The sequence below is a fragment of the Eleutherodactylus coqui genome, chromosome 11 (genome assembly GCF_035609145.1).
Source record: "Eleutherodactylus coqui strain aEleCoq1 chromosome 11, aEleCoq1.hap1, whole genome shotgun sequence".
Lineage (NCBI taxonomy): Eukaryota > Metazoa > Chordata > Amphibia > Anura > Eleutherodactylidae > Eleutherodactylus > Eleutherodactylus coqui.
In genome coordinates, this window is record NC_089847.1 from 31,998,382 (window position 1) to 32,142,560 (window position 144,179).

The 144,179-nt window shown below is 43.6% G+C and overlaps 1 protein-coding gene across 1 annotated transcript; it reads right to left on the reverse strand.

The window, feature by feature from the left end:
* Window positions 1-21,127: 21,127 nt before the first annotated feature.
* ADAMTS18 (ADAM metallopeptidase with thrombospondin type 1 motif 18) lies at window positions 21,128-112,873 on the reverse strand. Its single transcript, XM_066583601.1, has 23 exons — window positions 112,535-112,873; window positions 112,368-112,446; window positions 102,503-102,819; window positions 65,375-65,603; window positions 64,275-64,465; window positions 63,960-64,043; window positions 62,434-62,593; window positions 61,064-61,169; window positions 59,321-59,458; window positions 56,852-57,005; window positions 53,363-53,458; window positions 53,032-53,180; window positions 52,760-52,932; window positions 51,578-51,708; window positions 48,692-48,815; window positions 46,377-46,621; window positions 33,693-33,831; window positions 32,243-32,369; window positions 31,822-32,026; window positions 29,353-29,544; window positions 27,102-27,314; window positions 26,834-26,981; window positions 21,128-25,167 (listed from the first exon to the last, which is right to left on the reverse strand). The coding sequence occupies exons 1-23, from the start codon at window positions 112,706-112,708 to the stop codon at window positions 25,034-25,036; spliced, it is 3,708 nt and encodes a 1,235-aa protein (XP_066439698.1). The 5' UTR covers window positions 112,709-112,873; the 3' UTR covers window positions 21,128-25,033.
* Between the last annotated feature and the right edge of the window lie 31,306 nt (window positions 112,874-144,179).

Sequence of the window (144,179 nt, forward strand, 5' to 3'; positions counted from 1 at the left end):
TCTTCTCCTTTCCTTTCTTCTGTCTTTTTACTTCTTCTGTTTCCTTCTCCTTGTTTTTCTTTATTATCCTTCTTGATCCTTCTTCTTTTTCCTTCTTCTTTCTACTTCTTTCTCTTACTTTTTCTTTAGGGGGTGTGGCTAAGACAAACTGCCCGAGGTTCAGGTTTTACCAAAGTTTGACCCACAACACAGTTCTACTGTTTCAGCTCACTTAAAGCTAGCTATCAGTTTAAAAGTCTTGGAGAACCTCTTTAACAATATGTAGAAGATGTATTGGAGCCTTTAGATGCTCAGGAGTCCCTATGATTACTGTGCACACCCCCACCCATAGGAACCAACTTTTAGCTCCTATGGTCTATTCAGAAATTCAATTTGATTGGTGGCGACGAACAACGACACTGTCTTATTGTGCACCCATTTCCAGAAAAGCCCTTTTCTTTGTTTACGTCATATTACTTTTTAGAGCCACTTTCTGTTGTCCCCTTCTAATCTAAGATGCTGGAAGGAAGGACTACGAGGCTCGTACTCGGTAATTTGTTTGTTACAATTGAAAGCAAAGAGAGATCTTATCGCACGGAGAGAAGAATTGTGCAGCCGTACAAATGGGAGGAAACAGAGCATGAAACTAAACAAAATAAAGTTGTGTTTACCGATGTAGTTTTGCATTATCCCTGTACAAAAAATCATTTCAATGCCCCATAAAACCTGACTCTCACGGGGCCCTCATCAGTGTATTCCCCCAGGCTAATGGACTTAAAAAAAAAAAACGAGCAAGGGCCATTAATTGCATGTGAATTATTGAGCAGCGGCTATTGTGAAGCATTGCAGCATTACACAGTTCTGATAAACCAATTATTTTAACTGTGAACTTTTCTTAATTAGAATATCACAGAAAGGAGGGAAGACGATACGAGGTCTACAGAACGTTCCTTCAGGAAATATCTGCTTATTCTAGAAGGTTCGAAGGGTACTCTTGTTTTTTTCACATCGCGCACCTGTGTGGATTACCATTTCATATATTAGCCAGACATGTTGGGTGTCAACTGCATATTTACAGCTTTTTCACGTTCCTCGGCAGGTTTTCTTTAAATACACAATGGGTCTATTTATGAAGCCCCGGATGCAAGTTTTCCGGTGTCTAAAAGTTTCAATTTTGGTACACAAGCATGAACAAGACGAGGTCAGTAGAGGAGAAAACTAAGACAGCAAAGTAGGACAAGAACAAGTAAAATCAGATAGGAAGTCAGACAGGAACGCCATAGCACTTTAGCACTGTAGGAGACTAATTGCTCAGGCACCTTCCAGGGAGAGTGTCTTAAGTATTCTGGAGCTCATCTGGATCGGGACTGAAAAGCTGACTGTGCGCTGGCCCTTTAAGGGGCAAACTGGACACACACACTTTGAACAGGGGTGACAGCTAAAAGGCAGGAGAATAGGATGCGGCATCTGCTGCAAGTGACTCAAGGAAGGACCACTAATTGCTAACGACAGGGGGAGGAAAGAGAGGCTGTTGATCATGAGCAGTGGCCGGAACACATACATATACACACACGTGAATTACACATATATACAGACATACAGGGGTGGGCAAAAATATGGAAACACTGTACGAAATGCATGCCTTAAGTTGTATGGGATTATAAATCATATTTCAATAAGACATGATAGAAAACTTATTTTAAGTAGAGGTAATATGACACAGATGCTGCTGGGCAGAAGTGAACATCTGCCCGAGCAACAAGGTTCCATTGGTCAGAGGTTTGAGCCACTCAGCTGCTGTCACCAGCTGCTCCCAAAACCACCCAGAGCAGGGCAAGAGGTGGAGTAAACACAAATTTGGTGGGAAAGCTCTCCGCCAAGCAGGGGTCGAAAGGACAGCTCAGTTTTAAAATCCCATGCATTTCGTATGGTGTTTCCATATTCTTGTCCACCCCTTGTATATACACATCACGTAGAGTACAAATACACAAATAAATACAGTGGATATAATAACTGCACACACCCCTGTTAAAATGCCCTGTTTTTTCATGTTGAAAAATCTGACAAAGAGGAATCATTTCACATTTATTTCCACCTTCAACATGTCCCATTATCTGTACAATTCTATTGGAAAAAAAACTGAAAATTTTTAGAGGGGCCAAAAAAGGAAAATGTGGTTGCATTAATATGCACACCCTAAGGCCTCATTCACACAAGAGTCATTTCCGTGCAGAATAGGCGCGTTTAAAAATTGCAATTATGTACATGAAAAATTACGTGAACGCACAATTTTTCACGCGCAGAAGACCCGAAAATCACGCATTCACTGGAGCAGCATGTTGCTTAAAAAAGTGCAGCTGCTCCAGTAAAAGATTGCGGCTCTGACAGCTGCGCCAGGGGATTCCTTCAGCTCCGCAGGGGTGCAAAGCTGTTACATCCATGGGTTTCCATATGTTCTCAATGGGGCTGACGGCAACAGCACCAGCCCCATTAAAAACAATAGGACAACATCACGATCTTCTACTGCGGCTGTGACAGCCGTGGCGGGGATGAAGGGATATTAATATTTTCCACACCACTTCTGCCCTATTCAACGATTCCAGCAACCTGATTGGTTGTTTGGTGAATCAGCCAACCCAAAACAACCAATCAGGTTGCTGGAATGGCTGAATAGGGCAAAAGTAGGGTGGAGAATGGTAATATGCGTGGTGGCACACACACTGACATCAGTGTGCATCCGGGCTCAGCGCGAGTGGAGGAGGTAAGTATATGGATTGGGGGCGAGGGGGGGGGGTTATTGGTGGCTGCTGAGGGGGGTTATTGGTGGCTGCTGAGGGGGCGGTTATTGGTGGCTGCTGAGGGGGGGTTAATGGTGGCTGCTGGGGGGGTTATTGGTGGCTGCTGGGGGGTTAATGGTTCAGGTTGCTGGAATTGCTGAATAGGGCAGAAGTGGGGTGGAAAATGGTAATATGCGTGGTGACACACACTGACGTCAGTGTGCATCCGGGCTCAGCGCGAGCGGAGGAGGTAAGTATATGGGTTGGGGGCGGGGGGGTTAATGGTGGCTGCTGAGGGGGGGTTATTGGTGGCTGCTGAGGGGGGGTTATTGGGGGCTGCTGGAGGGGTTATTAGTGGCTGCTGGGGGGGTATTGGTGGCTGCTGAGGGGGGGTTATTGGTGACTGTTGAGGGGGGGGTTATTGGTGGCTGCTGAGGGGGGAGTTAATGGTGGCCGCTGGGGGGGGGGGTTAATGATTTAGGTTGTTGGAATTGCTGAATAGGGCAGAAGTGGGGTGGAAAATGGTAATATGCGTGGCGGCACACACACTGACATCAGTGCGCAACCGGGCTCAGCGCGAGCGGAGGAGGTAAGTATATGGGTTGGGGGCAGGGGGAATTAATGGTGGTTGCTGGGGGGGGCGTATTGGTGGCTGCTGGGGGCGGGGTTATTGGTGGCTGCTGGGAGGGGGTATTGGTGGCTGCTGAGGGGGGGTTATTGGGGGCTGCTGGAGGGGTTATTAGTGGCTGCTGGGGGGTTATTGGTGGCTGCTGAGGGGGGGTTATTGGTGACTGCTGAGGGGGGGGTTACTGGTGGCTGCTGAGGGGGGAGTTAATGGTGGCCGCTGGGGGGGGTTAATGATTCACGTTGTTGGAATTGCTGAATAGGGCAGAAGTGGGGTGGAAAATGGTAATATGCGTGGCGGCACACACACTGACCTCAGTGCGCATCCGGGCTCAGCGCGAGCGGAGGAGGTAAGTATATGGGTTGGGGGCGGGGATTTAATGGTGGCTCCTGAGGGGGGGTTATTGGTGGCTGCTGAGGGGGGGTTATTGGTGGCTGCTGAGGGGGGGTTATTGGGGGCTGCTGGAGAGGTTATTAGTGGCTGCTGCGGGGGTATTGGTGGCTGCTGAGGGGGGGTTATTGGTGACTGTTGAGGGGGGGGGTTATTGGTGGCTGCTGAGGGGGGAGTTAATGGTGGCCGCTGGGGGGGTTAATGATTCAGGTTGTTGGAATTGCTGAATAGGGCAGAAGTGGGGTGGAAAATGGTAATATGCGTGGCGGCACACACACTGACGTCAGTGCGCATCCGGGCTCAGCGCGAGCGGAGGAGGTAAGTATATGGGTTGGGGGCAGGGGGGATTAATGGTGGCTGCTGGGGGGGGCGTATTGGTGGCTGCTGGGGGCGGGGTTATTGGGGGCTGCTGAGGGGGGGTTATTGGGGGCTGCTGAGGGGGGTTATTAGTGGCTGCTGGGGGGGTATTGGTGGCTGCTGAGGGGGAGTTATTGGTGGCTGCTGAGGCTGAGTTATTGGTGGCTGCTGAGGCGGAGTTAATGGTGGCTGCTGAGGGGGGGTTAATGGTTCAGGTTGCTGAATAGGGCAAAAGTGGGGTGGAAAGTGGTAATATGCGTGGTGGCACACACACTGACGTCAGTGCGCATCCGGGCTCAGCGCGAGCGGAGGAGGTAAGTATATGGGTTGGGGGCGGGGAGGGGGTAATTGGTGGCTGCTGAGGGGGGGTTTGGTGGCTGCTGAGGAGGGGTTATTGGTGGCTGCTGAGGAGGGGTTATTGGTGGCTGCTGGGGGGGGGGGGGTTAATGGTGGCTGCTGGGAGGGGTTAGTGGCGGCTGCCGGGGGGGTTAATGGTGGCTGCTGAGGGGGGGTTAATGGTGGCTGCTGAGGGGAGGGTTAATATTATTACTGGGGCCGCTGTGGGGGTCACTATTAGGGCTCATTCACACAAGCGTAATCATATTTCAGTCGCATAAATACGCTGCGTATTTGTGCAATTGAAAATCGCTTATGCCTGCAAATTTGGGCAAGCAAAAAAGAGCGCAGATGAGCCCAATGAGATGGTGCGCAAATATGCAGTGAATACATAGGTTTCCTGCGCATTTAACACGTATTTGCGAGACCCATTCACTTTAATGGCCTATTGCGGTGCGCAGTACGCAACAAAATAAGTCATGCTATGTGAAAATATACAACATGTGAATGAACTCACTGAAATCAATGGCTTCTATTCACTGCATATTATGTACGCAAATACGCTGTCTTACATAAGCCTGATGTGGCCCTCTGTGAAAATGAGTTTGACACCCCTGGTCTAGAACCTAAAACGACCTGTGCACCTCACAAAGCATCCCCTAGCCCCAAAACACCCTGTGCACCTCACAAAGCATCCCCTAGCCCCAAAACACGCTGTGCACCTCACAAAGCATCCCCTAGCCCCCAAAACACCCCGAGCACCTCACAAAGCATCCCTTAGCCCCAAAGCACACTGTGCACCTCACAAAGCATCCCCTAGCCCCAAAACACACTGTGCACCTCACAAAGCATCCCCTAGCCCCAAAACACACTGTGCACCTCACAAAGCATCCCTTAGCCCCCAAAACACACTGTGCACCTCACAAAGCATCCCCTAGCCCCCAAAACACACTGTGCACCTCACAAAGCATCCTTAGCCCCAAAACACACTGTGCACCTCACAAAGCATCCCTAGCCCCAAAACACACTGTGCACCTCACAAAGCACCCCCTAGCCCCAAAACACACTGTGCACCTCACAAAGCATCCCCTAACCCCAAAACACCCCTTACACCTCACAAAGCATCCCCTAGCCCCAAAACACACTGTGCACCTCACAAAGCATCCCCTAGCCCCAAAACACGCTGTGCACCTCACAAAGCATCCCCTAGCCTCCAAAACACCCCGTGCACCTCACAAAGCATCCCTTAGCCAGAGCACACTGTGCACCTCACAAAGCATGCCCTAGCCCCAAAACACCCTGTGCACCTCACAAAGCATCCCTTAGCCCCAAAACACACTGTGCATCTCACAAAGCATCCCCTAGCCCCAAAACACCCTGTGCACCTCACAAGGCATCCCCTAGCCCCAAAACACACTGTGCACCTCACAAAGCATCCCTTAGCCCCAAAACACACTGTGCACCTCACAAAGCATCCCTAGCCCCAAAACACACTGTGCACCTCACAAAGCATCCCCTAGCCCCAAAACACACTGTGCACCTCACAAAGCATCCCCTAGCCCCAAAACACACTGTGCACCTCACAAAGCATCCCCTAGCCCCAAAACACACTGTGCACCTCACAAAGCATCCCTAGCCCCAAAACACACTGTGCACCTCACAAAGCATCCCCTAGACCCCAAAACACACCGTGCACCTCACAAAGCATCCCCTAGCCCCAAAGCACACTGTGCACCTCACAAAGCATCCCCTAGCCCCCAAAACACCCCGTGCACCTCACAAAGCATCCCCTAGCCCCAAAACACACCGTGCACCTCACAAAGCATCCCTAGCCCCAAAGCACACTGTGCACCTCACAAAGCATCCCCTAGCCCCCAAAACACCCCGTGCACCTCACAAAGCATCCCCTAGCCACAAAACACCCTGCTCACCTCACAAAGCATCCCTTAACCCCAAAACACCCCTTGCACCTCACAAAGCATCCCCTAGCCCCAAAACACCCTGTGCACCTCACAAAGCATCCCTTAGCCCCAAAACACACTGTGCACCTCACAAGGCATCCCCTAGCCCCAAAACACACTGCGCACCTCACAAAGCATCCCCTAGCCCCAAAACACCCTGTGCAGCTCACAAAGCATCCCTTAGCCCCAAAACACACTGTGCAGCTCACAAAGCATCACTAGACCCAAAACCCAGTTGAGTATGTCACTTACTCGGAGAGAAAAATGACACCAGGGTGTACTGGGGAAGACGCCAAGGTGGCAGAGGAAGTTATAAAGCTCTGGGCAGTGTTCTCCTGCAAATCGTGGGTCCCGGCGTTCATGTGGATCCTCCGGTGCGGCTTCCAGCCACGTTAGAGGATTGGTGAGTGTTTCGCACTTGTGTACACATCACACGCCGTGCGATATCTTTTACTGTCCCATTGAAAACAATGCACAACGTGTGTTGAAGAATGTGAAAGGATAGACCACGCTGGACTCATGTGTATAACTTCATTCAAAAGAATGGGGTCCACGTTCGTCTCGCAACGCACAGATCTACTGCGTGCTTCTTGGCCGTGTGAAAGAGGCCCAATTTGTTTTTGCCATAGAATGTATGAATTTTTTTATTTTTTTTGCTGATTTAAAAATATTTTTGCTCAAGAAATTTGTTTATGTTAAAAAAAAAACAGAATGGCGCATCTAGTACAAAGTGCTGAGGCCATATAATAAAATGCTACAGCGGACTCCATCTCATTCATAAGCATTTTGCATTACAAGACAAACCTTGCCAAAATAATTAGCAATTAATGGAATGCTAACGATGTTGCAAGAATGAATCCTAAGCATACAGTGAAGTCCCCTCACAGCAGGTCGAAGAACCGCTGATAAGTTTCATATCATCCAAATAATAGTCATCCGAGATACAAAGATGTTAAGGTCCATTTCACAGGCAAGAACTGCTGGAACTGCGTTTTAATGTATGTATGGCCCCTCATGCCCTCTTCTTATGGAATTCATTCTTTTCTAGCAGCCATATGAATTCCCCACATGAGCTTTATAATAACTGGTCGCTGATCAGCACTGAATTTCATTGTAAAGCAGGAAAGATAATGTAGCTGTCATCAGTGTGTCTGGCGTCCTGAGGGAAAACTACACCATCCTACCAAAAGTGATTGGACAATTGAACAAGAATCAAAAGTAGTATTTATTTCTATATGTTAGTACTTAGTGGGGCTCCTTTGACCCTAATGACATCAGATACCCTCTGTGGCGTACTTTCTACTAACATCTGATGCACTTACGCTGGTATTTCCCTCAATTCATCCTGCAAATGGCTGACGAGTTTTCCCAAAGAAGATGGACGCTGCTTGTATTTCGTGACCCAACTCTTCAGTTCATCCCAAAGATGTTCGGTAGGGTTCAGGTTGTGCAGACTGATCCAATTGTGGAACATCCATATCCTCAAACCAATGTAAAACAGAGTTGGATTTGTGACAAGGTGCGTTGTGTTGTTGGAAGTATGGCTGACCATTCCCAGAGTATTGTCACATTGTCAGCAGGACATTATTTTCTAGAAGGTCGGGGTACAGCTCAGTGTTCATGGTTCTTGTCACTACAACCAACAGACCGAGACCATGGTACGTAACCTATCCCTAGATTATAACATAACCTCCGCCGTACTTACCTGTTGGTGCAACACACTCAGGCACAAGGTGTTCCCCAGGATCCTCCACACCGAGGTACAGCCATCTGATGTGAAGATGGAGTAGAGTGATTCCTCACTCCAAAGAACGTTCTTCCAATCCTCAACTGCCTAATGATGAAGCTCCTTGCACCGTTATAGATACATTGCTCTACACCTGCTCATATGCCTTTTAATGGCAAGGTAGGAGTCCCGTGCTGGCAGTAGCACAGGTGTCTAAGGACATCTTGGGTCAGCTCTAATAGCCAGGACCAGAGAAACCTCTGATCCTGGCCATTTAAAACCTTATATGCTGCAGTCAATAGCAATTACAGCATCTAAGTGGTTTGAGAGTTAGGAGACTTCCTCAGTTACCCCTCCCCACCCCCACGATATAAGCAAAGGCAGTGGGTGCCAATGGATTCCTATGGCAGCCAAAGTTCTAAACAGTACCCCCCAGGTCTTCCATAATCTCAAGCCCATTAGACCCTGCCAGAGAGTCTCACGCAGATCCATCAACTGAAAAATAAAAAAGTTATTGCTTTTAAGCCAAGCAGTGAGGCCGCTCTAACATTGTTCTCTCTGGTTAGTAGCCTTTGCCGGGGATAGAAGTGACACTGCCTCTCCAAGGAAAAGATGGAGATGAGCAGAGCAGCCGCCTTATATGACACAGGTGGTGATGTGACTAATTTCACCCTCCTATAGCTTGTTTTGCTATTTCCCTTCCGAAGGAGCAACGTTAGGTGCTGCCCCTTTGTATGATGCAAGGATGACATGGCTAGTGTGTCACCCACTCCGGGGCAGTAGGAGGTGCCCAACTATAAGTGCCAGATGGCGTCATTTCAGGTGGTGTAGTGCAACGTGTGCTGCATGGCATACTGTATACCCTCTCTCCCGCTGGAGGTGAGCACTGGACATGTCTGCCGTCTACAGCAGAAGAGCATGCTGACCAGGGCCCAGTGTCCCTGTCTGGAGACTAGGTGCAGGAAAGGGAATCATGTATAAAATTCCCTACTGGGGATTAGAAAAAGTCGGAGCACTTGTGTGTGGGAAGAGAGAATCTACCTTGACCGAACAGATGGCTGCAGCAATGACGGAGAGGGACGAGTCAATGAAAGCTCATGGGGAGGGAGGTCTCCCTCAGCCTCGACACTGCTAGGTGAGAAGGCCAGAGTCCCAGGTGAAGAAGAAAGCATCAGAATTAGTGCCACTGGGTAAAAAGGAATTCCTGTTTCAGCCCCTAATGGACACAGAGGGATGATGCACCACATGAGTGGAATCAGCTGTAGAAGAGGAGACTCCAAGCCGGGACACCATCCATGAATTCACTCCTGTACAGTAAAGTGTTGTTGTGCTGCAAAATTGGACTCTGCCTCAACTTGATGTTTATTTCCCTGCTATTTCTAACAACTGCACCATGCAAATCTACAACATTACTATACAAAGTATTTGCCCCCACCCAATGTGCACTATCATTCTATATAATGACAAAGGGAAGCTGAGTATACACAGTATATGGTAAGGATCTGATCTTAGTGGGCTAAAAGCAGGTTAAAGGAATTTTCCTACCATAAAAACTGATGACATATTGATGTCTACCCCACTGCTCGGTACTCCACCTAAACCTACTGTAGGCCCCTTCCGATTCCAAAACTGCACTATTTCTTACATGCCATGTCGCTCGGTTTGGTCACAGTGTGGCATGATTCCTCCTTCCATTTTCTCTTCCCTTTGTGACATCAGAAAAAGGCGGAGTTGTCATCCTATGCTCTGACCAAACTGAACAATGGGCCGCAGGTGAGAGTATGCAGCGCTGTAGCCGGAGGAGTCGAGCAACAAGCAGAGTGTGATTGTGTGCAGCGCTGCTGTGTGTGAAACTCGTTACTGTGCACTAATTGTTTAACCGGACGGAGGGTGCAGGGGAGCCTCACAATGATATAAGTGATCAGGGGGCCTCGGGGCCCCCCTAGCTTAGAGAATGGGTTGCAATTGCAACTGCTATTGCGACACCAGTGGTTGCCACGCTTCCCCTTATATAAAAGTTGGGAAAATTGCATCCCAAGTGAGAAGCAGGAGAGACAGACACAGCAGGATTGTGGCAGCTGCGCCGGACACAGCAGGTCTAGACACAGGCCTGCTAGGTACAATTCGGCGGCCATTTATATGGGCTTCGAGGGCGCTGTCCCCATGCCGAGAAAACAGTAGTGGGCACACTATGAGAGACTATGACGGACGTATACAGACTGGGGGAGTATCACTAAGGGGGTTAGAGTTACGCTTGGACTGTCATTAGCTGGTAGGGAGCACAATGGGAGTTAGAAGATGTGCGTTGATGTGCAAAACAATGTAATGGAATCAAACTAAAGTTACCCTAAGGGCTCCTTCACACGAGCGCATTTGCGTGTGCAATATACAGAGAATAGAACCCAAATGCGTGCACAAAAAAAGGTATTGCGAACGAACTAATTGAAAGCAATAGGTTCTATTCTCTGCGTATTGCACAAGAAAATTTTTGTCTGCGCAAATATTCCCATATGAAGCTGCCCTTAGAAACAAAAGAGAGAGAGAGAGAGAGAGAGAGAGAGAGAGAGAGAGAGAGACGGTATAACACGGGGATCCCAAGATCATAAGATACAAAGTGATCAGCGATTGATCCTGAGCCTAAAAACTGAACATTCCCCACCGACATGTTTCACCCAGATGGGTGCCATGAGGGGAAAAGGGCTAGAAGTATATTTAGGGTAACTTTAGTTTAATTCAGTTCAGTACCAATAAAAGTTATATGTTTTGTTTTTTTTAGAGCTGTCTCCACCTCCATCTGTCACCCCCGCACTATCCTGAACCCACAATAGTTCAAAAAGTATGGCTTATAATTAAAGTTTTTCTCCCGAAAATCACGTACAGCAATCAGGATGTCGTTGTGCACTTGTACTATCCTCCTGTGATCAATAAACCTAGACATGCTATTCTCATCTCACCACCAGATGTCAGCATAGAGACACTGTAAAAGCCATTTTCTTCATATGTGGCGATGCACGGCTGGAAAGTTTGCGGGTTCTTTAATGTTTTGGCAATATATTGCAGTTAGTTCTAGAGTAGCATAAGTATAATACATAAATATATAAATAAGTATAATTATTGCTAATGATGATGATGATGGTGGTGGTAATATTTGTTACAGCCTGCTGATAGTATGAGTTTTATCATAAGAACCTGAGTATCCAATAAAAAATCAATGACGAAGAATATGGCTGCACCCCTGTTGTCACCTTTACACAAATAGACACACTGTAGTATATCTTAAGGTAAAAGAAATAATGAATGACCCAGCTACAGTTGAAAACTGTCAAATAAGAAAAAAAAATATATTTTTTAATTTATTTTTGCAACTTTTTTTTTTAACATCTATATCCCCCAAGATGTCATATAAGGCATTCAGAAAGTTGCAAAAGTAAGTTAAAATATGCATAATAAAATACAAATATAAAAAGTAAAGAAAACAGCCCACCACTAGAGATGAGCCAGCATACTCGCTAAGGACAATTACTCGAGCGAGCATTGTCCTTAGCGAGTATCTCCCTGGGAGAAAAGGTTCGGCTGCCGGCGCGGATGACAGGTGAGTTGCGGCCATGAGCGGGGGGGTAGGGAGAGAGAGATCTCCCCGCTCTCCCCCGCCGCTCCCCGCTCGCCACCAGCAGCCGAATCTTTGCTCCCGAGCGGGCAGGTACTCGCTAAGGGCAATGCTCGATTGAGTAATTGCCCTTAGCGAGTATGCTCGCTCATCTCTACCCACCACCCACACTAACCTAAACCATCCTCATGTCTGCCCTATAATGGGAAACTATACAAATTATTTATCTAAATGTCCAAAACAAAATGGGAACCCATTCCTGTACTTTATTTTAGCATAAATATACTTTAAAAATAAAAAACTATAAACTAAAAAAAAATTTACTTTTTGTACACATTACCCCTAATAAAACAAAAACATTTTTAAAAAAATTCAGTAAAGAAACATATTTTAAAAAATTGTCTTTTATGTCACACAAAAAAACCCAACAAAAATAATGTTGGCACCCTAAGAAAAAAAAGAGCAATAAAAGCATCACATGGGTAAAATCACTAAAAAGTTGTTCGGTCCTTTAGGACTGAAACACTCTGGTCCTTAATGGGTTAACCCACAATGAAGACTAGAGAAATATGTGGTTTAGGACTTATTTACACGAGTGTATATCGGCTGGAGTTTTCACGGCCGGCCAATAGACGTTTCCATCTGAGCAGTCCCCCCGTTCCCTTCCCCTCACCGGCTCTCTGTCTCTCTCCTCCCCTCCAAGTGGTTTACAATGGTAGTGGGCGGGATGGGGGCAGAGCTAAGCTCCCCCCCACACACACACACACACACCCTCCCATTGCAAATGACGGAGTGGAGGAAAGAAGCAGAGAGCCGGTGAGGGGGAGGGAAAGCGGGGATTTGCTCAGAACGAAGTGTCTATCGGCCGGCCGTGAAAATGCTGGCCAATATACGCTAGTGTAAATAAGCCTGACAAATCATATAAAAGGCTGTAGCTACCGTGTTTCCCCGAAAATAAGGCACCCCCGAAAGTAAGACACATTAAGAAATTTGCAGAAATCGCAAATATAAGGCACACCCCGATAATAAGGCATACTAAAGTGTGCAGGCAAGTCGAGAGGCCTGTCCCCTGCTGCCATCCCCGTTGTCTCCTACCTCCTCCTGTGCTGTACGAGTGTGCTGTTGTGAGCTCCCCTTGCTGGCTGGAAAACTCCATACTGTCGTTCTGTTGCTGCTGTACACGTCTGCTGTGATGAGCTCCCCCTGGTGGCCGGAAGCTGCAATACCATCCCTGCTTACAAGTGGTACAGGAACTTCTGTCTGCAGACAGGTACGTTACTTAAATTACAGCCCTTTTTTTTTTTTTATGGCTCTGTGTGTGAGTCAGGCAACCATATGTGTGATTCTTAAGGCTGGGTTCTCACAGAGTGTATTTCCAGCCTTAGGGGGTGAGCATTACAGTCTCCAGATAGTGTGTGGGAGCCAGGTACTTTACAACTTTTATTTTTTGTGGCCCTGTATGTGAGTCAGGCAAATTTTCTGTGCTAAAAGATGATGACATGACTGTCATTGAGTAATTTTTGCTTTGTTTTCACAGTTTGTCTAGCTATATTGGTTTGTGGTGACAACTACGGTACTGTGCAGTATATGCGGTAATAAATGTTCATTTTTTTTGTTAAACAATAAATGGGAATTCTTCTTCATTGAAAAATAAGACACCCCCTGAAAATAAGACAGCGCATATTTGGGAGCAAAAATTAATATAAGACGTGTCTTATTTTTGGGGAAACAGGGTATTGGGCAACTTATGGCTAGCAACTATTTATGCCGACTGGGAAGGTTGAAGCTTTTATTACACTAGGCAACAAGAAAAAAAATATTTTGTGTTTAGCGTCATCCTCGCAGAATATAGATATTGCTGTGAATGACAGCAATGTTTTTCTGGTTCAGATCCAGGTTTTCTATAATAGCACCCATAATAGAGGCAATCTGCAACATTGCACCTATAGCCGAACCAGTCGGCAACACTGCACCTATAGAAGAGCCAGCCTCTGAACCAACCTGCAACATTATATCCATCACAGAACCAGCCTGCAACTTTGCGCCTATAACAGAGTGAACCTGCAGCACTGATCTATAACATAGCCATCTAAAAGAGAACCACCATACAACATTGAGCTATGAAAGATCCAATTTGCAATAATGTAAACATGACAGCAACAGCTTGTAATACTGTCCGACCATAACAGAACCTGGCTAAGAGAGGCATCCTGCAACAGCTGAAGAGGAAAGAGTAAGTCAGTGACAAAAGCATGGCCTGAGCATCACATATCCCCCCAAGATCAGCGATGTGGCTATAGAGGGTCACAGGGTCACCAGGGGGCTGACAGACCCCCCTTACCACAGTAAAACTGTGTGTGCTATAATGACCATGTTCCTTACCCCCTCTGTGGGGTTATCACTCTGATATATCTGCACTCCTCTTCTTCTGTGTGAGTAGAGCAGACAGAAACAGATGAGTGCAGATATCTCACTGCCAGCGGAGCGCGGAGGAGGAAACAAAATGCAGAGTGAATGGTTTATGGTGCAAGGAGAGGGGCAGCAAGGATGAGAACCTAAAGCTCAGCGCTGCACTCCTCCACAGTGTACAGGCAGTAGAACTGGAAAGACTTCAGGGCCCGGGTCTCCGGGAGGGGCCACAAAATGGTCTATTCATTCTTGAAGCTGCCAAGAGCCTGCCACTAAACCTGTGAGAGGGAGCGCAGTGGATGCAGGTCTGTATATATACTTTCTGTCCGGTATATAAACATATTTGCTTGCATTCTATGTATATAGATGTAAAAGTATCTGCAAGTGTGCGTCAGTGTGCATACGTACTATGTGTGTAAGGGCTACTTCACACGGGCTTATTTGCGCACAGAGAATAGAACCCGTTGATTTCAGTAAGTTCGTTCACATTTCCTTATTTTGCGCATGCGTTTCGCAAGAAGATGCGCAACTCCATTGGAAGAAGAACCCATCTGGAACTCATTAAACTAAAAAGTCATTTAAATCGGGGGATGTTTGTGAATGAATTGCGTTGTGCTGAGGCCTGTGCACATGGCGATGGAGCAATACCAAGCTGCCGGAGCAAAGACCTCAGTTTCTTGATGTGCTTCCTGCCATTCTCTTCCATCCGGTATAAAAGTGAGCCGTCTGCAGATGGAAACTAATCTGATTCCAGCAGCGTTTCCATAGTTTGTACCTGGAGACGTGGAACAATTACTGCATTGATTACATGTCTGGTGAGAAGTGGAGAAGAAGCCACATCATTACCTCCCAGATGTAAAGGTGCCCACAGGTAGCCCAGGTGCGCTCCATCACAAGCGGACTGTCTGTTGTCTCCCTGCTGTTATGACTACCTCTGTTCTTCATAATCGTTGAGCAAGACAATGCAAATATGCCAGGAATGACCTCAAGAGCAACGGTGTATTCCCACCACATCCTTCCTGCACCTACGATACTCATCATATACGGGCGGTGGAGGGGGGGACCGTGAGCTGCAGAAGTTTTTGTATTGATACTCTGTTTAATCTCTTTCATTCTTCTAGATGTAGTGAGAGGAAGGACCCCAAAGAAAAAGTCAAAATGTGCCCCCATTATAGTGCCAGGTTTTGCCAGCAAGAACCTTTTGAGCAACTCTAGACCCCCCTTGTTAGGTAATAACATAGTCCCTCTGGAGGGGAGTCCTGCACAGTAACAAAAGGCATGGAACCGACCGCGGCTGATCCCTTGTCTTCAAGGACCCCATAGCATCCTCATGGTCTGCATCTAGGATATGTTCACCCTTAACCAGAAAAATGGATATTGCTCATATAGGCAGTGACTAGTAGGACCCTCTTACAAACTTTTGTCCACTTTTATGTAACTAATGCAGTGTTTCCCAACTCCAGTCCTCAGCGACCCCCAACAGGTCATGTTCTCAGGATATCCTACAGAATAGAAGAACACCTGTGATAATAATTACATCACCTGTGCAATACTGAGGAAATCCTGAAAACATGACTTGTTGGGGGTCTCTGAGGTGGGAAACACGGAACTAAAGTTTAGTCCTTATATAATGAAGCGTTCTGAAACTTTTAACCCCTTCCCGCCACAGGGCATAACTGTACATCTTGGCAGGGAGATACTTAGCACAACAGGGCATACAGTCAAGCTCTGAGGATAGCGTGAGGTCAGAAGAGAACCTATGTGCGCACAAAACAGCGCGTCTATTAAAACCATTGGTTTCCAATTGTGTGTTCACATGTCCGTCTTTTGCAGGCATGCAAATTCGCGCACCTGCAAAAGACAGGACATCCACGTGTCGGGAAGGTCCATGCTGCGTGTAAATATTCTCCGCGGGGAGTCCCCTCATCATTGAACACTGTAACAGCACTGTCACAGTGTTCAGTGACAAGGGGACTCCCTGCGGGGAGTAAAGAGTCCCCTGCCACAGCTGTGGCAGAGGAGCGCAATGTTCACCTCTGCAGTGATTTTCCCAGAAGGGCTTGAAATATAAACCATTTCCTGAAAATCATCCCTAGCTTGTGTGAAAAATCAAAAAAATATACACTCACCTCTCCAGCACTGTCGGGGGTCGGAGCGTCTTGACGCTTGCCCTCTTGGCACTGTACTGATCCTCACAAAAAGGCTGTGTCGGATTGGCTAAATGCTCAGCCAATCACAGGCAGCGCTCAGCCATTCATTGAATGAGAGCTGAGCACTGCCTGTGATTGGTCACAGCGCTCAGCCAATCAGAGGTAGCGCTCAGCCGATTATTTTTGTGGGTTCTCCAAATGACCCCCTCACAATGAGATTGTGAGGTGCCATTTCATTGGCATGTCAGCCTGGGGCCTTTTGAAAGCCCCCAGGGCTGCCATGGCTAGTTGCCTATCTTGATTACCTTTGGCTTGATCAACTACCTGTCAGATCCCAGTATAATGTAGTACTATCATATTACATTATATTGCAGGAGCCATCAAAACATTGCAAGTTCAAGTCCCCTACGGGAACTAAAAAAATGTAGAAATTAGTTTAAAAATGTTTTATCAATTAGTAGAAAAACTAAAAGGACGTAAGTTTACGCCCTGGAGCGTTAAGGGGTTTAAATAGTAGCATTTAAAAATACAACTTGTCCTGCAAAAGACAAGCCCTCAGACAGTGATGACGATAAACAAATAAAAGAGTTCACATTTTTTTGAAAGTGGTGGGGAAAAAAGAAATCAAAACTGGAAAAAAAAGGGTCTCGTCCTTAAGGGGTTAAAGATCCAGATTGTTTCCGTGTTTGATCAGAGGATAAGCAGTAGCGCGTACTTCATAGGGAGGAACAGAACATCAACAATGTTTCATTCTATCAGTATATAGATCATTTTTAGAATATAAAACCGCGTTTCTTCTATTAACCCCCTCAGGTGCGCGGCAATCTGTAACCACACAACAGGAACTACACAAAGGAGCCACAACAAAAAGGCCATTAAGAAGATATCAGATCGGAGCCAGAAATGTGGGGAATGTTCTGCAATTATTAAAAACAGCTTCAGGGAATCCAGTGTAATGAATAAACCCTTCACTATGCCAGAAATACAGTATAAAGCGTAATTTATACTCCGGTGGTAAACCCTTTCGATAGAGACTCATGGTGGAGTTGGCTTCTAGCTTTTTGGGGTTTTTTGCCTTCCTCTGGATCAACATTGGGGGTAATAGGCTGAACTGGATGGACATATGTCTTTTTTCGGCCTTACATACTATGTTACTGAGTTTTGGTGAAAGCTGTAAAGATGGTCATTCTGATCATTATTAATCAGCTTTCCCAAAAACAGATATACAATGAATGGCCACTTTATTAGAGACCCCCATTTAGTAGTGCATTGGACCTTCTTTGGTCTTCAGCAATTCGTAGCAATTCGTTGTGGCGTAGATCCCCCTAGGTATTGACATTGTTCTGCTGGAATATTAGCCCACACGGACAGGAAGCTTCTGCAAATTAGACGGAGGTACTGACATGTTCTAGCCAGCTAACAGGAAGGGTTAATGCATCGTGTGGCGCAAAGTGTTAAGGCAGTAGAAATGCAGTTCTAAGCTCTCGCTCACGACCTGAAGGTTGCGAGATTAATCCCTGCATTGCTCAGGTTGCCATCTCAAGGTTGACTCAGCCTTCCATCCTTCCAAGGTCGGTAAAATGAGTACCCAGCTTGCTGGGGGGTAATAAATAAATTACCTGAAATCGCTGTGGAATTGGCCCTATACAAATAACAAGATTTATTTATTTTAACAAGATTTATATGCTGTTTGCGCCAAATTCTTACCCTACCATCAGCACGGTGCAACAGTAATCTGGATTTATCTGACCAGGTGATGTTTTTCCACTGCCCAGTGATCCAATCTTTGTGCTCTTTTTTCCCCACTGGAGTCTCTTCTTTCTGTTTCTCAGAGGCCGCCTTCACACTTGCTAGAAAATTGCACGTTTTTTGAATGATGCGAGAGTGAGTGAAAACGCAGAATTATGAAACCAATGATTTTCAATGGTTTCCTTCCCTTTTGGAATGTTTTCACTTATGCGCTGTTGCGTGAAAATAAAAAAAGAAACATCGCAGCATGTTGTATATTTCTGCGTTTTGCTCTTTTTATCACCCATATTTCCCTTGGAAGCCTTTATGCGCTGCTCGCTATCCCCTGCTGTGGCTGTGACAGTTGCAGCAGCGGATTCCTTGGATGTAAAACCCCTGGATGCTGTCACATACAGGGGTTTCACCTTTGGTCAATGGGGCCGGCGGCAGCCTCACTGACATACAGAGAACAGCCCCACTGACAGCATTGTCACAGTGTACAGTGACAAGGGGACTCCCTGTAGAGATGAAGAAATTCTCTGCCACAGCTGTCACAGCTGTGGCAGAGGACCGCAATGCTATCCCATTGAATACAATGGAGCCGGCGCTACAGCCGGCTCCATTGAAAGCAATGGGTTGCCGGCAAGCCCTGCAGTGATTTTCGGAAAAGGGCTTTAAACATAAGCCCTTCCCTGAAAATCATCCCTAAAATGTGTAACTGCTCTGAAGTGCTTTCATTCAATAGCTGAGTGCTGCCTCTGATTGGTCACAGTGCTCAGCCAATCAGAGGCAGCCCTTTCAGCCAGTGCTCAGCCAATCAGAGGCAGCCCTGCTGAAAGCACTTCAGAGCAGTGCAGGGAGAAGACCCAGCTGGATGCGCCTGAGCCCGAAAATCACTGCAGGGCTTGACGGCAGCCCATTGCTTTTAATGGAGCCGGCTGTAGCGCTGTCTCCATTGAATTCAATGGGAGAACATGGCGCTCCTGTGCCACAGCTGTCACAGCTGTGTGAGAGGATTGCGATCTTCATTGTATGTTTTCGATGGGGTCGGCACAGCTGCTGCCAGCCCCATTGAGAGCAAGGCGAAACCCCTGGATGTGACAGCATCCAGGGGTTTCACATCCAAAAAGACGGTTGCCGCAGTTACTTGCCTTTTTAAATCTGCTGCCCTATATTTACCGCTACGCACTTTTGTGTGCAGGTAAATATCGGGCATATGACCGCTGCCATTAAAAAGCATTGCTTCTTAATAGATGCGGCTCGCAAACGCAAGAAACATGCGCACATAAAAACGCCCGTCTGACTGAGCCCTTAGGCAGCCATGGTGCTGAAATTAGTCATCTGCTGTTATAGCCCAACCGTGCTGAGGAACAATTAGAAGTGCATTGGGACTCAAAACATCAGCATTGTATTTGACTGCTATTTGCTGGACTGTACATCAGCTGTTTGTCAGAATAATTCTTGACATCCTCCTCTGACCCCTTTCAGAGATTAATTGTTTCCTCGATCACACCAATCTCTGTATACTCACCACACCACTGCACGAGAAAACCCCACAGGGTTGGCAATGAAATCCTATCCCCAGGCTAGTCTAGCACCGATGACCAGGTCTCATTACAAGTCGCTCAGATTTCTGGATTTTCCCTTCTGTGGATTCAAGCTGAAACTGATCCGCAGAAAAAGTACTTGATTTTATGCTGCACTGAAAGATCCCACGTCTGTTTTCCACATAGGGAAGCTCCGATCATATAAGGGCCAGTGTCTCTAACAAAGTGGCCAACAACAGGCTGAATAGAAGTGGGAGGCTCAGGCCTATTTATTAAGTGGTTCCGGATATCAAAATATATTATGAAAAAAAATAATAACCATAATTATTTTTAAGCATTTCAAATATTTTATTGTGAAATTTACATCTTGATAAAAAAAAGTTTTTATTATAAAACATCAAATAAATATTATAACATTTTTGCTATCATACATCAGACCATCGGTTTGACATATTTGGACTCCTCTACAAACATTCAAAGAACCGGCTTCCTTTAGTGCCAAAGGAGTTCAAACATTCATTCTTATATCAAATAATATTAATAATACAAAAAAAAATGTTTTACTTTTTTTTCACTTATTCAAGTGTAAAAAAAAAAACACAGACCCGTCTGTATGTTTTTTTTTTTCTTATTAATTGTATAACGTTTTACATTACTAATGCGCCACGACTATTTTATGGTCGCGTGGGAAGTGTTTTATCAAAGTTTTTTTTTAAATGTTATGTAGAATAAATATAATCAGTCGTTCTTGTGTTCGACATTTCCTAATATTCATTCTGGCCCCTGATGTTATTTTGTATCTGGTTCGTTTGTTTTTATCATCTGTTATTGTAGAGCGATAGCGGTTGGTTAAGATTTTTGGAAAGCCTATTTTTGGAGTTTGCCGCCTTTCAAAATGATCATTTTCTAAAGTCCCATACAAACTCCATTAAAGGATGTCTGCCATCTCCATTTACCATATTAAAGTATAGGTAATAGAGATGAGCGAGCATGCTCGTTTAAGGCTGGTACTCGATCGAGCATCTGTCTTGTCAAGTAACTGATTACTCGACCGAGCACCATGCGGGAGATCTCTCTTTTTCTCCCCCCCACATGGTGCTCGGTCGAGTAATCAGTTACTCGACAAGACTGATGCTCGATCGAGCATCAGCCTTAAACAAGCGTGTTTGCCCATCTCTAATAGGTAAGTATCCACTGAAAAATGGCTCCCAAGAGATTTCGAGCAACAGTTGTCCTGTGTAAGCTCAAGACTAGAGATGAGCGAGCATACTCGATAAGACAAACTACTCGAGCGAGTAGTGCCTTATACGAGTACCTGCCCGCTCGTCTCTAAAGATTCGGGTGCCGGCGCGGGTGAGAGGTGAGTTGCGGCGGTGAGGAGGGGGTAGGGGGTGCAGAGAGAGGGAGAGAGAGATCTCCCCTCCGTTCCTCCTCGCTCTCCCCCGCAGCTCCCCGCCCCCTGCCGGCACCTGAATCTTTAGAGACGAGCAGGCAGGTACTCGAATAAGGCATTACTCGCTCGAGTAGTTTGCCATATCGAGTATGCTCGCTCATCTCTACTCAAGACCCAACAGTACAAGAAATGGCTCAGTAGTCGCAGATCACTGAAGACAAAGCAACTAGCGAGCGACTTTTGCTCAGTGTAAATAGACAGTTATTCATCTTCGAACAACTGCCCAGTAATGGAAGTGGGCTACTGGAAGAGATCTCCGGAGTGCTTAACCTCCATTTATTGAACGACTGTTGTTCCTGTGTGTAAGCACAGGAGCAATAGTCATTGGGGTGACTGGCGGGCGCTTCTATGCCCAACAGTAATCCTGTGTAAAGTAATCCTTATCTTCACAAACAAGGTTCAAACAACAGATAAATCTAACGACACCTTTTTATCCTTTCTCAATGGTTCCAATGCCAATAAATCTGATTTTCTGCACTTCCCCTATGGTATACTAATTGCTCTCAAACTATATGATCGGCAATTCCGCTGCCAAACTCATTCAGGCTCTCTTGCCTTCCATTCGTTCAACCACACCCATCATACTGATGTTTGACATCTGCGGCTTCCCTCAGCTGGAGATGTTGTGTGTTCCAAAGAGACTGCCCTGGCACTGCCTTTTTGGCTTTGGCTCATACATAGTGACAGCCATTCATCTCTTCATAGCTTCCATAATATCATGTACCTGTCCTGAAACCAAAAGCAGTCTCACTGGAACTCATGGCACCTACAGCTAAGTGGAGATGTAGATATCAATCATCAGCATGATTGGCTTGGTTGCCCGGATGGATGGGGAGAGAATGTGGTTGAGTTTGGCAGCGAAATTGCCCCACCCATGGTTTGAGAGCAATATCACACTATTCAGGAAACACTAAAAATTGGATTCCTAGCATTGGAACTACTGAGGAAATAAAAACTGGTGTAGTTAGATTTGTTCACATGTTGTATGTTAGAGTTACTTTGTAATGGTGAATAGAGGCAACAGACTTCCTTTAAAGGGGGTTTCTGGGAATTTAATATTAATGACCTATCCTCAGGATAGGAGATCAATAGTTTATTGGTGGGGTTCCACCATTCGGGATCCCTGACAACCAGACGATTCACCAGCCCGCTGTTAGTACAGCAGATCCGGATGTCCACATTAGGGTCAAAGCTGTAAGTCTAACAGAAGGGTTTGCTTCCAATGAAATCAATGGGAGCAATGCCATGTATTACACTTCCGGTTCCCACTGCAGCAAAGAAGTGTAATAGAAGGCTTCTCTCCCATTGATTTCAATTGGGGTAAGGCTTTCTATTAAACTTATGGTTCTCTCGGCAATGCAGATGTCTAGCTCAGCTGCACTGAGAGCAGGCCAGAGCATCAGCTGATCGGCAGGGACCCTGGCCGATCAACTATTGATGACCTATCCTGAAGAAAACCCCTTTAAATTAGTCACACATGATATAACCTGGAAGGGATTTACTACCAATTTCTTTGCCGAATGTCCTCCACCAACCTTGATCTAGCTATGTGTACAATACATACAGAGGTAGCCGATTATTCCAAAGCAAGAAAAATGACAAAAACCTAATTATGATTTCAATAAAACTTTTTTCTATGTAATAAATTATAATGTTTTGCGTTATATTTAGTTTTACATAACCGTGAGAAGTAAATTGCTTTCTAAGATCTCCGTCGCCGTATATATGTCCATAAGGTAAAAAAAAGATAATTTGAAATTCCTAAAATGTCTGTTTTTTTAAGAAAAACACTTTTTTCATTTCCAAGATGTTCATTAAAAGTAACCTCTATCTAAAATTAGTGCTGAGTCAAGTAATCATCGAAATTAAATGTTACATTTACTGCTTCAGCTAAACTAAACTTCATTCATCAACGATAACTTGTGGTATTTAGCGGAATGCCATAAATATACTCTTTATTGCCACTCCTTATAAAATTATAGTAGAATACAACCATGTCTGAGCCCTTTTGGTTTTGGCAATCGAATTGACTGTTTTGTTCCTTTTATGCCTATTTTTTCTCTTAAAGGAATGTAGAGTTTAAAGGGGAACAGACGGATTTTTTAAAGTTATAAATGACTAACTTCAATGGTCAGAAAAAGGTCTCCATCAAGAATCTACAGGTGATATCTACCTGTCTAAATGTTAAAGGTGTCTAAAATTACACAAAGAGAGGTGTAATACTCGTTCTAAAAACAGACCACTATTGTACACAGGTCGCATCTGGTATTCGAGCTGACCTTAATTTGAGTGAACGGGTTGAGTTGCAATTGCAGACACAACCTATGGACAAGAGTGGCACTGTTTCTCAAAAGAAAAATCAATGCCTGTCCATTGCATTTAGTGTTTGTTCTCATTACCACACCCCATAGATGTGAAGGACTGCTTGACCTTCGGGCCAATTGGTACCTCTTTAGATTGCCAAGCTTAAAGGGATTTCCCCACTACACTTTTTTTATTGTCCCCAGTAGAGCTAGCATTAAGAAGCCCCTCAAGCACTTTTTACGCACTTATGTTGCATCCAAGTTGCAGTTATGGTCTGGGACCTGGCCCCCCATCACTTCCTGTTCCACCCTATGGGATCATGCCAGTGCTACGTCTCTCCTTAATATGTTCCCGTACAACATACAATACCTTAGTCCCATCTACTGCTCCCAAAACTGTAATATTGAGACTCTAGGTTAGTATTTTAAAGCCCTTCCCAACCATGCTCATGGATGACAATGCAGCTAGAGCTTCTAAGTATCCAGCCAGGCAATGAATCCTACATCACTAGTGATATGGCTTACATTGCCCTGACTAGAAGTACTTAGAAATACATGAACGCAACGTGGTGGAAATGCCGAAAATGACATTGGAGAAGATCACGTGACTGGGTCTGAGATCTCAAACAACAATGAAATTCAGGTACGAAAACACCTTGAAAAATTGGTCCCAGTGTTGTCACTTGTAGATTGGGAATACAAGGGCTACCTTCAAGGTATGGGCAAATCTTTCTTGGACAAAAACAAGATGTAAAATGTAAAAATAACATTCTAGGAGAAACTTCCTTGAGTTAGAGCTTAGAGAAAGGACATTTTCCTTGAGGTCAAGTCTCAACGCAATATAACACAGTCAATGGTCAGATAATGTACCTCAAGTAATGTCCTGAAACTCATCAAAGCAGGTTATCACTAACATAACCATGGATGAGAACATGAGACATCCGAAGTGTTCCTTGGTATATTCATATCTTCTCTCGATTTCTGGTTTTACATTTTCTGTTAAGATAAATGCAAAAAGTTCCAAAGATAATCACCCTACTTCTCCAGCAGCAAGGCGAAGAGCACCATCTCTAACGCATAGCAATAGCACCTACATGCAAGCACCAAAGCAGGACCATCTTATAGTTCAGATTCATGATGGACAATGAGATGTACTATAAATATGTGAAATACAAATTCCTTAATTAAAGATCTCCATATCTATATTTATAGATGTCCGACCACCTTCTTGTATTAGTTGATTTATGTCCAGTTGTTGGACCACTCACTACCGTTGAGTGAATTATTCCATGTCTGGCTCATGAAGAGAACAATCTATAGATTCAGAGACAGTCCATGCAAGGTTTATAAACATGGACATCCTTTTTTAGCAGTTGTCGTAGACCTCTGGTGGAGCCTAGACCTTGTATCTGCTGAAAGCCATGTCAACTTGTTGTTGGTACTCTTCCCCGTGACCACAGTGCAGGTTCCTCAGAATCGAATGTCCTTCCAGTATAAGTTCAAGTGTTTTGTTTGCAGCCTAAATGCACCTAGGAACATTTAATCAGAGATATATCTGATTGTTTAGAACCTGTCTGTGACTTTCCAGCCTTAGGATCAAAGGATTATTAATTTTTGATTGCATAAATTTCTGCTTTGGAGGAAATTTTCTGCTGTGAAGACAAGTAATGGCCAATAGTGGGAGGTCATCCGGTGTCACTGTAGTGTTTCTTTCTCGTGCATGACTTACAACATTGTTTCCCATAAAACTTATGGTTGCATACTCCATGCTGAGGAACAAGGGAGCACCAAGTGAAGTAGTCCACGCATGATGGATCCTCTGTAAAGCGAGAAAATACATTGTTACATGGTATTTTAACGACATAATTTTTAAGGGTAATTAAACCTTTTTCAAAAGTTTTGACATATTGTAGTAACATGTCAGAACTTTTGATTGGTGCAGTGGGGCTTTGGGTGCTGGAACCCCATTGATCACTACAACAAATGGTCAGAAGTGCTCATGGATCTGCCATGTTTGCATTTTGACAGTTCTGTATAAGCCTACAAGTTAATGCCTGTGCCTTTAAAAATACCAATTCATTAGTAATAATGTATTTAGAATTCCCCTAGCTTTTGTTGCTACTTAGAAAATCTGTCACTCATATTTAACAGAAGTTTGGCCAAGAAGTTGTAATTATCTAAGTCATGGTTCACTTGTCGGGCATATTTTATAATTATGTATACTAATTTGAGCTTAATTACTCCATGATAAGATTGTAGACCTATAGGAAAAAATAAAAAGCGTCATAGCCAGGATCCTGCTACACCCCCCAAACAGCTGTCTGTGTATGGATTCTGGCTTGGTTTTCAATTCCCAATCACTTCGCTACAGACTTGTATAAAGGGTCAATCATTGATTTGAAGGAATGCTGCCATCCAATAGGTGGCGCTGCAGAGGTATTGCTCCATCTTCCTTATTTGCATATTACCCAAAGGAGTATGGATGGCCTTATAAGTCTCCTCACTCACCTTCTTGTTGCTCTTCTCACAGAGAGACAATACCCCTCCCGATTCACGTCACAGGACTCTCACTAGTCAAGCCAAGATCCTACTGCACACTGATGAGGGGCAAAAACCTCCATGCCCAAAACTATATAGAAAGACTTAACTCAGACAACCCCTTTAAGTCCAGTGCCTGTAGCTGGTATTTTGATAGATAACATATATGGGGGCGCTTTATGGTAGACACTATATATGGAGGCTATGTATTGAGACTCAAGGAAGTAGACAGAAGAAGAATTAAGGCCTTTGAGTTGTGGGGCTGGTGGCGTATGCAGCACATACTATGGACAGAGATGGTCACAAATAAGGTGATCCTAGACCGTGTAAGACCAAAAGTATCACTAGAAAGCAAAATCGCCAAACAACGGCTTTCATACTTTGGTCATGTCATATGAGCCAATTCTCTATAAACAACATTAATGCTCAGCGCAATCAGTGGGTCCAGAAGAAGAAGACGCCAAAGAACATGCTGACTAGACACAATCAAGGTTGACACGAACATGAATGAGGAAAATCTGAAGGAAGCCGCCAAAGACAGGGAAGCATGGCGTATGCCTATGCACAAGTCGGCAACAACTGAACGGATAAATCATCATCATGTATGGTTGCACTTTACAACAGACAAAGTGTATGGGAGCATTTTGCAAAATGTGCTGGTATTTGTAGAAAGGCACCTGTTTTAACCAGGAAATGTGGCTACTGAAGTATTGTTAAGGGGCTCAGAGAGGTTGGGAGGCCCCAAGATAAACTTTTGCACCCGGGCCCATGAGCCTTTAGCTACGCCCCTGATTGAGTCTCTCATTTTAAAGAATAACTTGGCCACTATATGGCGACAGTATTTAATAATTGTGTATGGCGGTATTATTCAGTTTTGGTCTTATTGTTATCAATGGAGGATTTTCACTTTTTTAAAACATTTTTTCCTTCAGGTTTACGTTTCATACCTTGGGGTCCTGAAGAAGGGCAGAAGTGCATGTTGCAAGCTTGGGAAGTTGGTGGCTTTTGATGAGGCAAACATCCGGCTGCAGGTCTACCTTGATGAAGACACTGGACATTTCGTAACTGCACACCGCCACCACACGTAACTGTGCACTGATGAGAATGGACACGTATTAAAAGTCATCGTAGGAAGATTTTCAGGTTATTGTATTTGATATTTAGAACATTTTCAGCAGTTAAATCATTTTTGTAGCATAAGGATAAAGGATTTACCGGTTGCCATGAAGATGTATGCCATCCATAAAAGGCAGTGTACGGCACCTGCCCGGGGCACGGCTTGCTATTGCACGGCTGCTCTAAGGGCACATTCACTTTTCTGACACTACGGCATCTTCTCTGAGGGACAGTGACAAGTTTTCCATGACTGTCTTGTTCTCCGCACTTCAGTTCCCGCTTTCTTACTCCGGGGCCACATGATGCTGAACACTGTGCACAAGTAAATAACTATATTAGCACCACGAAGGATACTACATTTTAGTCATCAACCAATCAATTAATTAAAGGGGCGTAACTTGCATTACGGATTTCCATTGTAATTCTTTCTATCTGGTCCATTTTTGGAACAGAAAGACGGAAATAAAGGTTTCATTTTTTTTTCCATCAATTTCAATGGGTTTTCAAAAAAACAGAAATCTTTCAATTTGCTTCTGTTCCATTCAGTTTCTGCTTTTTTTTGGGGGGGGGGGGGGTTACGGAACAAATAGCACGTTCTGCTGCGCTATTTCTTCCACAAAAACCAGCTCACAGCATCAGCCTCAGTAGTACTCAGTGTAATCCTCGACTCAGCAGCGCCTGGCAATGTTCGATGTTGCGGTAGTCTTCGGGCGTATAGCATGTACCCTTCTGCCTGGATCCCACACGTCATTTCATTTGCAGGTTTCACTTGCAGGTTTTGCGTCCTCCATGCTGTAATGGCGGCGGCCTCCACCACTTCGATAAATGGGCTGCCTACATAAGACTCTCTGCTCTCCCTTTATCTGCTGCATTACAGTTTATTCCAAAATTGCTGCGGCAATAACATTCGGGCACGTATGCCCTTTTCCTATAGCAATAAAGTCATAAGAGGGGGCTTAGGGCATTATTATCATTACAGTCCGAGCATACTCGGAGCATGGAAAATATAAAAACCGTGACTGAATAGAGGCAGAATACAGCCAGACAGAGTTGGTGGGATAGAGCTGAGAGCAGTTCTGGCTTCTATGTTTTCCATGTTCTGAGCATGCTCGGAGTGCAATGATGAATATGCCCTAAGTCTCATCACTCTCTCAGCTCTGCTTCCCAGCAATGATATCATCTGGGAGCAGAGCCAAAGGTCCTGTCAGTCCAGAACAATAAAATCAGAGTGAACAAAGTCATGTGACCTCTCTGAAGGTCCTTAAAACATATATATCATTTTAACTATGTAAAGCCATCAATAGGTTTAAACCCTTACTACAATTCATCATGGCATAGATTTCACTAGGTGTTGAAATTGTTATGCTAGAATGCCGGACTCATGGAATGCCAAGAATACATTCCCTACTCCATTACTTCAGCACCTCATCCTGAACTTGGAGCATCAGTGTTGTATTCGGCAGCAATTTGCTTGACTGTGTATCGTCTGCTTATCAGAATGATTCCTGACATCCTCCTCTGACCCCTTTTGTCAGTCTGTTAGTCCTGTGTGCAGTGCATTAAGTCCTGATCTCGGCTAGTCTAGCACCGATGACCAGACCTCGTTGGACAGTTCTTAGATGGCTCCATCTGAAGTGGAGTCACTCTAAAACTGATCTACGGAAAACTCATCACTTGATACTCTGCTGCTCTCCGAGGTCAAAGGTCTAATTTCCATACAGGGAATCTCAAATCTTGAAAGAGCCGAGGTCTAAGATAAAGTGGCCAATCAATGTATAATATACCAGAAGGACGTTTTTATTGGATTTTCCCTTTAAAGCTTAATTCTACAAGAAAAAAAAATTAAAAATTCCACTTGCATCTTAACTTCTTACAGATTTGTTGAGTTTTTGGAAGTCCCATTGGTCTACCCCCTCTTCATCCTGACACCCTTAGAACTGTCACTAATCTGTTTTACGATCTACTCAGTGCATTGCAAAAATAAACAGCTCCTACCTCATGTTCTATATTGCAGTATCCAAAAGAGGGAGCATATTTTTGAACATGTTTGTTCCTAACCCAACTATGCACTGCATATCTATGGTGACCTCATTTGGTGGAAGCAGGGTGTGGGATCATCAACCTTACGTCAAGAAAAAACATTTTTTCCAGTTTTTGTATAAACTTCACATTAAATAGAGGAAATGAGCAGACTTGAATACTTTGCCACTCTCATACCCTCATCGTCTCCCTCTTAGAATTTACATGCTACCATTGAAGAAACGGTGACAAGTGTTCCAACACCAACCATGAACTAATATAAGTGAAACAGAATTTTTTAGTATATTGACATAGATTTTATGTAGGTTACCTCAGTCCATGCAGATATCACCCATTGTAATTTGTCATTCTTCTGGCAGCGTGCTAACATACAGCTCTCGGTGGACTCTGGCTTTGAGTTGGCTGCACACAAGTTTTCTGGAAGTATTTTATACTTCTCCAAGTTGACACTTCTGCAATAAACTTCTCGTTTCTTAATTCCCTTTCCACAAGATCGGGAGCACTGGAATTGATGAGGAATGCCAGCTGTCAGACGTTAAGATGCATAGCTCATGGACATAAATTACATTAATATGATATTATCAGGGCTTACTTACAACGATATATACCAGAGGTGAACACCTTAGGTCTTCGGGGTCAGTATGAAGCCAAGTTTGAATTCTTGAAACCTTAAGATTTCCCTATATAAATCTATACATTGAGCGTCTCAGTCATCAAACCAGACAGCTTGGCTGATGCAACTCTACTTAACTAGTGACAGCTATAAGACCTGGCTTATTACAAGGCTTTGGAGACAGACATTTGTGTGGCCCATGAGAACAATATTAATTCAGCTAAATTTACTATCTAGGAATTTTTTTTCTTTGGTCCTTTTATTGGGCCGGGGAGTATCCCCTGTGTTATTAATCAAGTATACGGCAAACTTTCAGGGAGGCTGTACTTCAATTGTACTTGTTCATAATATGCATTCTAGTCATTCTACAAGTATATCACGAACTATTTACTATATACTATCTTACTTGACTTGACTTGACTTTACATACCAACAGATTGTTTGCATGTTGCATTGATGATACCCCTTGATAAGTGTCACCTGCTTTAGACAACCCTGGCCCTAAATGGGTGGTGCTAAGTTTAACACTCATTCCCTATCCATAAAATAGAAGATAAGTGTTGCGGCACACCAGACGCAACCAGGGAGTAGGTCCTGGGTGATGTCACGATGTCAGCCCTTGCCTAAGTGATAGGGGTAATGGTGTATACGTCTTGTTACTTGTCGCTGGGCACTAATAAAATAGCATCAACGTCTGGTGTGGGGTTTCATTGGTTGGTTGGGGGGTTGTTTTCCCATTGGGTATAACATTATCTAGGGTGGACTGCACCTTCCATGAACAAAAATACTCTTCTACTTCACCACAGCAACTAAGCTCCTTGCTTCCACTCTCATACCGTTTCTTTTCCATTGGGGTTGCTCCACCTTTTTTCTTACATTGTCATCACCTAGGGACAGTCTAGTTGCCCCCTGGTTCCGGATGTGGGCCACCCTTGTCAGGGCAATAGCCCCGCTTTTAGGTAGGGTATCCTTATATTAGTATAAGTGGGTGAGAATCCCCTTTCCCCACGTTTTAGTTTCATCATAAATAGTTTTGCTTTCTACATTTACAAATTCCATCCTTATTGGACATCTATGAAGTCCGATCCAGATAAGGTGTTTAACATCCAGCTCAGACGTTACAATATGTGTCTGACTGGTGAGGATTGAACCACGAGGACCCACATCATGCATGAACGCTAACGCTCCCATTGAACTCTATGGGACTGCCGGGGATTTTATGTAGGGTGCTCAGTAATCACCGGCAGTCCTATAGATTTGATTAGACCAACAGCGATCATAAGTGACTACAGCTCCATTCAAATGAAGGAATAAGTGACTTTCACTCTTGTGATTGGAGTGGGTCCTAATCGTCAGACCCCAACAGAGCAGACACTTATCTCCTATGTTGTGGATTGGGGGGAGATGTTAAACTAATCAAAATATTTTAATGCTGAGGGAATGGGTTCCTAGTTAATCCTTCCATTATTAATTAGATCCCAAAACAGAGTCAGGCACCATTGTAGCTCTAGTCAACCACAGTGGGTTTCAGTGTGTACCAGGAAAAGGTCAGTTTACACAAGCTGATTACTGGGCCGAAGCGTAACTCAGAACACTCATTCACCTACAATTGGGCCGGGTGAAGGGACCAATAAGTCAATAAATGAGAAAATGCTTGTTTCTGTGAGCATAAAATTGCTTGCTGATTAATGGGGCGTCTCACCATGTGAACAGGGAAATGTACAGCTGGCCAATGGGGACGAACTATTATATCAGTGATCACTCATCCCCATAAGCCGTTTTTTGGCCTGTGTTAAAAAGAAATGAAACAAGCGGCAATCAACATGCATGTCGATGAGTACGTATTACATAGGCCCAAAAATCTGACCTGTGTAAAAGGACAGACCATTAAGCTTCATTTCCCTATGGTAAACACAATTCAATTAGAATATTTCTGGGTGGTCCATTCTTTGGCCCACAAAGACTCTTTAAGTGTAACAAGAACACGTGCAGAGAAGACTAGGACTGTCTACAGGTCTCTGGAGCAGATGCTTAAAGGCAGATCTTTTTATCTGTTTTATATATCAACCTACAAAAAATATTACGGAACCTGTCAAAAGACAACAAGGCTAGTAACAAAAAATCAAACTCTACTTGATTTTCTGCAATATCTCTTTCTCATTATACCTGAGACCATGGTCCAGAGCTCCATTCTGCCGGACAGTCTTGTGTGTTGCACTTTTGGACTTGGATGGGTGTACTCACTGGGCAGTTGGAGTGTCCAACCAATTCCTCACCCTGCATAGTCTTTCTCTGGAGACATTGTATAGTCCTGGTTTGTTGGCCACCACCACAAGAGACACTACATGAACTCCACTGACCAGTTGACCAACTATAGGAAACAATAATATAGTCTTAGAAATATAAAAATATCAGATAGATAGATAGATAGATAGATAGATCAGGTTCTGCCATCAGATAAGGTGGCGATGTGATGGGTTCATACTCAACTTCAGATTGTCACAAACTATATATCAAATTATCTGACTATCAGATATTCACAATAATGAACCAGGAATCTATCATTGAATCATTGCAGGTTACTTACTAGGCTGGACATGGTTGGGTATTGCAGAATTTTGGCTCCAGGAGAGGTTTGCTCAACAAGCCACACATGCTGGAATTCACTTGAATCCGAAGATCTTGCAAACACACAAATTTCACATTCATTTGGCCTTCAAAATAAAGAAATTACAATTAATACCAAAAGACTCTGTCTGTTTTTCTATCTATTTAGTGAATATTGATAGTTAATAAAGTGGTAACTATTAAAGGGGTTGTTAGCCATACCGTACATGGCTGATTGTTGTGTTATTCCAGTAACAGCAGCACTCAGGTTGTATGTGGCATTGCACTCATCTCCATCCAATTCAATTCAGCTGAGCTGCAATACCAGACACGACCCATGGACAAGGGAGGCGTTATTTCTGGGAGAATGCCGCCATGATTTTGTAATCCTGTATAACCCCTATAACTGTCTACCTTTGTGTATATGATGGATCTTTTTTTTTAGAAAAAAGAGTTCCCAATGGATGAAAAAAAAAAAGTCACATTTTCAAATCCTCATTATTCTTCTCACAGAGTAAAAATTACACTAGCATCAATGACAAAATAACTAGGTGCACACACAATTAACCTTAGGCAGGGGATTACATTACATAGAACTCATGGGGTCCCATAGCAAAACTTGGAATTAGACCCCACAAATGTGAAAAAAAAATAGAAATATGTTCTATTACATAACATTTCCAACACGGCTGGCAAAGATACAGTGATTCAGCCCTGGAATACCTCTAAATATTGCAATCACTATATAATAGATACCAGCTCTACAGAGTGATAGCGATTACTGAGGAGTTACTTCATGTGATCATCGCTGCGGGGGTTGCCATCATCCCATTGCTTTCAATGGGGCGGCAGCAGCGCCGGCCCCATTAAAAGCAATTGGATAGCATTGCGCTCCTCTGCCACAACTGTTACAGCTATGGGAGGGAATTCCTTTCTTCCCGCAGGGAGTCCCCTCCTCAATAAATACTGTGACAGTGCTGTCACGGTGTTCAGTGAAAAGGGGACTCCCCGCGGGGATGAAGGAATCCCCTGCCAGACCTGTCACAGCTGTGGCAGAGGAGCGCAATCTTCTCCCTATGTTTTCAATGGGGCCGGCGCTGCTGCCGCCGGCCCCACTGACAACAAAGTGAAGGATGTGACAGCATTCAGGGGTTTCACATCCAAGGAATCCCCTGCTGCAACTGTCACAGCTCAAGCAGGGTATAGCTATCTTGTCCCATTGCTTTCAATTGGGCCGCACTATATGTGCGAATTTTAGGATTGTCTGACCGCACAAGCAGTGAGAATAAAAAATGCGTCTGACGTTTTGGTCACGCATATTTTATACATGCGTTTTGCGTTTCGATTTCACGGACCTATACATCGTGTCACTGAACCCTTAGGTAGCCAAAAATATTAAATAATATGTATTAATAAAACTTTTTGCTTACCACCTCCACATGTCACAGTGCATTCTGTATACATAGGGACCCATGTAAAAGATGTTTTCTTCACAGGTGTCTCTTCAATTGTAGAAAAGGGTAATGTATACTCCCAAGAAAATCCCCCATTCTTTCCTTGATAAAGGACCTTGAAAGAAAATGACATTTCTTTACTGATAATACTCCTTTGTCCTTGCTGTCAATATAAACTGCTATTTTTCCAAAAAGAGGTATATGGGATTGAGAACCAGCATATGTAACATTGTACAGTACTTTGCCAGTTTTCAAAGGGTTTCTAGGATTTTACATTGGTCCTTACAACATCAATGTAGGATCAGTCAGCAAACAGAGCCCCCCATAAAAAGCAGATAGAGGCAGTAGTAGTGCTTCAAGTTAACTTTTTAAAGCAGTTATAGCTATATAAAACACCTTTATATAAAAACACCAATAAAAAAACACCAGTCCTGAAGTTTCTTTTTCCTACAAGTTGTCAAAAGTTTTATTGAGCAACTTTTTGCATATATCTGTTTATGGCGGAGGTCTTTTTATACTTACCTAGCAAGCTTGGTCCAGGTCCCTCCCGCTGCTCTCCACAGCTCCAACGCGCTTTCCACAGTCCTTGGCAGCTCATACAACATCACTTCCTGGTTACGGGATTCATAAATCCCACCTCTAGGAAGTGAAGGGTGTGATTGGTTCTTCGACCACTGCTCAGCCAATCAATGCAGTGGTTGAAGAACCGATCACAGCCATCGCTTCCTGGAGGTGGGATTTATGAACTTTTGTTCTACAAATGGCTGAGGACTGAGTGAACTGTGCTGAACCTCTAGAGAGTAGGTGTAGGGACCTGGACCGAGCCTGCTAGGTAATATATTCTTTTTTTAATGTAGTGTAACTAGGGCTTATTTTCTGCATTGGGTTTATATTTCAAGTCTCCCCAAAAAGTAGGCTATGGCTTATTTTCGGGGCTGGTCTTATTTGGGGGGAAACTGGGTAGTTTAAAAAGTGCTTTTTCATACATCCTATTAGGGAATTTTGAGTTAATAGAGGAGGCTCCACTGTTCAGGATCTTCATCTCTTCGCCAGAGCGGTTACGAAGAGTGTCTCTTGTTCTGGAGGACTTGTCCTGTCCTGTGTAATACAGACAACATATTGATTTGAATAGACAATTTGCAATGCTTCATCTCTCCTCAGGAGGCACTGCATGGAAATTGAACACTTAGTGCCAGGTTTCCCGACAGATTACAATTGATCAATTGGTGTCCCATCAAGGGGAAAAGATGTGATCCACCTATTGTTAAGTTGCCCTTTTAGCAAGTCGGGCTCATCCAAAACACAAAATGCCGTATCAGCACTGTTTACTGTACTTTCTGCGCTGCTGGGTCTGTTGACATTGGGGCTGTGCAGCCTAATTAGTCCCGGTGTTATCGGTTTCCACGCGAAATTGCACAGTTCATTGCGCAACTTTGCAGGAAATGATGGCACATTTGCAAACCCCCATAGATTTAGATAAGCAAATGCACACAAAGGTAGCGCATGCCGCTCTTTTTTTTAAGCGAAAGGGAGAATCAACCCATTTAAAACAATGGATTTGATTCTCTGCGCAATGCGCAGGCATATTTTGCACACATACAAGCGAAGGCGAATTTTCATGGCAGAGTTTAACGAGCGACTTCTGAGTACTTCAGAGAAATTGCGCGTGAAAAGAATCTATTGTTTTCAGTAAGTTAATGTGCATGAGCGATTTTTCGTTCGCATTAATAGTGCAAGAACGAAAAATCGCAGCATGTGCTATTCTGGCACAATTCTGTTCAGAAATTGGCTGCTATTTCCTGTGGGAGCTGCAAAAAAATCAATTTTCACGCATGTGCGATATGTTTTTCTGTATTTACTATTGAAACACCATGCGATTTTTCATGAGTGTCAAAATCGCATGTGCAGTGATGCGAAGGGAAATTTTTGCACAACGCATCACAATCGCAGACAAAAAATTGCGGATTTACAGGTGCCATTTTGGTCTGACTTCCTCAGAACAATGTCGCACTCACCCGTGTAAATACGCCCCTAACTGGAGAAGTACTGTATCCAGGCTCAATACAGCTGCTGGCACATTCCGTATCTTGGGGACCCGGCTACACTTTTGACCCTACCTCAGTGCTAGCCAAAGAAAGTGTTTTTTTGCACACTGGAGCATGCACTACCGAACGGTTAAAGAATCTGTTATTTTGTGCAGTTTAAGGACATATTAATACAGAGATTTGCGAATTCTGTCTGTACAAATCAATCTGATTTTGCTTGTCATTTTGTGCAATTTTCGTGAAATTTTGCCAATTTCCTGTTTTGTGTATTTTTTCCAGGTACAAATAAAAAAATTGATTTCTAATTCTTTTTTAAATTATGGCCGCCAGGTTTATATGCATTTAAAACAGATTACACTCACACCATGCAAGTACAATCCATTTTTTTATGTACCCATAAACCTTAACCCTTTCAAATCCACTGTCTGACGTCTAAAGACATTCTGATTGAAGGCTGTACAGTTTCCAATGTCGGAAGACGTCCGTCAGGGTATTCTTACTGTATATTACTGGCCCCTCTGTTGTTAGGGGCCACTCCAGCATGTCCAATACCGCAGTACTGGCTCTAGCCAGCAGGTGGGGCCATTGTATAATGGCGGAAAGAGAAAACCTCCTAGGAAACCCTGAATCAAAAATTGGATTGCAAAGGGCGATTTTTGTATTAAAATCACACCAAAATAAACGCATGCTCTCATTTTTTTTTTTATTTGGACTGTCATTGGACTGTTTGTCCAATATCCTGTCTTGGCCCAAAACAAATATGACAAGAAAGTCATTGGGTTCTGTGTCTCTCCTCCACAAGCCTACAGGACCTGGTTCTTCACAGAGCAGAGAACCCTTGCTCCTGTACCAATGACCCATGTAAGGGCTCATCCCAACGACTCCCAGTGGCTTATTCCCAGGACGAGAGGGAGCTTGAACACCCCAGTCCTGCTTTTACAAATCTCCATGGGGCATTTGCTCCATTTGTGATCCAGCTTTGCCCAGAACTATCCTACGGTCATGTGGTCATCAGATAATAGTTCACAGCAGAATTCTAGGCATACAGGAGCCCAAGAGAAGTGGTTGGAGACCTACTATAAATGATGATGCATTATGTTCTTTCTAAGTTTATTTTTGCTATAATTTGCCTGTTTTATATCAATAATCCCATTAGATTTTATTGCTTCTTTAGTATGTCATCCAGGATTCGAGAACCACCTTTTATGGACCAGGTTTCTGCTACAGAAAATTATTTACTTTTGATTCTCATAGTAAAATAGATCTCAACAGACTTATAAATCGTTCTACTATTAATCCTCGACTGAGCCCATAAATAATTCTACGTGAAACTAAAGCTTCAAAGAAAAAAAATATGAAAAATGTATAAATACTACAAATTAATATGGGATTTTTTTGAAATATATACAATCTCCCATGATAACCCAATGGTCTATACGTTAACATCTCATCCCGTAGAGCCATGACTCGTGGGACTCCGAACGTGAATTATCTTTTACATTCCCCTATTTGTATTGTTGCCATAAATTTTGATTTCAGCCCTTGGACAGATATTTTGTTTAGTTTCATTCCTTCGGAAGTAATACAAATCCCATTGGTGGCTATCGAGACAGCCTTAAGGCTTCGACACTGGCCAAAATAGAGCGCTTGCTTCTTTTATGATTGAGAAAATAGAATATAACTTTTTAATTAACACAAGTGGGAATGCAAAAATGTGAACAATGTTCCAGATGAATAATAAAAGGCCTTTGTAAGCAACGCTACAGGAAAAATCATCATTTTTAACCCAGTGTTTATGTCAAGGTCAATAAAATTGGATTTAATGGCTTGTAGTTAACTATTTGAACTATCTCAAAATAACTTTTGTTTTCTTTTGGGCCACTTTAAGACAAATGTCAGTCAGGAATTTTGTTAAGAAGGCACACCCTAAAGTTTAGTGTATGTTAATGACTTTACAGGCTCCACTGGGAAAGATAAAATAATCAGTGATCTAGGGAAATTATGCTGATAGATGCTTTCTTAATGACATATTAAAATATCACAGGCCCACAACGCCCTGTAGTTAAAATTATTGCAATAAAATTATACTAAGGTTGGAGTGATGACAGATATTTCATGCTTTGCATACTATTATCTTTTTATAAATATCTACTAGATCTCCCATATTATTCAACATTTTTGCAAAAGTGCAATGCCAGACCTGACCATTAGGCGGTGCAGAGAGCTCTCATCCCATTTGTATTTGCATTGTGTAATATAATTTATGTGTTATTATGAGGTAAAGCAATAGCCCTCATTACATTACTATATAATTAATTAGTAAACTAAAGTCTATGAAATCTTTGTAGTTTTGCTTTGTCTTTGTGGTACAGGTTAATCACCCAGTGGTATACATAAGAGGGGGGATTATGGGCGAATCATTCCACCCTTTGACAATGAAGAAACTGGTCACTTGGAGGTCCCAAGCTGCATACTTCATAATATGACAGTAATGAAGGAAGAGATAATGGTTAGTATATTTTATGGCACAAGTACGGTACCAGCTTCAGCTTGTGAAACAACCTAGTTTGAAGGTACTGAGCCCAAGGGTGGATGCACCATTTTTAAAACCTTTGGAGCTCCATATGGACCCTGAAGGAAAGAGGGGCCAAAAATAATAGTGATTACTTCTCTCTATTAGATCACAAATAAGAGTTTAGTTTCTGCAGAGCCATGAAGGAGATGCTCTATGTCTACTAGTCATCAGCATACTGTATGCACCACCAAATTAGATGTTGGAAAGGAAGAAGACCATATACTATTCATGTACAGGGTCCCTCTGCTGTTGGTGTCTACCATTAAATAAGCTAGAGTTATAACATAAGTTTCAGTCTATAGGTAGCCGTGACATCCAAAAAACGTTTGTCAAGAAAGTTGATATGACATCACAAATGTCCATCCATCAGATAAGCTACTGTGACATCACAAGTGTATTTCCATCAGGTAGTGTAACAGCTGTGACTTCACAAGTGTGTTTCCATCAGGTAAGATACATTATACACTAGTAATCGCCAACAGTATTGCATTGGCATGCTATATGGGTACAGAGCAGCAGGAACTCTGTCTGCCTTGGAACAGTCCCTGCGCATATAATTCTGCCATGCGGATGGGAATTTAGTCCAAGAGTTTCATGATGAGTATTCGAAGGAGTCAACTATTATCACCTAAACATACTTTAACCACTTAAGGACGCCTTGGCATAGTGCATCGGCCATTCTATGTGAGTAGCAACAGCTGTGTTACACAAATAGTGTAGATGTCGTGGTGTGTCCATGCCATTTTTATAGTGGGCCATGAATACTGTGGACACTTGATAGTTCTGTACTATCACATTACAGGTGGGCTTCAGACAAGTAAGCTGTTGTGACATCACACATGTCTTTCTGTCATATAAGCTGCTATGACATCACAAGTAGGTTAAAGTGAGGTAAACCCCTGTGACAAGACAACATATGTTGTGACATCACAAATGTGTATCATTTTACAAAGCTGTTGTGACATCATAAGTGGATTTTGGGGAAGGTACTATGCTATGACATCACAACTCTCTTTCTGTCTGGTATGCTGGTGTGATATCACAAATGGACTTCAGTAAAATAAGCTCAGGGGTGAACCCTTAAAGGAATTTTCTGGCAATTTACTTTTTTCCTCAGGATAGACCATCCGATGTTGAATGGTGGGGCCCACCACTCGGAATTCCCACCAATCAGCTGATCCTCCAGCCTGCTGTCAGTGCAGTTGAGCTGGATGTCAGCATTGGGGTCGCAGCTGAAAGTGTAATAGAAGGCATCACTCCCACTGAAATCAATGAGAGTGATGCCTTGTATTATACTTCCAGCTACAACCCCAAAGTAGACATTCAGCTCAACTGCACTGACAGCAGGCCAGAAGATCAGCTGATCGTTGGGCATCCCGAGTGCCGGGATCCCGCCACTTATGTATCCTAAAGATACATAAGTCATTAGTAATAAATTCCCAGAAAACCCCTTTAAAGGGGTTGTCTCGCGACAGCAAGTGGGGTTATACACTTCTGTATGGCCATATTAATGCACTTTGTAATATACATCGTGCATTAAATATGAGCCATACAGAAGTTATTCACTTACCTGCTCCGTTGCTAGCGTCCCCGTCACCATGGATCCGTCTAATTCTTTAGACGCGCTTGCGCAGTCCGTGCTTCTGGCTGGTGAATGGGGCCGCTCGTGCCGGAGAGCTGGTCACCGCGTCGTCATCGTAGCTCTGCCCCGTCACGTGTGCCAATTCCAGCCAATCAGGAGGCTGGAATCGGCAATGGAACGCACAGAGCCCACGGTGCACCATGGGAGAAAACCGCAGTGCATCCCTGGGAAAGGACCGGCGGCCATCTTAGGGAGAAGATTTTTATAACTCCATATTTCCTTGGATCGGTGAGTAGCAAGCGGTTTAAAAACCGCTTTAAATTGCTATTTTATGCCAGGGGGTGACAGGGGGAATGGGGTAATGTAAAATTTTGATGTTTGCCGCGAGACAACCCCTTTAATGATTTCACACCAATCATAATTCAGATTGCTAGACATGAAATGTAGTCATTCTTTGTAACGAAACATATAAAATATGTTTTTTGCAGGTGTGCAGAGATCCCACCAATCATGCAATCCCTATCATCTACATGTGGAGTAGTGAAAACTGTAGCAGTCTCTACTGTAACACATATAGTAACTTCCTAAAACTGAGGTGGAACAAATCCAACGGTAATTTAAAATTTTCCTAAATAATAAATGGAGCTATTTCCTAACAACTCCACATTAAAAGTCTGGCCGTCGATCCAGTAATGTAAACCCTTCATGTTGGAAGGACCTCCAGGGCTACAGCCTACTTAACTGGCCAGCATCCAGAACCTACTCAGCCAAGTGGAAATAACTTCTACTGTACATTTAAAGTTGGTGATCGAGGTCTTAATGTACAGCCAGGCTCGGAAGAAAGTTTTTAGGTCTACCACTGACACATAAGCCACCTGACTTCAGACACAGCACTCAGCAAGCCTGACCACAGAGGAAAGACTTATAAAATTTACAGTTTCTTCATTTTAAAACCACAGACTCCAAGCCTTCAGCTTGCCAGATTTGCTGAAATTAAACAAAAAATTATTAAATTTAGTAGATAGCCCAACTAATGTACTTTTATGGTATTGTTTCTCGGTAACAGCATATTAATATGTATTGCATTAATATATTCGACTTTACTGTGACGGTTTTATTTTAGTTTATTCATTTCGTCCTAACTTACCAACCTCATAGAAATATGACTACTTTATCAACTAATATAGTAAAAGTGTCAGGTAATTACAGTAACTACCTCTAAAAACATCATAGTGACAGCAAAATTGCATGCTGTTTTTTTCTGCAGCTCCCCCACAGGAAATATGTAGAATTACATTCACACAACAAACAAGAATAAATCACAATACAATTACAGTATTTGCTTTAGGAGACTAGCACTTGATTGACAAATTGAGTTAAATGCTGGGGAAACTAGCCAGCAATTCCCTTTCGAGACATCCTTAGGCCTCGTGCACATGGTCATAGTATGGCTTTGTTCCAAGTTACTGTACATGGAGCCATAATGTGTAGTGAAATCTATACACTGTACTTCCAGATGACTTCATATAGAGGCATAGAAATATTTGTTTCTCTTAGATCCCATATGAATCATGTCATGCTTCATCTGATTCTGTAAAAAGAGAAACATTTGGTACTATGTTAACCAGTAGAAAAAAAATGCTATTGCTATTGTTGTTATACGGCGTGATGAAGAGACCTAAGTAGTTTTGAAAGCAAGCCTGCTGTTAAAGGGGTTGTCTGGGCTCTTTTTAACTCATGACTTATCCACTAGAACAAATTTGCTAGGCAGCTCACCTGTTGTCTCAGGATTAAAGGGAACGACGGATGGATCCTGCCTTGTTTTTGATATATGCCTACTAGGACTTGGAGATGTTGGTGGGTAACCAGGAGGTTATCCCACTAGGGCTGAGTAAGTCCTTCTTTATCTTCATCCTTGCTACTGTTGCGCTAAGATTGGTGGAGCGTTGTCCCTAATTTATGTTTTTTTTTTGTTTATCCACTAGATAGGCCATAAGTCTTCGGCGGACAGGAGAGGAAGTAGGGATACCGGATTCTCTCCCATTGAAATCAATGGGAGCTCCACAATGCTATTCCACTTCCTGTTACTGACATCCTAGTGAAGTGAAATAGCAGCGTTGCACTCCCATTTGTGTATAGGGAGAGAGCTGTCAATCAGCGGGTGGGGAGAGGTCTGTGCAGTCCACCCCTTTGACTTAGAGCCCCGTTCAAACTTAAAATTGTGAAAAGTTGCAGTGTCTCTAATTAACACATACAAGGGCAATTGCATACCTGTCCAGGGTTCATGCTGACTATGGTTGGAGCAGCATGAACCCAGTAACAGGGTTCTTTTTAAAACTATCATATGTACAAGGTTATCTTGTTTAGCAATAACAATTAAATCATATTCTGTATCATGATGCTTCTAGGAAAGACTATCTCCATAATACTGTCGCCTAAGGGGTCAGAGTACACCGCCACAGGAACACTGTCTGCCTTGGAGCAGTCTCTGCACACATAATTCTGCCATGTGTATGGGAATTTAGTCCAAGAGTTGCATGATGAGTATTCGATGGAGTCAACTATCATAACCTAGACATACTTTACCCCCTTAAGGACGCAGCCCTTTTTTTCCCAATTTTCGTTTTTTCCTCCCTACTTTCAAAAAAATCATAATTCAGTTATTTATTCATCCATGTAACAGTCTGGGGACGATTTGTATTTTGTAATTGTACTATTTAATGTACCATATAATGTACTGAAAAATGTTTAAAAAATTCTAAGTTGAGTGAAATAGAAAAAAATGGAAATTCAGCCAACTTTGGGGGAGTGGGGGGAGGGGGTTCTTGCTTCTATGGCGTAGACCCTGAAGCAAAAATGACACAATAGCTTTATACTATGGAACTGTACGATTACTACATTACAAAATGTATATATATATTTTTTTTTCTTTACTACTTTTACTTTTTTTCAAAGATTTTTTTTAAATTATTTTCTGCCGCCATCTTCTAACAGCCACAACCTTTTTATTTTTACATCAACATAGTTTTGCGAGGGCTTGTTTTTTTAGTGGTATGTCCTGTAGTTCCTATTGTACTCATTTTGGAGTACATATGACTTTTTGATCGCTTTTTATTGCATTGATGAGGTGACCAAAACAGTACAATTCTGACGGTGGCATTTAAAGGGTCAACAGCTCAAATCAGCAGCATTGCTGATTAGAGCTGTTGTGAGCAGATGTGGGCTGTAAGAAACAGCTGGCAATCAGATTGTATAGAACAGAAACGACTCCAGATCTATACAAACCCCAAACCTCTGGGATGTAAATGTAGAAGCCTTTGGGAGCATCTAGTAGGAACCAAACCACCACCTAATGGAAATCTGTCACGTTAAAAATGGAGTTCCATCTACGAGCATCATGTTATAGAGCAGGAGGAGCTTCATATATCTTTTGTAGGAAAAGAGTCAGCAGAACTTGTATTTTATTAATTTATTAATTCAAGTGTCTGCTGATTCTGCGCTTAGGAGCCCAATGGATGGTCCTATCAGTGATTGGCGGCTACCTTTGTATGTAGACTTATACAACAAAACTTGTCAAGGACTGACTAGGACCACCTGCTGGACTCCTAAGAGCAAAATGAGTAGAGGTTTAAATGAATATAGCAATACTTAACCTATTCCCACAAAACTAAATATCAATCCGCTCAGTTCCTCCTTCTCCGTAATATACCGCCAGCTGATTGGACTGAATTTTCAATGTGAGAGGTTCCCTTTAAAGGAATTTTCCCTTAGACTTTTTCTATCAAATAGATATACCATAAAGGTCTGAGTGATGGGAGCCAAGTTAATTTGTCAATGCATGGACTTGGTGCAGTGAAACGTTTTGACACATGGTGCAAAAATGAGCAGTGATTCCTTGGGGGCAAATTTCCCGAATGTCTATCTGCAATGAGCAATGTTATTTTTGCAAAATTTTGCTATCTTCCTACATACTAATAAATCAATTAGCTTCCTGCAGAACTGGACCTAGTGCATGCTTGATATCTGTATCAGCTCATTAATATCTGCATCAGAAGTTCTGTTCAGAGCCTCCATCACAGATGTCCGTTAAAATCCAGGACAAAATAACGCGTAACGGAATCTGGACAGGTCCCACTTTAATAAATTGGGTCCTTCTGCCACCTTTTAGATCCAGTATGGGTCAGATTTGGCACTTCTAGCTTTACCGTTGTTCGACTTCTAGAACATAGCCAAACAGCAGACTGCGGCAACACTATAATGAAGGAGCCTTAAGAAGAACTTTTTGGATGGTCTCTCACAAAGGACAAAGGACATGGAGCTTTTCAATAAGATGCAGATTGCCCACTAACAAAGTAAAATGCTGAGACACAATGAAGTTTTATTGGAACTAGCCAAATCACCAGAAACTTGTTATGAACACATCTCAGTCATCAAACATTTCTTTGGTGGGACCCAGTAAGCCTGGATTACCATTACGCCTTTACATTAGGTCAGATACGTTATGTCTGGTTTATATAGTTGGAGCTTTAATCTCAAGCAAACCGCACATTGCTTTAACCAGCTTGACTAAAGGTACCTTGTAGCCAAATCCGTGACTCATATCTTCAACATGGTCACAGGTCACTGGGAAAACATCTCTAAGCCTATATAGTGTTGACCTCAAATTAATAGTTGGGATTACTTGGCAACATCAGTGCTAAATATATTTTAAGTTGCACACATGCTGATAAAGTTGGCTCGCATGTTGGGTTTTAACATAAGGAATACTGTTTGGATGAAGTAGTGTCTGGTTGCATTCTAAACTACTTAACTTAGTGTGTTACACTTTTAAGATGTATATAATAGGCTCTGAGCTGTAGAGCAGTGTTCTTAAAGGAAGACATAAGACAAAATTAGTAGACTGTATTATTCTTAGCACTGGGTCTAAAAGGGGAGGGCATTTACAATGCAAATGGGAGATGTTACAATACCGTGGCAGTGCCACCTATTGCCAGGAACCTTTTGAACAGTGACGTGGGGCAAAAACCCCAAAACAGCTGTTTGTACATGGTTATCATTTCCTTCTGGAGTAGACTCTAGTTTTGGCTTATATTCCAACTCATGTTACAAAGGCATGTTAAAAGGTCGGACAAAGACTTGTAAGAAAGTCCCCTTCTAATGGATGGGGCTTATGCGGCATTGTAGCATCTCCCATTTGCATACCAATTTTCCCAGAGAAGCACTGCATGGCCTCCTCACTCCTAATATCTAGTCCCCACAAGAAGAAACTCTACCTCTCCCAGGGCAGGGCATAACAAACCAAAAATAATAATGTCATAGTTGACAGACAGTACATTCGATTAGTCTTGGTCCTGTATCTCATCCTCATTCAGTTTGTGGCCCCTTCATTCTGCTGATGAGGGTCATAGAGGTCCAAGCTGCAATGATCATACATTGACGGTCAATCCTAAAGAAAACCTATCACTGGGAATTCTCAGAAATTTTCTTTAAGACTGCATAATCGATAGGCATAAAAATTTGATAAACTGGGAAGGAACTGGGATTGTCTTGAACAGACTATGAAGCTTAGTTCTCTCTTGATTGTAAAGACATTAGGGAGAATTTAATACAACCCATGTGCCAGCATTCTGGCATAAAAAGTCACAAATTGCACAAAAATTTGAGACTTTTGGTCCTCAGAATTTATGAAAGAGGTTGTGACAAGTCATAAAGTGATCCTCTATTCACAACTTTATGATTGGTGGGGATCTGACTGCTTGGAACCCCACTGATTTTGAGAAGGGAAGTCCAGTTAGTCCTCGAGTGAAAGAAGCAGAGGCCACACAAGTGTGCTCCTGTTCCATTCACTTCAATGCCAGCGCCAGAGATTGTCAAAGCTCTTGAACTCGGTAATCTCTGGAGCTGTCATTGAAGTGAATGCAGCAGCGTCACACTTGTATGGCCTCTGCTCCATTCACTCAGAGACCAACTGGACCCCCGTTCTCTAGATTGGTGGTGGTCCCAGCGGTTGAACTGGTCATAAAGTTATCCGCTATTCTGTGGATAGGGGATAACTTTATAACTTGGCACAAGGCTTTTAAGAGATGTACGCCTCTTAATAAACTTGTCACATCTTACTCCAGCGGGCATTTCACTATAACTGGTGCATAAAATACTGGTCTTAGGAAAATGCCCCCCATTGCAGCAGATTTACTAATAGAATGAATGTCCCTATTTTTTCAAAACAAGCATTAACAATAGGTAGCAGTAGAAATACAGTTTTCCTCCTTTTTGAGTAGAGCTAATTTGCATAGTATGGTGCTATTATTTATATAGCCTCCAGTCAAGAGAGATGTGAGGAAGTTTCACAGGCCCGGGACCCCCTTAGCCCCATTAGGACTATTGTCCACATTCAATAATTTTTCTGCTTTGTGAAGCATGGGCTTGTTAGAATGAAACAAAAGTGAAAAGCTTCTTACTTCCAAAACCAGAGTTTCATTGGTTGGCCCAGCTGCGTAAAGACTTTCTGGCTGTTGTGTTGATCTTTGATAAATAAAAGTGGTCCCAGCAAATGAGAGTTTTCCAGGCCAGTCAATGGTCCAATCTCCAGTCAAATAGTACTTTCTATTAAGGTTTCTCACAGCAAGGTAACTGGTGGTATACTGGAGCTCTTGAAAATGGATACTCCTTGCACCCGCTGGAACAGTGACAACTGAATAGTAGTCTATATAGGAGAAGGGAAAGAGGAATTAGTAGGCAGTTTTCATACATTCTAGAGTTAGCTGCACTTTGGAAATTGGACACAAGCAGATTTTTAAAGGAGCTGTCTAGGATTAGACACAAATGGCTGTTTTCTTCTAAAAATAAGTGCCACACTTGTCCACAGGTTGTGTATGGTATTGCAGCTGAACCCCATTCACATTAATAGCTGAGCTGCAAAACCAGCCTCAACTTATGGACAGATGATCAACATTTCACATAAGCAAATTCAGAAATGTTGTACAACCTTGACAAAGACACTTCACATCTTGGGTCGAAACGTTTCTGCATGTGACGGTGAGAAATAAAGTGTACATCTGGTTCAGATGTAATTTTTTTGCACCAATTTATGCTGCCCTTGACAATATTTTTTCTGCTGCTGTATTTGGATCCTTTCTTGGGCAACCCCCTCTCTAGCCCTGCCCCCACTATCGGGGAAGCCCTGGGAAAGTCCTCTAGCCACACCTCCTATCTCTCCAAATATGTGGAGATATGAAAGAGATCCCCTGTAGCTCCACCACCTCTCTTTCCCTGCTATAGGGCTCTCCAAAGCTCTTTCACGATCTTCTTACATTGATTTCAATGGGACGGGCACTACCACAGCCAGACCCACTGAATACAATGGGTAATATCGCAGTTTTTTTATAGCAACTTGCAGTAAGTGAAAACATCACAAATGAGAATGAAAGCTTTGAAAATCATTGGTTTTCAAACTCATGCGTTTTCACTCAGTCTTGCATAGCTGGAAAATCTATCGCCAGTGGGGAAGAGCCCTAAGAGGCCAAGGTTGGGAGAATTCTTGCAACATGGTTGAACAGGCAGATGATCAGAGCAGGTGGAGTCAAAGCAAAATGTATTTAATATAACAGGCTGAGGTCAGGAGAGGCAAAGTTCAGGAAAGCTGGATAATAAGGCAGAAGGTCCAAACTGGGAAACAAACAGATACTGAAACAACTTCCGTTGAATGGTAAGAACTTACTCTTAAGAAAATGTTCTGTGTCACAGTTTATTTGCCTTTCAATTGCTTTTCAACAGTTTTTCTGTTAATGACTTGTAGAAAGTTATTACAGTTAAGTTAAACTTTGCATTAGTCCTCATGCACACGGGCGGAATTGATTTGTGGCATCCGCGTGGGAGATACGCAAATCAAGCCGCCCATAGGAACACATGCGCGCCTGCAGAGAAGCTAAAAGCATGCGGATGTGATTTTTTTTCCCCCCTGGCGTGCGTATCACACACGCAGGAAGAAATTGCAGCATGCTTTATTTTCCTGCGGATCACGCAAGGACAGCTTTCATTGAAGTCAATGAAAGTCATCTGACCCGCGGCTCACCCGCAGCTGTCACTGCGGACATGCTGCGGATGCGCAGGAATGCAGGAGATTTTTTAAAAAAGGTACTGCGCACACGCCGGGCGCGTCTGGTGTCGTGCCCGAATGCATCCGCCGTGCTGTAGAATGAAGGTCCAGCTGCGACGGAGGAGACCCGTGCCGGATCTGGAGAGGTAAGATGTCCATGTCTGGTACGGGCGAATTCCGCTGCAGGATTCAGCAGTGGAATCCGTGCGTGCCCGTGTGCATGAGGACGAGCCAGGATAGGCTGGTTGCAGGAAAACTGGATGCGCAGGCTGGCTTTTAAGGGGCAGACCAAGTGCAAACATCCTATGAGCAGAGGAAACATCAGGATGGATATTGTGGCATCTGCTGCACATGAGTCCAGGAGAATGCCAACAATCAGAGAGTAAAATGGTGGGAGGAAGCGCCGTCAGCCACAACCAACGGACATAACATTCTTGCAAAGTACAGTTCTATAGTGCTGACTATAGGGTCAAAGTTTTTTTTCTATGATCCTGACCCAGGAACCAAGTGAAGGTCCTTATTGTGGTGCCACATGCTATTCGTATGGCTCTATCCTTTGAACTAAAATATACATTATTGTATCTGTAGCTTCTAACAGTTAGGGGATCATATGAAGCCAGACAGAGAATCACGGTCTCTGCTAGGCTGCCACTGTTCTAAAGCATTAGAAGTTCTTACCATTAGTTTTGTGATGGTTCAGATACTGTCCTCTGTAAAACTTGCATGTTGAATTATCACCTTTACAGATCCCGCAGGCATCCAAAGTTGCTTTTGATCCAAGAACATAATCACACCCTACAAGCTGGCAGCGGAATATACAGAAATGAGATGTGCGTTAGGAGACCGTGAGTGTCAGAACGTATCATATCACAGGATGCGGAGAGATCATTTCTTTATGCTGTCTCTGAGCCAAAGTGAAATTAAAATCCATTCACTTTCCTGCACAGTACATTTAGTAAGATGATATTTTACACCACAACAGATAATAGAAATCTGGATGCAACCAATTAATTAAGTACTTAGTTAAAGGCCGTTCTGCGGTTAATATGAATTACACATCATCTATTCTGACATTTTACAGTAGTTTTATGTTTCAGAGTCAGATGAAATTGCTGTTTCTGTGAACTTGCGCTCTGATGTTATTGCATGGTGAACAATACTCAGCACTTGATCTAGCCACAGGGATTGCATATATTGCAAATCATATTAGAAAATATGCAAATTTTACCAAAATTAGAATTTCAGAGGTTCAGAATTTTTTTTAAGGGGCTTGTCTCAAAACCTTTTTTTATTGAAGCCATCGCATGGATCAGCTGATCTGCAAGGGTCTAGTCTTAGAAACCGCTTGTGATCAGCTGTTATTGCTGGGGCAAGCTATGGCCAGCCACACATTTGCCCTTCAGCAGTAATGTATTAAAGGGATTGTACTAGAAGAGCAAGTTATCCTCTACCTACAGGATAGGTGAAAACTTGATGTTCGGTGTGGATCTGATTGCTGAGACCCCCACCAGTCCCGAGAATGGGGGTCCTCTATCCCTCCTCACTGCTGGCTTACTGTACCCCCTGTAGTGAGGCGGAGACTGAAAGGAGTACTGGTCATGCAAGTGCACTGCCACATCATTCACTTTCAATGGGACTGCGGAGATAGAAGAGCAGCAAGAACTCGAATATTTCCATCAGCCCCATTAAAATAAATGGAATGTTGACCACACATGGGTGGAAAAATGATCTCACAGTGGCAGGCAGATGGAGAAACCCGAGCCTTATTCTTGAAAAACTTTTGTCCCGGGACAGGAGGGGCAGATGGTATATTACAGGCAGTTGTTCTCTACTCCTCCTCCGATCCACCAGTTTTGTCCCTGTTTCCAGACGTCCAAGATGATTGCAGCAATTTTCTACCTAATGCACACTATTCCACTGCTCTCTGATTGGCCAGTGCTGATCACAAGAGTAGCTCTGACCAATCATAGAGGAGGAATAATGCATTGGTAATTTAACAGTACCAATGCACTATTGAGACTAGATAGTCTGAAGATTGTTTCGGCCTTCCTGGACGACCAAAAACAGGACCCAGAACCAGCATATCAAAAAGACATGGGAAAAAAAGATGGATCCAGGGACAGCACCTGGAGTTCCCTGCTTTTCACCCGATCAATTTTGATCTAGTCTTTCCTGCGGGGACCCCCAGACCATTACCCTAGTCTCTGTTAAGAGACAGCTGCTGTACTTGGTCAGGTTTTCAATAAGGCAGTACCAGAGAGTATAGACAGGGACATAGTCATAGAACAGAGCCAGAGTCAAGGCAGAAAAAATACTTTCACAACTTAGATCAGGCCAAGGGTCAGGACAGACAGTAGACAAGGAAAGTGTTGTGAACTAACAAGCTAAGGTCAGGATTGGAGAGGTTAAGATAGTGGGTGATTCAGGCACAGATCAAAAACCAGGAGGTCAGACAAAAAAATACTTACAGCATCACATAGTATGGAGACTGATTGCTCAGGTACCTGCTGATGGGCAGAGTAGCTCTAAATAGCCCAGAACTTGTCACGATTGATTGGGGAGTGGAAAGCAGGGTGCGCATGCTGGCCCTTAAAGAGATGGCATACGCACCTTATAAGGGCAAGGAAACTGACAGAAAATGTAGCAAATGCCATAGACAACTTGAGAAATATGGAGCTGGCCGCATCCAACAGCAGGAGAATATAGGGGATGTTGTCAGCCATGACCAGTGGCCATATGTTGCGGACAGCGAGTGTGGACCCACTGTGTCAACCAATCGGTTTGACTTTAGGCTAAATCTAAGGGCGTTATTCTGCCAGCTCCCTGCTATTCACCTTTTAACCCCTGTGCAGGGATCTAGCCTTTTGCTGCGGGGAACCGAACAGACCACTACCTCTTGGAATACTCCTAGCGTGGTTGGCAGCTGACTCCCAAGAGTCAGAAGCACTGATGCACAGCACCATGAACAGGATGGACTGCAAACAGGATAAAGAGCAGGCAGCAAAGTTAGAGGTGGGAAAGGTATGCTGGGTGACAGAGAGTATATAGATACAAGTACAGGATAAAGAGTAGACAGTGAAGTCAGAGATAGGAAAGCTATGCCGGATGACAGAGATAAACACATAAACAGAATCTGATGCAAAGTCAGAAAGGCAGAAAATATACAGGATAAAGCAGATAATAAAGTCAGAAACAGGTGACCTATATATGCTGGGTGTCTGAGACAAACACACAACAACACTCGGGCAAAGAGAGAGGGATCCCCAACTCAGCTAAATAGGCAGGCAATAACCATTTACCCTGCAGCTAGGCTGAGAGCACTGAGAACAGTTAACTCCTGCAGTGCTGATGGAAAGTAGAAGCAAGGAGTCCATTCATTCAGGAGGAGCAGAGTGATGCCCACGTCTCCCCGGAATAGCAAGAGTGTGGCAGACTGGGTAGCTGACCTAACACTATAATACAGATGACTCCATTAAAGGCAAATGTTCTCCATAAAGTCCGGACAACAGCTTAGTGTAACTAAACTTAGCAAAAACATTGGCAATGTAATAACAAAGGTTTTACCTCACAACTGCCGTCAATACAAACGTCAAGTCCATTGAAAGAGCATGGTGTTCCATCTCTTACTTTGTTGGATAACGCGAAGAAAAAATCAAAATCTTCAGCTGTACAGTACAGCTTGCAGATGTTCTCCTCTGAAACACACAAGAGATTCCCACCAAAACTGTTATTAACTGTACTGAATAATACAACTATAATTTCAACAGTGATAAATATCTTGACCCAAGCCATTGACTCACGATCCTTTTTAGACTTTTGAAATTCCTCCTAGAAACTCATCTTGAAATAAAGATCAAAAGAAGGTGACAGGACAATACTAATATGGTTCATCTAGAAATGGAGATATTTCCTTTGATAAGTACAGCATGAGCCCAGGCTCTGACGCCATAATGGGCCACAACACAGCAGAGAACAACCACATTTGGAAGTAACTATGAAGTCAGGGACTTGCCACTATGGTCTATATCTTATGAGATGATCACAAATAAGTCGATAAACCTTATTAATGACATATCCTGTGTATGATACAATTAAAAGTGGACACCATATGTTGGGTTGGTGAATAGAGATGAGCGAACGTACTCGTTTCGAGTAATTACTCGATCGAGCATCGCTATTTGAGTACCTGGCTACTCGGGTGCAAAGATTCGGGGGGCGCCGGGGAGCGGGGGATGGCGTGGTGGAGCGGGGGGTAGCAGTGGGGAACAGGGGGGAGCTCTCTCTCTCTAACTCTCCCCCCCACTCCCCTCTGCAACCCCCCGCTCCCTCACGGCGCCCCCAGAATCTTTGCATCCGAGTAGAGAAGTACTCGAAAATTGCGGTGCTCGAGTGAAAAAGGGGCGTGGCCGAGTACGTTCGCTCATCTCTATTGGTGAACCATCAAAATCGTTTCTTCTTATGGACACAAGGACCTAAAATCAGACACTGTCTGAAGTGGTCTGAAATGTTTGTTAAATAGATTATTAATAAACCCAAGATTGTGGATCAAAGAGGAAATACTTGAAGGCTGCATGTAGACACTTGCAGCAGTTTTGGCACGGGTGGGACAGAAACATGTCAGAAATATTTCAAGAATCCAAATTATAAACTAAAGTAAGTTTTCTAATGAGAAAAATACTAAGTAGACTGAACTCAACCAGAGCCTAAGAAGAATATCAATTCAACTTTTTCTACTATACACCTCACCTTCCACCTTGGTGTAGGGCTTCCATTTGTAGTACCACCCTCTGAACGGCTTGCTGTTGTATTCGGCACACTGCTGTGCTCGGAAGTCCAGAGTGTTAGTAGGACAAGGCTGAGCATTACAAATCTGATAAATCCGGCTTGAACCCTGGCAGTATTTTCCTCCATGCTGAGGCCTATTATATAAATAACATTGTATCAGTTGACACTTGCACTAATTATTATTCTGATTGGTCATAGAATTCATCCAGGATAATCAAAAATGAATGTCTTACACTGGGTTATTGCAGAATCTCTCCTGATACTTCACTCCGGCACCACAGTCTCTGGAACACTGGGACCAAGCTGACCAATCTGACCATCCTCCAGTCACCGGTCTTGGTCCATTGTCTCCAAATCTCACACACTGTCCCCTTCGGCACCACTGTGATAGAAATTGTATTATTGCCCCTGAAGTGTGATAACACTTAGTAATGACTCAGATTGATATTACAGGACAGCATTGTAAGTATTCATAAACTCATAGCCTAGGAATAAAGACTTTTCCATTTTCTAACATGACAGGCGGGTGGAGGTGTCCATGGTATTAAAAGAGAAGACTCTTACCATATTTAGACCACACACTGTGCCCTCTGCTGCTGGCATAAACTTTGTCTCACACCTATGGCCAGATTTGTGGCACCACAGAGATTTACATATATCCTACAGAGAAAAAAAAGTATATGTCGATATACATATTTCCAACTTATCTTCCGCTCTTCTAGGGGTTATGAGTGTATGCAAAGCCATATGTAACCATATATCCTTACACGTTACGGCCACCCTAAATTAATGTCACTTGTAGTGTTAGATTTCGGATTGTTAATATGGGTGTATTTAAAGACATTCTTCAGTTTTGACTTTGTTTAACCATTGTTGTGCCCAACTTACAGGAAATGGGCATCACTTAAAGGAGAAGTCAGCCATGATATACTTACTGGCATGCCAAACTGAAATGTCTTTTAATCCCCGGCGAATACAATAGTTTTTATACTTTTTTTCATCTTTGTTTTCTCCTCCCTACTTTCAAAAAATCATAACTTTTTATTTTTCTGTAGTTTCCTGAGAACTTGTTTTCTCTGGGACTAGTTGTATTCTTCATTGGTGCTGTTTAAAGTACCATATTATGCACTCAAGAATTTATAAACAGTTCTAAGTTGAGTGAAATAGAAAAAAAAAATACAATTGCGACATTTTTTGGGGGGAGGGGGGGTATCTTGTTTTAATGACATATACACTGTGGCGAAAACAACATGATAACTTTATTCAGTGAGTCAGTGCAATTATGACGATATCAGATTTAAAAAATATATATTTTTTGTCAACATCTTCTGACCACTCTAAGTTTTTCCAGTTCATAATTCTGGTGTTGTGTATATTTTTTTGATGGTGTTCACTATGCTGGATAAATTATGTATTATTTTCATAAACCAGACTTTTATAGATATGGTGATAACAAATGTTTTTTGTTTTTATGTCAATTGAATTTTTTTTTATTCTGTATTTTTTAGGATAGAAGTGGGGCGCAGCACAATGCTAAACATGGACAATATCTGGAAAAGTAGGGATATTGGCATCACAACTAACGCAGGATAGTGTAAACCATCACCCTCCCCATAGCCATGTATGGATGTGAAAGCTGGACTGCAAAAAAAAGCTGATAGAAGGAGGATTGATGCGTTGGAGCTGCAGTGCTGTCGAAAGCTTGACAGCGAGAGGAACAGAGAAGTCTGGAATCATATAAAACCTGATATATCACTGGAGGACAAGATCCGGGCTCACAGATTTTGGCCATGTAATGCAAGCAGAGGCGCTAGAAAAATCTACAATGCTTGGACAGATCAGCGGCAAAAGAAGACCTGGCGCCAAAGGACACAATGGCTGATACTGTCAGAGCTGATACTGGCATGGATATCACACAACTGAAAGAAGCAGTGCAAAATCAAAAAACATGGAGGGAGCTCGCCTTTAGGGTCGCCGAGGGTCATGAATGACTAAACCGCATTTCCACTTTTTTCTCTTAGTTCCCGTAGGGGACATAGACTATTGATCATTTGATATCTTTAGTATTGCAGCATATTGCATTTCCGTAAGTAATCTATTAAGAAACTTCAATAGACAGGCAGGAATATCTTAATAGTCAGAAATACATGGCAACCCTGGGGGTCTTCACAAGGCCCTGAGCTGCCATGACACCCAAAAAGGTACTCTACAGTCTCAATGCAGGGAGCTGTTTGGGACATTTAAATGCCAATCAGGACATTTAAATATCGCTGTAAGAACTGACAGCACAGTTTATATGGTTAACAGAAATGATCAGCATTATCTCCGGTTGCAGCTGCTGTGGCCGAGTGCCGCCTGCCATGTATAGATTGCGCTTGGCTCCAGAACCAGCGCCATACAATCTAAGCACATAACCCTGTACATATATAGCCAATGTCAGCAAAGGGTTAAATAATGACAATGAGCTTAAAGGGGTTTTCCAAGATGTAGACTTATCTCCTCTGCACAGGACAGAGGGTAAGTGTCTGTTTGGTGATGGTCCAGTGGATGAATTGAGCACCAGCCAAACATAGTTGCTGCTGCTCCATTCATCCCTATGGGACTGACGAATAGAAGAAAAAGTACAGAGCTCAGCTGTCTTTGATAGTATCATGGAGATAAATAGAGCAGCCGCATGCTTTCTTTATCGCCATTCATACAGGGGGTCGGTGGTGGTCTCAGCAGTCAGAATCCAGCTGATCAGACACTTATCCCTAGTCCTATGAATAGGGCATTAGTTTATATGTTGGGACAATTCATCTTAAGTTCATGTGTGTTACATGTGTGCTGGATGTAAAAACACCTAGTCTGGATCGAATTTAGTGTACAAAACAAACAGATATGCGCACAATATATAAAAGCGAAGAACACAAAATATTTATAAGGAAACCAAAAGAGGGCAAAGAGGAAATCTGACCCTAACCTACTAATGCAATGAGACCCTACCTAAACATGGATCATTTGCCCTGATGAGGGCGACCCCACGTCAGAAGTTTGGTGCGACCCTGACTCTCCATAGTTGGAAATAGGAATGATATTTGCTACAATAAGTAACAATACATGCGGTATAGATGTTAAACAACATGCAAAGAAGTAGATCTAATATTAATGCAGAAACAACAAGTCAAGAGATAAATGTTATAACACCCCAAAAATCTAACACCGAACAGACTTATTTGCTAATGGAACAGGACAGGAACTGCTAACTAAACTAGAAACCCTTTCAGACTAGAAGTATAACTGGCTTCCTCTAAGAGGAGGAGCTTAAATAATTGTGGATCATGTGAGCTGAGGCTGACACCATGACGTCACCATGGTCCCGATCCAACACGGCTGGCGAGCTGTGACAGTGTGCCTTTTACTTATCACTATAGCTGGAAAACACCTGGTTGGGATTAGTAAATTGCATTTGAGAACCACTTATCACTGGCACTTTTTCCAAACCCTGCACTTAAACAGTAAGGGCTTAGTCACACGGGCGCCGATGCGCCCATGTGACTAAGTCCTAAGGAATAATGGACTAAGGGTATTTCACAAGTGGCTGCAGAGAATCACTACTGTTGATAATTTGAGAATGATCATTTTTTGGGTTCCATAATTGAGGAGATCAGCCAACCAACGAATGTTTGTTCATTCGTTGGCTAATCAGGTGCAGCTTCAAATTGCCCAATGACAGGTCCAACGAGCGTTCTAACAAATATGGTGCCCGACTTTCTGCCCATGTAAAAGTGCCTTAACTACATCACCTCACTGAGTCTTTTCCAAAAACTACTTTAAATGATTCTGCAAAGGCTAAAAACATAGTTGATGCCACATTTTGTATTCACTTTAAGCCCCTTCTTATACATCCCTATGGTGAACAATTGTTGACATACTGTAAGCAATGTGATGTATCATAAAGCCAACTTTTGTTCTTCTTTGATTTACTCCAGTGATCCCTGAATCATCTGGAGATCCCATTAGTAATGCAGAACAGCCTTGGCTACAGGAAAGACATGATAAGAGTTTACGTACCTTTACAAAACTCAGGCTACACTGCTTCGCTTTTGGTCCAAATTGCCATTTACACTGAGTGTCAGCATCATAGATCTGTCCGGGCAGCTTCTCAGGATACTGGAAATGGCCTAATTGCTTTGGCTCGTCAACAAGACAGGAGGATTGAGCTGTGCTGTGATGGGATTCAGTGTGAATGATTTCCTCATAGACAATTGTTATAACTGGTTTAAATTCAGTTGAGTCATGCTTTATCAAATGACAATTTAGTGAAATTGATCCAATTTTAACCAAAGCGGATGGGTTTGCAATCTAAATTCTGTATATCACTGAGACTTTAACTTGATGTAATGTGCTCCTAACACCCGGCTGAATGTGCATTTATTTACTGTTACTGCCGAAAGTAGAGAAATGTACAGAAAACACAATATTTTATGCAAAAAAAAAGGCAAGCTCAGATACATGCTTATGACTACAGATTGTAGATTAACAATATCCACAGGATACATTGGGTCTGATCACTGTGAACCCCAACTGGAAATGCCTATCTCCCCAGAAAGACTGCCACTGTGAAAAAGACATAGACAGTATGGGGGCCAAGCATGTGCACTGCCGCTCATCACAAGTCTATGATAGATGGAGAATGAGCATGCTTAGCCTTTTCCTTACACCCAATAGTGTATAGTAGGTGCTCTGCCAATATTCTATACAACTCCTGCTCACTACAGCCGTACTAGGAGGGAGGGATGATGGACCCTTGTATTGGCAATTTGTTAAGGTTCCAATGGTCAGACTCCAAGATGTTGGTTAGTATAGATAAGTGGAATATCTCTTTAAAAGAGTTTTTCAGAGAGATACTACTGAAGACTTATCTTGGGTCATCAATAGTTGATTGGCTTGTGCCCATCGCTCTGTACCCAGGTTAATCAGCTGATCCGGCACGAGCTGTCAGTGCCACAACATATAGGGGTACGGAGCAGAAGCTGCTGCTCCAGTCCCTGTGTAGTAGCCAGAGCAAGTTAGGGTCCCGATAAAATCAATGATAGCTGTACCTGCAGTTACAAGCGCTGGCCACTACACAGGGATCGGAGCAGCAGCTTCAGTTCCCAACCCCTATATTTAGCGGCAATGACAGTGGGCGCCTGATCAGCTGGGGACACGAATGGCAGATCCCAGCTGATCAACAGCTGACTGAAGATATATCATCAATAGTATTTCCCTGGAAGACCCCTTTATTGTCAATTTGGCCTAAGGGTGGTTTTATGCTGAATTTCACAGTATCCGGCTGAGGTATACAGCAGGATTTCATAATATATACCTCCAATATACACCTCAGATGAATGCCCCTGTATAGGCTTACAGTGGCATCCATCACCCATAGGCTTGCATCGTAAAAAAAAAAAAGGACACCGTTTGGTATACATTCTATTACTAGATGATTCTGCATAGAATAGCTCAGCAGACCGAGCAAAAAAATGTATACTGACATATGCAGGCCTGGGAGAGGCCCCAGAACACTCTTTTGGCCTATGTCAGGTGAACTGGGGACTACAGAAACATGTGTTGTACGCGTTGGGAGCTTTCCAGGTGTGTACAGCAAGCAGACACTACAAAACACGATGTGAAAGAACCCAGAGATCTTAAAATAAAACCTTCAATTCCAAAATAACTTGTGACATATCACTGAGACCCAATTTCATCAGGCTGGACCCCACAAAGTCTTTGAGGTAATGGGTTATGTTTCTCATTAATGCACCCAAACTCCTTTAACACATTAATGCGACCAAGACAACCATGGCCTTGGATGTCTCACAAATGCATGAAAACTAGAACAAATAATTAGTAAGACCCAGTCAAATTCCAGTTGTCATATGTCACCCATTAAAGACCCCTTTCAGGACCTGGCGACTCCATACATTATATGAACAGTCCATGAGAGCAGGTAAGAACAAAACCAAGAAAAGTTTTACCACTATTAAGCCAATAAATCCATCTGGAGCTCAATTTTAAGGTCATACAAGATGCATTATGTTACTACGCCGACCTGGAACTTTACAATAAAAGAAAACATATGGCTGTATGGATCTTGGGAATTTTTTAGATTCATGCCAACATGTATTCAGTCCAGTCTCCCAAGATGTTCCAACTTGTACAGAAATTCTGTTAAGTCGTTAACAGGAAACAAGAGTAAAAATGGAAGGTGTTGGTTAACAGCAACACCTGGAGATTGAAACAAAAGGTCATTTTTTTCTGAATTGTTCCATTTTCAGAGAACAAGAGGAACATCTGGTTTGCTCTTCTTCAGCAGTAACGTGATGCAGACTTGGGACCGACTTTGACAGACGTGATAGATAAAAGAACTAATAAAATTTGCCAGTTACAATCCTACTGGAATTCTTGGGAGCTTTATTAGCACATATAAAATTCAGAAACTCAAACACACTTATTGAAAACATTTCCAGGCTATGTTTGTCAGTCAGTCATCCTCACCTGAGGAACTCCTTCAGATACTGTCTACTGCAAGCCGACCAGGAAAAAACACCATTGTTTCCAGACAAAGTGGGGGACATGATGTTACCCTCAGCCTTTCTACAAGGATTTCCTTCGCCATCATGAACCATTCCAAAACTAATAAAAGGGAAAAACCAAAAAAACTTTATTAAAGTTAACTTTTTATATTTTCCAACATTCACTAAACATGCATTGAGTAAAAATGAGTCAAAAAAGTCCAGAAGAACCATCCAAGTATCTTTTTTAGGTTGTATTCGAGTTTCAATTGTATGTAACGTTAGAACTTCCAGCACGACACAGAGGTTGGGTAAACTATGTTTTGGGTACACCCTTTGGTCGAGATAATGCAGTAGTAATGGTTGACCCATCATTAGGGTTTACCAATCATGTTGGGTTCCAATATTTTGATGTGTAGAGCAAGAAAGGTCATAAAAATATCTAAATGGTTACTCTGGTCAGGGTGAAAATTAGCATTTTGGAGTTACAGTCCTTTTCCATGGAGTGATTTGCTCCCGTAGACAGTGCTGATCAACGAGATCAGCACTCATCTACCAGGCCTTTACACAAACCAATTCAGACTCTTTGCAGGATGAACACTCATTCATACTATCATTTGTCTCTCATCAGCGTTGTCGGCAGCACATCCCCTATTAACACAGTGAGATGTGCAGCCAACGATTATTTATTTTTCAGCTGCACAATCAGCTAATGAGTGAGCGTTTGTTTGCTTCTCAGCTGATCGGGTGCAATTTTACACAGAGCACCAGTCAGCCAAATGAGAGTTCATATGATTGTTTGTGCCCAAGTGTCAGTCTGTGTAAAATGGACTTTAGTTAATTGCAACTAATTTGCTTCCCACCCATGGTTAGGAACTATTTGCACAAGTACTTAGAATTTTATCAGTGACTCAACCAATGAAATAGTGTAGAGTTGCTAAAGAGTTAAAATGGTTCTTTCGGTATTTTATATTTTTGTATTTTGTACTTTTTAAACTTTTGAAAATATTAAAAAAGTTAAAAAATTAGTGTTCTCCTAATAAAACAACCCCTCTTCTTAAAGAATCCGCCAGGGATATTCTGATCAGCATGCATGCGACTGTCAAACCCTCCTACTATTAGCTTATATCCTTCCCCAAAAATAAGAACCTGTATAATATTAATTTTTGCCCCAAAAGAGGCGCTAGATCTTTTTTTTAAGGGATATCTTATTATACTATCAAGCCGGTTCGGTCCAGGTCCCTCCCAATGCTCTCAGGAGCTTCAACGTGCTTCTTGAAGTCCTCAGCCGCTCACAGAAGATCACTTTCTGGTTAAGGGATTCATAAATTCCACCTGCAGAAAGCGATAGCTGTAACTCGTTCTCGAGCGCTGCTCAGCCAAGCAATGCAGTGCTCGATCAACCTATGCGATGGCTGTGATTGGTTGATCGAGTGCTGCATTGATTGGCTGAGCAGTGGCTGATGAACCACGGCATTGATTGGCCAATTCCTATCTCTCTCACTCTCTTCCCTGCTACCCCCGCTACCCCTCGCCGCCCCCCAGAGCACTCTCGGAAAAGAATGCAGTTACTCGAGAAGAGCGAGGCTCGCTCGAGTAACTGACTTATCCAAGCATGCTCGCTCATCTCTGATTAGGATAACTGGTGTTATTACAGAAGTTGTAGTAATGCACATAAATAAGGCTATTAGTAGTTCTATACATGTATAATATTTAATGCACTTACTTGTGGCCAGACTCATGAGCAATTGTAAATGCCAGACCTAAACCTGTGTCTTCATTTATGGTACAACTGCGATATTTACTGCACATACCATTAATTGGAGCAAAACCTAATAATAGAAATACAAAAACTTGATCAATGTTAAGAATCAACTTCTATTTGCAAAAGTAGCACCTCAAAAAAATGTATCTTTCAGTTTGCTTAAAGGCTGTATACACCCTCACAGCCACATTTTTGTATTGTCCCAGTGCGTCCAAAATGAAAAATTAAGCAACTTTGCAATAAATCTTGATTAGTGATGTGTTTGAAAAGTTCAGTTCGCCTAACTTTTTCAAAAAGTTTATTTGGTCCGAATTAGTTCGAACCAAGTTGGAAGTTCAACAAAACCACTAAAACTGGTGTACAACGCAGTGCAAGAGCCATAAAAACCCTGGGTGTCACTCTGAGAGCTTTTATGGCTCTTAGAAAGTGTTATACATCGGTGTTCAGGACTAGTTGTTGAGTGAACTGGACCAGTAGAACCCTGTTTAGGGTAGAACATTGCTACAAGCTCGGTTTAGTTTCATGTTGAACCGAATTTTTAGCAAGCTTCAATCCAAAACAAGGTCCTACTGGTTCGGTTCGCTTAACACTAGTTTTGATTAATAAGTTCCTATGATTCTTCTTCCACAATTCCTATGGAGACCTATGTGTTTCCATGCTAATAAATAAACTCCACAGATCCTGCAGTATTAAATAAAGTCTGCACAGATCCTACAGCCTGCTCCTGCAGTTATCTGTCATATATATATATATATATATATATATATATATATATATATATACATATATATATACTAAGTTACAAGAAGTAAGGGACTGGAGGAATGAGTATGACTGCAGGATCAGACTACACTGGGTTTGCTTGTAGTCTGTTACCATGGAGACACATGGGTGTGCATATGAGTTGTAAAGATAAATAAATATTAATCAAGAATGTTTTTCATTTTGAATGCATCGGAACGCTAAAAATGTGGTTGGAAAGCTAAGTAATAGGTGAAAGAACTAAATACAAGGGGGGCACCCAAAAGAAACAGGAATCTTCTACTGATTGGCATGGTGATACTAGTACAGGCTGGTAGCTAGACAAAATAGGTGAAAAATTTAACAACTTGTTGAAAAGATCACTTGAGCAGAACGCAACCTTCCCCACCAACATCAAACAACATGGCAAACCGGGTCAGAAGGGTTTCGAAGACATTCACCTAGCAGCAGAAGCCTGTACTAGTAATGATCACCAGAAGAAGATTCCTGTATCTTTTGGGTACCCCCTCAAATGTCAACATAAATACATAAATGTGGTCCTTTTTTTTGGCTCATTAAGGACTATTCACCTAAAGTGTCACACGGTTCATTTTTCCAGGAACAGATATCCAGTCCTGTCAACAGGATGGCGTGATCATGTCTCTTCCCATTCTTGCCTATCAGAGCAGATTGCCATTGGCAGAAATTATGTAGGGATTGATCGGCATGATGAGTGATCTTAAGTCCAGCCTGTAAAGAAAAGGAGGGGGGGGGGGCATTTATACATCGTATTAGGAAAGACAACAAGTAATATAAGTGCCACTTACTGAAAACTAGGGATTGAATTGAGCTTTAGTGTTTTGCTTCTATGTCTGTTAGAAAAAAGACTAATTTAAAAATGACTTTGGGTCGTATTATCAGTAGAGATGAGCGAGCATACTCGATAAGGCAAACTACTCGAGCGAGTACTGCCTTATTTGAGTACCTGCCCGCTCGTCTCTAAAGATTCGGCTGCCGGCGGGGGGCGGGGAGGAACGGAGGGGAGATCTCTCTCTCCCTCCCTCCCCCCCGCTCCCCACTGCTCACCGCCACAACTTACCTGTCACCCGTGTCGGCAGCCAAATCTTTAGAGACGAGCTGGCAGATACTCAACTAAGGCACTACTCGCTCGAGTAGTTTGCCTTATCGAGTATACTCGCTCATCTCTAATTATCAGTTATCAAGAGTAGGATGGATTTTTCATACTGGACACTGCAAATAGAGAAACCTGCTCTATTTCATTACTATGACACCAAACAAAATCCTAATTGTAGGTATGTAATAATCTATATCTATATAGCGCCAACAGCACTGTACAAATCAAAGGGAACATGTACAGGCAAAATCAGACATTACATATAGTATTAAACTAAAACAATTCAAACAGTAGGAGTAAGGGCCCTGTTCACAAGAGCTGACATTTGAAGAGACAATAGTGGTGACTCTAGAAGGTCTGTACAATGGGCAAGCCATTTTTTATACAAGTAGGGTTGTATACATAAAGCTGTATTAGCCAGTCAGCCAGTATCAGTGCATATGCAGGTATGAAGTGTATAAGGGTGTATGGGGTGTGGGGGCGGGGGATACTGAAATTTGGTACAGACGGAGATTGTAGAAACAACATAAACTGAGAAGCGTTAGATAAGGGGATATGATAGGGCTCCCTAAAGTGATGAGTTTTTAGGGCACACTTAAAACTATGGGTATTGGTGATGAACCCAATTGTCGGGGATAAGTGCATATGTGTATTTTTACTACCTCTTTTAACTTATTATAGGTGCTCAGTTAACCTCAGTTGTGTTGAGCTGAACCCTCGCATAGTCTTGAGAAAGAGCAAAGAAAATGGCAGTATATTCGGGTGCTAGAACTGGTATGCCAACTTTTTTAAACCCCCGCCCCCATCCCCCAAAACCACTTATACGCAGGAGTCCTTTCATTCAGCTGTGGGCTCAGTGTAAGGGCTCATAATCGATATTGCTGCACATTCACAGCACAAAAAAAGTTATTTGATATATTTGGCCAGAAAGATTGGTCATGTTATAGACTGTGTAGTAAATCAGGAAGATAAAAGACTTACTGGTTCCTCTTCTAGGAGTAACAGACTCACAACAACAATATTAATGTCACTTCCGATGGTCCCATCCTTGAATAGGCTAGATACCTAACCAAATGTACAAAGACAAAAGAAGATACCAATATTTATGTGGATTTACTCTCCTATTCTTTACATATCCACAATTACTATATCATTCCTTGTATACTTGGACGATCACATTAGTTGAAAAGACTTTACAAAGAAACAAAAAGAATGGATTGCAGTTTTTTGGGAATTCAAAAACATCCTGTAGTAACATTGTAGAATACTAAGTCATACATAAGGCCATTAGCTTACCATGTTCATCACTGTCAGGATGTAGGTGGTCACTCCTTCCTTGCCATGTTTCTCCACCATTTTTTTATCTGCCACTACAAGGGTTTCGACAACCAAACTCCCACCATGCGGAGATTTTACTGCAGAGCGCTTAGATCGAGATAGACGGACTTCTTCATCTGGCTTATATTTGGCGTTATTTCTATTCAAATCTAGAAATAAAGGAGTAGTAGAATAATCGTGATATAGCCAGAAGCAATGTAGTCTAAAAGTGATAACACTAAAAGGAACGTCAATAGAGACGTTTAGAGATGAGCCAACCTACTTGGTTCGGGTGTTTTTGAACTCGAGCACTGCTTTTTCTGAGTAACTCACTACTCGGACGAAAAGATTCGGGGGGCGCCAGGGGTGAGCGGGGGGTTGCAGAGGGGAGTGGGGGGGGGAGAGAGAGAGCTCCCCCCTGTTCCCTACTGCTACCCCTGCTCCACCACGCCTCCCCCCGACACCCCCCGAATCTTTTCGTCCGAGTAGTGAGTTACTTGGAAAAAGCGATGCTCGAGTTCAAAAACACCCGAACCAAGTAGGTTTGCTCATCTCTAAACGTCAACCATCATGTTGGTAATAATCCAAATCAAGAAAGATAGATAGATAGATAGATAGATAGATAGATAGATAGATAGATAGATAGATAGATAGATAGATAGAAGATAAATAGATAGATAGATAGATAGATAGATAGGAGATAGATATGAGATAGATAGATAAATAGATAGGAGATAAATAGATAGATAGATAGATAGATAGATAGATAGATAGATAGATAGATAGATATGAGATAGATAGATAGATATGGCATAGATAGATAGATAGATAGATAGATATGAGATAGATAGATAGATAGATAGATAGATAGATAGATAGATAGATAGATAGATATGAGATAGATAGATAGATAGATAGATAGATAGATAGATAGATATGAAATAGATAGATAGATAGATAGATAGATAGATAGATATGAGATAGATAGATATGAGATAGATAGATAGATAGATATGAGATAGATAGATAAATAGATCGAGCAGAGATATATATTAAATAGGTAGGTTTTATCTACTTACATGTTTTGCGTTTTCCACAAAAATGTTGTTTTTGGGCAGTACCGTATGACTGGTTTGCTGTGCTGTAAAGTTGCTTTCCTGAGTGAAGATTTACTTCAGTTTCTACTGATCGTTTATACAGTACATGGGGGTGATGTCCTTCAGGAGAGGTAAAGTTGTGCTCTTCTGCAAGATGCTGTGGTAACGGGGATATAAAATACTCACTTGAACGTGTCCTTAAGAAACCTGACTGAAAACAATAGATTTAATTAGCGCAGTTCATTATATGACGCATTTTAAAAATAAAAGAACTGTATCATAGAAATGAGATCAATACATGTTATACTAATGGTGCACAATGTATACTGGCTGCTAATTACTACCAACACTAACGTGTTTCTGCATAAAGACAGATTGGCGTCATGGATAACATCATGGGTTCTAGGTACCTGCCAATGTCTATTTATCTATCTATCCCATATCTATCTATCTATCTATCTATCTATCTATCTATCTATCTATCTATCTATCTATCTATCTATCTCATATCTATCTATCTATCTATCTATCTATCTATCTATCTATCTATCTATCTATCTATCTCATATCTATCTATCTATCTCATATCTATCTATCTATCTATCTATCTCATATCTATCTATCTATCTCTCATATCTATCTATCTATCTATCTCATATCTATCTATCTATCTCATATCTATCTATCTATCTATCTCATATCTATCTATCTATCTAATATCTATCTCATATCTATCTATCTCATATCTATCTATCTATCTCATATCTATCTATCTATCTATCTATCTCATATCTATCTATCTATCTCATATCTATCTATCTATCTATCTATCTATCTCTCATATCTATCTATCTATCTATCTATCTATCTATCTATCTATCTATCTATCTATCTATCTATCTATCTATCTAATATCTATCTATCTCATATCTATCTATCTATTTATCTATCTCTCTATTGTAGGTACATGAAACAAATTCAACAAATCTTGATGCCATTCATTTTCCTTTGACATTAAATCCCATTCCCCCTGGAATTTATCATTTTATAGTTTACCGCACTGCATTACTTGGCCTGATACCAGGAGCATAGATCTTTATTACCTATTTACTTAAGGATGTATCATTTAGAGTGCGCTGTCACTCTCAAATATCCACAATGAGAACACTTGACTGCTGCAAGAAGAATTATTCTAGAGCTTAAGGGCTTCTTCAGACAGACGTGATTTCGGAACGTTTTACGGGCTTGAAAATCACACCTGCAAAACGTGATGAAACAAAACCACTGATTTCAATGGTTTCATTTTCATGGCGTTATTGCTACATGCGAGAAATAATAGGCCTTGCCGTATCTTTCTCGCATGTTGTTTTTATTCATGCGAGAAAAGATACGGCAGGACCTACGTTTTTGTTTTTCTTTTTACAATAGTAAGAAGTTTAAACGGTAAAACAAAAAAAGGCTCTGGACTGGTTCATGCGGAAATACCTTCCGTAGCGGCGAGCGTACTTGCGCATGCGCCCATCTGAAGATGCCCTAGGGCCTTGTGCACATAGGTATATTTTCTGTTCACATTGTTATGTCTCGTTTGTATACTCAGACGTGGGTTTGCTTCCGCACCAATTTCATGCACATTAATAACGTTGCATACCCATATCATAGACCGAATTAAGCCATTACTGCGTTCTCACACAGACGTATTTGCCCGTGCAATGAGCAGATAATAGAACCTATTGTTTTCAATGGTTTCATTCTCATTTTCGCTTTTGTGCGTGCAAAAAAAACTGTGTTCTCTATTTTAGTGTGCATTTATAACCAAAGGTCCAATAGGAGTCAATGGGGGTGCGCACCCAAGACTGCGCAATTGTGTTAGATGCTACGCAATTTCAATGGGAAAAAAACACGGGGACTGATTAGGTCAAATAGCCTTTTGACTTGGGGAGCGGTTATGTCCTGCGCCCATGTGAACGATCCTGATTATCGTGAAAAGTACAGTAAAATGCACTGATATGCGTGCGATAGTGCGACGATCATAGCAGAAAAACGTTTTGCCTTTTGCCTCTGTTTTGCACATATGCTTGTGGAAAGCCGCCCTTAATCTTTATGGAATCTCAGAAAAACGCAGAAAATATGCAGATAATTGCGTAATCACTGCATTATTTGCGCCTTTTGTCAGGAGATAGTGAAGAAAATGTGACATAAATTGGCACAACACGGGCGCAAAAAAACACATGCGTGCCAAAAACGCACCAAATAAACACCAAAACGCACACATACACACATTGAGAATAGTGTACTTTTTAGGGACCATTATTACATATGCGGGTGTGCATGAGGCCTTGGGCTGTATTCACAAGGGCGAATGGGATTTCGGATGTAGGATTTTCCATGTGATTTTCTTGCTATTTTCATGTGGTTTTCACAAGCAGTTTTCACATGGGTGAAAAATGCGCACTTTTATTACACGTTTTTCTCTTTTTTTTAATGTGGTCCCCATTGTAACCTGTGTTAAAAACATATCGCATTCGAATGAAAATTGCATGCAAATTGTATGGCATGTGTTTGTGATCCATTTTTTAAAGCTTCTATAGAATATAATGGGAGATTTTTGAGGAAAAATCACATGAAAACAGGACATGCCGCGATTTTTCTAACTTGGACTATCGGTTCAAGAGAAAAATCACTTGTGTAAGTTAACCGATTCAAGCGAATGGGTTCTTTTTCCGTCAAGGTCCTCTCCATCCCGGAATCAGTCAGAACTTGCACAGGAAGTGCCCCTGTGAATACGCCCTAAGGGATTGTTCTCATGGGCACACCCTTCAGCGGAACGCATTTGCGCTATGAATGAGGTGCTTTTACTTGCCTGTTTCTGCATTTTACTGTACTTTTTTGTGCATGCACAGCCAGTTCCCGCACCCTAAATTAAAGGGGTACTTAATATATGATGGGGTCTGATGAGGTCCTGATTAGAGATGAGCGAGCATACTCGCTAAGGACAATTGCTCGATCGAGCATTGCCCTTAGCGAGTACCTGCCCGCTCGGAAGAAAAGGTTCGGCTGCTGGCGTGGGTGAGAGGTAAGTTGCAGCAGTGAGCAGGGGGGAGCGGGGGGGGAGAGAGAGATCTCCTCTCCGTTCCTCCCCGCTCTCCCCCGCCGCTCCCTGCCCGCCGCCGGCAGCCGAATCTTTTCTTCCAAGCGGGCAGGTACTCGCTAAGGGCAATGCTCGATCGAGTAATTGCCCTTAGCGAGTAGGCTCGCTCATCTCTAGTCCAGATGTGTTCTTTTCACCAAGGTTTTGTGCATACTATTGCGTATATCACATACGCATTTGCACACCCTGCATAAACTTCTATGGGGCCCTTTGGTGAGCGGAAGCACTCAAAATAGAGCATGTTCTATTTTTTTTGCATGCACAAAAAATCAGGACGCCCAAGAAATTTAATGTGAATGTACCCATTGAAATCAATGGGTTCCATTCCCTGTGTTTTGCACATTGCGTGCGTAAAACAATTGCAAATACGCCAGTGTTAAGGAGCTCTAAGGCGAAGGATATACCATCCAACTGGTTGCATGTAGCTAACCCGTGCCCACCCACGGTAGAAAACAGCCACATGACTTTGCCAATAAATTGTGTGGTCGCTTCACCCATAGGTAGGTGTGGCTTAACCAGAGGATATCCCCAAACTGCGTATCCGCAGCTTATCACTCTGCTAAGAATGGGCTCCGCAGTTTTACTTGTTTTGCATTTCCATTACTTCAATGACAGCAAGTTTTTATTGCCATCCAATTAGCTTTTTGTCCATTTGTGAATAAATAACCAATTTCACACATTTTTTTTTACACTTCCGGGCCCATTCACAGTGTGGGAAGCACCCGTGATGTTTTTGAACCAGCTGGCAGCCTAATTAGTGCCGGATGTTATAAATTAAGCTGTGAAATCCTGCAGTTCCATTCCTGATTACGTGCGGACGGGGTGTGCATTTGTGCACCCCAATAGACTCCTGTGGTGTCTGGGCTGCGCAAATGCGCACAAAAATAGAGCATGTCACGAATATTTTCATGTGTGAGATAATATAGCGCAAAAACGCTTAATGTGAAGAGCAGATTGAAATCAATGGGTTTTAGTGTCTGTGCTTAGCGCAAGCGATTTTTCCCGTGCGAATGAGCCCTAGTTAATCAGGTCTTGTTTTTCATTAACTGCCGGCATAACCCAACTGTGTATTTTTTGGGAAGTAAAAAGACTGTGTTATCAGAAAATCTCTTATATAAATTACATTTTTATGTTAAACCTACTTTTTAGGATTTTTTTGTGGTTTTTCATTTATGATGTTACAATGTATATTCTAAAAAAAATCCTAAAACCCTACATTTTTCACGCAGACCACAGAACTTAGTAATAGTCTGATACTTCCTGTTCTGTAGAGAAAACTTTTCAGTCATCTTATCATCATCACAAGCAGGATTACAATGAAAGGTAACACCTATGGCTATATGTAGATAAAGGTACCTTTACACGGGCCAATAGTCGCCCGAATAATCGCTTAAATGAGCGATTTCAGGTGACTGTCGCCCCGTGTACTCACGGCCGCTTCAGCTCACTGAAAATGAAATACTGCTGATTGGCTTCTGGCCCAATGCCCTATCAGGTGCCATGTGTACACAGAGCAACAGGCACCCAAAATCGCTCATTTAGGCCTCAGTCACAGGGGTGCATCAGCACCCATACACCAGCGCCGATGCGCCCGTGTGACTGTAGTTAGAAGACGGCCGTACCTGAAGACGGCCATCTCTCTGCAGCGCTGCTGAAAGAACACATGACCGGCAATGGATCCGGTCACATGTTCTTTCCTCCGGCGCTGCAGAGAGACGTCCGTCTTCAGGTATGTCCGTCTCCTTCCTGCAGTCACACGGGTGCACGGGTGCCGATGCGCCCGTGTGACTGAGGCCTTAGGCTGCCTGCAGACGGGTGGAAATTCCGCGGCGGGATTCCCCACAGAATTTTGGCCCCTGGAAATCCCGCGCAGCAAACAAACCGTGGCATGTTCTAATTCTGTGCGGGGCTCGCAGAGAAAGAGCGGGAGCGGGTGAGTTCCGCGCTGCTCTCTACTGGCGCTCAAGCCGGGTCCGGCTGCGAGAACTCTCGCAGCCGGATCTGATCCGGCCGTCTGCAGGCGGCCTTAAGCAATTATTAGGGCAACTTCTCTGAGTGACTGCTGTTTAATCTGAATGGAGGCAGGCAGGCCAGAACAATCCCCTCCCGCTTCTTCAATGACTATTACTCCTGTATGAAGCAAAGGAATGATAGTTGCTAGTATGGATAAGCGCCCAACAGTTGTACCAACGTAAAGGTACCATAACACAGTATCAACCATTCATACATTACGTGATGCTCACAGCTCACCTCCTCTCCCTCCCAGCACAGGTCCCAGAACATGCCTAGAGCAGTTTCTCATAGAAGTCACTGGGTGACCCCTTGCCCATTTTGTGAATGGTGCATGAATTCTGCTGAATGTAGTTCAGGCAAGATGGCCGCCCCCATAGTCATATATAAACAGCAGAATAAAATATCTACAGTACAATCAAAAATGTAAAAAAAACTGATTAGAAAACTGGAATATGTGTCACTATCTGATTCAAATTGGTAAACATATTTATGTGATACATTCCTTTAAGGGCCTGTTCACACCATGCAAAAAACTACATCCCAGGGTTCTGTTCACGAAAACAGTATTAGACCAAACCCTGGGACAAAGCCGTAGACTTTCATTATTCGAGAACGCTTTTCTGTTGGGCGCAAAAGCCAGATACGAATGTAAAGTTGTCCAAAGGAAACCTTCTGGGTCTTTGAGCAGTGAAGTCTGTGGTACCATCATGGAATTCTGTCTGATTTCCATTTTGGGGATTTAGATGGAACCCCAGGATGGATTTTTCAGGACATATTTATTAATATGCTGTGAACAGTCCCGTATTCATTAAAAAAACATATAGAAAGCACCAAAAATCCACATGGTCAGTTTCAATAAAAGTAATGCAGTTCTGAACATATACAGTATCCTGTAGTTATGTCCGAGCCCAACACTCATCACACCTCGTTTAGACTGGTTGTAAAAGTTGTCCCATAAGGACATATACACTTTATGTGAAAACTCAGAGAACAAAACTATTAATAACAAAACTAAACAATGGGGGCAAGAGAAATTTCTCCCTATCATACTAATATGGGAAAACCTTGCGTAAAAGTGGGGCAATCGCCAACACAAGAGGGGCCCCATTTCTGGAACTTGGGGGCTGATTAGATTGTCCATTGATGGTAAAGGGTGATAGTTGACAGATGTAAAAACAATCTTTATAGCAGCACTAGAAAACAGATGGAAATATCACCAGAAAACAAATATAAAGACCAAGGACTTATCTGGCAGAGATGATAGCAGGTGGATGCGGACCAGAACTTCCACCTGACTGGGACAATAACCGGTGTCTCCAAGATGAAAATCTGGAATGACAAGGCAAGTGCACCAATGCCAAGGTCTAACATCGTGACCCCACTTCCATGTCGCGGCCATCGTGCTGCAAGACTATCGCGGCTGGTGGCCAACAACACCTATTAAGGGTTCTAGAGTTCTTGACATCAAAAAATCATAGTCTTCAATCATTGTTGTCAAGGTATTAGAACCCTTAGAGAACGCATTTTAAGTCCTAAAAGATCCAAATAGATTAGTTGGGATCTGTTCAAAAACAGATCTGACGTGGAAGTCATGCCATGATGATGATAGTGTGATCAGAGTCGTTTGCTCAAACCAAAAAAGTATGTGTTATAATTTTTTGGCCAAAGTTATGATTTATCTGAAAACTACAGATATATCAATGTTTGCCGATGTGTAAATTAGGTTTTACTGCTCTGCGAAAGCAGTCATATTTTTCAAAATTTTACAAGCCCTTATTATTGAAGCGTCTTGGTTGGAACCAGGAACGTTCTAGTTGAATACCGGGAAAATGTTATTTTTAGTGCAAGTCAGGTTACATGCCGATGAGCCTTGTGAGCGAACCTGACACCACCTGGATGTTAAATTACCTTAGACAAGTTGCAACAACGTTCGCTATGTTCATCCTTGAGCCTACCCCATTTCACTTGTAACCTCTAGTCCTTCCTTACCCTGCTGTTTTAGCTTTACGCAAAGATATAGATTTGCTTGGTGGAGTAGGGGGAGACATTCTGTGCTCAAGTTACAGAACAAAGTGATAAAATGGCCAATGGCATACAAGCAGGTTGAGGCACGGTAACAAAACGGACCCTACACAATGGAAAGTGTGTGGGATATGGGACCATGAAAGAGCTGCTTTGACAATTTAACGACTCTGTATTTACCATTTATCCATACAATTACTGCACACGCTGATACCGTGTTTTTACAAGACTCATTTTCTGTCCAATTGTACATGTTTAAAAGAACCAAATGCTCTTTAAATTGCCGAAAGCCGGTATATATACAGTGAATGCTTACAAAATACAATAGCACACAGAGGAAATAACCTCTTCGATACATTCATCACTACTTGACTGGAAGATAAATGGTTTAAATGGAACTCGCAGAGCAAAATCGGAGCAGGATTGACATTCCCACATAAACTTTACAAAAGAGGTGTGATTATCATAGGAGAGGTGCAATAGTAGGGTATTCTAATACAATAAACAGAAAAAAAGTTACTATACAACAAGAGATATTTCCCAAAAACTGATAAACATTGGAATTTCTTGGGGGAAACTGACATATAATACTTGCTCTGGTTATTATGGGACCAGGGTTGATTTTAGGGTTTGTAGGGTTTTATACAGAGCATGTGGATGGCCACTTTTAATTACATAATAATTTTTGTTGTTATCCAGGGGATAGATGGGGGGTCAGTGGGACATTTATGGCCAAGGGTGGCGGCCAACTATCCACTCTTGCCAGCATAACTAGATACAAGGCTTTGTCAACTCAATCGTTGACCAAGGCTCGCCTCAGGCCCTGGGTACATCTACAGGCCCAGTTGGACCAGACTGATTGCGTATAGGTGTTCACCCACCAAGTAAAACATCACCAATGACTTTGTAATTGGGCGGATGGACCACGACCACATACTGACCAGCGACTCGGGAATTCAGGTGCGGTCTGAACTTTGACTGAAACAGTAGTTTGGTACTCTCAAGCTGGCGGCCGATATAACACAGGATCAGTGATAAACTGTTGGTGCTGATTTTCCATATGTCCTCTCAGTTCTGAACATGTTGGGTTTTTAGCAGTTATAGTAGTCTATGCTGACTTGTTCATCTCTCAGGACCAGATGTAGCCTGAAATCCACAGTTGGGCAGGATTTTCCCCTCACGTCTCACCAAGGATTTTCCTCTCCTACCTGAGAGAGCATAACCAACCCCTATTTGTGCACACAGCTGCTCGTGATAATCACGAAATTTGATCCTCTGTTGTGTCACCCACCTGCCTTTTAAGGGACAGTGTACAATAAAAATCAAAAAGATGATACATTGTGTTTTGCGGCTTAAACAGAACAATAAAAAAATTAATATCAGAGCGGCACTCCTTCACTATAATATCATCAATAAGGTCTACTAAGTTGTTTGTGAATCAAGTCATCACAAATAGACCCTAGTGGTAAATGATTGGCTCCAAGCACTTCCAAATGGAGTTTCCGGCTGGACCTTCGGGGCAGGTTGCATTACTCTGCTGAAAGAGGCCACAGCTATTAGGGAACCCCACTGCCATGAAGAAGTGTACTTGGTTTGTACAATGTTAGATACGTGATATATGTCACATCTATATGAATACTAAGACCTGAGATTTCCAGCTGAACATTGCCCAAAGTGTCAAGCTGCCTCTACTAGTTTGTCTCTTTGCAGGATTGCATCCTGGTGCCATCTGTTTCTCTGGTAAGTGATTCACATGTAACCAACCGTCTACATGGTGTAAAATAATATGTGATTCATCAGACCAGGCCACCTTCCTCCTTTGCTCCATGGTGCAGTTTTGATCCTCACATGACTATTGTATGTGCATAAAGTGGTGAACAAGGGTCAGCGTGGACACTGACATCAGTATGCTGCCATGCAACCCTAAACACGGCAAGCTGTGATGCCCTGTGTGTTCTGAGACCATTCTATCATAGACAGCTTGAACTTTTTAGCAATTTTTGCTACAGTAGATCAACTGTGAAATTGGACCAGATAAGCTAGCTTTCATCCCCCACATGCATCAACTTCCATTCGCCACCTATGACCCTGTTGCCTGCTCACAGAGGGGTCAAAACAGAACTCTTTCCCAATATTTACTTATATCCAGGACTGTAATGAGGGGGCATCAACTATGTTTAGAGGAAAGGAGGTTTTTTACATCAACATAGAAGAGGGTTCTTTACTGTAAGAGCAGAGAGACTATAGAACGTTCTGCACTGTCATAATGGAATTACTGGAAGTGTTTCTTGATCATTACAGTATTACATGTTATAGTCACTGATTACTTCAGAAGAGTCGGTGATCCAGAGATTATTCTAATTGCCAGATTTGTACCCAAGAAGGAATTTTTTTCCTAAAATGAGTAAAATTGGCTTTTGCTTCCCAGTTGGAGTTTAGCCACTTCTGGGTCAACGTTGTACGATAATAGGCTGAAATGGATGGACTTATGTCTTTTCTCAGCCTTACTAACTATGATATTATGTTTCACTGGACAAGTTTTGGTAGGAACCACTGCAGAAAGCCACTACATACCAGAAATGACCCAACAAGACCTACTGTTGTGGAGATGACGTCTAGATAGCACATTTTGACCCTTATTAAAGTCGAAGAGATTCTTACTCTCGCCCATTTTTCCTGCTTCCAACACATCAACTTGAAGAAATAACTGTTCACTTGCTGACTACTATATCCCACCCCTTAAGAGGTCCCATTCACATGAGAAAATCAGTGTCATTTATTTCACCTTTTGGTGGTTTTACTGTTATGGATGATCGATATATAACTATAGATTTTGACAAGGATTGACCATGAGCAGAGTTTTTATTTCTGATGCTGGACCTAAAAAAACTTCATTTTTGTCCTCAACATCTGGCAAATACACTCTGATCTCTTAAATACATTTTAATGGGGTTATGTATGAAGACTGGCAGCATACTGCACCTGGGGAAGGAAGTCAGTGTGTTCAAAGCCTTGTCAATCAGTAGAGAGAAGATTGAAGAATCGGTGGAGAGGAGATTAAAAAAAATTCATAAATCTCCAGCAAAAAAAAAAAAAATGGCGCTTGAAGAAAAATGAAGATGATATATTAAATGAAATCAAAAAGACCGTGACATATACACTCCAGAAAAGCTACAACATCTGTCAAACAGCCTGCGCACAAATCAATTTTCAAAACTTATGGTCTTTGAGGCAATGACAGTATGTGAACTGTTTTAGAGGCCTAAAAAAAAGTATTTGCACCCTTCTAGATGTCATCTCCAATTATTACATATTTGTCACACTGAGAGATTTCTAATCTCTAAACTCAGTGTAATATTACAAATTATTACAGCAGTTGGTTAGCACACTGGCTCCCGCCCCGTCCCGCCCCCTCCCGATGCAGACACCTGGCAAGGGGCGTAGAGAGGGAGAGAAGGGGGGGCTTAGCAGTCACGCTGCTAAACTCCCTCTCGCGTACCTTCTCCAGCAGCTGTCATAGGCTACCATAGGAGTCTATGGAGCCCCCGCATGGCCGGCATGAAAATGTTTGGTTGGAATGCTATCTGTGCCGGAGAGACATTTTTACGCATCGGCAATACCCCCATCTGAACTGATGCATTGGAAACGCAGCCAATATACGCTTGTGTGAAAGAGCCCAAAGTCTGTAAAACCCCATTCTGCCATGTTTTTTGCCGCTGATGCACATATGGACTTAGCCCTGTCAATGTAATCGGCATTTCCAATGCATTTCAATTTTGCATATTGACAGGGCTAAATCAATGTGTAGACCTACGGCAAAAATAGCAGCAGATTTCTGCTGCAGCTTTACAGGCGGATTAAGTGCAAAGAATTTCACAGCAGAATCAACTGTGTGAACATACCCTTAGAAGTATTTCCATTTTTGAATGGTAGGGCAAATCACTAGGATGTACCATAACATTATGAATGGGGGGAATCCAAACTCTGGGAGTGATGTTGTATCAGGGAATGAAGGGACTGAGGCCAATTCATCTTTTTCCCTTACAATTCCCCATTCACCCACTGTTTTGCCCACACAGAACAGCTCCATTCAGAAGATTAGGGCTGTGTTGGAGCTCAGGGCATAGCAGGTGGATGAGAATGCCGCTGTTCAACAACTCACACACAGTAGATAGATGAAAGTATGCTTGACCAACAGCTGTATCCAATCCCCCATACAGAGGCGTAACGTGAAGCTCCTGGGCCCCAGTGCAAAACCTGTAACAGGACCCCCAACTATATTGCTTTATTCATAGTACTGGGCTCCCTATATGGAGAAGAGAGGCCTTATGGGCCCCCTAAGGCTCCTGGGCCCGGGTACAACCGCATCCCCTGCATCCTTTATAGTTACGCCCCTGCCCCCATACGCATGTATACTCGGCCAGCCAAGCATGCATATATTCTTGATTGAGAGTGGAGCGTAAGATGCTGCCACACACCTCTGCCAGTAGCTTATCTCCCCATAAAAAAAAAAAAATTGGATATGTTGAAATTCAACTTCCCAAACATTTCCTCATACACAATAGGTGGATCGATGATCCCACCAAAATCAGACGGGTTGTCTGACATTAATCCAATGTGTATGACCAGCTTAAAAAGGTTGTCCCACAATAATAACTTATCAACTATCCAAATGATAGGTGATAGTGTCTGATTGCTCGGTCACTGAGACCCCCTTGGTCACCATGCCCCCATTTGTAGTCACGCATGCATACTATCAGTCTATTCATTTTTAATTCAACTAACAGAGATACTGTAGCTGGGAAGAGCAGTTGGCTATCTTCATCAGTTCCTTTGACACCAAATGCAGCAGTAGTATGCATGCATGGCCACCACACATTCAACCAGGGGGATATGCTTATGATCAATTAGGGTCCTAGCATGTAGACCTTCAATACCACAATAATCAGACTTACTGAGGGCTCAGTCACACAGGCGCATCGGCACCCGTACACCGGCGTCGATGCGCCCGTGTGACTGACAGTTAGAAGACGGCCGTCTCTCTCCAGCGCTGATCATAGAACACATGACCGGCAATGAAGCCGGTCACATGTTCTTCCTCCCGGCGCTGCAGAGAGACGGCCATCTTCAGGTACGTCCATCTGCTGGTGTCAGTCACACGGGCGCATCGGCGCCGGTGTATGGGTGCCGATGCGCCCGTGTGACTGAGGCCTTAGAATGAGGTCTTGCCACGCTTTTTGGCACATCGGGTGACAAAAGAATGCCATTGTTAAGTTGGTCTTCAATGACTCGGTAGTAAAGTGGCCATGATTCGATCATAGTAAGCAACCTTGGGCAGGCAATACAGGCATCGTTGTTAGAAAACATAATTCGCCAGTTGATACGTGTGATTGCTTTCCATATTTCAGAAGCATAAATGCAGTCGGGATTACTATAATGTCCAGAAGTCGGATCTTCATTTGTAATGGGAGTGAGGCAGTATCCCATATAGAGTACAGATGGTGGAAAGTTGACCACTAGAGATGAGTGAGTATACTTGCTAAGGCACATTACTCAGGCGAGTAGTGCCTTAGCCGAGTATCTCCCCGCTCGTCTCTAAATATTCGGAGGCCTGCGGGGAACGGGGAGCGGTGGGGGAGAGCGGGGAGGAACGGAGGGGAGACCTCTCTCTCCCTCTCTCCCCCCCGCTCCCCGTCGCAACTCACCTGTCACCCGCGCCGGTCCCTGAATCTTTAGAGACGAGCGGGGAGATGCTCGGCTAAGGCACTACTCGCTCGAGTAATGTGCCTTAGCGAGTATACTCGCTCATTTCTATTGACCACTCCTTCCTGATATGATTCTGGACATCATGTTTGGCATCCCTGTCATTGATGATTGTACCACCTAAGTAGACAAAATGGTCGACCTCTTGCAATCGCTTTTGCAGATTGACCATGATTGAGGCATTTGCGGATATGACGTATCCAACTCAAATAATCTTTGTCTTCTCCTAGTTAATCCATAAACCAACCATTGTCTCTTCTTGTTTCAGAGCTGCTGGTATCAATGATCAGACACATTCCGATAAGTTGTTATGGTGGGACAATCCTTCTAAGGATCAATCGGTGTGCCAGCAGTTGGACTCCCACAATTATGAGTGATGGGATATTATACCATGCCGTCATTTCTTGTGGTGGGAAAACCCCTTAATTAAGTACTTTCATTTGTGATTTACAAAATGTCCCCTTTGAATCTGCAACACCCATACATGAAAATGAATTCACACATTTTTTATCCTTGATAGTGATCCCTTTATTTCTCAAACCCAGGACTATGAAACCACATACAACACCCATCTCAGTACAGACTCAATGGAATGATGTCATCTTCTCGGATGATTAAAACATAAATGTTCTATATTTTGTTTGGCATCTTCTTAAAAATGTGCTGTACATTGAAGCATGAAAGAGATGTATCAATACATACCATAAGAGCACTTGCCTTAACCACAAGCCATTATCTGAACCTTAATCTGAACGTCTGGAATGTCAAAAAGATCAGACGAGACCAGGTGCGGTATACACAGGTTGTATAGAATAAGGAGATTGTGTAAAGGGGGATGCACCAAGAACTTTCTAAAAACCTTGCCCTTGCCTGAAAAAAGTTATCAACTGGATTTACAGTTGTAAGAAAAAAAAGTGAACGCTATGGAATTACTTGGATTTCTGCATCAATTCCTAATAAAATGTGATCTGATTGTTATCGGAATGGCCCATTACACGCAAAGACAATCTTTCAAACGATTAAAAGAGTGACAGTTTTAGCGATCGCTTTGCATAAAGTGTTAATGAACACTAAGGTCCATTAATGCTTTATCAGCTTCATTTGCATGTAAAAGGGCCTCTAGGAGCTGTTTGCAGAGCACAGCATGTGGTCTGAGCTCTGCACACAGCTCCATTCTTCTCGCATGGGCTGTCAGCAGAACACAATGCAATCTCCGACTCCCATGCAGAACACAGCGTGTGGTTCCTGTTATCTCTCTCCGGCTGAACGATGGATTTTAAGCTCACCTTAAAATCATCGTTCAGCTGAATAGTGAATGACGGCAGCGTTTACATGCAGGGATTATCGCTCATATGCCATCATTTGAACGTATTTTGAGCGACAAGCGTTGCGTGTAAATGGGGCTTTAGACATAATTCTGGACAAACATAATCTAACTAAACTAATAACACACAGCCTAACTATTCATCCACAGTGCAGGGAGAAAAAGTAAGTGAATCTCTGTGTTAATTACATCTCCAAGAGCTAATTCACTACAATTATTTCAATTATGGATATGGGATTGGAAATGTAGATTTCATAGGTGCTTTGCCCATTAAGTAAAGGCACAAAAAGCCAGGTTATTACAAGTTTATTCTTCTCAAGAACGAATGGTTAGTTTGAACTATGCCTAGATGCAAGCAATTTCCAGGAGACCTCAGAAGACATGTTTACAACCAGATTTACAAACCCTTTAATCTCCCAATCCTTACCCAGGGTTTTCCACTTAAAGTGATCTACATATCTGCGCTCATCATTGTTCCCACTGTACCCAGGTTTCTCTTGATATTCAGCATTTTCCCATATTAATTATGTCTGCATAACATATGGAACACTTAAATAGACATACAGCCTTCAAAGATCTGTGCAGGTCAGAAGTCAATTTAAAACATAAGGGCTTGCATGAGCAGGTCAACCAGGTAAAAAGGCAGGTGGACCAAAGGCGTTGAGAGACCATGGCGGAGGTGTGTGATTTTATTATTTTCATATAGTGGACATCATGGCTATTTATTCTTATTGGGCACATTATAGCTTTATATTCCTACAGGTGACATTATAGCTATATATCCCTATAGGGGACATTATGGCCATATAATCCTCCAGGAGAACATTATGGCTATATATTCTACAGGTATACATATTCCTGCAGGGGGCAGTATGGCTAGTTATTACTACAGTGGATAGTATGGCTATATATTACTACAAGGGGCAGTATATATATTTATTACTACAGGAGACATAATGGCTGTTTATTACTACAGGGTGACAGTATGGCTCCTCATTTACTACAGGGGAACACTATGGCTATATATTACTAAGTTGCACTGTTATATAGCATTTAGAGGAAACCATGTATAGCACTATTAAACGTTTATCTTAGCATAGTTATTACAGATATGAAAATACAGCCAAAGACATCTGTGTGGGTAACTCTGAAGAGACAAATTGTGTCCGGGAGAAGCTGCCATGTCAATCTGGACTGGATGGAGAAGAAAACCACAATGCTAATTAGAGATGACATCATGTGAGAGTCACAATTTCATTGCTTATTCTGCCACAGGCTGCCTCTAATCAGTCCAGTAGTCATTGTATGGTCTGTAGAGTGATGATGGATAGTAGCTGTTTGTGATCTGACAACTTCCATCATACAAGTCGTACTAAAAAGTATAAATTTAAATAGCAGGGGCTGACTTGACTTAAAATGTATCCCTTTATTGATCTTGGTTCTGGTGCTGTATTTATGTACTGAGCTTGGTTATGGTGGTGTACATGTGTTATGAAGTTGGTTCTGGTGCTGTATTTATGTAATGAACTGTTCTACTATTAATGATTACAATCATATATGTTTAGAGTATTTTAATTGTTTTATTGGAGGAGTAGTTTAGGGATTTTTTTTCTACGATGTGCTACATTGCAGGTATTTCACATTCATAATTTAATCACCCAGGTAGATAATGTGTTATTAAAATTTTAAATCCCATCCCTAAAAACACCTCCTACTTATAGATTTGGCATGGTTAGGGGTGGTGACTGGGTGTGACCAGAGGCGGGAACTAGTTGGATGTATGGCTTAGAAAAATTGCACTTTTTCTAGCTACCTTGCCTGTTCCTTTTTCCTTCCCTCTAAAGCTGAGAGGTATATTTAAATGCCACTGCCAGCACGGAGGAGTGCCAATCAGAGGAGCCTGCAGCAGTGGGGCGAGTAAGCAGACAAAGTCAGAATTGTGGATTATTGCCCTTTAAAAAAGCTGAGCCCGAGGTGAGCCTGAGTCTGCCAGAACATTGAACACCAAGGGAGTAAAAGGCTGCTGAAGTCATATATAATGGGAGAACCAATTGGATTGACATTGAACCAGTGCCAAGCCAGTAAGCCATAGCGTTGTTCCCACCAGACAGTAACTACTTGTATACCACTGTTCACAGTTTACCCCAATAAAATAACTCTGTGGCATTACCTATTTTCTCCCATGCCATCTCTTCTACCCCCGAGACACCAGCCATAACTGGTACCATTTTGCTAAAGCTTTACCAGTACTAAGTGCTTTGCACCAGTTTGACGATGAGGTGGCTAGTATACAACCCTCTGGCCCATCTGGTGGGCCTACAGTTGGCTTTCAAGTCTACAAATATATGACTGTACTCTCCCAGGATCATTTCCAGAGAAATACTTAGATGCTTAGTGAATACCCCATGAGAAGCGCTGCAGAATAGACTGGCGTCTTCTAAATAAATGGTAATAATAATACACTGCTAACTCATAAAGCCCATAATAAGAAAAATCTGCCACCAAAATATTTAAACTGGCCCCTTTACCTATAATTATTCCCTATTGTATTACATTGCTGGGATGTGCTGCTCACTTTAATGCCCTAAATCTTTATATAATTGTGCCATATGGTATTAAGCAGTATTCACGTTGTCCTTATAATGGATAAAAGCAACAATGTCATGGAAAGTTTATTGGTCTGATTCGAACATAGCATTAGTCATTCCCCACTGTGAGGAGCTTATTTAATGCACATGTTGTAATCCTGTGTAACGAACCACGCGATCTTTTGTATTATCCTTTGTTGTCTTTTGCTTTAGATATATGCTACTTAGATTATTAGCTGAGACCTTGCTGGTCACATGCAGCGGCTCTTACTGGGAATGTGGAGCATTGCACTGCCGCCATTAAATGAATGAGTGACCTTGTAAAACATAGTTGTGTCAAGCATTGGAACCCTTTAAAAGCGACTCATAGACGAGAGTCCTGAGGATGAGACGTCCGTATGATCAAACAGAGAATATAGAAAGGAGTTGCTTAGAGTGACTGTGACATAATTTTGAATGATACTCAAAGATAGGTTCTTACTAGAGATGAGCGAGTATACTCGGTAAAGGCAATAGCTCGAGCGAGCATTGCCTTTAGCGAGTACCTGCCCGCTCAAGATGAAAGGTTTGGGTGTCGGCGCAGGGGAGCGGCTGTCAGCAGGAGGGAGCGGGGGGGGGGGAGAGATCTCCCCTCCGTTCCTCCCCGCTCTCCCCCGCAGCTCCCTGCCCGCCGCCGGCACTCGGACCTTTCGTCTCGAGCGGGCAGGTACTCGCTAAAGGCAATGCTCGCTCGAGCAATTGCCTTTAGCGAGTATACTCGCTCATCTCTAGTTCTTACTCTATAAGACTGCTCGCTTCTTCATGGATTTAGGTATTTCTAACCTTTAAAGAAGTTCCACCTAAATTTACTTTTAAAGGATAAACAAGAAATAAAGAAAGTTGAGGTTTATCTCTTGCAAGGCCTCATGGTTCCATCTTTGCAAATCTTTTGGTGAAGTTTTTCTTCCATAAATGGACTGGCACAAGCTAGACTTTGGGGAGAGTCCAAATAGGTCCTAGCTTCACCCTGAACCCTTGTAAAAGAGCTTGGACTTTACCGCAGGGACTAGGTATTTCCAAGTTTCAGGTTTGCACCGAAATGAACTTTTAGCAAAGTTCCACCCGAAACAAAGTTCTACTTTTTTAGTTCACTCAACACTTGTTGGGAACAATGAAGCTTGGTCAAGGAATGCCAAAGCTGATTCAGTCTAAATTACCCACTGGCAGTGAGGTCTTTGGATTGTGTGGCTTGGTGAGAGGAAAACATACAGGTGACATTGGAGTTGCTAGATTGATAGGCCTCCTTTCTTCACATATGGGGTATAGGAGAGAGTGGTGGGTGACATTATCTCCCTACTAGAGTTGTTTTTTTCAACCCATGTGACTATTCTTTCAATGTAAGGATGAGAAGATTGCCCTGCAAAATAAAGTTAGTAATGATGATATAATGTGTGGACACCAAAAAACATATATTGTATCAACTGCTTCTTAGCTTTACAAAATCTTATGGCACTTCAAACAATAACTAGATCCGATTAGTAACACTAAAACACAAGTCTCTATCAGTTAAACTGGTCTTCAAGTCGTACATTAGACTAGAAGATTTACTCTTCCTTCATTAATACACACGCCCAGGCTCTTCCCACCCATGTATGTCCCCAGCAATACTGAGGAAGAGGTATATTGCCTCGAAACGTGCCTTTTTATTCTGGTACAATTACTAAATGAAGACGTTAGATAATAAATCTATGGACCTGTGTATCTCCATTACTTTACAAGGTTGCCACTTACCCTCAGTGTTCTTTATGTTTTAACGCTTTCATTACTGATACGCCCACCTATACTGGTGTGGTGTTAACTAGGGTTGGCTACACCCGAAGCTTCACAACGAAGGCTAGCTATACTATTGGGAAATACTCTACCACCACGAGGGAGTTCCAAACTCCATAGTACCCAATATTCATTGATTTATTATTGGATATGCTACATTCCTTCTTTTCTACTTGCTACTATCTAGTCCTTTTAAAAAAGAATTTCATCGTTTCAGTCAAGTTGTTTGCTGCATATGCAATAGATGCAAAATGGGAAGCCATATCATCTAATAGCTTTTGTAATGCACTTCTTTTCAATGACCAATTTAAGACACCGGTGTCAAAAGTGGTTAACAGTCAAGATTCTTCCCACATCCAGAGTTTTATCTAAGCACGAAACAAAGCAAAGCCACAAAAACACCGCTGCACATATACAGAAGAAAATATAGTTGAAATCCCCTCTTAGAAAACAGAGCAGGACTTAATTGCTTGTAATCTGAGTAAAGTGAGTGCTAATTGATGTCCTCGGGGTATGCACTCCAGCTTGTCAATCAAATGACATTGTCATTATCAGTGATTGATGTCATTTGTCAGAGTTTTTCGACCAGTTTAATTTTACACTAAAGGTGGCCTACAGCCATAGACATTAGATTTTTGTGGGCAGTGCTTGACAATTTTGGTGACATCTACTGACAATTCATTATCTATTGTGGACTTCAGACATTGGATTGAGTTACTCTTTATCATTAGGTGTAAAAGGCGCAAAAAAAAAGAAAGGGATCATCTTCTTTGGCAGGATCCACTTACGATAAGCTGATCGCAGTGTTGGGGAACTGAGCAGCACGTGTTGTCATCAATGTCCCTAGTTCTTCAGAGGGAAAGATACACTTGGAGCTGTGGCTAACATATTGGATGAAGGTCCTTAATGAGGGTCCTCCCTCCTATAAACTCAGAATTTGCTAATAAAGTATTTCATTTCACCAAATAACCTCTTTAGACTCATCCAGGGCTCCTTCACACTAGTGTATGTGTTTTTACATTCTCTCGTCCGCGTCATATATTTGCATGAATGGACAACTTTCCATGATGACGGCCAGAGATAATTAGCATTTGCTCATCCATTCACACGACCGGGAGCAACGTTTAAGCGAAAAAATATGACGCCGTCCGTACAACTTTCGCTCGGCTTAAATCCTTGGATTGACTTCAAAAGCCTAAATAGAGGCACCTGTAAGCTTATTGCAGCGTTGGATGCTGTTAAACTGCCTCCCTTTTTTTGCATCTCCCATAGAAGTCTATGGGAGCTGCCACCATATATCGGTCAAAAGACAGAACCAGAACTATCTTTTTACCCACCGTATAATTGTTACGGTAAACTACCCTGGATACGCCAGCCCAGTTTGCCCTGGTCTTACCCGCAACCCCTGTCCCTTCCTACTTGCCTCCACTATTGGTTAACCCCAGGCGGGCATCTGGGCGGCGGTCCCTACCCTAACTAGGGACCGAAAAAACGGACGCTCTCGTACCTAGATGGAATAGGTAGAATACCGATAGGAAAGGCAGATAATAAATACCAACACGAAACAATACTGATAATACCGAGGCAGATGGAACAACCTGGCAGATGGTAACAAAAAAGCAGACAAGCTGACAGAGGCAGGAGATCTACAGATACAGACTAGCTAGCAACCTGAGGGAAACCAACAACTGGCAGTGATTGCAGTCACTGCCAGACTTTTAAACAAAAGCCTTCGTCCAGAGGCGGAGAGAGGGAGACAGCCAACTCCCAATAGAACATAAAAAGGGAGCTTGTGCACGGCAGCTGCACTCACAGGTGTGCGCGCGCATGGCGCCGCCAGGGTTACCGAGCGCGCACCACGCCACGAGCCACCAGCACCAAGCCAGCCAGGCACCTGCGACCCTGGCAGCCAGACCAAAAGCCAGTGGGTTGCGCCCCGTGCGCAGGGCCCAGCACACCGCCGCCTCGGGAGGAGCCGCAACCATCGCATGGTAACAATAATCATCTGCAAGTATTTTGGTTGCGTATGTTCCATTTTTTACGCTTTTACGCACCGCATATGTGCCCGTGTGAAGTAATGCATTGGAAACCAATGCCTCAGATGGTCGCGTATATCGGGCGGCCATGAAAACGCTCGTGTGAATAAACCCTCCAGCTGACGTATGCATTTTGTGTATGTAAAGTTTGCAAACACACATATACACAGCTTGCTGAAAAATGCTACATAATAATAATTATATATATATATATATATATATATATATATATATATATATATATATATCATTCCAGCACAAGCTCTTCAAGCATGCGCATGCTGAATTGAGAGACTGACTTTGCAGAGACCAAAGTTTTTACAACTTTGTAATTGTACTATTGAATTAAAACAAATGAACTTGTTCAGTTCTATAGATTTCCGCAGGATAGTCAGATTTTACCTATTAACTTAATCTTTCTCTCAGAGACGGAACACCAAAGGCTTACGTGTCGGACATGCAGGCACTTGATTGTACATTATCCCTGTGCACTGGAGCATTATACAGGTCTAGAAACCATGACATGAAAACCTTCTTAGCACTTTTACATCCAGGTAAATCATGTTCTTCTACCTTCTTCCAGTCTTTCATGAACATTGGGGATTATTCCTACAGTATGACTCTCCTTTCCGGTGTTTCTGTGCTTTTAACGCCGGACTGAAGCTTTTTAGAAAGTGAATAATTTCAGAAATTCTTCTTGAGTTTTGTTTCATCAGACTCTGTGGACATTTTATAGCGCCGAGACCGAATATTGGAGAATATCTAAGTTAAAGAGTGTTTTGACCCGGGTCTTTATGTTAAGATGGCCATACACTTCAGATAAACACTTATTTAGCCAACAGCTATCCCTCCCCATACACATTCACTCTTGGCCCCGCTCAGCGTGGAGACAGGCGTAATCTGCTATCAAATTCCTTTGGCAGTGGCTTATCTTCCCTGAGAACAAAAGAATCGACATGTTGAAATCCAATGTAAGGGGCTACACCAAAAGGTTAAAGGGTCAGTTTGGCAATGGACTGAAAGATGCGCCAATAGATACACTACAATACCACGTGCACCAGATATTGCATCAAATTACGGCATAGTAGGAATGAGCATGTCTTGAGGATGTTTACTGTACCGGTTGGCTGAGACTTCTGCTATAAAAGGAGAATTCTTGCTGCACGACTGGGAGAACACAGAGTGTGGGGATAGTAGTCAAAGGTGCTGCCAGAATGCTACAGACCCACAATGAAGGAGTCTGTAGGTAACACATGGGGCTGTGAGTGAGACTGTTAAAAGAGCTGCACTGGCTGAATGAATGCTGGGATCCAGGGATTGGAGCTGCATGGAGGCCAGAGAGAGTAAGATTCTGCTGTACAGCAATGGTTCAAGATCAGGGAGAACATCAGAGAGTTTGTGGCAGCAACTTGTAAGTGAGGCCTGCCTCAGTAAAGTCGTTAGGTATGCACAGCTTTGGGGAACAAATAGTTAACCAACAACAACTGCAGCATTGTACCCCTTCTCTACTGACAGTAGCATCGTGTCATTTCCCCCACTGGCATTTGTATTTCTCACAACAGAAGGAGGACACTTTAAGTGATGCTGGAGGTGGAGGGACTGTGTCAGGGAAGCTACACAGCCTCCTCTCTTACCTCTTCTATTGCTCACTTCTAGCCTCCAGAAGTCCACATGAACTATTGAGTGAAGGAGCTGTGCGACCTTGGTCATGTGAACATGATGTGATCACAGGTCCATCATCCCTTCCAGACAGGATCCTGCAGGGTTGCTATTATCTATTATACCAGTGCAGTTCCTGCTCTGTTCCTCAGAAATGCTGGTTCAGTTATAAGCTGACTGATATGTTGTATGAGAGTGCAGCTGATATATGCCAGGTTAGCACCTACCCTTCCCTCAGACCTAAATGCGCCCGGGGCACATGCCCCGCTCATGCTCCAAGTACACCCCTGCTCAGCAAGACAATCACGAGGCCTCAGCTGTTACCAGCAACCATTTGCTCCACTCCTCTATTTATGTCTTGGGACCTGCAATATTATCAAAGGAATTACTTACGGGTAAATATCCAGCAGTTAAGTTTTGGGACCAACGAACTACCTAAACCCTTTGAATGTCCTTCAAGTTCAAAGTGCAAGTCAATTTAACTCTTAGGTTATCATAAAACTAGCTTTTTACTGAGCTACAGAATTTGAATACCAATGGGTTACCCAGTTTTAAACTTTTAATGGTAGATTACAAAGGATAGAAGATGTGTTGATGGTGCACGTCTCACTGTACATGGCTTTTACACATATATTTGTGAATTTTTCCATTTTAAATAGACTATCTTACATCTTTCACTGATTGAACTTTGGCTTGCTCAGTAGCCAGAAGACTGCCCTTCAGGTTCCGAATTTCTACGTTTTATATCATGATAGGCAAGGAACATTCTCCTGTTATATTGTATCAAAGAGCAAATTAAGTTTTTAAAGACATTATAAGAAAAAATGCAGAGATACAAATCTGCCCATCACGGCTCTTCAGTTGTGTCAGTTTACTTGTTATTCCGACACTGGTTGCCAACAGGAACACTCTCTACTAGTGTGTGCAAGGACTGGTGGTCTGAGGGGTATGTGTCCCAGCCAATGTAATGGATTGTAATAAACTAAGTAAAATGGCTATTGCAAATATGTGCCTCTCCTCTGCACTACTAACCCAGCTTCCGCCTCTCTGTGCTGACCAACTGCTCCCTCTTCTCCCCCCCCTCCCACCATGTTCCTAACATGGCGCCTCCATGCAGGAATGCAACCGAGATAAGACCTCAGCTCCTGGAGGAAGAGACCCATATAAGGGCAATAACCAATCAGCTACAGATTCATACTTCATGACGTATTAACCATGTCCACTGTCTATAAAACCCAATGCAGCTCGATTAGAATAAAGAAGCTTCATTTAGCTGGACAGCAGGTTTCAGTCTGATTCTTCCGTGCATGCACAGGCCTCAGGCCTTATACCTACTAATCAGGAAGGGGGCAGATATTCATCATTATGTATATTAGTACCATCTATAACACCAACCAATCAATGTTTGTCTGTACACATTTATTCTGGCTCCTCCTCATAGAGGACGCTGGTTATGCTTCTAGTCTGAAAGTATTCTTCTCTAGTCAGTGCAGCTGTTCTGTTCCACTGTCAGATAACTCTGTTTGCTATAAAGGGCATTTAGGGTATTTGCTGACTTATTGCTTATTGATATAACATCTGGTCCATTATGTCCATTATATATAGTACATATTGTTATCTGATATGGTAGTTTTCATTCTTTTTTCTAACTTGGGTGAATCAGGGTTGTCCCAGATTCCTGTCATGGGGTCGCCCTCATTAGGGCGAGTGCTCTTCTTTTAGGTAGGGTCTCATAGCATTAGTAGGTTAAGGTCAGATCTCTTATTTCCCTACTTTTTCGTTTAGTTATGATATTGTGTGTTCCCCACGTTAGTATATTCAGTGTATATCTGCCCTTTTAGGACTACTAATCACGTTTGATCCGTAAAAGGTGTTTTGTGTCCAGCTCAGACATAACAGTCCTTTTAATGTCCTGCTCTCTGATACTGCAGAACAAATGTTATTCATCCTTGCACAATCTGGAAGGGAAGCTAAAATTAGTAGAGTGGAAAAAATATCATTATTTATGGCTTGTGAATTGAGCTATCGAGGAATGGAGAAAAAGTGATGGGGACTGAAGACACAATGAGTTTCCTTGATACTGCGTATCGTAAATCTGCAGTCTTCCCAAGCTCTTTTATGAGTCCATGCTTGTAAAACAGACATTGAGGGTCTGTAAACTTGCTCCTAAAGCACTTTCGCATATTCACAACAATTGTGACATGAGCTTGTCACTTGTCATTAGACCCATAAATTGCTTCCTACAAGTGCAAGGTGTAACTTCTCACCACCTCAATAATGTGAACAGAGAAAAAAAAATCTAAAAAATTAAACAAAAACTTCAGGTTTTCTTGGACCTTCGTAAGTAAATTTGTGGTTTTTCTATGAATCCATGACATAATTACAAATACATGGTGAATACCTTTCTGCTTGGTGGCTTTTATCTACATGAAAACATCTTCCAAAGATGAATAAGGTTGCAACCTCCAACTGTCCCGGGATGTTCTACTTTCGAATTGACCTCTTCAAATCTGTTGGTGATTTAGTAGAAAATCTACATTTGGAGAAGGATGGGAGGGGGGTGTGGGGGGGAGTTGTGGGAAGATGAAATCACAGTGTGGAACAAACCCAGCCGAATGAGCAGACCACCTGAGATGGTCCAGAACGGCTGGCACAGTAATCTGTAGAGGATTTCATGCACATCAACAATGGGGGGTACATATAAAAAAAAATCACTCTTTTAAATGAACTAGACAACTAAGAATGTACCCATAAAGCTAACTTACAATTATAGAACTTTCCAAACAAGTAAATGTTCAATATTTGTGAGACTTTATGCCCTACAAATGACTGTTAATTGTGTTGAATGCTACTAAAATTGTAACAATTTAAGGAAAATTTCAAAATAAATCTAAATCAATTTGCTTGGTGTTTAAGGATGTGCAATAATGCAAGTGAAACACTCAAACCCCATATGGAAAGAGTAACTATAGACTTGCACTCAGTTGTATCAGCTCTAGTTTGGATTCAAGATATGATATGGGCAGGCATGGGGGCTCAATTACCCTGTTGTACCACCTCTAGCTTGGATATAAGATATGATATGGGTGGGCACGAAGGCTCTAGTACCCTGTTGTACCATCTCTAGCTTGGATACAAGATGTGATACAGGCAGGCATGGAGGCGTACAGGGTCCGTATTGGTATCATACAGCAGATCGAACCACATTTGCTGTAATTGAACCTCTTTATTGTGAAAACTCGTAGCTGTTGAAATTAGTGACTCAGATGGTCCCCTATGTTCTATTAGTGGTAAATCAGATGACCAGTCAGGCCACGGAAATGTTGTGGAGGTATTCCTGTGACACCCTTGTGTGTGCGGCCCACCAATATCTGCTGTAGGATTTGGTCATGTAAGACAATGGAGGACCAAACCAGATTGACTTTCTTATAAATAAAGGTGGCGGTAAGTATATAAAGAGGGGTGTACCAGAAGATACTTTTAACACTTACCCATAGTATCAGCAATAATAAATCAGACTGGTGGGTGCTTCATCACTGAGACCCCCACCGATCCCGTGAACAGGGGTCCGGTGTCACCCTCTTCTAATCACTGCAGTGACGTCAGACTAAACAGCGTGGCGATAACACATGCGCTGCATCGCCAAATTCATTTCAATGGGGCTGACGGAGATAGGCAAGTACAAGCCTCGGCAATCTCCGCGCATGTGCTACTGCTGCTGCATTCGATCTCCTCACTGCAGAGGGTGCAGATAGCTTACAATAAGGAGGCGAGGGGACATGGAACCCCCATTGTTGGGATTAGTGGGGATCTCAGCAGTGAGAACCCAACAATTACCTATAGATTGGTGATAAAAGTGTATTTTGGTACAATGCCTTTATCTGTCTTTTAAAGGAGTACTCCAGGGCGTACAATAGAGAACAAATATGGCTGGAGTACAGATACATCCCGGTTCAACATACTGTATGGTCATATTGCTGATTTATGTTACGAACATTTACAAATACACTCATGTAAAACTGGCCAAAAAGGGACTATAAACCACCATCATTTCTCAATTAGCTTCTCATATTCCTGAGTTCTCTAGCTTATAGTTTCTGCCTGGTAACCCCTACGAAAATTACGTCCTCAACCTTTAAGAAAAGTATGCAGGCTTCAAAAAGTTTAATAGACCCATAGAATATTGATTTGGGTCTATTACCGTAATATGCCTATTCTGCCATTATGCCAAGCATAATTGGGTACTGTAGGCGCTCATCTGGTACTTCTGCATTATACTATATATTCTCCCACTCTGGATCATGAATTGAGGAATTGAGGTTTTAAGTGACCTAACACAAATCGGTGCCCCATGTTAACAATAGGAGAGCCACCTGCCTTAGCAAATCATTGATCAATGCATATAGACGCAGATTCATTTATGTATATATATATATATATATATATATATATATATATGAATCTGTGTGGTTCCTCTGTCCCCGGAGGATCACTCAACCCCTAGCAACCCCTTTTAAATGAGTTCTTTCTCGGCACAGTCTTCAATGCCAGTATTAGAAGACAGCAGTGAACTGAATGACTGAATCATTTGGGTCATCCAAAAATTAGATCAAAGAGACCCTTGCAGTCTATTGAAATGCAATTTCTTCCAAGTCCCATTGTGAAGACTGGAGGCTTGAAAGAACAGGGTCGTTGCAGTTTTATTGTTGTGAAGCTACTGCTAATGAAAGCCACAAAGAAAAGATAAGAGCTGCCAACTGTATAAAAGAAGCACCACTTCCACTTTAATTGCATTGAACAAAGCAAGCTGGAAAGAGGGGCATCCAAGTGACAAAAGTAATTGGTGTAAAAAGGATATTGAAGCCATTCAATCTTGGAGATATTGTTCAGACTGACAGTGTGATGGCTAAACTTGGCCTCCGCCGGGATAGTCTGCGGCACTGATCATTTTCCAAATGCTAAACAGACACTTTTAACTATTGATTCCCTAGCCCTGTCAGAAGGAAACCCACAGGCAGACTTCTGATGGAGGAAGAGTAACTTGCTACAAGGTGAGAACACAGGATGCTTTTAATTACACTCGTTCATCAGCATCCAAATTACCAGCAAAAGCTTAAACACATCACATCATCAGGTAATTAGCAGATCTGCTGCCGCCTGCGGAGGGGATTCCAGGAGTGTCAGGATTAAGTACCCTCAGATACCTGCTAACTGTGCAGACAAAACCCAGAGGAGAAAGGGGAAAATAACCGAGAAGTAGAAAAAATAACTAGTGATAAAACACGGTAGTATAAAGAGATCCCTCAATACTTTTAGTTATTTCTAACTGCTGGTTTCATCTAGGGGGACCATCATTGGGGAATGCAAGTAGCTGCTAAACACAGAACCCTTGTAGGTAGGATGGGTAGCACCAGGGTAGAGAGCTGATGGCCTGTCTGACCGCTCCTCGCTCCTCTGTCTGTCTGTAGTCAGTCAGTGCACTAGTATTACCTGTGAAAGAGTGCGAACTACAGTAGTACATATAAAGGAAGGTATTAAAGGAAAAAACTAACCCTTCTTAGAGGCTTTATGGTCCCAGAGAAGATAAAACTGGCAGACCCCAAAAAGTATTAAGAAGGAGTATTTTTATCTTCAGAGTATAGGTAGATATCCAGTGATCCTATACGACGCGTTTCTACCTCTACTTTGAAGATTAAATTACTCCTTAATACTTTTTGGAGGCTGACAGTTTTATCTTCTCTGGGACCACGGAGCCTGTAGGAAGAGGTTCGCTTTTCCCTTTAATTCCTTCCTTTAAATGTGCCTAAAATATACCATCCTTCCAAAGAATCCCTGCGAGCGTAAAGGAATTTTTTCTTCTCCTTTTTCTGATTTTCATTCCTTGGATTTTGGGGTTTCCTTGCTGCCCTCCGTGATCGCGAATGTCCTGCAGGAAGTGGGGATTTATATATCACGCTTACCGGGACAACGGCATTAGCGGGTAGGCCACCTCAGAGAGCCCCTTGCTTACACCATCACATGCATGCTGCTTTTATTGTTCTAATTTGAACAGTTCCTAAAGGAGCTGCCATATAGTTATACTGGAACCACAGTAGTATGTATTGTAATCACTGCTGAGATAAAATCTCAGCTGTGTCAGTAAGGGCTCCTTCACATGGGCACTGCGATTTCCGGACGGCCACATCATGTCCGCAGTGCAGACGAAAATCACGTGGCTGAGAGGCAGCCGTGACCGAGTCAGGGCTGCATCTCCCGTTCAGACGGCCCAGGTGTGGCGAGTTAATGCCGCATCCCAGGATACTGTTGGGCGGGGAGAGAGAGTTTAGCTCTGCTAAACTCCCTCCTCCTCTCCGCCCCTTGCCAGCTGACGGCAATGGTAGGGGGCGAGACGAGGCAGGAGCTAGTGTGCTAATTTCCTGCCCCGTCCTGCCCCTCCCTTTGCTGACAGCTGTCAAGGGACGGAGAGGGGGAGGGAGTTCAGCAGAGCCACTGATTAGCTCCCTCCAACCTCCCTTTCAGGCAGCTCTCATAGGCTCCCATAGGAGTCTATGGGACCAGCCGCCGTATTCCGACTGGGGTAAAAACGGTCGGCCGCAATGCGCACAATATGTGCTATCTTTTCCGGCGGGCCGTTTTTACGTACTGGAAAATCACCCATCTGAACTGCTGCATTGGAATCCAATGCATCAGTTGGTTGCGATTTTCGGTCCAGCGTTTTATCGCAGCAAAATTGCCGCAATAGAACGCTTGTGTGAATAAAACCTGAGCCAGAAAAACGGAGCTCGTAACTCACAGCCTGGTAATACCAGCGCTGCTGCTGCCTGACACACTGTTAGCAGACCACTGCAGCAGCCGCTCTCCTCAGTGCTCTCTGCCTCTACCCATGGGAGGTAAAAACTCGGTTCCTTCCTTTCTCCTCAGACACAGCTGAGATGTTATCTCTGCAGTGGCATCAATACATACTACTGATACTAGGGGTTACTACTGGAGGAGATCATTACTAGCAGGCGGAGGAACAAGGTAGGTGCTCATCTCTCTGTCCTGATGCTATCAATTCTAGCAGGATGAGCTCTGTGTTTAGCAGCCATTTTCATTCCCCAATAGTGGTCCCATCAACAAATCATGCAGCTAGAAATAACTAAAAGGTATTTAGGGATCTATTTATTCTACTAAATGAGTATTTTTTCACTATTTGTTTTTTATTTCTATTTCTCAGACAACCCATTGAGAGATCATTGGACATTCAACTCCCCCGCCCCCCAATTAAAAATCTATCACATAAAGTCTGGGCTACAAGAGCAATATCTGCCTCACAAGCACCATGCAAATCTATTTGTCAAGTCCTGCTCCACAGAACTCATCAGTAAAACATTTACCTTAAAGTGACCTTCCAGTTTCAGGACAAAAGCCTGTACCGAGATGGGAGGGGGATCACTTGATCATTTTCTTTGCAACCATGTGATTAGCCCTGGCCAATCAGAAAGCATGTATGATTCATTAGTAGTCTAACACTAGCAATGCACTGTAGGGATTAGGTAGCCTGAAGGAAAAAAAAATGCATCAGCCATATTGGAAGGCTGAAGGGGGGTCCTGGAACAGGTGGATCAGGAAGAACAACTGCACGTAATATACCCCCTTACCCCTTCTGTTCTGGGACAGAATGTCCCCTTGAAACTGGAGGATGGCTTTAACTTGCATTAAGTAGTTACTGAGAATTGAACTCTTTCCCATGCTTATATTGGGTGGCATTCTCTCTTAAACTCCAATCACCATCGCAACCATTGCATTACTTTGCAATCTCGTCATATTGTAACATACAGATGTTCCCTTTTATTTCCTTGGCTCGAGATATCCCAATATGACTGTCACAAAATGACCAACTTTCAGAAAAGAACATCTGCATTACTCTGTCGGACATAGAAGAAGTTTTCTTTCTTCAACTCTGTTCATCTCATGCCGGTCATCTCATCTTTTCAAGAGCCAAGGTACGAAAGAACACATCCGTAGGATCACGTATGTTGAAATCCAGAGTTGAGAAGCCACATATACAAATGGTTCTTTGCTGATCCCATCAAGTTAATCAAGTTCAGATAGATTTTTAACATACATGGGCAACTTAAAGGGGTTTCCCAGACACTTAACATTGATGACCGATCCTCAGGATCGGTCATCAAATAGTTGATTTGATGGGGGTCTGGCACTCGGGATCTATGACGATCACCTGATCCTCTGGGCTGGTGTCAGTGTGAATTAATGGGAACGATGCCTTCCATTACTTTTCTGACTCCTCGTTGCGGTTGGAGACAGAAGTGTAATAGAATACATTGTTCCCGTCAAACTCAATGGGAGTGAAGCATTCTATTACACTTCCAGCTGCAACCGTACGTCCGGCTTGGCTGCACGGAGAACAGGCCAGGTGATCAGATGATTGGCGGGGATCCTGAGGAGCTGACCCCCGCTGATCAACTATTGATGATGACCTATCCAGAGGACAGTAAATACCTGGAAAACCCTTTTAACTCTCTACTGCAGAGGATAGCAACTAAAAACTTTGTAGATAGTTGAAACCACTGTGTAAACCAGCTTTGTTGACCTTATTACAGAATACATTGGGCAGCGTTAACTTTTAATGGACTGAAAGGTATTTTATTGTCCCAAATTCCAGCCAAATTCCTATTTACTCATATACAAATGTGGAAGTGACTGTCATGATTGCTATTTTAGTGTAAACCATTAGCCTCATCCATCTAATTGCATTCATTGCTATTAGGGCAGCCGAGCATGGGTGTAAGTGCCACTGGCGTAACTATAGGGGATGCGGTTGCACCCGGGCCCAGGAGCCTTAGGGGGCCCATAAGGCCTCTCTTCTCCATATAGGGAGCCCAGTACTATGAATAAAGCATTATAGTTGGGGGCCCTGTTACAGGTTTTGCATTGGGGCCCAGGAGCGTCAAGTTTCTCTGGTAAGTGCATATACGTTCACAATACCGTGACTTATATGCGCTGTGCAGGGAGCATGATCGCAGGCTATTGCACCCGTATTGTCACTTTTGACTGTACTTTTTTGTGCTGCCGGGACTGCTCACATCGTCGTGGCCCCGGCAGTGCCATGTTTGAGTAGTAGACTTAGTAGACGGGCCTGCCAAATACATGTCTAGCAGGTGAAAAAACTATAGGACATGCTCTACTTTCCTGCACAGTTTCATAGCAAATGACCCCATAGAAGGAGAGGTGCACAAATGCGTAATACACTGCGCAAAAGAACACATCTGGACCTCAATAGGCTAAACAGCCCTTTAAATCAGTATGGGGGGGTGTTGTGCGCACATATGAACAGGCCCTGCATGCACAAAAAATTACATTAGAAAAAATGTAAAAATAAACTGCAATAACCAGGAAATATTAATACACTGAGTATTTACGCAACCTAAATATGCAATAAATCTCTTTGAGGGAGCCCTAACTCCAACAGTGAAATAAACTATTGTCTCAACTCATGGTAAGTGGCTATTGCCCTCTTACTCCTTGACAGCCCCAATGCCTTTCTAACCGTTTTTCTTCCTGTTCCAGGCCAAGTAAACAAAAAAAAGCTCTATTTGTTGATATGGAACTAAGATACAAAGAACAAAAGGAGCCAAGAAACAAAGTGTTTCTTTATAACCAAAGAAATGCATAAGGTGGAGGAACTTCTTCAAAAAGAAGTAAACAAGTAGCAATCCCATTACAATGGACTACTATTTTTGGTTCCACACCAATGCATGCCTGAGAGCCATGATGGTATCACACCTCAAGTCACTAAGACCATGGAATGTGGAATTGCCAATTTAGCAGTATGAGCACACCACATTCACAACTTTTGTTTTTTTCCTTTGAACACCCATTATTTCATGCCATACTGGAAAATATTGAGTTAATAGACAAAGTGCCTCAATCAGGTACCTCATTTCTTAGCCAGAGCATAAAAAGCCTACAAAGAGCAACTCTTGCTCTGGAGGATTCAGCACCTCCATGCATTACATGGACAGTCAATTCGGCTGCAAGTGGATGTGCCACACACTGATTTTCCTTTGGACTAAATCTGGAGGCAGCATCCTGCTTTTCACCCTTTCATCTCACCACTTGGGATCTGGTCTTTGCTGGTGGTTCCCAGGCTGTTCCTCACAGAAGTAGTCTCAGTTACGTGGCAGCTGGTACTATACAAGAGCAAGGAATGGTACCCGAGGGTGTGCGCATAGGCGTAACCAGGAGACTTGGGGTGGTTTTACAAGGGAGGACTGTTCTATTGCGCACATATATGCGCCTGTCAATCATCCCAAGTCTTATCACTTCTGTGCTTTCACACAAGAGTAATAGTCATACAGTGAATAAAGGTGGAGCGCTCCGGAGATCTCTTCTGGCCACCCACCTCCATATATGAATGACTGCCTGTTTACACTGAGCAAGAACTTGCTCACTAGTCACTTCGCTTCAGTGAGTGTCTACTGAGTGATTTCTCACAGAGCAATATGTCGGATCTCGTATTTACATGGGACAGCTATAGCCGAAAATCGCTCGTTAGAGCAATTTTTTGGCAATGGTTGTCCCATGTAAAGCCATTCTTAGCCAATGTCATAGCAGACAGCATAAACTTCAGCTTGATATACAACACGATAAATAGTCCAAGTTGGGGCAGACAACTGGCAAAGAGAGAATTCTAATAAACGTAGCCAAGGTCATAGATGAAGAAGTCAGAATAGCCAGGAACAAACAGGAGTCGGAAAACCAGGAGACCACACAAATACTGATCAGACAGGTGGAATCAAATTGCTTAGGCATCCACCTCTGTGAAAAAAATCACCCTCTTATCCAGATTAGATTTTCTGTGATGAATTTTCATTTCCGCCATGTATTATGTATGTCATCGTCTTTGAGAAGGCCACTGCTCCAGAAGACCACCTTCAATGCTATTTTGGGTGGCCATCTCAAAGACATTTCATTATAAACATATTTAACTGCATACATATATAGACCCTCCAGCTAATTTTTGGCTAGTGTAAGAAGGAATTTACCTAGACCGTCATTTTATATACCAGTTTTAATGCAACATGTGCTAAAATAAAATTTGTCAAAATTAAAAAAGGCGAACCTCAATACATTTGGCATATCTCCAGCAGTCCAAGTGCCAGAAAGTCACATTTTTCTGAGCCATGAGCTGTCATAGATTCGCACTATAATTTATGCCTGTTTTGTTGCCTCCGGTAGCTCCACCTCTTAGATTTAGCCCCATGCTGGAGTAAAGGCAAAAAGCTGCAATTTTTTGCGCACAAGTACAGCATTTGCAAAAATATTCAACTTTTTTTTGGATTACAATTCTGGCACATGGCCTTCTTTAAACCCCCACCTATGTTTCTAAACAGATTACAAAGAGACAGGGTCAGAGGAATGAGTTTGAAATCAAAGGACTTTATTTAATGCTCATTATGAGGCAAATTAGCCTTGGACGTAATGATAAAAAATAATCAATGAAGCTTTATAAATGTGAAATGTAAGGGGTTTAGACTATGGTTATTCTATCATTCTACAAAGTGAATTACCTGTAACTCACTTCATTTCTGTCCTATGACTTTCCTGTTTATTAGACAAGACATAAGTCTGTTACTCGGTAGCAATAGATAGGTAATGGATAGAGATGCTTGAGAGAGCAGTGGTATTTTTCGAGTAACTACTTACTCGTCCGAGCAAAAGCGGGGAGGGGGCGGCGAGGCAGAATGGGGGGGAGAGTGAGAGAGATTTCTTTCTCCCTTCCCCCAGCTCCACAGATTTATTCCATCTCCCTTATTTGCATATTACCCAGAGGAGCGTGCATGGCCATTTGAGTCTCCTCACTTAGTTTATAGTATTGCTCTCCCTAAGTAGAAAAGAGCGTTTCTGACCCCTGTCCCAGGCCTCTCACTAGCAAAAGCCAGACTCCTACTGTACACTGATGATGGGCAATAACCCGGAAACAGCTGTCTGTACATGGAGTCTGGCTTTGCTTTTGATTCCCAGTCATTGTAACAAGATTTGTATAAAAAATCCCACTTTGACTCGAAGGAATGCTGCCTTTCAATAGGTGGCACTGTAGAGGATTTATTCCATCTCCCTTAATTACGGTCATCTCTAGTAATGGCGCATTTGGCTATCCAAAAGTCAAAGGATAGGAAACAGTGCAGAGTCTTTAAAGGAGTCATCTATGACTGCAGCTCAGCCTCATTCATGTTAATACCAGATGCAACCTATGACTTGATGATTGGATACTTTAGCCAATCGATATATCGATAATCATACTGGCTCTCTGTCGGATAACACTAGCCTATTGAGTGCCATTGGGTTGCCATAAGTGAATGCATTCTACATGTTAAATATTAATTCCTTTTGGGTTGATTGACCATGACGCGTGACATGTATGGCCAACCAGTTGACCAGGATCCTCCAGTGAAGCCAGGCCCTCATAAAATAATGGATGTAGAATTTCTAATGCAATATATGAAACTGAATAAATATATGATATGTCCTTGTTCCATATACTGTAGTTGGATGATGAATGTCTCCTCTGTTGGGATCAAGACATTCAGATCCTCAGTTTCATGAATCTAGGAACATTACAGGTGCCATGAAAGTAGTCAAAGAAACCACAAAAGACAATGGCAAACAGCTCCCTGGGGACCAATGTAAATAACAGAGAAATGATAACTTAAGATGGCACTAACTGGGTGTATAGGTGAAACACCCAGTATAAGGGGTTCACCATAACACCAGATAATCCATGTAGGACTGGGTAATGTTGTTATAGCCTCCCATCACTTAGAAATATCCTTCATGGAGGGCGCCAGTATGTCCTATATGGCTATGCCAGCCACAGCACATATACAGTATATAAAGCAAAATATAAAACAGTGCTCAGGGGTCTGAACCATGTAATAGTAACTAGTAATGAGCTATATAAGCAGATCTTCAGTTACTTTGGTTGGGGGGTATAGAAGGCTCCTAGAACTCCCCCTATATCCAAGTTAGCCAAATAGAAAATAACTCGGCTTTCAAAATATTCACTTACCAAAAGACCTTTAAAAGAAAGATTTATTGGCAACACACTAGTAACACACCATGCAATGCATTTTGGGGGTACAGACATCTCCTCTTTTCTAAAGAGAATGTCTCCTGCTTGAGAAAGGACAAGATGCTCGTACCTCCAAAATGCATTGCATGATGTGTTACTAGTGTGTTGCCAATAAATCTTTCATTATGAGTCCTTTTTGTCAAGATTCGCCAGCTGCGAATGAGGATTGGAACTGGGAGTAACATCACGTCATCCTTACACCAGTATATGCTCACTGGACACCGACTGGGACACTTCTCTGCTGGTTTATGGACTCATTGGTTTACTGGGAGGTGGGGGGTGTCTCAGCCAGCCAATCAACCTTAGTTTTGTGTATATTTGTTCTGGCTCCTCCTCACAGAGGACACTGGTTATACTCTCTGTCTGAAGATGTTTCTGGTCATGTTGGGGGTTCCTGGTCCTGGTATTAGTTAAGATAAGTCTGCTGATTGTTCACTTCTTTATCTGAGGTGTTTGAGCATCTATTTCCCTGTACCTTTGTGGTTTCTTATTCTTTGAGTGTCCTTTACTTTACCACTGTTCCCTGTCACTATCTAGGTAAAGTTATGGTCACCGCAGGTTCCTGACATAGGGTTGCCCTTATCAGGGTGGCACCCCCTGGTAGGTAGGGTCTTCCCTCACCTTAAACTTTAGTTTCCACATCTGTTCTGTTTTGTGTTTCCATTTGCCATTTAGTGTTGTCTACATTTATACTGGCATGAATATCACACAACTGAAAGCAGCAGTGCAAAACCGAAAAATATAAAGGGAGCTCGCCTTTAGGGTCGCTGAGAGTCGTGAACAACTAAACGGCTAACAACAACAACATTTATACTGCCATGTTTGTGTATATAGTCATCCCTTTAGGACAAAACCAAATATGTTTGGGTCAGACATAACACTTTTGGTAACTGAACATTTTTGATGCAGAGTTACTTTGTATTTGGCTAACCTGGATCTAGGGAGAGTGCTGGGAGTCATAGGCACCCCACGGAAGTAAAGAAGTAATTATCGCTTATTATTACACAGTTCAGACTCCTGAGCAGTGTTGTTGTTGTTGTTGTTTTTTTTTTTTGCTTTATATAATGAAAGTACTCATGTCCTCATTTTCAGCAAATTTTTGGATATGAAATGGATGTGTGCTGCATCAAGAGCTGCTGTTTTAGTCATCCATGTTATATGTTGCAGTAAGGTAAAAGATAAAATCCCCTGGTGCAAGCACAGAGTCATGACTGACTACTGGGGTGACATCATATCATGACGTTTCCTTGGCAGACTATTTGTGAGCTGGTTTGCCATTGCCTTCCCCAGTCATCTTTTAATCTCCAAGCTGGGTACTTATTTTACCGACCTCAGAAGGATGAGTCAACCTTGAGCCGGCTACCTGAACCATCTGGGATTGAACCCGCAACCTTCAGGTCGTGAGCGGGAGCTTAGGACTGCATTGCTGCCGCCTTAACACTCTGCACCACACGAGGCTCATTGTGTTGCAGTACTGGCTATGAACTGGGAAACTGCACTTACTTTCAGCTAAAAGTTAAGAGTTGTTGCCAACTTTTCAATACAAGAAGTTAAAATTATTATTTGTCAATCATTCTCTTACGGCAGACTGAAGGTGTATGAAAATAACTTACCATGCCCACACATGTAGATAAAGCCACTGAGGAGTTCTCATAGTTTCTGATAAATCCCTGATAAAAACATGGCTCCACAGTCTGTTCCACATCTGTTAAGGATCCATCTTTACCAAGAACATTCAAAGCAAACTGGCTTGACAGCAGAGGAGAGGGCTGGAGCTCCAAGTGTAGTTCCTGTCCAAATGCTGAAAATCGGTAGTGCAAGGAAGTCTTTGAACTTCGTGTTGATCGCTTCTTCCTACTACTGTGCAAGATATCATGGGAGATGTAGGCTCCACTGGAGTCCACTTCCACTGGTGTAACAAAAACATAATCTGAAAGAAGTGAAAGAAAGATATGAGAAACATTTAAGGCTCATTCACTTTTTGTGTTCGGCAATTAGAAAGACGAATACAATCAAGTGTCCATGTACTTGGCATTGGTGCTTGCCGGCAAACTTTCATTTTACCAATGCAGCATTTACTCCATACTAGCCGTTACAGTTGGTCCAACTGGCCATACATGTTCACTATAAGTACAGGAGGAAAAAAGACTGGGCACCAATAGATGGGAAGAATTGTGGACCAGTAGTGGATCCCAACTATTAATGGGTGAACTTTTGAAAAGTTCAGTTCGGCCAACTTGCCAAACTTTTCCAAAAAGTTTAGTTCAGTCCAAATCAGTTCCAACCGAACTGGAAGTTCACCAAAGCCCATAAAACTAGTGTATAACACTGTCTAACAGCCATAAAAGCCCTGTATAGCATTGCTGTTCACTTGCTTAAATTAAAACCTTTACGGGGAGGAAGGAAAAATACTGTATAACTCAGACCAGTCTATAATGTAAAACATGTAACGGTGCTGCATCAACTAATACTACAGCTAATTGTATACAACAAAAGAAGCTCAGGCCATTCCGATGCTAGCGTTCCTTGAAATGCACATTTGGCAACTCAATCAAAACAACAGAGGTCAACAAGGGATTCTACCATTATGTTTTTGTACTTGCATAAAAAGAGGATTAGTCAAACTTAAAGAACGATTACAATAAGTCCTTAAAAAAAAAACATTTGTCACCACCAGGGGGTTCTCCTGATTACCCATTCGGCACAATACGAGTCAGCAAATAAATGATTTAAAGGGCCTGTTCTGTTCATGCTCTGCCTATCAAATATATTAGCCCCTCTCATAATAATACTCTGACACAGACGTTAACTACGACTGGTCAGAGAATGTTAATTGGCTGGTTACTATGCCAACTGCCTGATCCTTTCTTCCAACCTCATCTACAGATTCCACAAAGTATTCCCATCACTTGTCTGACATTGCCAACAGTTGTGAGACTTCTGTGCCACTGATGGTCATTACAAATCAAGATAGATATTACAATAACAGGTTGATTGGTCAGATGGAATGTATGGGTGTATTTAACATAATCCTCTGGGATGACCATACTCTAAGGGTTACCTATAAGGGTGGCCCATAAGCTACCATTGTTATGATAGATGAGGAAATTGGCTGAACTGGATGGGTGCATGTCATTTTTCAGCCTTGCAAACTATGTTAGTGTGTTACTATGACAAGCTAATGTATACGGGTACCACCCAAGTATTCCCCAAGGGCATATGTTGGAGGAAAGAAGGATCAGGCATGTAGGATTTCATCATATTCCATTCTTTATTCCCATGGAGATCATTCTTGTGCCAGAGATGTCTTTCATTGGTTTATTCTCCTACCCCTATTGAAATAAACATGCACACTCAGCTGAGCCAAGTGTGTATCTATATGAATAGGTTGAGAAGAATAGCTGCCAGGCAAACAAGCATATTGGGTCCATAGTTATGGCCAGTTTAAAGGGATTGTCCCACTTTTAGCTGTTTTGCTGTAGGAAGAAGACAGCTCCATACATAGACCAGTGTTTTATAGCTTTTATATGACATCGTGGGGGACATGCATGTTAAAAGAAAAGCATTTAAAAAAACGTAAAAAAGTGGTGTTTACATGTTGTTTGAGCAGAAAATTTTATGAAGTTGTGGTTACTTCAGAGGAGGTGAGGAATACAATATGTATATAGAGGAGCTTTAGATTCTCCTCAGACTGCATGTACCGATGTCCCTCTGCAGAATGTGCCACCCCTTCCACTCTCCTCACTTTTTACCCTTAATGTTAACGCCTCTTTATATTCACATTTAACCCCAGACTGGAGGTTGAAGACCCTTCTTAGCCTTAAAGGCATGCTCCATCCCTGCAGTCCATGGCCGCTTACTTATGTACTTTACAGTCTTTCGGTATACGTACATAAAGGTCAGTTAGATTCTCCTCAGTATATACACATAGAGGTGAGGTAGATTCTCCTCAGTATATACACATAGAGGAGCATTAGATTCTCCTCAGTATACAAATCATTTCCCTAGGCTTTATGGTTTCTGAAAAAAAGAACTATGTCATGTATCGCAGAATTCCTTCATTTTTCATGCTTAAAATTGAATATTGTAGTGGCAACCGCTTATCTTTATAGGTCCTAAATGGTCATGCCACATTTCATGTTTCTACAACATCAGGAAGTTGGAGAATTAGTGGCGAGCCAGTCAGTGAATCAGTCAGTCAGTGAGTCAGTGAGGGCTTTCGCCTTTATATATATTGATATACGTAATAAAGTAGACAAAAAAATGAAAGAAAATTTCTGAAGAAAGGTATTGTAGAAAATATCGCTATATGTCACATTAAAAAAAAGCAGCAAAAATATCTTTGGCAGTCCAAAAAAAATATGGAGCCATAAAATCACCACACCAATAGCTAAAACTTATCTGGCCTTCTAAAGGCCAGATAATAAAGGAATTGATGTCAGACTAACTGGCTGACCATCTAATGTGCATAAGACTGTCCTGACTTTCCCTCGATGGCAATTGCTAGACAAAGAAGGATCTGGCTGTTGGATGCCTGATCCCTTTGTTTTCGAGGGGAAGATAAGCCACCACAATAGGTTTCTGGCAGCAGCTTATATTCTCCTTTTCCCGTTGAGAAATATCTGCATGCTTGACTGAGCCAAGTGTGAATGTGCATGGGGATCAAGACGAATAGATGTCTAGCGAAAAGATATCTAAAGTGTATGGTGAGCTTGATTTTTAAGAGCATACAGTGTAGTGTCTATGGCATGAAGAATTAGTACTAGAGATGAGCGAGTATACTCGCTAAGGCACAATACTCGAGCGAGTAGTGCCTTAGCCGAGTATCTCCCCACTCGTCTCTAAAGATTCGGGGGCTGGCGGCGGGCAGGGAGCGGCGGGGGAGAGCGGGGAGAAACGCAGGGGAGATCTCTCTCTCCCTCTCCCCCCCCCCCCCCCCCCCCCCCCCCGCTCCCTGCCGCAACTCACCTGTCACCCGTGCCGGCCCCCAAATCTTTAGAGGCGAGCGGGGAGATACTCGGCTAAGGCACTACTTGCTCGAGTAATGTGCCTTAGCGAGTATACTCGCTCATCTCTAATTAGTACCATATGCCCAATGCTCCCATGGCCATCAGAAGGGAATGAGCCATATACTACTCGTTCCAAAAACTTCAACAATTTTGCAATAGAAAGTCATGACACTAATTTAAGCGTAGGTTCCTTTGGGCCAGAAAGCCAAGGCAAAAGTTCATTGTAGTCCGTAACCCTACTGGTAAGATAACACAGCCGAGTGCTGATCTTGGTTGGAGAATAGGTTGGGGGAAAGAGGTGTAGTTGAAGTACTGCTATCAAGAACTCAATGATAAATGTGCCACTGCTGTAGCGGTTTTGGTGCTTCTTCAGACCACCATGATTTTGTCCAGTTTTGCAGACATGAGGATCACAGACGCAAAACGGGACGAGACATAACGATTGATTTCAATGGTTTTGTTTTCACTATCTGGATTCCCGCACGTTAATACTACATGTAAGAAAGTTAGGGCAGGACCTGTCTTCCCGTTTTGTTTGTTTGTTTCAAACTCATGCGCACTAGTGCGATGTTTGAATAGTTCGAGGGAAAAAAATGGTTCATGGGCTAGCGGCACATGTCTTTGCACATGCGCCAATGTGTTTTTGCCCTTAGGCATCTGTCATGCGATCCGCAAATCATGTCACCGGGGCCAACGATTCGCCGAAAAATCTGCAGCTAGCAGCGTTCTCCTGAACTGCTCTGTGTAGTATTCAGCAGGTGGGGATTTAAAATCCCCGCCTGCTGAATGGGCTGCCTCTGATTGGTCACATCCCTCACCAATCAGAGGCAGCTCTCACTCACCCATTCATGAATTCATGAATGGGTGAGTGAGTGCTGCCTCTGATTGGCTGAGCACTGGGACCAATCAGAGGCAGCTCTCAGCTGTCATTCAATAGCTGAGAGCTGCCTCTAATTGGTCCCTGTGCTCAGCCAATATGTATTGGAACAACATGCAATTTGTTCACGCTTGTGAAAATCTCATGAACAGCGATGCAATGCGTTTTTCTTGCAAAATGTGTCACAATTGTAGAAAAAATGTAGGTTTACGAGTGCGATATCATTCCAAATATATAGGTCCACTATCACACAGTATTTATCCTTAAGGTTGTATTTACATGGGCCAGTGCGATATCAGTCGGAGAAACTCAGACCAATGAATGTCACACTTGCAAACCAGTGATTTTTCCTGCGATTGTGATGCATTTTGCGAAAAAAATGCATCACTGCACCTGCAATTTTCACGCGCATGTTATTTAAATAGAAAACTCGCCTTGCACTCACATGAAGCTCACATTTTCATACTAATTCAATGGGATTTTTTTTCTTCCCACAGGCGATTTCTGTTAGAACAGAATTGCCCAAAAATAGGACCTGCTGTGATTTTTCGATCTCAGACAATTAATACATTGGAATGAATGCGGGTTTTTTACGTGCGATTTCCATTCATGTCGCTATTAGAAGGAACTCGTGCCTGAAACTCGCCCGAATAATGACGGCCTAAGGTCTATTTTAGGATCCAAAGGGCGCAAAAGTCATCTGCATGAAATTCTGGCAGAAGGAAGTGCCAAGTAATAGAGCCCTTGGTTACATCACTGGCTGGCAAACAAAGCCATGTGGCAGTGCCCTCTGTGCCCATTCATGCAAAGTCCTATTTATTCCTATCTACTGTATAATTGGTGGGGTGAGTGGGGCAATCTTCAGTTCCCACAAAGTCTTCAGTTCCCACAATAACGACTACGGAGGATTTCCTCATATTTGTATAGCTGGCACAGGTGGTCTTTATTACCTCTATACAGTAATACAGTAGTATATATAGATGACTGAAATAAATGAATTGCAGAAGTTCCCAGACCGGGTCTGCAGGAAGTAACATCTGCGGGAGAAGGGAATTCCTTAGCAACATTGAAAGGCAATACTCTAGCAAGCACTAGACCTGTCATTAATTCATTATATCTCGGAGAGCAGGACTTTACAGCCCCACGGTCAGGCCTAGTCATTGAACTTGACAGTAAATTAATCCTGTCAGTCCGGGGCATGCATGAAAAACACTGAAAGGGTTACACGAGACAACATGTTCCTCCAGAGCAAAACTCGGTTTTGCTTTTTTAACTCTTTCTAACTTTTTCCCAATTACCCTTTAAATACATTTGTCTTTAACAGACAGTAGACAACAGGGGTGCAATAAAGGGATTTGTAGCAGCGGCTGCTTCAGTGTAGCAACCTAATAAAATGGATAGGAACAAATGAATTAAACTACTTTGATCTGCAATCTTATAATACAGAAACGATAACTATTTAGCACTTTACAAGAATCCCCCAAAATCAGAATTTAAGGGGACTGTGCCGAGTTAAAAAGTTATTGCCTATCCATGGGATAGGGGTAACTTTATGATCAGTCGGGGTTCAACCTCTGAGACCCGTACTTATCCCAAGATCCCAAAAGCGCTTGAACTGGATGAAGCAGAACGTTCCTGCGTGACCTCCACTTCATTCACTTGAGGAAGAGCCAGACCCCTGTTCTTGGGATCGGTGGGGGTCCCATTGGTTGGACCTCACTGATCATGTAGGTATGCCATATCCTGTGGACAACTTCTTTAAGATACCGAGAAGACCAACAAAAATAAACACTGGGGCATATTCACTGCTCAAACTCCCACCGAGCTCGAGAACAGGGGTCCAGTCGTTGCATAAATGAATGGAGCAGAGGTCGTGCTTCATTCATTCAATGACAACACCAAGTTGAAGTGCTTCGGCAATCTCTGTTGGCGCTGTCATTGAAGTGAATGGAGAATTAGTGCACCTCTGGGAACTCCACTCCCTACTCTTCGGATTGACCTACCCACATTCTCAAGACTGGTGGGGATCCCAGCAGCTGGACCTCCACCGATCATAGAGTTATCTCCTATGCTGTGGATAGGGGGTAATTTTATAACTTTGCACAACTTCTTTAATTTCAGATCCTGTTAGTGCGAAGTTAATAGAACTTGTTGTTATGTATTATAACTTAGCTGTAACATGAAATAACAAGGGAGGAATGAAGCATCATGTGTTGCACAACATCGAGTCTTAGGCCAGTCTCACACGAACGAGTCGGATTCCGCATGTGTCCGGCAACCCTGTGTACCTGATTTTCTCTATATTGCGGATGACCACGGATGTTTTTTAATATTTGTATTTTCCGCACTGTCGCTAGGCGATGACACAGGTACCCGCGGCCTATCCGTAATGTCAATTGCGGACAGGCTGCGGGTCGGATGGACTAGGCGATCGCCCAGGTACCCGCGGCCTATCCGCAATGTCAATTGCGGACGGGCTGTGGGTAAGATGCACTCCATCAGAGTCCACAGCAAAATAGAGCATCCTGCGATTTTTTTATCCGTTTGTGGAAGTCGCAATTTGTTTCCACAAGTGTGAAGGAAGAAGCGATTTTTATATACCTTCAATTCACGCAATTTGCTGGGTATCCTCTGTGTGGACGCCGACCGCGGTTTCTGGAGCAAAAATCCGTTTGTGTGCAGCTAGTCTTAGACTGTTTTAAGATGAGATGACTGTTGGGCACTCAAGTGCCCGACAGCTGTCCCAACAACTATATCGCTCCTATGCTTTTCACACAGAAGCAACAGGCGATCAGGGAATTGGGACGGAGCGCTCCAAAGATCTCTTCTGAACCCGAAAACAGGCAGTCGTTCATGCATGTACGACTGCCTGTTTATACTGAGCGAGATGTCGCTCACTAGTCGTTCTGTTTTGTTATACTGAGCAAGAAGTCGCTCAGGAGTTGAAACTGAACAACTGCAACTACTGAGCGACTTCTTGCTCGGTACCCAGTCGAATGCCATGTTTACAGAAGCCGACAATGGCTCATTTCAGCGATTATTGAGGCAATTATCAGCTCGTATAAAAGTACCCTTAGATAAGTTGCGCAACGAAAAGCTGTATACGATTGGCGTGAGACCAAAAAGCTCCCCAAAAAAGCAAGCATGTCACCAGAAAGTTGCATTTGCATGTGATTTACATACTAGTCCATGGTGGAAAACTCCCATGTGACTTGCCACCTGCGACCCAAAGTCCAACAGGTTTGGATTTCTTGCAACATACCCGCTGGGGTCACTGGAGGTCACGTGTTGAGACATGACCACATACACAATCATTAGTTGCGATGTCACAAAGTCACAATGCGATATCGCACTAGTCTAAGGCCCCCATTCACGGCCAAGGCTAGCGATATTCTGCCACGGAGGAGGAGGGGGAGAACTGACTGTTCTCCAAGATGAGCCTATCTGACAGATAGGCTCGCCACAGAGAATCGCGGCAATCGCAGCATGCCACGATATAAATCCCGCGAGTGGAGAATTCTCCACTCATGGACGCCAGCACTGCACTTTCCATAGTAATGTTATGGAAAGCTTTACAGAGCGTGATCCGCGGGCGATTTATCGCAAGCGGATCTTCGCCTCTGGACAGGCAGTCTAATGATAATTTCTAAATATTTGTAAACATTAAAAATAAACAAACGATAATTAAATAAATAGAGATTTTATATATACATAGACTGGCAGGCCGAATGCCCACAGACTGATAATCGCTGCAGGATTCGCGGTCAGACCCCCGCCGCGAATCCCGCAGCAATAGCCATCCAGACATGCTATGTTAACAGATTCTCCCCCGCCCACGAGCGGAAATCAAATGTGATCTTCCACTCGCGGGGGAGAATTGCAGCATATTCTGTTTATCACAGAAAATTGCGCGGACAGCTTCTATTGCAGTCAATGGAAGCTGTCCATCCCGCAATACTCCGTGCTGTGAGATAGATAGATAGATAGATAGATAGATAGATAGATAGATAGATATTAGATAGATAGATATATAGTTATGAGGTAGATATAGATAGATAGATAGATAGATAGATAGATAGATAGATAGATAGATAGATAGATAGATAGATAGATAGATAGATAGATAGGAGATAGATAGATAGATAGATAGATAGATAGATAGATAGATATGAGATAGATAGATAGATATGAGATAGATAGATAGATAGATAGATAGATAGATAGATAGATAGATAGATAGATATGGTATAGATAGATAGATAGATAGATAGATAGATAGATAGATAGATAGATAGATAGATATGGTATAGATAGATAGATAGATAGATAGATAGATAGATAGATAGATAGATAATAGATAGATATGATATAGATAGATAGATATGAGATAGATAGATAGATATGAGATAGATAGATAGATAGATAGATAGATAGATAGATAGATAGATAATAGATAGATATGATATAGATAGATAGATATGAGATAGATAGATAGATAGATATGAGATAGATAGATAGATATGAGATAGATAGATAGATAGATAGATAGATAGATAGATAGATAGATAGATAGATAGATAGATAGATAGATAGATATACAGATATATATTTGATAGATAGATAGATAGATAGATAGATAGATAGATAGATAGATAGATAGATAGATATGAGATAGATAGATAGATATGAGATAGATAGATAGATAGATAGATAATAGATAGATATGATATAGATAGATAGATAGATAGATAGATAGATAGATAGATAGATAGATAGATAGATAATAGATAGATATGATATAGATAGATAGATAGATAGATAGATAGATAATAGATAGACAGATGATAGATAGATAGATAGATAGATAGATAGATAGATATGATATAGATAGATAGATATGAGATAGATAGATAGATATGAGATAGATAGATAGATAGATAATAGATAGATATGATATAGATAGATAGATAGATAATAGATAGATATGATATAGATAGATAGATAGATAGATAGATAGATAGATAGATAGATAGATATGATATAGATAGATAGATAGATAGATAGATAGATAGATAGATAGATATGAGATAGATAGATAGATAGATATGAGATAGATAGATAGATAGATAGATAGATAGATAGATAGATAGATAGATAGATAGATATGAGGTAGATATTAGATATAGATAGATAGATTGATATATAGATATGAGATAGATAAATAGATATGAGGTAGATAGATAGATAGATAGATAGATAGATAGATAGATAGATAGATAGGGATAGATAGATAGATAAATAGATGTGGGATAGATAGATAGATAGATAGATATGAGATAGATAGATAGATAGATAGATTTTTTTCCATTTAACTCTTTGTTGCTACATCATTCTTGCATTGTGATAATTCAGACTTAAGACAGTGTAATAGATTTACCTAGAGTTGTATGGCAACCAATATACCTTGCTGAATCTAACATATTTAACTCTGCTACATCGGAACATATACATTAAATGTGAATAATACAAGTAAAACAGGCAATAATAACATTTCCCAAAGTAGAATCCTATGCACTATTGGCTGATACAAACCTTGATTAATTCCTGGAAATCCGTTGTCACTAGCTAAGGAGGCAGCGAACGACACACATAGGCAGTAGAGTTGAAGAGTCTGAAAGACAAAAACAGATGATATAAGTGACAGATGGAAGGATTCTAGCTTGCTTAAATATTTGGATCACAAAAATAAGTGAACCTGCCTTGTCCAAGCTTCCAAACCACAGGATTGTCAAGAAAGGCATAGAAGTGCATTTCAGGATGGTGACAGGTAATGTCCACAGGAAGAGTACAAAATAATCCATCTTCTGCACAGCATGCAAGTCTGTATCTGCTCCAAGAAGCATGCAGAGCAATAGACAGGATGTTCTCATCATCTTGAAGTAGGTGGCATTGTTGCATCCAGGACATGTAAGGTGCCTCTGCTTGCAAATGTTCTCAAGTAGTGGAAGGAAGACTCAATGATTGCACTGATCATCTTAACCCTAGACTCAGCTTCATGCAGCAGCATTCCCAATAATACAATGCACTCTAAACCCAGCATAGGATTTCTTCTCCTGCCCCCTCCCTGGTTCACGCCTCCTTGTGTCACTCAAGTACATTCCATGACATTTTGAAGATACTGAAGGTTTAACTTGTGTTCTCTCAACTTTGTTTCACATAAGAAAACTTTTTTTTTATTTTCTGCTGATTGCAAAGCCTGCTATAGTAAATTTTATTGACTTGGGAGAAGTTAACAAAACACTTCTGACGCGATCGGTGAAGGATTGTATACACATTTTTTTATATTAAAAAATTCCCAAAATTTCCAAAGCAGAATCAGAATGCAAAAATGTGCATTTAGGTGTTTGTTCACATTGGCGTCATTCATTTTTAAGAGTTTAAGGGGGTTTTTGCCTGTTAGAGTAATTTGCACCTCTATTCTTGCTATTAAAAATAACAGAATTAGTGTTGAGCGAACCAAACTTCACTAAAAGTGCGGTTTGGCATGAACCTGAGCCGATTTTGTAGCAAAGTTCAACCTGAAACATGGTTCTACAGGTTCGGGTCACTCAACACTAATCCTTAACACTGGTGTGTAACACTAAGGCCTCATGTCCACTGGATAAATCGATTTAGGGAATCCATGCGGGTGTCCCGCACGCGTGATCCACGCCCATAGGGATGCATTGGACATCTGCAGGTAAGTAAATACCTGCAGATGTCAATTTTTCCAGCCGCGCGGGAAAACACCCGCAGCATGCTCCATTTTAGTGCGGGTCTCCGGTGGGGACGGCTCCCGCAGGCTTCCATAGAAGCCTATGGAAGCCGTCCGGATCCACGGTACACCCACAACTCAATTTCTGCTCTCTGGCACGGGAGAGTAGGAGTTAAAAAAAAAGAGGTGTGCCAGCGTGCCGAGCACATTCGCCAGGCAGAAGCAAAGAAGATCCAACTGCGATGGACGGGAACCTGCAGCGTCCGGAAAGGTGAGTTAAATTCAATTTTCAGGCCTCATGTCCCCGGGAAAGGGCCCGAATTTCCTAGTTGACATGAGGCCTAAGGCTAAAGGCTTCTTCACATGGACGTATGCACAACTATGCTCACCGCTATAGTATTGCATGAACAAGATAAACACTTTTTTTTTTTGCCTTTCAAAGTCCGCATTTCCGCACAAGTTTGAAAAAAAAAGCGGGAAGATAGGCCATGCCCTGTCTTCTCACAGGTATTATTAGCGCCCGAGAATCCCTTTAGTGGAAACGAAGGGGGTAACTTCTTCTTGTTATGTGGCCATGATAATCACACGGGATGAAATTCCAGCCCTAAGACTCATAAAAGACTGGTAGAATACAGATCTTTTATGGCTCCGGGTGTTACACACCAGTTTCAGAAGTTTTGGTGAACTTCTGGTTCGGTTAAAACTTATTCAGGCTGAACCAAACTTTTTGCGAATGTTCAGCAAATCGGCTGCACTAAACTTTTTTTTCAAAAGTTTGCTCATCACTGAACAGAATATTGGTGGAAACTTGACTGACCTCCATTATAAGTCATTGGGATCCATCATGATTCATTGAGATCAATCTGATAATGAATCTGTCATGGCTTAGTTATGAAAACAAGCCGTAATGCTACTGTGAAGAAAGACAAAAAATGTAGTTCTTGCTGATTCATTGCATTGGGGGAGGGAATACTGGTAATCGCTGGCTACTAGCTTCATCTCAAACTCTTGCCCACATTATTGGATAATATTTGATTTGTTGGAACCAACAGTGCACAATTGAAAACCAGGGAGAGAAAGATTGACCGTATGATAGCTCTAAATAACTATGAAATCACAGAGGTGAGAGAAAAAACAAGGACATTATTTACTGAAAAGGAAGCCAATATTGCAAAACCTAACAGACTGCAGCCCAGGCTCAATCGCTGTAGACCCTAGAAGAATGCAGAGAGCCATACTATGATATGGAGATGCTACTTGTTCAATGCAGACTAATAGTGCAGCCACTCACTCAACCCAGCCCAGATTGGGGAGGAGTGATTGCAATCAGACATAGTTCACACATGTGAACGGATACCAAAGATGCTAGCCACACATAGGTACGCCAAACTATACAAGAGTGTGACCACTACTGGCAAAGCAGCGGATTACCCTGTATTGCCTGTAAATTACTATGCTTCTCTATTGATTATGGGAGCAAAACTCAAAGACCACCCAACCATTGCAGAAGCTTTACATAAAATTCCAGAGTTGCTACCAGCAGAGCTATGGAAGAGCTAGATGGTATTGTGAAGCCCTAATTTATTTGGGACTATATTAGGATGAGCAGGTCTACTGTAAAGGTTTTTCCTTGCACCTAATTAGCACTTAACGAATTTCATGAATGTGCAGAAATTATTATAACAATTGTTGGTAGATGGAAGCCGTGGAGATTCACCAGATAACCAGGAAGCTAGACTCATGTAAGTAACCTTTTGGGACTAGGCTGAGTTAGGATTAGTGTTGAGTGAACTGAAACAGTCGAACCCTGTTTCAGGCTAAACTTTGCTAAATGTTTGGTTCAGCACAAACCCAGACATCAGGTAGTTTGTCCGAAAGCACAAAAATGTCTTCTTCTTACTCTCCTTCTTCCTGTGTTCCTCCTTTTTTTTCTTCTTCTTTTTCCTCTCCTATTTCTTCCTCTTCTGTGTTCTACACCAGTTTTAGGGATATTGGTGAAGTTTGGGTTCATATAGAACTAATTCGGACTGAACTGAACTTTTTGCCCAAATTCTGCAAACTGGTTGAGCCGAACTTTTGAAAAATTCACTCATCACTAACTAGGATGTTCTACCAGAACCAGGAAGCAAGTGAACTAGATGTACATATAGGGTTCACTAAAGCCTTACAAAGAGTGGGCAGCCGTGGCAGAGCATCGCTGCATCCCCAAAGTTATGTGAGGCTGCTTTCATATGAAAACGCCTTGCATCTACTGGGCTTTCAAATGGTGGGGAGCGTGATATGGAGGTGGGATTCATGGACACCTGTGTGAAGTTGGCCTTACTCTAAACTTGCATGTTTCAACAGAAACCATTGACATGCGTTCATCCATCAGTGGACACATTGCTTGCTGTCCAAATATACCAGGGTTATTCAAGTAGTTTTAGTAAATCTCTGCTTATTATGGCCTGCTTTCAGATGTTTCACAGACTTTATTAGTGGAAAAACTGGACTCAACACCAAAATTAATTACAATCGAAGACATCCTAATGCATTCAGAACCCAAACTAGACCCCTGAACTCATTCAGACCCCAAACCAGACCCTAGAAATTAATACACACCCTGAACCCTTAAAACAACCCTCTATTCGGGAGCTCAAATTGATATATAAGTCAGTACCTACAGGGAATGATTACCTAATACTTACCTTTCCTCACATCTTGCTCCTTGGGTGCTTTTTAGCTAATCTCTATTAGGACAGAGCTGTAATATGTGACTATAGTTTATTTACAGTGCCTAATCTGAAGCAGCCTAGGACACACACCCTTTCTATCACCTCTGCAGCCTGAACCAATAAGTAGTCTGTATCCCAGACTACTTCATATTAGTCCCTGCGGCTATACTACAGTCACAGATCAAAGCTATGTCCTAATAGAGCTGAACTAAAATGCAGACAAGAAGTAAGATGTGGGAAAACAAACAGCAGGTAATCATCCCTCATAGATACTAATTTGCATATCAATCTTGAGTTCCTGACTGCTTTTAAATTAATTAGGGTCCTATACCAAAATTAAAGGCCCATTTACACCAGCCGATGATCACTGAAAAAAAGAAAAAACGCTAATCAGTGATCGTTTCAGCAATCATCGGCCCATCTAAACACGTGCCCATCATGCGCTTTTCGGGCACTGCTAGCTGATCGTTATATTCAGTCTTACCTAAAAATCGTCATTCACTCTTATCAGTAGTTCTTCATGGGGGAGTGCTGATATCATTGTTTCTCCATAGAGAACTAAGGATCTAAGCACAGATAATAGCCCTGGGGCTATTAACTGCCTTCAGGGAAGGCTTCATTTGCACACCTAATTGCTACTTAAGTAGCTGAGTAGCTACTTAATAGTTTATGCAAAATGATCGCTCAAAGCTGTTACTCAGACTGTCGTTTGAGCGATCTTTGAGCGATCATCTGCTGGTGTAAATGGGCCTTAAGAAGAACACTTTAAAATTAATCAGACACCAAACCTCTAAAATGAGTCCTCACTGCGGACTGGACCCCTATAATTAATTCAGACCCCAGAACAGACCCCTTAATTAATTTAGACCCCAGTTGGTAAAGGCTGAAGTGCCATTCTTAGCTACATCTTTTCAACCAGTCAAGTTGCATTGCAATAATGGTTGCATAGATTGTGATCATAAGATGGTCTCTATGATGGTGCGGTACCAGAGATTGCTCCTGCTACAGGAGTGAGGGCCATGCTTACTATACAACAAGAGGGAGCAAAGCAGTCCCCCTACCTATGAGTATTTTATAGTTGTCGTATATGTAAGCGTTGCTCCTGGGAGAGACTCACTTCCGCCATACCCATCTCTTCCTCTTTCTTTCTCTGACTCACGTCCTGTTGGCTTTCAGGCTTAAACTTCCTTTTCCCTTCCTGTCCCCTTTTCAAGGTATAATACACTATACAGGGTTTGGAAACGACAGACTCGATACAACACTGTATAAACCTCCTCTATGACATTAATAATGGTCACAAGACCATAGTTCATAATGTATTTGCAGTATTGCATCTATACATACAGACGAATTTAAAACTTGAAACGGAACACATTAAGATAACTTTGTGCTTCAGTTTATTTGCCCTTTCAATAGCTTTACAATGGGCTTTTCATGTGTTAAGATAGATGACTTTTCAATGACTTAGGATAAGATGACTTGTCTCAGAAAGTTATTACACTTAATTTAAAGTTGCCTACATCTGTATGAATTAATCAGTATAGACTTACAACCATATAAAGTTCTTGCAGTTATTGGGTATGCTTATGTGGATCCATCCATTGTTTCTGGTCTTGTGGAGCTTCTGACTCACTGTGGAGGCTGATGATTCGGATTCCCCAAAAAGCAAGGAATTGGCACAAATAACTGACACATCGACAGATCAGGTTGGCGGAAAAGTCTTTTATCTTCCTAAATCCATGCTGCCCACGTCTAGCCTGTGGTCAGGAGATGACCCGTAGCCGTTTATGTCCTTCTAAATACAAAGTACGAATGCCCGCAGAAGGGAAGCGTACACTTTGTGTGAATGTGCCAGGAGATAATAACATCTTTATTCTTCTCCCCAAGAACATCAGTTTTCTTTACCGTGTAGTTAAGCACCTTCTGCTGACCATAACTTATTCTAGAAATATAATTTGTCATGTGTATAATGTGAGACATACTGCTCTTCCCTACTGTATACTTATTCTGAATCAACTTGCTTGAAGTCTTGCTAGATTTCAATTTCAGAGGTTCTAAAACCAAGAGTGAACATACCATTGAGCCAGCCCATGTGGCTGCTATGGGGCCCATGGAGAAAGGGTGTCCAGGAGTGTTGGTCCCATCTGCTTTTCACTAGGTTCTGGAATGTCTTAAGGGTCGTAGAATAGGAGTGGAAGGGAACATAAACACCAGACGCTTCTGTACTGGGTGCCAAAACCCAGCACTTTTATAAGCAGCCCATTTTGATTTATGCTATGGAGCTCTATCTTTACTGTGTACACCACTGTCTAAAATTATATTGCAAATATACATGTTCCCTTGAATTTGTTTTTTGGTCACTACATCCTAATATAATTATTACATTTTAAGAGGGTATCCTCTTTGGATAATTTCTTTGGGATATCCCAGTCATAAATTGACTAAATAGTGCTGCTGAGGTCTCTAATAATCAGCTGTAATTAATGAGGTTGATATTTTCCTGCAGCACTCCCACTGGAGAAATAAGGCATTACACCGTTTTGGATTAAATCAACTGACTGAATAACAGATGTTTTACATTGCACAGTTTTCTACCATTTCAGCGAATACGGATAGACAATATAGTATGTCGATCAGCACTCGTTCTGGTGTTCTCATGCAATAGATGATCGCCAGTATGGGGGCGAACAATCATTAGTGCAATTATTTATCCTCATATAGCTTGCATACATCAGTAACATGTCCTCCTGTTTACACGGTGAGATTTGATTAGTCGATGATAGAGTGTCCAAGGGCTCTGATATGGGGCACATTCACATGGATCAATGATTTGGCAAACAAATGTTCTTATGAATGTTCATGCCTGATCGCAGACCTCTTTAAAAGGGCCTTAATGTGTGGATTTGTGGGATCTTCCAAAGTTAACATTAGAGGTCTTCTCAGCGACATAGTTGCAACTTAGCTTCATTAGCATGAAGTTATGTGTCACATGAAACAACTAAGGGTGATTTTACATGGGACGATCTGTTGGGCAACACAAGCCTAATAGTTCGTTCTAGTGATATTCATTCCTATGCTTTTACATAGGAATGAGCATTGCTGACTGAATGGAGATGGAGGGGGATTGTTCTGGCCCGCCCACCTCTATTCACAGTAAGCAGGCAGTCATCCGTGAACTGTAAGTGTAGTGGCCCTTAACGCCATCCTGGTCCCCTCCATAAATGTCATACATGTTTTGTCCTATGTAGATGCACTGTGCAAAGCTTGTCTTGTCATATCCACTGTGTGTGTGTTGCACAGCTGCGGCGCTTGAGAGATTAACGCTAATAAAATCATTGCCTGCATGTAGATGTATAATTTTGTCTTGTCATGTGGTACAAGTCAGGTGATAAATGTGAGTGTTTGAGAGCGGTAAGAGGTCTCCCATCTTGTCTACCTGAGAGAGTGCTAAAACAGAGCCATATGGAAGCACCTCCAGCTTCCATGTAGGTGAAGATGGAGGAAGAAGAGAGATATCCCACAGCGAGTGAAGACTGGATATGAATGGAGTGAGTCCCAGAGAGAGAGCAATTCCTAATAATTCTGTATAGAGGAACTCATTGTACAGGTACCAGTTCACACTACAAGTTTTTCCTGTGCGGCCATCCAAAGTCAGGTTCACCACACAGAGGTACTCTACTATGACACGCCCACGTGCCTCCTGTGTGGGGTGGTATTGATAATCTCTAAAAGTAAATAATTGTCAGCCAGAGTGTCTGCGAAGCAACTCCTGCCCCCTTCCTCCTCTGGAGTGCTCCTCTAGTGGCCCAGAACACCATCTTGGTCCCCTCCATAAATGTCATACATGTTTTGTCCTATCTAGATGCACTGTGCAAAACATGTCCTGTCATATCCAATGTGTGTATTGCACAGCTGCGGCACTTGAGAGGTTAACTTAATAAAATTATTGCCTGCATGTAGATGTATCAGTTTGACATGTCATGTGGTATGAGTGAAGGTATAAATAGGAGTGTTTGAGAGTAGGAAGGGGTCTTCATTCTGTGTTCTGGTGTTCCATCTTGTTGACCTGAGAGAGTGCTAACACAGAGCCACATGGAAGCACCTTCAGCTTTCATGTAGGTGAAGATAGAGGAAGAGGAGTGACATCCCGCAGCATTTGGAGAGTGGATCTGAATGGAGTGAGTCCCACCATCAGAGAGACAGAGTCCTACCAAAAGGTGTGCACAGGTACTAGTTCACACTTCAGGCTTTTCCTGTGCGGCCGTCCATAGTTAGGATCCCCGCACAGAGGTACTTTAGTGAGTTAAACCCACATGCCTGCTGTGCTGGGTGTTGTTTGTTTAAGCCTTGTCTGTCAATAATAGTCTACCAGAGACTCTGTCGAGTGACCCCTACCCCCTTTCTCCTCTGGAGTCCTCCCAATCCAGGACCAGTGACATACAGATAACGTGGACTGTAAAACCATAGTTATCCTGTGTATCCTCTCTACCTCTGAGCTATAGTCTGCTTTTGCTTATAGTGAATATTACCTGCATCACCTGTTGTATAAGTTTATTAACAAGTAAAAAGTTATACCAGGACCCGAGGTACTATACAGAAGTCTCTGGGTTCATTTCTCTGCTGCGTAGCATACCGGTGTGTGGGAACGGGGGCGTCACGATTGATTAGTACTACTACTCTCCTCATCCCGTTTATTGGCATTCCCTATCATAGGGGTGTCGAAGTTGGCCTGTGATCCTGCTCTGGCCTTAGCTGCATGTCATCCCTCAGGGACCAGAGCCTCTGGGGTGTTGCACTCCCAATCCAGGAGTGGTGCCGTACAGATAACGTAGACTATAAGACCGGTTTTCATCCTCCCTAACCTCTGAGCTCCAGCCTGCTGGCATTTAAAATGAATTGTACCAGCCTTGCCTTGAATACCTGTTTGTTAAAGTTTATTCTTTAAGTAAAGATATACCGGGCCTCAACCATTCCTGGGGACCTGAGGTGCTATACCCAAGTCTCTGTTATTTTCTCCTCTGCGCGTGGCATACTGGTGGGTGGTAACGGTGGCGTCACGAGTGATAAGTACTACTCCTCCGCCTATCCCGTTTATTGGCATTCCCTATCCTAGGGATGTCGAAGGTGGCCTGCGGTCCTGCTCTGGCCTTGGCTATGTGTCATCTCTCCGGGACCAGAGCTTGGTAAGTGCCGCCGTGACAAGCCAACACTTATCTCTTCCAGTTCTTCACATTAGTCAAGGTCCCAGGGTCACTCCTCTGTAGTGTTTCATAAGCGCCCGTTTACACGGAACAATACGTAATTCCGTTTTCTGCATGCAAAATGAGTGAATGACTTCTCGTTTGTCGTTCAGTTGGTGCAGGTATTTACACTGAATGATTGTTCACATTCTCGATGGATCGCGGAAATCCAAACAATAATCGTTCTGTGTAAAAGCACATTTAGTGTGATCGGCTTATTGACTGCACACCAAAGATGGATAATTTACAATACGAAGGAGGATTCTTGCCCTCAGCAAAATGCAGCTAAAGAGAGGAATTCTTCATTGGACAGATTTGTCAACACCACTTTTCCGTCCCCATCATGACTACAGAATAGCAACCTCTAATACATCACTGACAATCCATACATTTCCTGAAGGTTTACCTATTCTTCCTTTATCAGCTTTCCACTACAGTGTGATCTCCACTGATCAAAGTGCAAAGTATCTTCTCACAGTTTGGTCCATGTTTATACTGACCCCAAGGCAATTTCCATATAAAAGCACAATTATAACCTTTGTTTTCTTATGTTTAGTCTGGAGGGCTGTATCTTTCACAATTTACCAAGATTTAAGGTGGCTGCATACATTATATGTATATCAGCCGTACCATCAATTGTGGCGGGGTCAGGTTATCTAATGTGTTTAGGGGCCATGGCAGATGTCAGGGAAGATAAGGATTGGGCTGTTGCATTTCAAATGTCCAATCCTTTTGTTCTTGAGGGTAAGACTGGAGCCAGAGGTGTCTGGTAGAAGCTTTGTCCCTTCTGTAGATTCAAAACATGCACACTCAGCTCGATATGGGAGAGTTTGGCGAAATAGCTATGCCTTGATCCTTGATGTTGTATCACAGATGTACTTATTTATAGAGGTATTGCCAGAGACATAACTTGAAGCTTCTGGGCCCCAATGCAAAACCTGTAACAGGGCCCCCAAACTATAATGCTTTATTCATAGTACTGAGCTCCCTATATGGAGAAGAGAGGCCTTATGGGCCCCCTAAGGCACCTGGGCCTGGGTGCAATGGCATCCCCTGCATCCTCTATAGTTACGCCCCTGGGTATTGCTTCTCAGAGACAATATCTCTGAAATATATCATCATATGGATCATAATATGGTTGAATGCGGAGAGCTTACTGCGCCATAGAATGGAGCCATGTGCCGCCAAAAAGCTTCCTGTACATTGCTTTGTTGTGTAAAAGAGTTCTGAATGTATTTATTTACATACCAATGATACTTAATTTTAAAATCTGGGATTACAGAAACAAATGAGTGCAGCTTGGCTTTGCTGTTTACGTAAGGAGGGGTACAGGTGGATATAGGCTAGGGGCATTCACCTCCCTTTGGTCTATTTGGGAAGATGATCTTCTTCCTCTGTGTGGAAGCATCTTGTGAAGCCACATGAATCACCCTTTTCCTGGATCTATCTCCTCCCATCTGATGTTCCAAGGCACCACTGTCAGCCCTCCGCAACACAATCAGTTAGTTCTGCTAGATTATCAACTTGATTCTGTGGCTGTATTTATGTTATTAGCTTGATTCTGGTGCTATATTTGCGTAATGAGTTTTGTTCTGGTGCTGTATTTATGCACTTAGCTGTTCTGGTGCTGTGTTTGTGTTATGGACTTGATTCTGGTATTGTATCTATGTACAGAGGTTGTTTCTGGTGCTATATTTGTTCTGAATTTAGTTCTGATACTATATTGATGTTATGAGCTGGCAAGCCCCATACATGTAAGATAGTTGGCCATTCCAGGCTAAAAAAGTGTGTTCAGCTAACCTTTCCCTTATGTTCACAGGGGCTTTTATGGTGAGGAGATTTCTACATATCACCTATTACAATGAGGGATGAAGACAACTTGGCTTACCCTCTTCTCTGCAGTAGCCTCATAGCAGCCATAAGGGTCCCTCCATGTTAAATATGCCCTTGATTAACTGATAATGGAAGGTCCACTTTTAGGGCTCAGTCACATGGGCATTGATCCGCCCATATTTCCGCCTGCACCTCGTGCGAACGAATCTCCACATGACCAGCTTCATTGACAGCCATATGTTCTTTTTCTGGCAGGTGCGGAGATTCGTCCGCACCTACGGTGTGGGCGTTTTGCCGTCCAAAAATAGGGGCCGATCGCCGCCCGTGTGACTGAGCCCTTACTTGCAACATCTATTGCTCCACCACTATGATAAAAGGCTAAGAATATTTGAAATTTCACCTATATTGTGACATAATATATTGATATGAAACACCCAACACATACAACATTTTGTTTTCTAATAGTCAGAAACAATCGTTTAAAATGTAAGAGATATTTCACACTTGACCCAACACATCAGAAGAATGAATTGAGATAATGAGAGAATCATTTTATGGCAGCTTAGCCCACTTTCAAAGAAATTTGATCAGTTGGTCATACGGCCTCCAATGCCGAAACAAATATCTGGATATAAAACTAAGACTTGATGTTGGGAATGTCCAGTGCTACTTTTCAAGTCATGTCTTTCAAGCCAATCCCACTTCAGAAGGATGAAGTGATGGGATGTAATATTAATATTTGAAGAGGTGCCAGCCATCTGGAAAAACTTCACAAGTACCTGAAACTCATCTACATCACAGCACATTGAGGTGAACACAATCCAGATTCTACCTGAAATCTCCGTAGGTGGCCTAAGGCTACTTGAACATAATCCAGCAGAGGCACCTGGCTCCATTGGAACGCTGCCAAGATTGCAACGCTAAAATATTCTGACTATCACAAAAATTGCGGAGTGTGTGTAGTTCATAAGAATGATGAGGAGGGGTTGAAAAAGCCAGAAGGTCTCAGTATAAGTCTTTACCTTGCCATGTTTAATTACAGCACACTGCAATAATCTACATTTTTCATCTTGTCAGCACTGCAGAGTGCACAGAAAGTTACGGTACCTTGGAGAAATGTCAAAGCAAAGAAAGCTAATTTCAAGATTTGCTTCACATAAGCTCGATTTCAGTGGAATTTTTTGAATGTAATAGAAATATATTGATATTGATTTAAGAAGCATCCAAGGTATTCGGAATCTCACATGGGATGAAAGTTTATATTGTAAGTTCTCATATCGGGAACAACACCTTTCCGAATGCAATCACCTAAATCCCACTCCGTGCACCAGCTGTAGCCTACCAGGCATTTACCCTGCAGCCGACACTGTAGTGGAAATGTAGTATTACATGTTGGCCATTCTACAAGGAGAGCATAGGCCAAGTGTTAAGTGGACTTTTGATTCGGCCAAAATGAGTTACATTTTGGCTAAAATTTCAGTTCAGTCCGAGTTTGTTCAAGCTGAATAGGAACATCACCAATACGCCTAAAACTGGTAGATAACACTGTCTAAAAGCCATAAAAGCTCTTCTTCTCTACTGCTCCTTCTTAATAAATGGATTTATAAAAAAGTTGATTATTATAAAGAAGAAACCCACACAGGGAGAACAAGAAAACTATGTAGATGTTGTCTTTGGTCAGATTTCAACCTAAGACCACAACACTGCAAGTCAACAGTCCTAACCATTGAGCTACCATGCTTCTTTTTTTTTTTACTCTTCATCCTCTGGGGGCCTTAGGGTAAAATCTGACCAAGGACAACATCTTCATGGAGTTTGCATGTTCTTGCGTTTGTGTGGATTTCTTCTTCATAATAATTGTCTTTATTTATACAACGCATACATTTATTAAGAAGGAACAAGAGCAGCAGAAGAAGAAATTTTAGTGGGTTCGGCTGAGACAAACCTCCCAAGGTTCAGGTTCACGCCAAAGCCAACATTTAGCATAGTGTGACCCAAAACAGGGCTCCACTGGCTCAGTTCACTGAGTACTAGTCAAGTCCACCAGAAGTGTGGCTTTTTATTTTCCACTCATAAAGGAGGATCCCTACTTTATGACGTCCATATGGGCATATGAACATCAGTTGTCTTCTTTGGACACCCTATTTGTAGACAGGGGTTTAGCTATAGCAGAGCTGGAGAGGTATGTACCCCAGCTGCTGGGTGCCTTCGGTGGTACCAACAAGACACTATAACGAGAGTATTTAGATACAGGGCCAAGACAATGAACTGTATCTTTGAGAAAGTTGAGCTACAACTTTGACTATGGGGCCCTAGAGCAAAACCTGAAATAGGGTCTGACTTCACGTTAAACAAAATCAGCAGCAAGTGAATTGATTTTGATCTTCACACGGAATGTGCCTTTTCCTATTTTTCTTGACTTGCAAGTGATCTACCTTTAATTTTCGAATATCCCTTCCACTCTTCCCTTCTATTGTTCACAGCTTAAATACCCTTTTACATTGGCCAGCGATCATTAATATGAAAATGCTCATTCACCTAATCATTGCCTTGTGTAAATAGAGCAGCAATCATCCAACACATGGTCATTTGTCAGCTCATAGCATCTTTTGTGCAGCTGGGAAATTTGTTGATCTTGACGACTGATCTCTTATGTGTGAACTATGTTGTGAAAAACGTGCTTCATGATGGCTGGTGAACAATGAAGGGAATACGGCACTTGCTGGAGTGCCGCAGTCCCTACAGCCAGCTGATTTTCGATGGTGGCATAAGTTGGACCCCCACTGTAATGAGATTGATGGCCTATACTAAAGATAGGTCATAAATATTAAAAGGGTATTCCTGGCATTTATTGATGACTTATTCTCTGGATAGGTCATCAACAGTTGATGGGTGGCACTCTGCCCCTTGGGAACCCCGCTAACCAGCTCATCCTCCAGCCCACTGTCAGTGCAGCGGGGCTGGACATCCACATCAGTGGTCATTGCAATCAATGGGAGTAATGCCTTCTACCACACTTCCGGTTCCTCATTGTGATGAGACCGTAATAGAAAGCATCAATCCTATTGATTTCAATGGGAGTCAAGTCGTCTATTACACTTATGGCCCTGACCACCGATGCCAACATCCATCCCCACTGCACTGACAGTAAGCCAGAAGATCAGTTGATTGTTGGGCTTCTGAGCGGTTAACCCCTGCCAATCAATGCCCGGAATACCCTTTTAAAGTCCTAGAAAAACCCTTTAAAGAACACCAAACACTATAATCAATTATAGGAGCTTCAGACTGTGTGCTGGTCACAAAAACTCAATTTTATCCATTTCATCTAATATTGCTTCTTTACAACCTTTTGTAGCCTGGTAAAACCCTTTGGCATTGAAGCTCTTCTTGGCATTGGAAAAAGTTTCTTATAGAAATGCATTTCTTATTAAGTGAGATCAGATGCAAAGGTTTCTGGGCATTTCTTTTTCAAAAAGCTTCCTCTCCAGTTTGGCATCTTCTAGTTTGTGATTACTTAAAGTGAATCTGCTTTCAACACCTTCAATCAGCATGAAGACTGCACAAACCCCTCCAGTTATCAGCTTTATCCAACCAGAGGTTACATTCGACAGGATGTTCTTTTGGCCCAAGTCAATTAGAGAGACGGATTTAATTATCTTCCATTCATAAGAAACCATTAGTTTCATTGCTTAGGAGCTTAAAGGTAAACAGCAAATGCAATTTATGGCATGACTAAACATATTAATTGGGACAAGTAGATATGGAGAACATATTGCATTTGTGTATGGGATCTCCGAGTTAACTACTAGAAGCCCAGTTCCAAAAAAAAGTTTCAAAGTATTCCCAATCCTCCTGATTTCCATAGGACCGCCCAAATTCTCAGGCAGAATTAGTAGTATTTGTAGAAATCCATCCTTATACACGTTAGACAATCCCTTTTTGTTAACAGGCTCCCTTTAATTAAGTTGATCACAAAGGATGTGATAACTCTTACAATCAGTTGTAACCTCTTGAGGATTCTGACAGCAAATGTTTAATTCCCCATGAGGCGTCACCACAGAGAAAATTAAGCATTACATCCTGCACATAGAAATCAATTACAGGGGTTGTCCAACAAAAATTATCTTAAAAACAAGTCCCCCACAATATAGCATAACAAACAAGCATATACTCAACTTTTTCAGCTCCCTGCATCTTCCACACCACTGCTCAGTCCTCTGTGTCCGATGTTTGCTTTACAGCTGTAGTCAGCATGTGTATGGAACAACACAGGTTGCTCCAGTCAATCACAGACCTCAGCACTGATTGGCTGCAGCAGCTGGTGACAGGCTGCTGCAGCCTGTAAATGTTACATTACAGGTGAAACCAGAACTGGTAGCGTATGAAGCTCATGACTATTTGTTATGTTATAGCATGGGAACCTGTTTTAAGTTAATAATTTATATCGGGCAACCCCTTTAATAATTTATATCGGACAACCCCTTTAACTGTCCATGCAATGTATGATTGTGCCAGGTCTTCTATAGAGGAATACACTCTTTGTAGAGTCTCTCTCCTTAAGCTAATTGATGAAACTTTTAAATGTTGGACATAATAATAATCTTTATTTGTATAGCGCCAACTTATTCCGCAGCGGTCTATTTTCCAAGATAGCTCTAATAGGATATTTGAAACTTGGCTTAATAAATCAGATGAGCCCTTTAAAGAGGAAAAATGTCATTTTTATCCAACACACATTTACAGGTGTAGCAACCATCAACATAATCAGCCTTCTTCACTATGGCGTTAAGATAGCACCTATGCATTTGTATAGCATGCTGCACATTGACTTAGAATAAGAATGGCCATGCTACACTTACTCAGTAGTATAGGAACATTCGGCATTGGGCTGAATGTTGGGTTGACGGGTTCTACATCTGTTACACGAATACTATCAGTTCAGGGTTCTTTCGCATAAACAGATATAACTAACAGTTGAGTTAAACAAAGCCTTTACTGAAATCATGCACAGTATGTAAACCATCCATGCTTGAAAAGTTAAAGGGCTTTCAGCCTGAAAGGAGACGCTGCAGTCTCTTTTTGCAACAGCCTCTTTATACAGGGCCCCTCCTTCACCAGATACATACTAGTCACATCACCAAGCACTTTTCAACATTACACAGTGTTGTAGCGATAGAGGTCCCAATTGCAACTGGGCCCCTAAGTCAGGGGCACATAGAGCCCCCCTTCTCCACAACAACTGTTTCTGCCCATGCACGTCCCCAAACCTCCATCCATCATCCATCACTTTCACTAGGACTGCTTCACTGCCTGTTGAGCTATGCAACTCCATGCACAGCATTGCTCAAAGCCTCCCCCGGTCTGTGATGCTTAAAGCACATGCTGAAAAGAGGACGGGAGTTGTCAGGCTATGCTGTGCACAGAGTTAGCTCGACAGGCAGCAGAGAAGTGTGATAGTCTGGGAAAGTAAAAGTGATTTCTACTGGACGGTGGGAGAGAGGTTTCATCCTGGGTGCAGGAGTTCATTTACTTTATGAAGGCACTTTTACCTGTAACAGCTCTATTACTTTGAGGAAGTACAGTGGAGGCTCAAGTACAGTGATAGCGAACGTTTTGAGAGACTGAATTCCCAAACTGCAACCCAAAACCCACTTATTTATCGCAAAGTGCCAACATGTCAGGGGGCGGGGCTTATCACAATGCATAATTTCTACCTTTATAAAAAAGAAAGGGTGCTGATTTTGACTGCTTTTTGGATGCGGAAATGCTGCAGAATTTGCCACGGAAATTTCCGCTGAGGACATTCTGCAGCATTTCTGGCATGTGTAAATATACCCCATCGGTAACAGTGACCCCCATGGCGGCCCCAGCGATAACAGTGACCCCCCACAGTGGCCCCAGCAGTAACAGTGACCCCCCACGGTGGCCCCAGTGGTAACAGTGACCCCCCCACAGTGGCCCCAGCAGCAACAGTCACACCAACCCCCTCGGTGGGCCCAGCGGTAATAGTGACCCCCTGGCGGCCCCAGCGGTAATAGTGACTCCCCCACAGTGGTCCCAATGGTAATAGTGACCCCCCCCACCCACAGTGGCCCCAGCAGTCATAGTGAGCCCTCCCGCAGCAGCCCCAGCGGTAATAGCGACCCCCGACAGCGGTCCCAATGGTAATAGTGACTCCCCCACCCACAGTGACCCCAGCAGTCATAGTGACCACCCACAGCAACCCGAGCAGTAAAAGTGACCCCCCACAGTGACCCCAGTAGTAATAGAGACATCCCACAGTGGCCCCACTAGTAATAGTGACATCTCACAGAGGCCCCAGTAGTAATAGTGATATCCCACAGTGGCCCCAGTAGTAGTAGTGACATCTCACAGCAGCCCCCAGGAGTAATAGTGACATCCCACAGCGGCCTCAGTAGTAATAGTAACACCCCACAGTAGCCCCAGTAGTAATAGTGACATCCCACAGTGACCCCAGTAGTAATAGTGACATCCCACAGTGGCCCCCAGTACTAGCAGTGACCGCTGAGACCCATATACTTACCCCTTCCTCCTCGTTGAAGCGTCTCTGCTGCTGGTGCTGATCCCAGGTGCACACAGTGACGTCAGTGCGCTGACTGAACCTCCTCCCCCTGCCCTCGCAGAACCTAAGAGGAGACATCAGGGGAGGAGTATCCTGGGTGCACACTGTTGTTACAGTGTGCGCCGGGATCAGCGCCGCTAGCAGAGCTGCTGCAGCCCCTGCCCGGTATTCACTAACATGGTGAGCGGCCGATGGCTCTGCGTGCCGCCTCTGGCACGCATGCCATAGGTTCACCAACACTGCTCTAGTACTTTGGGGGAGCAAAGTGGGGGCTCTAGTATATTGAGGGAGTGTCAAGGAGCACTGTTATTTTGTAGGGTTTAGAGAGGCTCTATTACTTTGTTGGGGCACTTTTATTTTGTGAGGGAACAGATGATGACTAGTGCTTTGAGGGACATAGAAGAACCACTATTAATTTGTCTGGGCACAGAGAGACTACTATGACTTTGAGGGGCACAGAGAGAGTAGTATTACTTTGAGAGAGCAAAGATTGGGCTCTATTACTTTCAGGATCACAGAGGCGGTACTATTATCTGAGAATCACAGAAAGGGCATTATTGCTCTCTTTGTGAGCACATAGGTGGTGTTATCACTTTTTAGGGGCACAACCTTGTGTGGGTCACAATGGGAAATTATTACTATATGGGGTTATAGAAATGTATTATTACAGAGTGGGGGCAAAGAGGAGGGTACTATTACTATGGGCACAAAGAAGGTATTATTTCTTGTGGTGGGTACCATAGCGAATTATCACTGTGTAGGGGCACTACTACTTTGGGCAAGAAAGGGGGCACCATTTTTATAGAGCTGGTAGTGAGGAGAGAATTGGGTATAATGGAAGAATTGGGAAAGGGTGTAGAGGAAATAATGGCTGAAAGAACTGTTTATTGCAGTCTGGGTCCAAACACAGAAGAAAAGGGAAAGTGAACAATTATCAATTGGAGGAGATGTCACCTCTGATCACTGGAGGCACAGTAACTGCACTGTAATAACTATTACTGTGTAGAGCTGGTATCTGACTATTATATGGTGACTGTATTACTGCATTATATATAACCATTGGTCTCCCTCCAAGGGGATTTATAATAGGTGTGGTACTTATCTGAATATACTAGTATATAGACAAAATATACAAAATATCAGGCTATAAAAAGTCCCATGCTGTAATTCTAAATATGAAAATACCATTCATTTACTGCACACCATCCAAAACAAATATACATAGTTTCAAATAAGCGTTTCTTTGAGCTCGGGGGTCTGGCTCTCGAATGAATCTGTTGGGGGATATTTATAGTATTTCATATTTTTAAACTCTGTATCTTTATAGTAAAAGCATATGGATGAACACAGAAGCCAACATGTGAGGTAAAAAAAAATGAATGTAGTAAAACTGTAAAGGGAAGACTAAAAAATTCACTAGCGATTAAAATGAAACATTTTTGGAAATAAATATCAGCTATGCAACCAGAAAATTGAATCCAAACAAGGATGGGGATTACAGCCCAATGTAGCAATATAAATCACCTCTGTAATACTTTGGGCTGCATTTTTTATCATAGAAGACCCAAGTTTCCCTCTGTCCACAGGGATATATATATATATATATATATATATATATATATATATATATATATATATATATATATACAGATGTAGTAAAAAATACTGATCCAGCGCTACATCTCAATACTGGTGTCTTATATTGAAAGAACAATAGCGTATTGAATAGCAGTTGTCCCACGGGACTAGAGAAACGTAAAAAGTGGTCCTGTGGGACTGCTGTTATGACTGAAGCATGGAAAACGTGTTCAAAGTGGCCTCTTTCTGCGGTGATAGGGGCAGATCATCCAGGAAGTCAACCACCGTCATCTGTAGGAGATTCAGGTACCGATACGCATTAAGAATCCCTGGAAAGAACGAAGATCCAACAATGGCTCCATGCATGTATCATAGCAGAAGGAAGCCCACTTTGAGTACACTTTCCTTTCTTCAGTCATAGCAGCGGTTCCATGGGACTTAGAGGACAAGGTAAGCGGATTTCTGCTTCTCACATGCTACTCTTCAACTTTATGTTTTACTCTCTACCTCCTACAGGGACCGTAACCAAAAATTGAGGTCAATGTTCTGGAGCCCCCAGGAACCCGTGCTTCATACCATCATGTAGCGCATCCATGTTCCTATTCAAGTGCGTTATTGTTATTTCAACATAGGACACCAGTCTTGAGATATAGTGCTGGATTGGGCTTTTTGACTACATTAGTGTAATGAAAAAGCCATAACTGGTTGTTTCATTTCTTTATAGTTCTATATTTGTGGTAGTAGGGTAAAAGAGGTTTCCAGTCCCTTACTGTCAGTGAATAGAAATATTTTTGTTTACAACCAGAGATTGAAAACCTATAGAAATCAAATGATTCTTACAGAAGTTCAAGATTTACTAGAGAGTGATTAGTCTAGGTTATCCTGTCTATTCGTCCCCACCCTTGTTAATTGCACTCCTGCGATTTGAAACTGGTACCACACAAGGATTAAGTGTAAAGCAGTTTTCATATTTTGACCCCCATGCCCCAAGCTATCAGTGCACTCACAATGGTACCAGAGTGCTATTTTGGCACTCTAAAACGATGGTATGTGAACTGTGATGTTACCAGGTCTTCTGGCTATGGTAATGTGCTGTAAACATGTCACATGGGCTTTAACATATCTTGCCCATTTACATAGGATTTGCCCCCAAACATTGGCAACCTAAAGTGTGTGAATCCCAAATAACACATGGTTGCATCATACTCCAAAATACCTTCAACCAGACCGCAAAAGAAATACAAACCACATGACCGGTGCAGCCAAAGTAAACAGACCAGTTGGACGACAACAGGTTTGGTGAAGAGCAGCATAGTCAGCTGATAGGTGAGTATTATTATTTATTTCTAATATATCATCGCCACCCCCACTGCCTCGAATGCATTTACTTATTTGAAAAACCTTTTGTCTGGAATCTAACCAGTTACCTCCTGCGCTCCAGTCGGTAGCTCTCACTACTGAGCCATTCAGCCTGTGGACAGTTCCCCTGCATAACTCTCAGCCTTGTTCCCTGATCCCAGTTATCTAGTTCCTGCCTCCTTGTCCTGACCCCACCTCTGTTCCTGATTCAGGATTATAAAAGTCAGACCCTGCCAGCGTGTGATTATTGTGCTCCAAGCCTTAATCAAACTCCAATTCTAACTGTTCCTCTGCAATTCTAGTGAGACCTTCTGATATCGACCCATGGCTTCCCTTCTGACTTCTCTCCAGACCTGCTGCTCCAATCCAGTGCTAGAACAGTGCCACTACACCTTTTAACATAGCACTAGCATAAATCTCTCTTCTATCTTAAGGCTTTACTGCAATGTAACAGTGTGGCTACAATGGATATTGATAAGTGTAATCCCACATGTTACGAATTTGCTGTCAAATGGCTTCCATTCATTCCAACTGCCAAAATGTGTGTCAATTTTCACCAGACTGTAAGTAGGTATCAAAGTAGGAAGTCAGAGGTGGCAGACAACTGAATGTAGATGAAGCATTAGGCCTCATGCACATGAACTGAGTCTGTAGATTGTCAAGTGGAGTCCCTTTGGTCTTACATACGGCACACACTCAATGTCCTGCTGAAGGGTGCAATGCTTCTAGAATAACTCCGTAATACAACTTTTGATTGGTCATGCTACTGAAGTTGCAGACATACAGAGATGTCCAATGAGCCCACAGATTTCATGCATGAGCCTTTAATGTGAGAACTGAGAGATAGGAATGTTCTGCTGCGGGTTAAGTCTCATCTGTTCTTGGCATATTAATGATATTGTATTAATGTGCCTTGTTTTTTCATGGTCCTACCCACTGCCACCACTTCCTGATTTATAGCCCATAAATACATATCTATAAAACCAAAAAAAAGCATATTTTTGAGAATGATTCACTCCTATACTTTGAAGGTATAAACAAGCTGCTCTGATCAGCATTTGAACTACCTGCCAACAGCAGCCATATTTTAGCCCTGAGTGCTGAATTCATTAAGTAAATGTCTTATCTCGATGTTGGCTGCAGTTTTAATTTTTATCTCTTATATAATCAATTTATAACAAGAAAAAGCCAATTATGTCAAATAAGTTTGTTCTCGATGCAAAAGTATTCAGCATTCCATATATTGCATACCCTTACACGCTTCCAGTTTTTGAATACATATTGAATTTAGGCTCTGTTGCAATACTTCAGGGGGCTGCAGTGCCTAATTCATCCATAGGCCACCATGCAATGAAAAATTGTATACAGAAAAATTGTATGGGCAGATTTGCTAATATTGCCTAATAATTAGACGGTGCAAACTTTAATATGTATAAATAGTCACCCGCTGAAAGTCAATACCTTATGGAGTCACCTTTTGTAGCAATTATGTAGGGACACACGCCAATGTGTAGTAGTGCCATGGAGATGTAGTGGGAGAGATGCACCGGAATCATAGAATGAGCCAAGATTTGGCACAGCATGCATGAAGTGGGTGGAGTATAACACTGGCAGCAGGAATCAGAGAGAGTGAGCTGGAGAAAGCCTTCCGGGCCTGGATAAGGCAAAAGACTAATTGTGAACAGTACGTGCTAAGACATCCAATGCATTGAACTGTAAGTGAGGCCAGCCTCTGACCAGGACTGTACATGTGCACACAAAAAGAGAAAGCTAGCTGATAGTTAGTAAGCCTGCTGCAGCATCTGCATATTGCGTTAGGGAGATCAGGCTATGTTTGGTTGCTCAAAGCCTTTATAGCCAGATTGAGATATTTTGCGAGGGGATTACAAAAAAACAGCTCTAGAGGTGTAAGAGCCTTAGCCAAATGAAGAGAGACCATGTGTTAGTTTCCATAACCTGTACTTCTGCCTAGATTGTATTGATAGCAATAATGCATCATTGCCATTGCTCAATAAGGTATTACTGTGTTATTCTTTCTTCAGATAATGTCTAGAAAGTTAAATAAAGAGTATCTAGTTGTTTAATCAATACTATCCAATTGATTACTTGTTGATTGATTACTCTGTAATGGCATTCCCCTCATCTGCCAATCTTGCAGACATGTTGGGTTGTGCCAGTTCAGGACCAGCCTCCCTGGATCTATTCCCTCTACGCCTCCTTCTATCTGACACCCAGCTGACTGCCTGCTCCCCCTGCACTTCCGTACTACCATCTGCCCCCGCCTCTACCCCAGCGAGTGCCTGCTCAGTGAGCAGCAAACTCCTTTCCATGATGTCAATTGCTCTCAGTGTTGCCAGTTGCCCATTTAGATCCAGGATTTGGGCTTCTAAATGTGCGACGTGCACGCATCTTGCGCAACAGTATGCACCCTCGATCGGCTGATCAAGGACCGCATACATTGCACAAGTAGCACACTGGATGACATTGCCAGACATGGAGCTCATCCTAATGGGGATCTACAATTTACTTGTGGGAGTAGTGAAGATAGATTTGTTCACACTCCGCTCACACGCTGCTGCCTCTGCTCAACCGCTCACACGCTGCCACTCACCTGCTGCCTCCTGCAGAGACCACTCACGCGCAGTCGCTCACTCGCTGCCGTCTGCACGCAACCGCTCACACACTGACGCTCACACGCAACCGCTCACACACTGACTCACACGCAACCGCTCACACGCTGCCCCCTCTGCGCAACCGCTCACACGCTGCCCCCTCTGCGCCACCGCTCACACGCTGCCCCCTCTGCGCAACCACTCACACGCTGACGCCTGCACGCAACCACTCACACACTGACGCCTGCACGCAACCGCTCACACACTGATGCCTGCACGCAACCACTCACACACTGACGCCTACACGCAACCGCTCACACACTGACGCTCGCACGTAACCGCTCACACACTGACGCCTGTACGCAACCGCTCACACACTGACGCTTACCCTCAGCTCAACCACTCACACACTGACGCCTGCACGCAACCGCTCACACACTGACGCCTGCACGCAACCGCTCACACATTGACGCCTGCACGCAACCGCTCACACACTGACGCCTGTACGCAACCGCTCACACACTGACGCCTGCACGCAACCGCTCACACACTGACGCCTGTACGCAACCGCTCACACACTGACGCCTGCACGCAACCGCTCACACACTGACGCCTGCACGCAACCGCTCACACACTGATGCCTACACGCAACCGCTCACACACTGACGCCTGCACGCAACCCCTCACACACTGACGCCTGCACGCAACCGCTCACACATTGACGCCTGCACGCAACCGCTCACACAGTGACGCCTGCCCGCAACCGCTCATACACTGACGCCTGCACGCAACCGCTCACACACTGATGCCTGCACGCAACCGCTCACACACTGACGCCTGCACGCAACCGCTCACACACTGACGCCTGCCCGCAACCGCTCACACACTGACGCCTGCACGCAACCACTCACACACTGACGCCTGCACGCAACCGCTCACACACTGACGCCTATACGCAACCGCTCACACACTGACGCCTGCACGCAACCGCTCACACACTGACGCCTGTACGCAACCGCTCACACACTGACGCCTGCACGCAACCGCTCACACACTGACGCTTGCACGCAACCGCTCACACACTGACGCCTGCACGCAACCGCTCACACACTGACGCCTGCACGCAACCGCTCACACACTGACGCCTGCACGCAACCGCTCACACACTGACGCCTGCACGCAACCGCTCACACACTGACGCCTGCACGCAACCGCTCACACACTGACGCTCGCACGTAACCGCTCACACACTGACGCCTGTACGCAACCGCTCACACACTGACGCTTACCCTCAGCTCAACCACTCACACACTGACGCCTGCACGCAACCGCTCACACACTGACGCCTGCACGCAACCGCTCACACACTGACGCTCGCACGTAACCGCTCACACACTGACGCCTGTACGCAGCCGCTCACACACTGACGCTTACCCTCAGCTCAACCACTCACACACTGACGCCTGCACGCAACCGCTCACGCACTGACGCCTGCACGCAACCGCTCACACATTGACGCCTGCACGCAACCGCTCACACACTGACGCCTGTACGCAACCGCTCACACACTGACGCCTGCACGCAACCGCTCACACACTGACGCCTGTACGCAACCGCTCACACACTGACGCCTGCACGCAACCGCTCACACACTGACGCCTGCACGCAACCGCTCACACACTGATGCCTACACGCAACCGCTCACACACTGACGCCTGCACGCAACCCCTCACACACTGACGCCTGCACGCAACCGCTCACACACTGATGCCTGCACGCAACCGCTCACACACTGACGCCTGTACGCAACGACTCACACACTGACGCCTGCACGCAACCGCTCACACACTGACGCCTATACGCAACCGCTCACACACTGACGCCTGCACGCAACCGCTCACACACTGACGCCTGCACGCAACCGCTCACACACTGACGCCTGCACGCAACCGCTCACACACTGACGCTTGCACGCAACCGCTCACACACTGACGCCTGCACGCAACCGCTCACACACTGACGCCTGCACGCAACCGCTCACACACTGACGCCTGCACGCAACCGCTCACACACTGACGCCTGCACGCAACCGCTCACACACTGACGCCTGCACGCAACCGCTCACACACTGACGCCTGCACGCAACCGCTCACACACTGACGCCTGCACGCAACCGCTCACACACTGACGCCTGCACGCAACCGCTCACACACTGACGCCTGCACGCAACCGCTCACACACTGACGCTCGCACATAACCGCTCACACACTGACGCCTGTACGCAACCGCTCACACACTGACGCTTACCCTCAGCTCAACCACTCACACACTGACGCCGGCACGCAACCGCTCACACATTGACGCCTGCACGCAACCGCTCACACACTGACGCCTGCACGCAACCGCTCACACACTGACGCCTGCACGCAACCGCTCACACACTGATGCCTGCACGCAACCGCTCACACACTGACGCCTGCACGCAACCGCTCACACACTGACGCCTGCACGCAACCGCTCACACACTGATGCCTGCACGCAACCGCTCACACACTGACGCCTGCACGCAACCGCTTCCACACTGATGCTTGCATGCAACCACTCACACACTGACGCTTACCCTCAGCTCAACCGCTCACACACTGATGCCTGCACGCAACCGCTCACACACTGATGCCTGCATGCAACCGCTCACACACTGACGTATACCCTCAGCTCAACCGCTCACACACTGACGCTTGCACGCAACCGCTCACACACTGATGCCTGCACGCAACCACTCACACACTGACGCTTGCACGCAACCGTTCACACACTGACGCCTGCACGCAACCGCTCACACACTGACGCCTGCACGCAACCGCTCACACATTGACGCCTGCACGCAACCGCTCACACACTGACGCCTGCACGCAACCGCTCACACATTGACGCCTGCACGCAACCGCTCACACACTGATGCCTGCACGCAACCGCTCACACACTGATGCCTGCACGCAACCGCTCACACACTGATGCCTGCACGCAACCACTCACACACTGACGCCTGCACGCAACCGCTCACACACTGATGCCTGCACGCAACCGCTCACACACTGACGCCTGCACGTAACCGCTCACACACTGACACCTGCACACAACCGCTCACACACTGACGCCTGTACGCAACCGCTCACACACTGACGCCTGCACGCAACCGCTCACACACTGACGCTTGCACGCAACCGCTCACACACTGACGCCTGCACGCAACCGCTCACACACTGACGCCTGCACGCAACCGCTCACACACTGATGCCTGCACGCAACCGCTCACACACTGACGCCTGCACGCAACCGCTCACACATTGACGCCTGCACGCAACCGCTCACACACTGACGCCTGTATGCAACCGCTCACACACTGACGCCTGCACGCAACCGCTCACACACTGACGCCTGTACGCAACCGCTCACACACTGACGCCTGCACGCAACCGCTCACACACTGACGCCTGTACGCAACCGCTCACACACTGACGCCTGCACGCAACCGCTCACACACTGACGCTTGCACACAACCGCTCACACACTGATGCCTGCACGCAACCGCTCACACACTGATGCCTGCATGCAACCGCTCACACACTGACGTATACCCTCAGCTCAACCGCTCACACACTGACGCTTGCACGCAACCGCTCACACACTGATGCCTGCACGCAACCACTCACACACTGACGCTTGCACGCAACCGTTCACACACTGACGCCTGCACGCAACCGCTCACACACTGACGCCTGCACGCAACCGCTCACACATTGACGCCTGCACGCAACCGCTCACACACTGACGCCTGCACGCAACCGCTCACACATTGACGCCTGCACGCAACCGCTCACACACTGATGCCTGCACGCAACCGCTCACACACTGATGCCTGCACGCAACCGCTCACACACTGATGCCTGCACGCAACCGCTCACACACTGACGCCTGCACGTAACCGCTCACACACTGACACCTGCACACAACCGCTCACACACTGACGCCTGTACGCAACCGCTCACACACTGACGCCTGCACGCAACCGCTCACACACTGACGCTTGCACGCAACCGCTCACACACTGACGCCTGCACGCAACCGCTCATACACTGACGCCTGCACGCAACTGCTCACACACTGACGCCTGCACGCAACCGCTCACACACTGACGCCTGCACGCAACCGCTCACACACTGATGCCTGCACGCAACCGCTCACACACTGACGCCTGCACGCAACCGCTCACACACTGTTGCTTGCATGCAACCGCTCACACACTGACGCTTACCCTCAGCTCAACCGCTCACACACTGATGCCTGCACGCAACCGCTCACACACTGATGCCTGCATGCAACCGCTCACACACTGATGTATACCCTCAGCTCAACCGCTCACACACTGACGCTTGCACGTAACCGTTCACACACTGATGCCTGCACGCAACCGCTCACACACTGACGCCTGCACGCAACCGCTCACACATTGACGCCTGCACGCAACCGCTCACACACTGACGCCTGCACGCAACCGCTCACACATTGACGCCTGCACGCAACCGCTCACACACTGATGCCTGCACGCAACCGCTCACACACTGACACCTGCACACAACCGCTCACACACTGACGCCTGTACGCAACCGCTCACACACTGACGCCTGCACGCAACCGCTCACACACTGACGCTTGCACGCAACCGCTCACACACTGACGCCTGCACGCAACCGCTCATACACTGACGCCTGCACGCAACTGCTCACACACTGACGCCTGCACGCAACCGCTCACACACTGACGCCTGCACGCAACCGCTCACACATTGACGCCTGCACGCAACCGCTCACACACTGACGCCTGCACGCAACCGCTCACACACTGACGCCTGCACGCAACCGCTCACACACTGACGCCTGCACGCAACCGCTCACACACTGATGCCTGCACGCAACCGCTCACACACTGACGCCTGCACGCAACCGCTCACACACTGATGCCTGCACGCAACCGCTCACACACTGACGCCTGCACGCAACCGCTCACACACTGATGCTTGCATGCAACCGCTCACACACGGACGCTTACCCTCAGCTCAACCGCTCACACACTGACGCCTGCACGCAACCGCTCACACACTGATGCCTGCATGCAACCGCTCACACACTGATGTATACCCTCAGCTCAACCGCTCACACACTGACGCTTGCACGTAACCGTTCACACACTGATGCCTGCACGCAACCGCTCACACACTGACGCCTGCCCGCAACCGCTCACACATTGACGCCTGCACGCAACCGCTCACACACTGACGCCTGCACGCAACCGCTCACACACTGACGCCTGCACGCAACCGCTCACACACTGACGCCTGCACGCAACCGCTCACACACTGACGCCTGCACGCAACCGCTCACACACTCATGCCTGCACGCAACCGCTCACACACTGATGTATACCCTCAGCTCAACCGTTCACACACTGACGCCTGCACGCAACCGCTCACACACTGACGCCTGCACGCAACCGCTCACACATTGACGCCTGCACGCAACCGCTCACACACTGACGCCTGCACGCAACCGCTCACACACTGACGCCTGCACGCAACCGCTCACACACTGACGCCTGCACGCAACCGCTCACACACTGACGCTCGCACATAACCGCTCACACACTGACGCCTGTACGCAACCGCTCACACACTGACGCTTACCCTCAGCTCAACCACTCACACACTGACGCCTGCACGCAACCGCTCACACACTGACGCCTACACGCAACCGCTCACACACTGACGCTCGCACGTAACCGCTCACACACTGACGCCTGTACGCAACCGCTCACACACTGACGCTTACCCTCAGCTCAACCACTCACACACTAACGCCTGCACGCAACCGCTCACACACTGACGCCTGCACGCAACCGCTCACACATTGACGCCTGCACGCAACCGCTCACACACTGACGCCTGTACGCAACCGCTCACACACTGACGCCTGCACGCAACCGCTCACACACTGACGCCTGTACGCAACCGCTCACACACTGACGCCTGCACGCAACCGCTCACACACTGACGCCTGCATGCAACCGCTCACACACTGATGCCCACACGCAACCGCTCACACACTGACGCCTGCACGCAACCCCTCACACACTGACGCCTGCACGCAACCGCTCACACATTGACGCCTGCACGCAACCGCTCACACACTGACGCCTGCCCGCAACCGCTCATACACTGACGCCTGCACGCAACCGCTCACACACTGATGCCTGCACGCAACCGCTCACACACTGACGCCTGTACGCAACCACTCACACACTGACGCCTGCACGCAACCGCTCACACACTGACGCCTATACGCAACCGCTCACACACTGACGCCTGCACGCAACCGCTCACACACTGACGCCTGTACGCAACCGCTCACACACTGACGCCTGCACGCAACCGCTCACACACTGACGCTTGCACGCAACCGCTCACACACTGACGCCTGCACGCAACCGCTCACACACTGACGCCTGCACGCAACCGCTCACACACTGACGCCTGCACGCAACCGCTCACACACTGACGCCTGCACGCAACCGCTCACACACTGACGCCTGCACGCAACCGCTCACACACTGACGCTCGCACGTAACCGCACACACACTGACGCCTGTACGCAACCGCTCACACACTGACGCTTACCCTCAGCTCAACCACTCACACACTGACGCCTGCACGCAACCGCTCACACACTGACGCCTGCACGCAACCGCTCACACACTGACGCCTGCACGCAACCACTCACACACTGACGCCGGCACGCAACCGCTCACACATTGACGCCTGCACGCATCCGCTCACACACTGACGCCTGTACGCAACCGCTCACACACTGATGCCTGCACGCAACCGCTCACACACTGACGCCTGCACGCAACCGCTCACACACTGACGCCTGCACGCAACCGCTCACACACTGATGCCTGCACGCAACCGCTCACACACTGACGCCTGCACGCAACCGCTTACACACTGATGCTTGCATGCAACCACTCACACACTGACGCTTACCCTCAGCTCAACCGCTCACACACTGATGCCTGCACGCAACCGCTCACACACTGATGCCTGCATGCAACCGCTCACACACTGACGTATACCCTCAGCTCAACCGCTCACACACTGACGCTTGCACGCAACCGCTCACACACTGATGCCTGCACGCAACCACTCACACACTGACGCTTGCACGCAACCGTTCACACACTGACGCCTGCACGCAACCGCTCACACACTGACGCCTGCACGCAACCGCTCACACATTGACGCCTGCACGCAACCGCTCACACACTGACGCCTGCACGCAACCGCTCACACATTGACGCCTGCACGCAACCGCTCACACATTGACGCCTGCACGCAACCGCTCACACACTGATGCCTGCACGCAACCGCTCACACACTGATGCCTGCACGCAACCGCTCACACACTGATGCCTGCACGCAACCACTCACACACTGACGCCTGCACGCAACCGCTCACACACTGATGCCTGCACGCAACCGCTCACACACTGACGCCTGCACGTAACCGCTCACACACTGACACCTGCACACAACCGCTCACACACTGACGCCTGCACGCAACCGCTCACACATTGACGCCTATACGCAACCGCTCACACACTGACGCCTGCACGCAACCGCTCACACACTGACGCTTGCACGCAACCGCTCACACACTGACGCCTGCACGCAACCGCTCACACACTGACGCCTGCACGCAACCGCTCACACACTGATGCCTGCACGCAACCGCTCACACACTGACGCCTGCACGCAACCGCTCACACATTGACGCCTGCACGCAACCGCTCACACACTGACGCCTGTACGCAACCGCTCACACACTGACGCCTGCACGCAACCGCTCACACACTGACGCCTGTACGCAACCGCTCACACACTGACGCCTGCACGCAACCGCTCACACACTGACGCCTGTACGCAACCGCTCATACACTGACGCCTGCACGCAACCGCTCACACACTGACGCTTGCACACAACCGCTCACACACTGATGCCTGCACGCAACCGCTCACACACTGATGCCTGCATGCAACCGCTCACACACTGACGTATACCCTCAGCTCAACCGCTCACACACTGACGCTTGCACGCAACCGCTCACACACTGATGCCTGCACGCAACCACTCACACACTGACGCTTGCACGCAACCGTTCACACACTGACGCCTGCACGCAACCGCTCACACACTGACGCCTGCACGCAACCGCTCACACATTGACGCCTGCACGCAACCGCTCACACACTGACGCCTGCACGCAACCGCTCACACATTGACGCCTGCACGCAACCGCTCACACACTGATGCCTGCACGCAACCGCTCACACACTGATGCCTGCACGCAACCGCTCACACACTGATGCCTGCACGCAACCGCTCACACACTGACGCCTGCACGTAACCGCTCACACACTGACACCTGCACACAACCGCTCACACACTGACGCCTGTACGCAACCGCTCACACACTGACGCCTGCACGCAACCGCTCACACACTGACGCTTGCACGCAACCGCTCACACACTGACGCCTGCACGCAACCGCTCATACACTGACGCCTGCACGCAACTGCTCACACACTGACGCCTGCACGCAACCGCTCACACACTGA

Coding starts and splice junctions, on each gene's coding strand:
- ADAMTS18 (XM_066583601.1), bottom strand. CDS start 112,708: ATGATGAGAACATCCTGTCTATTGCTCTGCATGCTTCTTGGAGCAGAT. Junction 64,466..65,374: donor TTGTGGAAAACGCAAAACAT/GTAAGTAGATAA, acceptor CTTTATTTCTAG/ATTTGAATAGAAATAACGCC. Junction 27,315..29,352: donor TGATATCTGCATGGACTGAG/GTAACCTACATA, acceptor ACTTGTGCACAG/TGTTCAGCATCATGTGGCCC.